The following is a 139111-nucleotide window of genomic DNA, read 5'->3' as shown; positions in this document are numbered from 1 at the left end:
AAGGATCATGCTGGCTCAGAACCAGCTCCAAGGGGACTCAGAACTCTAATGGGGCCAGATCGAACCTGGGGCCTGGGGTTGATCTGGGACCCAGACTCAGACATTGGTAACCTAACCAGGCAGATCCAGGACTACATCTGAGCCTGTTGCAGACCTGGGCCTGGAGGCCCAATCCACCTCTGTCTCGGAAGTAGTCGGGAATTGCCCAGGACCCTGAAGGGGCCATGATGGTAACAGATCTGGAACCTCAGCCTGGTCAGGCGCAGGCCCTCCCAGTCCCCCAGAAAAAGGGGAGCCCACTGTCCTGGGCCTGCAGGATTTGGGTTCTGCCTACTAGCTGCACTGACGCTGCCCCTTTCTCCCTGCCCAACCTCCCCTCACCTCAGCTCCGGACATCCGGGACTTATTTAAACTCTGTTGCAAGTGCAATAAACCCGGCCCGGTGCCCCCACTGACCAGAGCTGGAATTTGTGTCCTACCTACTCTTTGCAAACCCATCCTGGAACCAGATGGCTTGATGCATAGGAAATGTCTGTTTTTCACAGCTTCTTTCCTTAAGGAGTCAGGAGTATGACCCCCAGGAACTATGGAACTACATTTTGGGTTCCCTTCTCTTAGGTGAAAGAAAGAGATGATGGAAGAGTTGAAAGGAGGGCTTGACTCCTGCCCATCATCCAGCCCCACCAGATTTGGTTCCCAGCACCTCCCAGAGAGAAGAAAAAGAATCCCTTCTCCTTGGGTTTAAGCATTAAGGGAAGAATGCAAAGCGGGAGGGCCAAGTTGAAGATGGGGGAAGATGGTCCAGAAGACTCACCTGGGCTTCTCTACATCAGAATAATGAAATGGCTTGAGAGAAGAAACCACAAAATGAAATCAGAAGAAAGCCAGTTAGAGTTTTGTTTTGTTTTGTTTTTATTGCTCATTGTACAGTGGTAGGTAGAGAGGGTGTTAAATAGTTTACATACGTTATTTCATTTCTCTATCATTAATCCTGTGAAGTAGGTACAGTTAACCCCATTTACACAAGGGAAAATTGAGGTCCAGAGAGGTTATATAACTCGCCCAAGGTCACCCAGTGAGTGCCAGAGCAGAGTCTAATTCAGCCTTGACTGACCGCGAAAGCCCTCATTCTTAACCAACAAGCCCTAGGGTCTTTGAAGAGAAATCGAAGTGAGGGAGCCCCTCGGGGTCCTCTGTCTTTTCAAGGCCAGTCCTAATGTGCCACAAGAGGAAGGAGAGGGGTGCTGAAATTCTAATGGATTGTTGGAGACAAAGATGGCTATGTCATGCTAGACCAGAATTCGGCCACCAGAGGGCAGCATGCCCACAGATTTATGGGAATTTGGGGCGGGGAGCGCCTGAAGTCCATCTCCTCTTTCCCCCCTCACCTGGGCTATTCTTATAAACTTAGGCTTCTGCCTAGCAATGCCTGCGTCACCTTAAACATACCTCTCCTGGGAGACCAGGGCTGCTGCACACTCACATCTGTGACTTCTCGATAATTGTACCTCAGAACTTCTTTCCAGAACCTGTAGATGAACAGGGACTGATAAGGAGGAAGAGACCTAGTTAGGCCAAGAGCCGCCCAGTGTTTCCAAGGATGGCAGCTGATGCCTAACAAGGCACCGGGAATTCTCAAGGAAGGAAATCTCATATTCCCCTGCTTGGGGGAGGGGTGGGATTGGCCTCAGCCAAACTCCAGGGGCCAGATCTGAGATTTCTTACACTACGGGCAGGAGGAAATGAGGAAGGGAAGCGAGCTGTGCGGGGTATTGGGCTGGTGTCATGGGTGTGTCTGTAGTGCCTGTACCCCTGGTTCTCAGAGTGACAAGGTCTCTCCTGAGGGTACGCAGTATAAGAGAGGAATTCCTTGGGCTCAGAAAGGCCACAGTGGCCTCTAGCACCTGCCTTCCTGCCCCTGAACGGTACTTCTCAGGCTCTGGTCTGTTTCCCCTTCCAAATCTCCCAGCCCCTCCAGAGGATGCCTGCCTCTCGTCCCGAGACTTGAGCCATCCAGAGGGACAGGAGGGTAGGGGGCTAGGAGGACTGAGCCCTCTCCTCCTCTGTTTGTGCAGAGATGGGAAGGAGGCCCGGGAAGGGAACAGAGCAGCTGGGGGTGCAGGGAGGGGGAGGGGGCTCAGGAGAGGCAGCTGGCAGGCGGGAAGCTGATCTGGGGGTCTCAAGTTTCTTGACATCAATTAGAGCAACCGGCCTGGGCTCATTAGTAGCCCGGGGTGCAGGACTCATCAATAATGAATTCACCCCGCACAACTGCCCCCCCTCCGCCCTGCCTGCAAGGTCACCCCGCCCTCCAGCCAGCTGCCTCACCTTGGTAGGTTAAGCAACCCCTCTTCTGAGACCTCCCTAATTCAGAGTCCTTGGGGGCAGTGCGGGAGGATTGACAAAGCGGAGGGCCAGGGGGTCTCTATCACCAATCAGCCACACCTACTGTTGACTCTTGTTTGTTCTGGGTCCACCAAGGAGGGGAAGAAATAGGAAGAGGCAAGAAAGTCCGGGTGGGGGGCAGTGCAGGACGTAGGTTGGATAACAGGGCCTGGGGAGAAGCAGGCTTTGTGATGGCTGAACAACGTGGTGGCAGGTTGGAGCTGGAGTAAAAGGACCTCCTCTGATTGGCTGGGAGACCCTACATTCTCCTCCAAGGCCAGATTTGGACAGCAAAGCCACAGTCCCCTGAGATCGCTGGGCCTCTGGATCAGAACAAGACCAAGGCATTGGAACCCCCAACATTGTCTGGCCCTTGAGCTGGAACATCTTTTCTTCAAAGCATATCAGTGGGGTAAAGGCAAGCGACTGCTGAAGTCCAGAATCAGGAACTTGAACTTCTGGTACCTTAATCAGCCATCTAGTCCCACTTCCCTGCTGAACCCGGGAATGCCAGTCCCCAATCTCCCTTCCCCTCCTTGACTGTTCGAGACTCCGGTCCTGCCACCCTTCCACCAACCTTTTCCTACCTGCCTCCACCCTCCGTAAATCCCAAGCGTTCTAGTTCCCAGTCACACCTCCTCTCCCTGTGGCTGGGCCTGGCCTGAAGCTGGCTGCATGGCATTCTGGGAAGTCCTCCTGCCGCCTTCCCTCCTGGGGCAGGTAGAGACAGGTCCAGGCTGTAGCAGCGGCATCTTCCCCAGACGCCCAGACACTTCACAGACTTCCAGACTCCAGCCTCGTGCTGGGGTCCCAGTTGCTTACCTCTAATCAAGTCACCCTGTTAGTCCCTAAAATACATCTAATGTCCTGCACGGCCCCCCGACATTCTCCCCAGCCCATACATTCTTTTTTTTTTTTTTAAGATTTTATTTTTATTTATTTATTTGACAGAGATAGCGACAGCCAGCGAGAGAGGGAACACAAGCAGGGAGAGTGGGAGAGGAAGAAGCAGGCTCACAGCGGAGGAGCCTGATGTGGGGCTCGATCCCATAACGCCGGGATCAGGCCCTGAGCCGAAGGCAGACGCTTAACCGCTGTGCCACCCAGGTGCCCCCCAGCCCATACATTCTGTCCTGTTCTCCATCCTCCCCTCCACCTCACCAACACCCCAACTAGTCCTCTTCAATCCAAGCTCACCTTAATGGGGAAGGCCCTGGGTTTGGGCCCTGATGCCTGATGGATGCTCCTATCCCCACCCCAATTCAGGTCATCTGTACAGGGTTGAGCCTCAGTTCTAGATTTTGAATCATCTTCTGGTTGCCCTAAAGATCACAGTTGCAAGCTTCTTTTTCCACTTCTTTGAGTCCATTGATTGCAATCTCCTCACTCAGACCTTCCCTAAGGACCTAGGCATTTGAACCCTAGCCAGAGATCAACCTGATCCACTGTCAGCCCATTTCACCTCTGAAACCCAGCCCCCAAATATCCTGCTCCAAAGTCAGAGAGACAAACGACCTTAACATTCTCTGCACTCCTCCACACCTACCCTGCCCAGCCTATTTCTGAAGAGGACCCAGGTGTCCCACCCAACCCAGGCCCCATCCCTCCCCAGAGTATTTAGGCATCCCTCGCCCCATATCAGCTCATGACCAGACTTCCTGTCCTCAGACTCAGCCCTTCCCGGGAATCCAGGCATCTCAGTTCCCAGCTTCTTCTTCCATCACCTCACACCGCCTTGTAGATGTCGTGTTCCCCCAGCCCTGGCTGCAGTGACACCGTAAATCCAGGAGACCCGGGGCAGCAAGTGGGAGAGAAAGCGGGAGGGGCAAGGAGCCGCCAAGACGCCCCCTCATGGAGCCCAGGGTGCCCGGGTTCCCCCTCCTCCCGTCTTCACCTGCTGCGGGCTCCGCCCCCGCTCCGCCTGGGCCGGCCTCTGCTCCTCCCCCGACTCCTCCCCCCGTACCCCCAGCCCGGCCAGAACGGCCCCCGGGACAGAGCGACGCGGAACCCCGGGCGCCTGGGTCCCCAGCATGATCCTCGGTGAGTGGGCTCTGCGGCTCTGGGCTCCGGGCTCCTGGGTCCCTCTCAGTAGGCCACCCCCCGTCTCCCGGCACCGCGGTGACTGCGGCCGCCCGTCAGCAACCGGTTCCCCCTCCCCCTTCATCTGGCTCCACATCTGGGGGTCCCCTCTTCCCCTTTTCCCCAAGCTGCCGCTTCTCGGGGTAATTTAGGGAGTGCTGAAGGGGAAAGCAGAGCCGGCGAGACCCCCGCCCCATAATGAGGACATTGCGTATTCATGAGGCTCATGAATATTATATGACGGTCTACGAGAGCCTGGGGGAGAGGGCTGGTGTTGGCCTGACGGAGTTGAGGGAAAGGTTCTGACCCGTCCCCCCACACGCACGCCCTCCCCCACCCTTAGCTCAGACACTCCGACATCCTTCTGGGCCCAGGATAAGAGGGAAAGGAGGAAGTGGGGGGCGGGCGGGGAAAAGATGGTGGGTGTAGCTTCGAGGTGTGTGTGGTGGGAGGTGGGAACCTGAGGGCCAGAGATAAGGGGGCTGGGGAGAAGCAGGGGTGGGAAACTGTCCATCCCAGGCCCCTGCGGCTCCGATCCTGCCTCCGCAGCCATCCTGCCCCAACACGCCGGGACCTGCCCCGCTCTCTCCTTGCTCTGGCTGCCTGGGCCCTTCCTTCCCGGCTTCCTTCTTCTTCCTTCTTCCCCCACCCCCACCCCTGCCTTGGGCCGGGGGCACCAGGAGACAAGGGGCAATGGAGAGAGTAGGGATGGGGGAGGGGAGCCCCCGCGGGGCTCTGACAACCCTCCAGCCACAGCCACCCCATCCCCATGACCTACATCGGAAGGGAGCCCCGGGGTGGGGGAGGTGAGGGACTAGCTGTGCGCCGGGACTCCTCCTCAGCTCCAGGGGCTCCAGGCCCCTGCCTCCACAATAGTCTCAGCCCTGCTATGTCCTCTGACCTCTGACCTCTGACCTCTGACCTCTGCCCTGGTTAGGCCGGTTCCTGGGCCCTGTTTATGGTGGGAGAGCCCCCACCTACCCACACCAGGCCCACACACTCCCTGCCTTCCACTGGGGACACCTGGTTCCATGCTGGCGCCCCAGGGCTTGCCTGGCTCCTGCCTCAGCCCTCTGCTGGGTCCCTCTGCTGTTTGCCTCCTTGGCTCTTTAGCTTCCCTTCCTTCTTTGACCCCTGTTGACTTCCCACCAGTGATCTTTCCCCCCTTCCGCCCTCCTTCGTCCATCTTTCTCTCCCCACCCTGTTATCTCTTCCCTCTCTCACCATGTTACGCGCTCCATCATACCTATTCGATGAATGAGGGAACGGAGGCTTGAATGACTGGTTGCCTGCCTCCTTCCTGCAAGTATCTCCAGCAAAGAGACTCCTCACCCAACTCTGAAGACTGTCCCCACCCTAAAGTGACCCTCACCGACACATCTTGGACTCAGGCCCCCAGAGCACGGGCTCCACATTCCTCCAGCCTGTGCAATCCCTGCATGTGGGCTCCACCCTGGGCACGGGCCCCAGAGGCAGCGTCCTGTTTATCCAGAACAGGCCAGTGTGAGCAGCACTTTCCGTGGTCAGTAGGCTCAAAAGACGACCTCAGGGACCTGCTCAAACCTGACCAAGACTCCACCACAGGAAAAATGCCTGGGTCCACCAACTGGACCCCCACCACATCTCCTAGGGGACCCTGTAGTTAACTCCCTCCTTGTGCCCGCCAACAGAGGGGCGGGAAGCCTGCCAGCCAGGGCTCAGGCCACACCCCAGGGCCCATAGTAAGGTTTTCTGTTCCAAATGCTGAGGTCTACTGAGTCCATGAGCTTGGTTGCCCTGACCAGCAGGTGGGGCCCCCGCCTACCTGCTCAAGATCTAGACTGCGGGCCTAGGTTTAAGCAGATGGTGGTTCTGGGCTCAATTCCCTGTTTCAGGCCTTTCTTACTGTCCTCTCCAACTAGCCCCTTGGGGGGAGGGGGCATTGAAAGAGGCCCTTTCCTGTCAGATTGGGAAGATTTCCCAGGGATCTTCTCTCTCTTCCCTTCCTGGCCACCTCCTCCCTTTAGCCTGCCCCACCTACATCCACCCTAGGGTTATTAAGGATGATGTTTTAAGTAGTTGTTCATAATCATCCCCTTGTTGCTTTCATCTTTGACTTCAAAGCTTTTCCAGCCCTCAGCATGCCTCCTGTCCGGATGGGGGAAGTTGAGGCAGAAGGGAACATATACATGGGATTTTGTCAAGAAGTCAAGATGCAGGGGTTCGAGGCTCTCCCCTCAAACCCCAATTTTAGGCATTGCTGGGGAGGGAGAAGAGGCCCAAAGGCCTGAAGAGAAAGTTGGATTAGAGATGAGAACCCAGTCCAGACCCCAATCCGGTTCCTTCCTTGGCCCCAGAGTTTAATTCCCATCTTAACCCAAGTAGTATTAGGGCCCTAATACTACTTGCAACCCTAATCCCAAAACCTCTCTCTCATCTCACTCTCATCCTGGCGCAACCTTCAAGGCCAACACTAACTCACGGCCCTACCCTAACACCTTTCCTGACTCTTGCTCCTACCAGACATGACCACTCCCTGAGCCAGCTCAGGGCAGACACTCCCATTCTTCACCACAAGGGCTTGAGGCACCAGGCCTGACCTAAGACAGCCAAGGGGCTCGCACTCTGACCTGGCCAAAATTTCTGGGGAAGGGAGGAAGGAAAAGACCAGAAGTCAGTGGGATGGAAGGAGTTAGATGTGGCTTGGTTGTGGCTCGGTGCTGGAGAGGAAACCTGAGCAGGATCAAAGTGCCTGGGGCTAGGTAGCACATAGAAAGGGACAGGTGGACATCCATCCAAGGGTCTGAGAGTTCATCCCCTCTAAAGTGCATTGGGAAGTGTCTCTAATAGAGCATTTGGCAATCCTGCACGAGCTGGGTGGGGCGCTATCTGTTGGAGGTAATTACTCTAATGAGCTTCCCTCTGGAGCGGCCTGCCCCAGCCAGGCCCCAGCTCCTCCCTGCCCTGCCCGACTTGTGTGCCATGCATGCACACACTCCAGTGCGCTCTCCTACCCCCTCCAAACCTGCCCGCAGCCCTCACCTAGCCAGATGTCAGAAGCCCTGGATTTCCCACCTCATTTCCTGCTTCCCCAGCCCTCACTATGTTCCTGCCCTTCCCCACCCCCACACCCCATCCCAAGTCTACCCACAAAAGCGTAGCTCTTGAAAGCCCTGTCACTGGAGCCAGACAGACAGGTTCAAGTCCCTCACTAGCTGTGTGACCTTGGTCAAGTAACTCCCTTCTCAGAGCTGATTGTCATCATCGATTAGATAAGGACTCATTTATTTAGCAAACATTGAGCTCCCTTTGTAGCATGCCAGCAATTTCCACGGACTCGTTCAATCCTCTCAACAACTCCTGGAGGCAGTACTGTTGTTCTCTTTTGCCAAATGAGCTAGTCACCCAGCTCCTGAGGAGTGGAGCCCTCCTCCTCAGGGAGATCGTGGATGTCCAGTGCCTGGCATAGAGTAAGCCCTCAAAAAGTGGCAACTATTATTATTCTCAGAGAAGGGGAGAGGGGACTGAGGCTTGGGCCACCTGAAACGAGAGCCCTGCTTGTGCCCACTCTGCTCATGAGCTGTCATTAGCCCCTCTGCCCATCTCATAGCACAGTAGACCCCCAAATCGGGAAGAAGCCAGATGGATCTCTAGTTGCCCACCTTGCTTCCTCGCCTCACTCCAGCCTCATTTCAGCCATGCTCCCACTTCCCTCCCCTTCCTCCTTCCCTACAGGGCTCCTGTCAGTGGAAAAGATGAGTTGCTGGCCATAGGGAACTGAATCGCTACTGTTTGTTTTCCTCTAACCCCAGGAAGTGCAGGGACCTTGCTCTCCCCTTCCTCTCCTTGAACAAGATGGAAGCCTGTGCTTGGATCTCCATGCCTTCCAAGTGAGACTAGAGTCCTTCCGGGGTTATTAGCTGCGAAAGAATTTGCTACAGAGTGCGACAGATCTTGATTTAAATTCCAGCCCTGATACTTACAGGCTATGTAACGTCAGCCAAGGTTTTTAAGCTCTCTGAGCCTCAGTTTCCTCATATGTGAAATGGGGAAAATAGTATCAGCTACCTCCACAGAATCATAGCTGCCTCAGAGATTAAATGTGGTAATACTCAGAACTCATTGCCTGGCACACAGTGGCTCTACACTACATTTTTTTTCTATTGCCTTTTCCAGAACTCATCTCTGTGTTGAGATGGGTGTGTGAGTGGTGGGGGCTTCGGAGAGTCTAGACTTGGGGAAAGGGTCAATTTGCTGAGCTGCTCTGGGGCAGGGCAAGTGCCAGCCCCAAACCAGCTGGTAGGGGTGGGTGCTGGGTGCCTGGGACTCTGGGAGCGCTCAGGTTTCTCTCACCATTCCTGATGCTGCCCGGGGCTCGTTAAGGCTGCCCTGGTCTGGTGTGCCAGGCTGGGGCGGGGGGAGCGGTGCACGCAGAGGGGAGAAGCCCTGAGAGGACAGACGAAGGCGAGGTGGTCAAACTGCCCCTCAGACTGTCTGTCCCTCTCTTCTCTCTCCCTTACTTGCTCTTTCTGCTCTCTTTCAGTCTTTCTACCCTGGTCTCTAGCTCTGTGTCCAGCTTTTCAGCAGAGTCTCTCTTTCTCTCTCTCATTTCATTCTCTTCCATCTCTCGGTTGTTCACTATCTCTTTCTCTCTCAGTATCTATGTCTTTTTTCTCAATCACTTACTCCTGCTTCTGTCATTCTTTCCCATTCTCTCTCATTGGCTTTTGTCTGTCTGTCTGTCTCTCCTCTCCCCCATCCCATCCCAACTCTGAGGTGGCAGAGGAGGGAATGCACACAGGGTTTACAGACCCCCAACTGCCCAAGGGCCAAAGCCAAGCATCCTGCCCTTTCCTTCAGCCCTTAGCCATCTAAAGCCCAAGCTCCCAGCAGCCTTGACCTCGGGTACCGTGGCCACCCACCCTGGCAGAAGAGACAGACCCCTCCAGACCTTTCTGGACCAGCTCCCTGCCCCCAGCTGTGCCTGAGCCCTCCCCACCCCCTCCCTCTCGCCTCTGATTCCCTAATCCCTGCTCCCCCGCCCTCCCCTCTGCCCCACTTTTCCAGGACTCTGATTGGCTGATTCTACTGACTGGACTGGGGGGGAGGGGGCTGGCAAGGGAGGGGGCAGGGGGCAGAACCAAGGGAAGGGGACGCTGTCAGGCCCAGGCCCCTGGGGGGCCAGGGCCAGGCCACTGCCTGGGGGCAGCAGGCACCAGAAACTGAAGGTATGCAAAGGGGCAGACTCTATGGAGGGAGCAGGAAAGGATCCCGGGGTACCCTCTGCCCCAGTAAGGTCAAGGGAGGACGGGGCCAAGCTTGCAGCCTCCTAGCTTTGCCTCTGTTCCTGGGAACCCCTGTTGTTGGCAGGGGCTTGCTAGAGCAGTGAAGGGCAGCCAGAACTCCCTGACTGGTGGACAGCTAGGTCGCAGAAGGGAGTTGAGCTAGCAGAAGCCCAGACGGGTCCTGAGGGCCTTTGGCCCACCCCTTTGGAGCCTGGCAAGGTTCCTCCTATAGCTCTGGGGGGAGGAGAAAAAGGTCTCAGGGGTGGGTGGGTAGTGGAGTGGCTAGCCTGGACTTTCATTTCCCCTTGGGGTCAGACCCAGGCATTCCCCTCCCAGAGGCCAGGGTGGCGGTTCCTCCTGCAGGGCTGGAGCTGAGCACTCCCAGTGAGACAAAGGGGCATGGGGGAAGACAGGAAGGTTGGGGAAAGGGGCTCTGAGAACGAGCCCAGGCGGTCTGCCTCCCAGAGCAAATGCTACTCACCTATTACCTACCCCCAGAGATGTTGACAATTAACTAGGAATTATGGCTGGGACAAATCACAGCTCTTTCGGCAGCCTGACTCAGTAGCCCTCCTCCAAACCTAGGCCTCAATATTCCCCTCTGGGGAGTGGGATGAATCACCCACCTGACTCTGTTCTCCCTGGGGTGAGACCTAGCCTTTGGGATTCCTTGGGGGAAAACAAAACCAGAAGAAGGGAGTGGTCAGAGCCATGGGGCTTCCGAGTCCTGCTGATCCAGCAGAGAAGGTCTGTGCTCTTCCTGGGTCTGTAAAAATGCCTGAAGGTCTTGTGGGAGGGAGGCTGGAGAAGGGGGAAGTGAAAACCACCCAGAAGGGAAGGACTGGTCTGCACCCTCCCCTGGGCCCACAGGGCACTGTGCTCCATTGCTCCGGAGACAGCAAGCAGGGGAAGTGTGTGTGCACCACGGGGGTCACACTTCTGAGTGTGGGGGCCCCAGCTGGGGGGAGTGGGACTGACAGGTTTGGGTGGGGCTCCCAAGCTTCAATCTTCCTGCCCCACGTAATGTTTTCTCTGCCCTTCAGGCAGCCTGAGCCGGGCAGGGCCCCTCCCTCTGCTTCGGCAGCCCCCCATCATGCAGCCCCCACTGGACCTCAAGCAGATCCTGCCCTTCCCCCTGGAACCGGCCCCCACCCTGGGCCTCTTCAGCAACTACAACACTGTGAGTAGCAGCCTGCCTGCCTGCCCTACCCTCCTGAGACCCTGGCTCCTTCTTTCCCTCCAACGCACCCCTGCCCTCTTCTCCTCTGTTTCTAATTACTTACCTCTTCCGAGAACCCCATCTCCCTGACTTCTAGTCGGTTACAAGCATTGTTGGCTATTTGGTATTAACAACAATAACAAGAGCTAATATTTGCTGAGGTCTCACTATGAGCCAGCCCTGTGCTACGTGTTTTATATGAATCCTCTCATTGAGCCCACCATCTAGAGAAGAAATGAGACCTAGAGTGGTGATTGCGACTACAGGGACTTGGGAAGGGGACAGGTGCTGAATCCAGAAGGAGGGAATAAGCAGGGCCACAAGCCTGCCTGTTTGTAAATTCTAGCTCTCTGGAACCACATCTGGGTGGGTAGGGTCAATGGGGTAGGGCTTAGGGGGCTAGCAAAGTTGTCTAAATTTAATACAGTATGAAATAGGGAGCCATTATCCATTCCTGAGCAGGAAAGTGACTGGGTAAGAGCAGTGTTTGAGGAAGGTGGGTGGGACAGCTGGATGAAAGGGAGCAGAGGCTAGAAGAGGCTCTCCCACCAAGGCAGGCCTGCAGGGAAACCTGGAAGTCCAAACTGGGCCAGCGGCAGGGACAGTGTGAGTATATAGGAAGGAGGAGGGGCAAGGTGTTTCCAAGGAAATATTCCTAGGCCATGGTGACCAACTGGTATTTGGGGGTGGGGGAGAAGAGAGAGGATGAGTAAAGGCTGACTCCAGGATTCAAACCTCTGTGACTGGAGGAAGTCACCTTAACAGGGGCAGGGGTTTGGAGGAGGAAGCTGGTCTAGGGTGAGGCTACTGAGCTCACGTTAGGACATGGTGAGTTGGTATAGGAGTGGGACACTGAGCCAGAGATGTCCAGCACACAGTTGGAATTTGGGTCCTGGAGAGTGGGCTCGAGCTAAAGGTTCGGGGGAAGTCAGCTTTATTCAGCTGACCCACCATCAAACCATACTCAGCTACAAACACGGACTGAGTATCCAATACACACCGGGCGCTGCGGTAGGTGTTTCGGAACCTGATCTCACTTCATCTTCACCACACCCCAACAAAGCGGACTTTCCCATACAGCAAGGCAGAAACTGAAGCTCAGATGGGTTTAGTGATTGACCTCAGTTGACACAGTATGTGCCGAAGGTATGATCCAACCCTACAGGGAAGCTGTTGTTTTATCCCTGTCGTACAGATGAGAAAACTGAGCACTGACTAGAAGCAGGGCACTGTTCTAGATACAGTGGAGACACAAGGGCAAACATGATAAGGCCCAATCTTGAAAGACCTTTTATATTCAGGGGAGAAACATCGACATCTGGGCAGCAATCTATCACACAAAACAGAGCAAGAGTTATAAATATTGTGACAAAGACACTGACAATGGTTCAAGTGAACAACAACAAAAAAACGTTTTGAGCACCTACTGTGTGCCGGGCACTGTAGCAAGTGTGAGGGGTACAGGACTCAGTCTGTGCCCATGGGGAGCTCATGCTTAGTAGGAAAGATAACAAGTTAACAGCTACCCTGTAGTGTGAAAAGAGCTGTGTCAGAGGCTTTAGCTTGTATGGGAGCCCAAGCGAGTGGCAAGAAAGACTTGCTGAATGAGGTGGTGCCTAAGGGACCAACCAGAGCTGAAAAGGAGAAAGAGAACAGAGGAAAAAGGGATTGAACCTAGAGGTGACATATGATTTGGGCTTTGAAGAATTATTAGCAGGATTTTAAAAGGGACCTTAGAGAACATTCCAGGCTGAAGCAAATAGCATGAACAAAGGCTAGAAAAGAGCACTTGAGGAAGTGCAGTTGATTCAGTTTGACTAGCGCAGAAGGGGCTGCTTTCCCCCATCTACACACCCCATTTACATTTACCTTCGGGTCTCGCATCGTTTTCCCCATTTTATAGATGAGGAAACACAGACCTAGAGAAGTTAAATGACTTGCCCAAGGTCACAAAGCTGGTCAATTCAGATGGATAGTTCAGGCTTTCTGACTCCCACAGTGTCCATGGCTCCACTGCCTCTAGTAGGGACCAGCTATTTACAGCCAGGAGCACTGACAAGCTCGGCGAGTGCAGCGGAGCGCGGAGCAGCACCAACTTTGGCATCTGACTGGCAGGGTTTGAATTGACATTCCAGATGTACTGGCTGTGTGACCTTAGACAAATTGCTTCACTACTCTGAACCTGAATTTTACCAGCTGTAAAACAAGATAGTAATAGTACCAACACACGAGGCTTTTGTGAGAATTGTATTGTGTAATCATGATGCCTAGCACAAAGTGTTCAGTGTAAGCTGCTATGATTAGTATGTTATTGCTATTATTTGACTTAAGAGAGGATCAGAGAGAGAAAGGTAGTATGGCCAAGGCCTCAGCCTTTTGGAATAAGCAGAATTAGGCAGCGGGAACAGGAGGCGGCTCCAGCAAAGGAAATGGAGGAGCCACTGGAGGGGGTGGGGATGCAACCTGGTTCCTGTAGAGTTCGAGAAGCCAAGGGAGAGAGTGTGGCGGGCTGCATCAATAGTGTCAAATTCTGCAGGGGAATGAGGACTGCAGAAAAGCTGCAGACGGGCCTTTGGCAGTACTGTGCAGCAGTTAAGTACACGGCTTTGGAGTCAGGCTGCCCAGGTTTAAATTCAAATCCCAGTTCAGCCACTTACTAGCTTATGACCTTGGGCAAATTATTTAACCTCTCTAAACCTCAGTTCCCTCATCTATAAAATGAAGATAATAATAGTACTTATTTTGAATAGTGGTTGTGAAGATTAAATTAGATATTCCATGCAAAGAGCTCAGTACAGAGGCTGGCACATTCCAAGGACTCAATCAACATTAGTAGGTGGTGGTGGTGGTGGTGGTGGTTTTATTATTCATCGCAGAGTCTCCCCCTCCCTGGACTAAGACCTCCAGATCTCTCTCCTCCTGGGGCAGCTCCTACCTCTTAAACCCCTTTGCCACATTATGCTTTCCTCTGCCTTTGGACGTCCTTCATTGTCTCCCAAAGAAAACCTCTCTCTACATCCAGTCCCCTGCTTCACTCATCTCCCTGTCCTAGGTGGGATGGGAGAGGATGAGATCCAGAGATGGGAGTGTGGGAAACCTAAGGCCTGTCCAGAGAGGATAAGGAGGTGTCTGGGGAAGGGGGCTGCTAGGCCCTCCTGCTCCTCAGCCCCCAGTGCTGCCCCTACTCGACCGCCAGAGGGCAGCAAGTGCACGAAACATCAGCTTTTTGGGAACCTGGTTGTCCAGCAGGTGGCGGGCGAGGGGAGGAGGTGGGAAGGGGTTTGGGACGATGTCCCCAATCTGAAGTCGCTTCTGCTCTGGGCGTCCCCCCAGCTCCACCATTCAGAGGAGTCGCTGAGAGAGCAGTGCCTGACACCTAGGTACCTGGGCTCCATTTCCCCTCCCTAGTAGGGGAAGTGACATGTAAAAAGGGCAAAAGGGTCGTGTGCAGAGGGAACAGAAGGGTCGTCTGGGAACCTGGAGGAGAGGTTGTCAGCAAGGGAGCGAGGGCCAGGGCGGAAGGGATGGAAGAAACGTCCGAGCTAGAGAAACAGAATCGTCCATAGGATTGGTGGGGACACTGGACCCAGTAAGGGTCCTCAGTGCAGGAAGGCGAGGTCAGCTGGTCAATACCGGGTCGCCGGGCCCCTCGCCAGGACAAGGTCCACTCTGGAACGAGTATCTGGATACGGACACCCCCTCCTCTCCTCTTTTCACCCTAGCCCCCCCCGTCATCCCTCTCAGGCGCCCTAGCCCCGCCCCCGTCCGCGGCCCGCCCCCGGCCCCGCCTCCGGGGCGGGCTCAGGTCCCGGCCGGCACCGCCTCCCCTTCTCGGGCTGGCCCGGCCGCACAGCCCCGAGCCACCCGGGCAACGAGAGCCGCGTCCCCGGCCTGCCCGGCCCGGCCAGGCTCGGGTGCCCCGCCCGGGTCCGCCACCCCGGGCCATGGAGTCGCGGCCCCCGGGGTCCCGCAGGGTAAGCCACCCGGCCCCTCCTCTCTCCCTGGCTCCTGCCGCTGCCGCAGCGCCCCCCCACCCCATCCCCGCCCGCCCCTGGCGGGCGGGCTACCTCTCCTTTCGCTTGGTCCTCGGGTTATCTGGCCCATCCCCCATAACTGGCGCGGTCCCAACCAATCTCTGGATCCCAGCTGGCAACCCCAGACTACTGCCACCATACTGGATACCCCCACCTCTGCTTCTCAGATCCTTGGAGTCCCCCAGATATTCAGACTTCCATCAGGTCTTATATGTACCCTCAAATTACCACGCCGCTTAGATCCCTCTTATCCCATCCTGGCATCTCTCCCCTTCCCAGCATCCCTCCCCCACCAGCTTCCACCTGCTCTTTAGACACCCCCTAGCTCGCTGTCTTTCCTATTTCAATTCTTCCTGTCCCTCAGGTCTTCCCATCCCTGAGATTCCACCCTCCTTCCCTTTTCACCTTTACTGGGGGGGGGGGGTGGAGGATGGGGAAGTGGGGTGGTCAAACAAGGGGCAGTTTCCATCAGATAAAGGGCAATGGAAGGAAATATAATCATGCCCCCCCCCTTTGTGTTCCTGATCTGGTTTCCTCCCTTCCCTCCCCCTTGCCCTTCCTGATTCATTTTGCCCCAGCTTCAGGGAGCGATTCCCCTTCATGTCTGCTGTTGGAGGGCAGGTAGGAGAGGAATGTTTTGTGGACCTTTCCAGGCAGTGTCTAGGCCAAAATCCCAGGAAAGGGGCTCTGGAGTGGAATGGGCTGTGGGAGATGTTGGCCTCCTCCCCTCCCGAGAGAGCCCTCATCTAGGTCACCAGGGCCTCTTGACCTTGGCCTGGAGCGGCATTTCAGTGGCTCACATTCCACCTGCGCAGGGATTGGGCCCAGGAGCCCTCACCTTCAGCCTGGTGTCTCCTCAGTTCCTGGAGGAGAGGGTGGGAAGGACCCACGCCCCGGGTTGGTGCCCTCTTGCCCATCCACCCCCACCCCTAGTTGGTATTTATGGACTTAAAGTGAGAGAGGGGTGTGTGGAAGAGAAAAGGCTCTCATCCTGGGGGAGGGACCTAAGTGGGGCAGGGACCATTCTCCCCGGGTGGACGTTGGGATGGTCAGCCCACAGGTCGTCCTCAGGGCACTCTGCGGAGCAGGCTGGGGCAGAGACAGAACTGGGGCCTCTGCTGTCCCCTCTCCATCCCACTTCTCTCTCCCTACTGCTGTCATCGACTTAGGTTTCCTGGCCCAGATTGGGTTTCTGTTTAGGCTGAATTCCATTCCCCACCCAGCATGTGAGGAAGCCCAGGGGTTGAGGAGAACACTGGGGCAGGGGGCGGGGGGTGTCTCTGGATAGGGAGGACTGACGCCTGGAGACTGGGAGCTGAGAGCAGTCGTCTGTCTCTCTGATTAAAGCCTGTCTCCAACTTGGTCTGTCTTTCTTTCTGCCAAACACATCATACGTTCACACAGATAAACACACAGCTGAAGATTACACAACCTGACCATTCATGGCGTCGGCCAAGCCCCCGACACAGAACTGTTGGTACAGAAGTGATGTACACACAGCACAGGACACTCCTTCACACCCCACCCATGCACAGACTGATCACAGCCTGCCTAGACACACAGGCACACCCATTCTTCCCTCGTTTGGCTTTTCTTTGAATAGGACCTGGGTTTCCAGGAGGTGAAAAGTGAGCTACTGAAAGGGGCTGCTTCCCGCCAAGGGCAGACCAAGTGATGGGACACTTGTCAGTCAGATCAGTCATCTGAACTTGGTCATGGCTCCTGCCTCTACTACTACCAAATGAGGCAGCCCATTTCACAGGGATCTAAAGCCCCCTTCCTGACATTACCCCCAACCAGCCGGTGAGACTACTGGGGAGAGCCAGGATGTGTGGACTTCCCCGATTCCAACCACCTTCTTCCCCCTGCTTCATGTTCTTGTCTCTCACCGGTGTCTTACTGGGAACCACGAAGACCTGGGCGCAGGGAAGGGTCTCAGCTGAGGAACTAAGGAACCCCAAGGCCCAGCAACTATTTTGCACTCGATCTTTCCACCTAGAAGACAAGGCTTCAACTCTAATTTGGTTCCATCCTTATGAGAGGTCCCAGCCATCACTCAATTCTCCTCAGCTTCGGCTCCGTTCCAGTCTCGCCTCTCCCTGGCTGCCTAGGGGCCAGAAGGGAGGAGGACTGTGCAGGGAGGCAGTTTTCATGCCTCTAGGCCCCTGGCTTCATCCCCTGATAGCTGAAGGCCTCAGAGAGAAACTCCCATCCTCTCCCCTCCTCATGTGAACTCTTGGCAGGAGACTGCAAAGACATCTGCTGACCCAGGGTGGGGGCAGAGACTGTTCCTAATCACGCCCAGCCCCACAGCCCTGCCCCAGAGAAAGAGCTCAGAAGATCTCTCGGCTTCCTCAGGACAGCCCAGCTTCTTAGTTTCCCCCCACTAATTCAGCCTTATGTGCTACAGCCATATACTCTCTCCTGAGTTCTTTTACTCCCTTTAGATCTGCTGCCTTAAAGAGGTCTAGGGAGTGTGTTAGGGCAACTCGGGGCCCGATGGGAAGCTGGGAATGTCTGTCTCCTGGGACCAGAAGCTTAGCTTGGTAGACATCTTGTCCCAGAGTGGGGCCAAAAGAGTTCAAAGGCCTCAGCTGAAGGACCTAGGATCTGGGGTGCTTTGGGACTTCCCATCAGTGGACTTCTGGCGGATTGGCCTAGCTGTAGGTCAAAAAGAGAGTTGGATCATCATGGTGTGATGAACTGAGACAGCAGTCCACGTTTAAGTACCAGCTCTGCTATTAACTCATCGTGTGACCTTGGGCAAACCACTTCTACTTTCTGTCAGATGGGAGCAGGGGGCCAGTTGATCCCTCAGGTCCCTTCCAGCGCTGTGAAGATTCAGCTGGGAGGGAATCAGGGGACTGAGGCTCAGAGCCCTCAGGCAAACTGAGGGATAGAGAGGAGGTTCTGGGGATTTTGGTTCAACCCAGCTGCTACCAATGTGGGGGATGATGGACATGAGCTTGTGCTGGGGTTCCTGGCTCACCCCAGCCTGCCTCCACAGATGGACCCTGTGCAGAAGGCTGTACTGTCCCACACTTTTGGGGGACCCTTGCTCAAGACCAAGCGGCCCATCATTTCCTGTAATGTCTGTCAGATCCGCTTCAATTCTCAGGTAAGAAGCCTAACTGCTGGGGGGGGTGGGGCAGCGATAGCCAGGGGATCTCGAGGGCGGGTGGAGGCTGGGAGCCCTGGTGGGGGGCAAAGATAAAGGGGATATCAGGGGAAGAGCAGAGAATGGGGATACTGCAGGAGGGGCAGGGGCGGATGGAAGGCACTTGAGAGGGACAAGAGCTGGCTGTATATTTCAACATGAAGTAGGCCAGTCCTCTGCGGTTGACTTCTCCCTTCCTTGGTGACTGATGCCTCCCTGGTTCGGAACTTCTTAGAACACAAGTAGCCATCGTGTCTGGGTGGGAGAGGGGCCTCTGGCCCACTAGTCCTTGGGCACTGGGCTGAGTTAGGTCATTAACTCCCCTGCAGAGCCCGTGCCCTCCATGGCCTCTGCTAAACTCCTCCCCTGGCCCAGCCACCTCACTCTAACCTCCTGGCTTTCTCCTGTCTCTGCCCTTTCCAATGGGGGACTTTCCCCTGGAGAGAAGGCCACCCAAAACGCAGAACCTAGGTGTCAGGCCTCCCAGCTGTCCTCCCTCTGAGGCTCCCCTGGGACCTCTGTGTGGGTCTAGAGGGGACTCTGTGGGGTGCAAGTTCTGAGAGCCTTGGGGAAAAACAGCAGAGCCTCATTCTGCTGAGTAGGGGGAAATAAAGCATGTTCTGTTTCTCTACCCAGTCCACACACACACACACACACACACACACACACACACATACCGTGATGCCAGGCTCCACACTCCACTGCCCCACCCCTGGGCTGTCAGTCTTCTTTTCCTGCCCATCCACACTTTTTATTTCTACTCTATCCCTGTCTGGGTGACCTTGTGGCTCCAGGATTGTATGTTCTTAGCAGGAGGTGCACATGGGAGTGGGGGTCGAGCCAGGACCAACCCTGCTTTAGGTCTTTCCTTTACCTTAATCCCAGGCATCCCCTCCCCCAACCCTGGCTCCACTCACTGGTGGAAGGTAGAGGACTAGAGGGGCAGGGGGCCAATAGTAGGCAGCCCTCCCCTCTTTTGCCCTCTCCTTCCCTCCCCCACCTCCCCCAAGTGGCTCTGTTTTGACAGCTGTCTCTGCTGCTGTCTCTATCTCCAGAGCTGGGCTTGGGGCCAGGGTCCTCCAGGGTGTCCACAGAGGCTTCAGGAAAAATGAGAACTGGGGGGGGGGGGTAGTCAGGATAGAGCCCAGACCTCAGGGCTCTTTGGGACTCCCAGCCTGAGTGTAGGAGCAGTGAAGGCTCGATCCCAGGGCCAGGAGACATAGGCAAAGAAGGCCAGGGGGCCAAGAGATTGCTGGCTGGCTGGCTAGATTGCTGGGACCCTCCCATTTAGGATTCTATGATAGGTTGGGGTAACCGTCCCTCACCCAGGTGAGAAGCCCGAGTCAGCAGCCAGGCCCTGGGTGTGGTGGTAGGGTGGAGCCTGGGCTGGGTGACGATCCGGGTTCCCATCTACTCTCAAGCTTGAGAAGCTAGTCTGAACCCCAGGAATAATCAGCACTCCTTGGCATGGGGCTTTACATCTCCCTGGTACAGTAAGAGACGCGCTACAGCCTGCTGAGACCACCCCAGGACCTGAAGGGGCTCAGCGGGGAGAATGGTCAGATGAAAGGTGATCTCAGATTCCATTTTCTTCCTTCATCCCTAAAGAGCCAGGCTGAGGCACACTACAAGGGTAATCGCCATGCCCGAAGAGTCAAAGGCATTGAGGCTGCCAAGACCCGAGGCCGGGAGCCTGGCGTCCGGGAACCTGGAGACCCAGCTCCCCCGGGCAGCACCCCCCAAAACGGGGATGGCGTAGCCCCCCGTCCAGGTGTGTCTGAATCCCCCCCCACATTGTTCAACTGATCTTGTCTCCTCTGTTCTTTCCTCACTTCCTAGAATTCTCCTCTCCTTTCCTCTCCCTTCCTCAGCCCCTACCCCACCATGACCCAAGGTGAGTCCTGGAGCCAAGCACAGTGATACAAAATTTCCATCCTGTCACCCCCACTCCCGCCCCAGCTCCTCTCGACAGAGTCCCACTGTCTGTCCTCCCCACCGCCCAGTGACTCAGAGAGGGGCTAGGGTGAGGCCACCTGGCAAACTTCCTCAAGAAAAAAGGAACCATCAAATCCAGGGAGAGGCTCCTTCATCTTGGGGAGAGGGGCAGGGAGGGAATCAGGACACCTCAGGGCCTGCCCTCTGGGGTTCCCCTTGGGGAGGACTGAGAGCTCAGGAAACTCAAGCAACTCCCTGGATGATCTTGGTTGATCTTTTCACCTCACTGGGCCAGAGTTTTCTTTCCTGGGAGTGAGACTTTAAGATGTTTGAGGTCTTTTCCAGGTTTACAAAAAACAACTGAGATTCTTTCTCCCTCATGGCTTGTGGCCATCTTCAGTCATAGTCCCAGCCAAGAAATTGGTAGGAAGGAATATCAAGACAGGAAGATATGAGCCACCCCCACCCTGGGATTACCACATCAGATATCAGTCATGACCAACTCCAGAGAGACTGAATATCCCCATCTCCTCTTATCCTTGCCTGTCCTTTCTGCCCCACCCTAAGTAGAATGAGAACCAGGCATCTGCAACACCAGCTTTGCAACCAGGACCCCACTCTCAACACACGCACACGCACATCCCACAGGGAAGCACAGACAGGGCGGGCAGGTGAGCTGAGTTCTAATTCTGCTCTGGCTGCTTCTTACCTGATCATTGTTTTTAAACTTGGCAGCATCTCTGTAAAATGGGGTGATGATGATAGCGGTAGTGGTAGCTAACATGTCTTCAATATCACTGTTCTAGGTGCTTTACGTATATTACCTCATTTAGTTAGTCCCGCTGGTATATCTCTAAGGAGATCATGATACCTGCCCTACTTTTGTAAACCGTGAAGCCCTGTCCAGATTGAGATGTGGCTGTGCTATCTGGATTGAAACGGAGGTAATGGATGACAGAAATGAGCACGAGAAGTAAAGAGAAAGATCACAGGACGGGCAAGCAACTGCATACGTGCAGGGGTCAGAAGGTCCTTTCCCACCAGTGCCCCGCCCCCACCGCCAGCCTCCCCACGACTGGGAAACTGGATCGGCCGCTGGAGCAAGAATGGGAGTGCTAGAGTTTCCCCTGTACAGAGGCCAGAACCCAGCGCTGAGGGCTGGGGCCTGTGCATCTTTAATCAAGCCATGAATTATAGAGCAGCCTACATCCCTGTTCCCTCTCCGGTTCTGCTGTTTCTGTTTCCCTTTTGCCGTGTCTGTAACTGTTTCTCCCCGACCTCTCCTCATGCTGCCTCTGCCCCTTCCTAGAGCTCTTGGCATGCCTCCTTGAGGACTGGGCAGGACTCTGGGAAGGGGCTGGCCAGGCAGGAAGCCCAGACTGGCTGGTAGGCCATTGAGGGGTGAATCCTTGTTCCATGCCTCTCCCTATCGCTAGGCTGGGTGCCAGCTTCACCCTGAAGAGGAAGCCATTGGGGCTGGACCCCTCAACCTTTCCCAGCCTCTGGAGAATGAGCCAGGCATTGGAGCCTCACACCCAGCCTGTAGCGGCTAGACCACATCTGGCTCTGGCCCAGGGCATGACAGCATGCATGTTGTCACAGGGTGGGGACTCCTGGGCCCTTGCCCTCCAGGAAATGGGGGTGGGTTTCCTCCACATAAAGAATCTTCTCCAAAAACCATCTGGGGTGACCCCTATGTTTCTCCCCTAACAACAGTTTCCATGGAGAATGGACTGGGTCCAGCTCCAGGATCCCCAGAGAAACAGCCTGGCTCCCCATCCCCTCCCAGCATTCCGGAGACTGGTCAGGGTACAACCAAGGGTGAAGGGGGGACTCCAGCCCCAGCTTCCCTGCCTGGGGGCAGCAAGGAAGAGGAGGAAAAGGCCAAGCGGCTGCTCTACTGTGCTCTGTGCAAGGTGGCAGTGAACTCCCTGTCCCAGCTTGAGGCTCATAACAAAGGTATGGACTCTCCTACCCCCACCCCTACTCCCCTGTCCTCAGCCCACTTCTGCTCCCTACCACCGAATTCCCCTGGTTTCCAACATCCTGAACCCTCCAAGACTTATCAGCCTATCTCCCTCCTAAATCATGTCCCCCCTTCCTTAGCCACTTTCTTCCTCAGTTCTCCCTCTACCTAACTTCTTTACCTGTGACTCTCCCCTGACCCACTTTGTGTCTGGGGGCATCCCAAGGGGCTTGGAAAAACCCCACACTTGATGCTCCCCCACCATATTTTAATTGGGAATGTATTTGTCACCTAGTAGGCCTGGAAAATTTTTCCTCCACCCCTTACCTTCCGCCCTCTGTGGGCTCCAGGTACTAAGCACAAGACAATTCTGGAGGCCCGAAGTGGGCTGGGCCCCATCAAAGCTTACCCTCGTCTGGGGCCCCCCACTCCTGGGGAACCAGAGGCCCCTGCCCAGGACCGAACCTTCCACTGTGAGATCTGCAATGTCAAGGTCAACTCGGAGGTCCAACTGAAACAGGTGGGTCCAAGGCCTTTCCCAGGAACTCTAGGAAGCTCTACTCACTAAGTGGGGAGGAGAGCAGCGAGCTGGGGTGAGGGCGCTTCTTTCAGGGTCTGTCCTTAGTGCCATAGAAAGGGCGGAGTCAGCTGTTTGGGGTGTGCCTACCGGCTTGTCGGTTGCTCCTTTCCCGGTGGCTCACAACCCACTATCCACTCGCCCTCACAGCACATTTCCAGCCGGCGGCACCGAGACGGCGTGGCCGGGAAGCCCAACCCGCTACTGAGCCGTCACAAGAAGCCTAGGGGCGCCGGGGAGCTGGCGGTGAGGCCTGGGCGCTGGAGAATTCGGCCACGGGGGGACCGGAACTGGGGGGGGGGGGAGCGAGCGGGCCCGGGGAGAGGTGGGGTTTTCGGGCCTCAGAATGACTTCTCTCTTTCCCCGCCCCTCTCCCCCCTGCAGGGCACGCTGACTTTCTCCAAGGAGCTGCCCAAGTCCCTGGCCGGTGGCCTGCTCCCCAGCCCCCTGGCGGTGGCTGCGGTGATGGCAGCGGCAGCAGGCTCCCCGCTGTCCCTGCGTCCGGCCCCAGCTGCACCTCTTCTCCAGGGACCGCCCATCACCCACCCCTTGCTCCACCCGGCCCCCGGGCCCATCCGAACTGCGCACGGACCCATCCTTTTCTCCCCCTACTGACCTGAACCCCAAACCCCCTCCCATTCAACCCCCCCACCTCCAGCCGGGACCCAGGCCTCCAGGCTCCAAGCCTGCCCCTACTCCCGGCACTCCCTGAATGATCTCTCTCCTTCCCCCCCACCCCGAGGTACGGGGTTCCAGGAAAGGGGAGGGGTAGCGGGGGAGGGGGGCTTCAGAAGGGGGGGAACACCCCAGATCTCAGGGAACCCCGCCCCCTGCCCTTCCCTCTCCCCTAGAAAAGGGGGGGCCGTCTCACCCCCGAGCCCCCTTGGAGACACCCCCCCTCCCAAAAGCCATGTCCATTCAGCCCTTCCCCCCCAAACCTAGCACAAAACGGGGTTCACAAGCCATGGTCGGAGTCCGGGGGGCAGAAATGGATTTTCTTGGCAATAAGCGGACTCTGGGACTCCGGCCCCCTGCCCCCAAACTGAAGCGCTTCCGTGAACACCCCCGTCCTCCGCAGGGGGAGGGGAGCAGGCGGGATCCTGGGTCCCTCAAAAGCACTTTGGTTTTACCGCCTGCAACCTCACTGTGCCCGCCCCGCACCATGCCCCAGCCCCAGGTCTAGCTGGGCCCATCTTAGGGGGCAGCACTTGGGGGCATCTCTGGCACTTGGGTGGGACCAAGTAGATGCCCCTACAGACCCTTCCCTCACCTTCTTCCTCCCCAGTCTGGATTCCATTCTTTTCACCAGCACCCATCGCCCAAGGGGTACCGAGGGGGGCAAGGGGTGTCCAGTCCAAGCCCACCCCCGCCTCGCCTTCCGCAAAACTGTGAGCAAAAAGCAATAGAAGCCTCGCCCCCGCCCCTCCCCTTTCCGCAGGATTCGCTGAGTCTGTAGCCTCCCCCGTCCCAGCTCCTAGACCTCATGGCTGTCCCTCCCACCAAACACCTCCACTGCACAATTCGGGCGGGGGCGTGACCTCCCTCCCCTCTCTGTGGTTTCCGTATCGTCAGCCCTTACAGCAGCCGACCGGGAGGGGGACGGGCCCCCACTGGCCTTCCCGTCCCCATCAACTCTTTATGCTTGACGATGTAGCAACCCCGGCCCCCCACCCACGTCTTCCCTTTTCCCTCTCCCCGACAATAAAGTCTGGATTCGTTGCCCTCCGTCCCCCAGACTCAGACTCTCAATCTTGGCCCCCTGATATGGGAGCTATTCCAATGCGAGATGGATCTGTATGGTGAGGGGGGCCGGCACACGGGAAAGGGGGCCAGGAGGAGGGAGCGGAAAGACGGCAGTGGGAGAAGGCAAGATCCGAGGCTTGTGGAGAGCGAGCAGAGGCTCCCAATCCCACTGCCGCCCAACCCAAAGGTAAACTTGTCCCTAGGGAATCATTTCGAGTCCAGGTCTAGGATTGCAGCCGCGGCTGCTGAGGATTCTCCACAACTCCACCAGGCGGCGCCAACGACATGGAAAAGGAGTCCCCCTAAGCTAAGACTGGTGGTGTGTCTCGCGATTCTGGGAAACAGGTCTAGATCCAGGCTCAAACAAAGGAAAGAATCCAGGCTTTTGTGCCTCACTCTGGTGGGGAATCCACGCCAGCAACACGCAACGAATGGAAAGAAGTCGGGGCAGGGACTAGGAATCTGAACTCTAGGCACTGCTGGCCTCATGTAAACAATGACCTTGACTTAGTCCTTCCCCTCTCTGGACCTCAGTTTCCCCATATGCAAAATGAGCAGATTTGGCTCTCTTAAAACTTCATTGAGACTTCATGTTCCACGACTAAAGAACTGGGACTGTGCCATTTACAGATATGCAGATATACTGGAATACCTTCTCTCCTGGTCCCCTAAATGGTCTGTGGGACAGCAAAGCACACTCTGTTCAGCTGCCTCCCACGTGATGTGGGGGAAGGGGCTCCTCATTATCTCCAGAATTCAGTTCAACCACACACTCCCAAGAGCAGTATTGACTGTGACCCCTCCCCTCTAGCCCTGCTGGGTGGCAAGAAAGCCAAACAAAAAAGGCCAGACCAGAACCAAGCATCTCCCCAAGGGTCCCCCTGAATTGCATCCCCTTTGCTCACTTCCCCCTCTCCACCCACTTCCCAGTTTTTCAGAGGAAAGGGGGAGGGAAGGTGAGATGATGATTGTCAAAGAGGAAGGAGAGGGAAATAGGGGCCTCCTGGGTTTGTCAATTATGAAGTTGGGGGTAGGACTTCACTGTGGGCTTAGAAATGGAACCCAAGGGGCGCCTGGGTGGCGCAGCAGTTAAGCATCTGCCTTCGGCTCAGGGCTTGATCCCGGCGTTTCGGGATCGAGCCCCACATCGGGCTCCTCCGCTGGGAGCCTGCTTCTTCCTCTCCCACTCCCCCTGCTTGTGTTCCCTCTCTTGCTGGCTGTCTCTCTCTGTCTAATAAATAAATAAATCTAAAAAAAAAAAAAAAGAAAGAAAGAAAGAAAGAAAGAAAGAAAGAAAGAAAGAAAGAAAGAAAGAAAGAAAGAAAGAAAGAAATGGAACCCAGCAAGGAGTTTAGGAGTAGTTGGATTTTTGTTTTTTGTTTTTTCAGATCCAGCTAAAAAAAAAAAAATGCAAAGACGAGATCCAGAATTCTGGGGGGCAAGAGTGGCCCTCTAGGAGAGAGGGTGGTGAAAAGCAGGGGCTGGGTCACATGTGGGGATAGAGACAGCACCTAGAAGAAACTGGAGTGAGAGGGGCTGGGATACATACCTCCAACCTGGTTTAAAAATGAATTCATCATTTACCCCGTTCCCCTAAGCCTGCTGCTCTGACCATTCCCCATCCTACTGACGCAGAACACGACCATCCACCGGGAAAACTGGGAGTCATCCAGTCTTCCCTCTTCCTAACCCTTCATCCAACGCAGCACTAGATAAATCCTATCTGACCTCTTAATGACCCATGCATCCTGATCGTTACTCTCTACTCCCACAACCACTGCCCTAACCAGGACTGGCTACGTAGGCTGTGGGACCAGTGCAAATGAAAAAGCAGGGCCACTTATTCAAAATGGATCTTAGGACTGTGTGGAGTGTTAAACCAACCCCAGCCCCATGTAAGTGCAGGGCCCTGTGTGATTACACATAGCGCACCAAGCCAGTCCTGGCCCCAGCTCAGGCCCTGCCTCACTCTTGTCTGAACTGGTGCCTCTTTACTGGTCTCTCTCACTTCTTCTATTTTTTTTTTAAGATTGTATTTATTTGTCAGAGAGAGACAGAGAGAGCACAAGCAGGGGGAGCGGCAGGCAGAGCAAGAAGCAGGCTCCCCGATGCGGAGCTGACACCAGGTCCCTGGGATCATCATGACCGGCGAAGGCAGACGCTTGACCGACTGAGCCACCCGGGTGTTCCCGGTCTCTCAGTTCTGGCCTGCACACTTCCACTCCTTATTCACAGCTACTTGAGTGTAAATCTTCCCATGGCCTTCAGGATAAAACCCCAGCTCCTTAGCATGATGCACAAGGACTTCCTTGATCACTGCCCTGCTCACTTCTCCAGGATCTTCTCTGTTGCTCCCTACCTCCCAGTCTTTGCTCACCTCTACCTAAACCTCTGTGACTCTATGCATCCTGTTCCCTTTGCCGAGAATGTCCTTCTTCTTACCTCCTCCCAAAAAAACTCCTGTTCATCACTCAAAGCCCAGCTCAGATATTTTTCTGTGAACCCTTTCCTGCCCTCTTCCTTAGCAGTTTCACTCCTTTTCTCTAAGCCCCTGATATGCTGTAGAGTAAGGGTCAACAAACTTTTTCTTAAATGGCCAGATGGTAACTATTTTAGGTTGTGTCAGCCAAGAGACAAAACTGAGGGAGGGTACTATGTAGGTACTTATATAACCATTTTAAAATGGAAAAAAACCTTCTTGGCTCATGGCCCATACGAAAACAGATGGGCGGGGGAGGGGGGCGCCTGGCTGGCTCAGTTGGTAGAGCATGCAACTCTTGATCTCAGGGGTCCTTAGCTGAAGCCCCATGTTGGGCATAGAGGTTACTTTAAAAAACAAAACAAAACAAAACTGATGGCGACCCCAGATTTGGTGCATAAACCGAAGTTTGCTGACCCCTACTTTAGAGAATCAATTAAACATTTATATATTTACAAATCTATGTCCCCTGCTAGACTATGTGCAAGCCCATGTGTCATACCTTCTTTATCCCCAGTGTCTAGCTTGGAGTCCAGTGCATAGTAGGCACTCAACGTGTGTTAGCTGAGTGAACAGATGAATGAATGAATGAATGAATGAATGAATGAATGAATGAATGAATGAATGGTTCAACAGTGGCCTGTGCCCCTGTGTGGAGTGAAGCCAGAATCCTGGATGCTTCTTTTCCCACCTTTCTTCATCTGGCTCCTTTTATCAGATGTGCTAGGGTATCACATGAGACCCCCCCCACCCCGATTTGAACCATCTCTGAGTCCCAGAGAGAAGAAAGGCCGTGCTCCCTCCTGACAAACTCAAGGCTTCTAGGATGTCCAGAGCTGCTCCGGAAACTTGGTTTTCTCCTTGGCCCCTAGAGAAGTGGCCCAGATATTCTGATGGTCTGTCTCCATGTCTGGACAATTCTTGGCAATGAACTTATAGGTGTCCTGCTATGCAAAGAGGGGAAGGAAACAGAGCTTGGGTCTTTAGGAAGGAGTGAAACAGCTTTGGTGTAAGTAGCAGGGGATTTTCAACAGAGAGGCCCAAATTGCACTACCCAAAGCAAGGGGAGGTAAGGGAGGAAGTGGCTGAGGTTGGGTAACTGGGGAATTTCTTATTCATTCAGTCTAGTATAAGACCATGTCTTGAAGCCTGACTGTCCACCAGAAAAGAATGCTCTTTGAGTGAGCTAGACTTCTCTCCACTGGAGTGAGAATTGAAGGCTGGGAGACTCAGGTGAGTACTTTTTGTAGTGGGTAGACTTTTACTTTTGTAGTGGGTGATAAAAATAGAAAAAACAAAACAACCTGAGGCCTGTGTGTGTAGCAGACAAAGGCAGGGGAGACTACAGTAGCACCCTGAATAGAGAGAGGGGACTCCTGGGTGTCTTAGGGGAAAGGGAAAAGATTAGAAAGTCAGAGGGTGTTAGGGTTACTGAGAATATCTGGATGGATATTGAAGAGGCCTGGAGTTTGGAGTGGACAGACACTGAGAGATATTTAGATAAGGATTTAGGGGAATTAGATAGAATCTTTGAGAGTGGGAAAGGACTAAGAGAGCCCAAGGAGAGGGTTGAGAATCTCAGGAAGGGTAGAGGATGCGGAGGCCTGGCAATGGCTCGGGAGGCTGGTGAGCTTCCAAAACAGTTCAGGTGTCCAGGGGCCCAGAGCTGTTCAGGAGATCTAAGTCCAAGGTGAGGTTCTGACTCCTTCTTCCCCTTATTCCTTCCACCTCTTTAGCCTCCATCATGCAGAACACCAGTGCCACGTTCTCCTGCTACCATTCGTCTGTACTGGGCTATCGTTATATTGCAGTTAGCTGGGGGGTAGTGGTAGCTGTGACAGGCACCGTGGGCAATGTGCTCACCTTGCTGGCCTTGGCCGTCCAGCCCAAGCTCCGTACCCACTTCAACCTGCTCATCGCCAACCTCTCGGTGGCCGATCTCCTGTACTGCACCTTTCTTCAGCCCTTCTCTGTGGACACCTACCTCCACCTGCAGTGGCGCACTGGCGCCACCTTCTGCAAGGTCTTTGGGTTCCTCCTCTTTGCATCCAATGCTGTCTCCATCCTCACCCTCTGCCTTATTGCCCTGGCACGCTACCTCCTTATTGCCCACCCTATGCTCTTTCCCCAAGTTTTCAGTGCCAAGGGGATACTGCTGGCACTGGTGGGCACCTGGGTGGTGGGTATGGCCAGCTTTGCCCCTCTTTGGCCTACGTATACCTTGGTGCCTGTAGTCTGCACCTGCAGTTTTAAACGCAGCAAAGAACAGACCTACGCCCCCATCCTCATGGGCATCTACTTTGTGCTGGGGCTCAGCAGCGTTGGCATCTTCTATTGCCTCATCTACCACCAAGTGAAGCGAGCAGCACAGGCGCTGGATCAGTACAAGCAGCCAAGTGTCCACTCCAACCACATGGCTGGGACAGAGGCTATACCGGGTCGTTTCCAGGAGCTGGACAGCAGGCTGGCATCAGAAAGGCCCAGTGAGGGGATTTCATCAGAGCCAGTCAGTTCTGTCACCACCCAGACCATGGAATGGGACTCATCAGAAGTGGGGAACCAGCACAGCAGGGAGGTAGCTAAGCAGATGGCAGAGAAAAGCCATCCAGAAGCACCAGCCAAGACCAGGCCAACTAAAAGAGCCCAGAGAACTCCGGACTCTCCATCCGAGTTTGGGAAGGTAACTCGGATGTGTTTTGCTGTGTTCCTCTGCTTCGCTCTGAGCTACATCCCCTTCTTGCTGCTCAACATCCTGGACGTCAAAGCCCAGGCTCCTCGGGTTGTCCACATGCTCGCTGCCAATCTCACCTGGCTCAATAGTTGCATCAACCCCGTGCTCTATGCAGCCATGAACCGCCAGTTCCGCCAAGCCTATGGCTCCCTCCTAAAACGAGGGTCCCAGTGTTTCCGTAGGCTCCATCAGAACTGTGTCCCCAGTCAGCAGAATCCAAGACTGACTCCTCCAGAACTAAAGTGACCAGCTGGTAGGGAGTAGACGAAAGTAAGACCTGTGGGCATTTTCACAGACAACTTTCCCCCCACCCCCAAACCAGGCTTCTCCATCCCTTGATCAATGCTTCAGCTCTAGGCTGCGCAAGGTGCATTATTATTAATAAATGAATTCTATCCTTTTAATGCTCAGGTGTGGTCTTTGGGGAATAAGAGGCCAGGACTGGTTGCAGCTGGAAACTAATAGCTGAGAGTTTGGGGGGGACCTAGGTCCAGCAGAGTTAGGAAACAGTAGGCCTAGGACAGAGACTTCAACTGAAGGGTTTCCAGGTATAAAACATGAGCTGGTTTAAGAGGATCCACCTGTCTTTTTGTTTAACTTCCCAGAAATGGCCCCTAACCCTAACTACTGCTGCCAAGATTGCCCCCCTCCGTCCCCACAAAAGGGTTTATTCAGCTCAGAAAACTTTTGTAATCCAGCTTCGACAGCCGCTCCAGTGAGTCCAGCCCCCTGGCCCTTGCCCTATCCAAAGACAATGGTCATGGAAGAGGACTCTTTGCTCTGTGGAAATGAACTGAGCTAAGCTGAAGCAATGGCAGACAGGGAGGGGTCCCAGCTACCCCAGCAGTCACACTGGTCAGAGCTAAATCAGCTGAAGTCCTGGCCCCTCACTTTCCCCAGACTTTCTCTTGTCATCCTGAGTTACGAGAGCAGAGCAGAGACTCTAGTTAAGAGACTTCAGGGGTCCAGCTGAGGGGAGACCCCATTCCCTTCCTCTAGCATGGCCAATATCCTGTCGTCCCAGCCATGCACATGTGTGAACTTAAAGAAAGTACCTGTGGCCACCAGGTGACGCTGGTTCTCTGTGTTTCCTTTTTGGTGTCCCTGTTGAGGACAAGAAGGTTATCAGAGGGACTGGGAGCCCACAGACCACCTCCCACCCAGCCAGCAACGGTGATGACCCAGAGATCTGCATCTCTCTCTTTTCCCCAAAGCTTAGGGGGAAAAGTAACAAATTAGACGTTTCTTATTCATGAGATATTTATTGTCTGTTTAGCTGGGGTTAGGGGGAACAGGGTGGGCACTGTTCAGGCACTGGAATGTGAGGCTCATGTTGACAGTAATGCTGCTCTGGCCACCTGCTGTCCCCTCCCTGCTCCTGAGCCCATGGTTTGAGGGAAACAAAGTGAAGCCCAGAGAGATTCAGACAAGGACAGAAAAAAGCAGAGGCAGGGTAGACAGATCAATGTCCTCACATTCAATACATTTCCAAGTCCCAGGAATCCTGTGTCCTAATCCAGAACATGTATTTCTGAGAGTTCTTCCACAAAAATCGCAGCAGCCTAAACTGAGTCAAGCTCAGACTACTGAGGCAGGGGTCCAGACAGGTGGGGTGAACAGCAAGACCAATAAAGAACATTAGCCAGAGAGCGTAGAGACAGGGTTCCAGTCAAGGAATAATTAGCTCTGTGAATTTGAGCAGGATCCTGGACCATGGGGGCCACAGGTTTTATCATGTGTACCAAGTTCAGAGTGGGGTGCAATCTTACCATGTGCCCAGTGCTGTCCTAAACCCTGTAAATATATTATTTCATGTAATTGTTACAAAATTTACCATGAAGTATTTATTATAATCTCATTCTTACAAATGAAAAAAATTGAAGCACAAAGAGGTTAAGCAATTTATCCAAAGTGGAAGAACTAATACGTGGTATGACCATGATTTAAGGGCAGAGTCACACTTCAGCCCACATGTCTAACCACTACAGGACAACTTCCTTTCTAAACCTAGAATCAAGTTAACAGATAATTCCTAAAGGTCCTTCCTGCTCAGCCTTCTTAGATTCTGAAAGTTGACAATTCCCTGAGGGGCTGTAAAAGGGTTCACTTTTCATATTCCTTGAAGGCAATTCAAAAGTTTTGGCACGTAGAAAGGAGCAGCAATAGAGATTGAAGTTAGACCTAAGGAGGGACTTCCCGAGTAGTGGTCTCCGGAAAAAAACGACTCACGGGACACAGGAGGAAACCCTGGAGTCTGAGACCAGAGAGGCCAGATCTTAGCAAGAAAACACCCCCTTCCCTTTCACCCTCCACGGCCCACGCACGCACAGCCGCCTCTAATTTCGATAAAAACCTAGGAAAAAGAGGCGGAAGAAAAGCCAGGTTCTCTCTCCGGCTTTCTCTCGCTTGTGGGTGTGCATGGCGCGTCTGTGTCCACGCACGAGGTCCCTCGCGGTGCGGCGCTCACGCGTGTCTCGGGGGAGCGTCTGTATTTGGGGGCCCTCGTGAGTGTGAGTCAGTGTCTCTCTTTGTCTCTTTATCTCTGTCAGTCTCCCGCGCGAGCCCGAGCGCTATCGCTGACTTTCTGACGCTATCTCTCACAGCTTCTCTTTGTCTCTCTCCATCTGTCCGTCTCTCCCGTAGGCTGCCTTCATCTCTCGTACCTCTGTTACCGTCTTTTTTCTCCTAAACTCCTCTTTCCCTCCTCCCCCCACCCCACCTCCCCTCCCCGCTCTCCCCGAGCCCCCTCCCCAGTCCCCCGCCCCCCGCCCCGGCCGTTCTCGCTCGCTCGCACGCTCTCTCTCTTTCGCTGTCTCTCACAGGCAGATTTATGGTCAGCCCAGGGCTTCTCATTGGCCAAACGCTGACAGGACTTGATTTAACGCCTCCTCTCATTGGCTGAGCTTGACAGGCCGATTTACGAGTCACTCTACCATTGGCCAAACAGCCTTGGCGCTGATTTATGGCTCAGTGGCGGCGGGGAAGGGGGGGCGCCGCTGGGGAGTGAAGATGCCCCTCCCCTCGCCACCGCTTCCTTCTCCCTCTCCCCTGCTTTCTCCTCTTTCTCTCCCTCCCCTCAAGGAACCGCACTCACTGTACCTGTTTCTCAAGCCCCCTCCTCCCTTCTTTTTCATCCCTCGGGAGGAGAATTGGGGTGGGGAGGGGCGGGGGATCCGAAACAGAGGATGGGAGCTGGCGGGGTAAACATGGGCGGGGGAGATCTGAGGGGTAGGAGTGGGGTGACAGTAGAGTAGGGAGAGAAGATTGAAGAGGGAGAGAGAATGAAGGGGAAACGGGATCAAAGGGGTGACGGGAAAAAACGAAGGCTGGGGCGAAAGGGGAGACTGAGGGACGGGAAGAAGGGGATCTGAGAAGAAAGGAGAGACCGAAAAGACAGGGCGCATTTGAAGGGGCAAATGGGCTGAAGCGGGGGAGATCCGGGAACTGGGAGACTTCTTTTCAAACCTCACTATCCAGACTGCATAAGAGACTGAAATTTCCCTTCAGACAATGGCTCTGAAGAGGAAGAGGCTTAGAGGAGCGAAGGCGCAATAGAGGTGAGAGAGGGGCAAGGAAGGAGAACTGGAAAGAAAGGACGAAGAAAAGGGGAAGAAGGATGGAGAACTACTGAAGAAGACAGAACTAAGGTTGGGGTGGGGGCGTGTAGTGAGAAAAGACGAATCCCCAGAGGAACTGCTGAGAGAAATAACGCCTACTCCTCCTCTCTAAGAAGACCCACGGGCGCCTGCATGGGGGCAAGTCCGCGCCTCCCCCCTGCGTGTTCTACTTCAAGGCTGCGGCGGGCTCCCCTCTCCCTACACCTCACTCCTCCCCCTTGCCCACCTCCCCAGTTAAATTTATGAGTTCAGGGCTGGCCTTCAGGAATTAGGAATATTTATGCTTCTTTGAGAGTGAGGTTTGGAAGGTGATAAATAAGGGGCCATGGTTGGGGGGTGCAGCTGGGGGCTCCTATTTTTAGCGTGGCCAGTTTCCCAAGGCCCCCACCCACCAGTTCCCTCTCATCCTCAGCCAGAGAAGGGAGCGCTGAGGGAGGTGGGGAATGGGTTTCAGATATCAGGAAGGGGGTTTGACTACCCTGGAGAGCCCCTCAGAGGACTGCAGATCTTTGCAGCAGAAAGGATTGAAGGCAGATGGGGGAGGAACTTTCCAAGTATCCTGGCATTCTTATAGCCCCTGGAGTGCAGTTACAGCATTTCTGCAGAAGATGGAGAGAAATGGGGAGAAGCCAGTTTCCCCTCTGCCCCCCTAAGTTCAGTTGCTGAGAAATAGGGGCGAGAAGCCAGGAAATTCAGAGGCAGGTTTCTCTGGCTGGCATGTCACCTCCCTCATTGGGAGAGGAAGATTTGAAATCCCCCACCCCCCCACAGACCTTGGGTCCCTGGGAAAGGAGGCTAGGAATGTGGGGCTCAGGGCATCTCCAAGGAGTCTCAGCCCCCAACCTGTCCACCCCCACTGCTGGCTGAGAATTAAAAACAGCCAGTAGTTCTTGATACTCCCTGCCCTGGGCCTCCAGGAAATGAGGGAGAGGATCTGTCCTGTGATCCACATGCCTTCTGCAGCCCTCAGCTCCCAGAACCATGTGTTTGTGACCCCCGCCCCAGTCAGAGGACTGGCTCTGGGCTTAGGTAGGTAGTGAACAAAGGTAGGGGTCAGTGGGATGGCGGGGGTGGGGTGTCTAAAGAGAACAGAGAGAGCTGGAGAAGAGCTGCCCCCTCCCCCACACACTGTGCCCTCCATTCACTATGGCTTTAGCAAGGATAGCCATAGTGGATGAATGCAAGCACACACACCAGACTCTGCTGCCTGGAGTGCAAGAAGGGAGGGAGAGAAGGGTCTAGACTGGCCCTTTAAGAGCCACTTAGGGTCAGAAAGCCTGGGCTTTCAGAGGGGAAGGAGCTGATGTCAGAAGACGGATGGGCAGCAAGATGGGGATTGATGCTAATGGGGGAGTTAAAGCTAAGTACCCAGACACTCAGAGGGCAGAACTGCAGATCTGTCTTCCTTATACTCACCCCCCCACACACACCAAACCAAGGCTGTAAATCTGCCTTCTCAATTGGGGGAAGGGGGAGCGAGGAAAAACGAGATGCTCTTTTCCCTTTTCCTGTTTTTTCCTTAACCTGTGCCATCCTCCACCCCAATTCCTTTGTCCTCTTCCAATCCATGACCCCTTTCCCCTAAAATTTCCAATTTTTGACTTTCCATCAGGAATTGAGGTAGTAATTTCAGCTTGTAGAAGGAAACCACAAGAAGGACTCCTTCACCAAATACTGGATGGGAATGGGTTGGTGGGATTGTGGTGAGAAGCCAGTAGGCTGGAAGCTCCCTATTGCCTCAGTTTCTCTTCCTTCCACCTTCCACCTCTTTTCACTTGGAGGTAACTCTAGCAGCCTTCTCCCAGGACAGTAAAGTAAAGGCAGGAAGTAGGATGTTGGGCGCCAGGAGCTGGAATGAGTGTGAGAGGTTCAGAGTTGGGTTTGTGGAGCCCTCTGACACACTGAGATGCTAGAGGGGCTAGTGGGCCTCCAAGGGCAGCTAGGGAAGCTGCAGGAGCTGTCCACAGAAAGATATATGGTTTGGTTTCTCGGAAACTCCTGGATCATACTGTTCCCTCTCCTTGACCAAATACCCTGCCTGCTGAGTAGAGACAATTTCGGGCCAATAGTCTATTTATTGTAACGGCAGCGTCCAGCTGCTCCTCATACCTCTTAGGAGGCAGTTGGGGATCTCAGGGACGAAGGCCTTCTCACAAGGGTTGGAGTTAATAACCCTTGGGGAGTTCCATGACTTTCTTTACTTTCAAGTAAGTCTTTCAGACCCATAATGACATTTCTCTCTCTCTACTGGCAGTCAGGGCCTATTCTGGAGAAGTCCTTCTATGTTAGAGGAAGTCCCTTTCTAGCTCATCTGTTGCAGGGCTAAACCTGAACTCCTTTCTAGTCCTGGAAACAACTGCTGCCTGATTGCTCTCTGGTTTCCAAATCCTCCACAGTATCCATAAGAGAAAGACCCTCTCTTCCCTCTTCCCAGGTTTTACTTCAGAGGCCTAAGATCACCTTGAGGCCATACTCTCTCTGTTTCCTAAGTCTTCAGGGACTAGGGAGAGAGCAAGGTTGGAGTGAGAAAAGTTGGATGTTGTGAGCCACAGCCATTGGAACCCAGGCTTCCAGCCTCCCAGCATCTGGCCAAGCACTCCCTCCCATCTCAGGGAGGTCAGCCATTGCCCTCAGCCCTGGTCTCTGGCTGCTTCTCTGTCCTGATGATAAATCCTGTCTTTGTCTCCCCCTCCAACCCAGGGCCCCAGGCGGCTGGGGGTCAGCGGCTGGGGGAGGGGTCAGCATGGAGGGTGGAGAGGGGAGAGACACAAGGAAAGTGGGAGGAGAAGATGGACAGGAGCAGCTGGTGAGCAGGCACTGGGGGTGGGCAGCGAGGGGATGGGGCCTCCTGATTCTACAGATCCTGACTGCACATTCCAGCAAGCCAGCATTCTGAGTAAGCAAGCCAGGATTCTTACGATGTGGAAGCACCTTGGGAATGACCCCTGGGAAATCAGCAATACTGAGAGATGGGGGTTGGTGTGGGGTGCCTCGGGAAGGAAGCTGCTGAAAGAAATGGGTGAATGAGAATATTGTGAGAATCAGACTTACCCCCACCAGCCCCCTACACATATGTGCTGTGCACGCACACACTCAGACAGACACACATGCATGTACACATCCAAGATTTATGGCCCGTCAGTATGAGGGAGCCCAGGAGAGCCAGCCTGCCCCTGGGCTGGCCCCTCCCCAGCTGCCTTCTCTTGCTGTGACTTTACCATCTCCATCTCTCCATTCTTTCCTGTTCCCAGGCTTGCTGCTCTCTACTTGTGTCAGTTTCTCTTACTCTCCCAGTTCGTTATGCTGGCTTTCTGCTGTCAGCCTCTGCCTCTTTGTCTCTCAGTCACTTTTTCTCTCTCACTGGGCTTCTCTATCTTACTCCCCCCCCCCCATTTCCTTGGACTCTCCATCTGTCCTGCCTCTGCTGTTCTTCAGCCCAACAATTCCTTGGTACCTCAACTGCCACCCCAGAGCCTCAGAGTAATGGGAAGGAAAAAAGAGGCTCTGCATGAGGCCCTGCTTTGGTGGGAGGTCTGGGACCATATTGTGTTATGATATGGGATGGGAAGGGGGGACAGGGAAGCCATATGACCAGGGAGAAAAGATGGAATGATGGAAAAGAGAAAAGACACAGAAGAGCAAACACTACGGAGAGGAGGGTAAGAACTAAAGGTTCCCTTTAAGTGTATTTTGGGTCAGTCTGAATGGGAGGAGCTGAGGGGCATCTACTGAGTCATAGTGAGACACAGATCCAGCAACAGGATATGGAGACCCAGCCAGAGAAACAAAGATGTGATGTCCACCAGGCAGCCACAGTTCTGGGCTCTCTCGCCTACCTAAGGTCTCACAGACCTCTTTCTCTTCTGCAGTCTTGGAGCGCTGGTTCCCTCCCCACTCACCTCCTCCTCCCTTAACACCTCCCTTCACCACCAGCCCAAATGACATCAGCTCTGGCTGCCACTGTCCTCAGCCCTGCTGATGTACTCTCCCATGGGTGAAAGAGAGGCCAATCACCTCTGCCCCACCCATTCATTCTCCAGCCAAGGAGCTGGGGCTTATACATGCCAGCACCATAGGGTGGAGTAGGAGGGGGCTGTACCAGGAAGCCATCTGCAGGACACGGTAGAAAAAAAGGGGGGGGCCTGGGTACCAGGGGGAGGGAGACGAGATGGGGGGGCACTTGAGGAAGAGGGGCTGCAGCACTAAATCACCCAGTGGGGGGACTCTTTCTGCCTGAGCTCAGTGGGGTGGGTAAAGGATAGACATTTGGGGAGGGGGAAAGAAGAATGGCGAATCGCCACATCTGGCAGGCAGGTGTCTGGCACTGTTCAGGCTGCAGTCACTTTCCCAGCCAAAGGGGAGGAAGGGGGAGAGGGGAGGAGGGGCTTCCCAGGGTCCCCTGGGGAAGAGGGAAAAGCTTACGAACAGAGACCCAGAGGCCCAGAATCAGACGGAGACCAGTGGAGGGAAATAATCAGACCCTGCTCCCCAGTCTCTGCTTTAGTCAGTGCTGGAGAAGGGTTTGCTCACAGTCCTGAAAGAAAATTGCTGGCCAAAGACTGGATAGGCCAGGGCACCAGAGTTCCGTTCTTCGCGGGAAACGAGAAGGCAGGAAAAGTTCAAACCAGGCCAGGCTGGGGAAACAAGCTCAGAGAATTTCAAGTTTGAGAACTGGTTAGAGCTCCATTTTCCACACTGTCACTGATCAGCAAAGCACCCCCCCCCCTCACATTCACATGCCCTCCCCAACCAGGGTCAATGCTGGGTGGTCAGTAGACAGTAAGCCTGGAGACTGCTTCTTTCCCCTCTCAGACAGGCAAAAACAAAGATACCTAGCCCTCACCCGACCCCTGTAGCCCAACTTTCAGTGGACTACAAGGGTGATAACCCAAGCATTTTCTTTTTTTTCTACCTGCTGAGGGGGGTTCCCGGGCAGAGGGGCCCCACAGCTGCTGAGCTTAATTGCCAGGTTCTCATACAGCAGGCAACGCTGGACAACTCGGTCTCACGTCTTGGTGCTGGACAGGCTCTTCCCACTCCCATTACCTTCCTTCCCTCATCCTTTCCTGAGGTGCTAATGTGGTCTCTCCTGCTTACTCCTGGAATTGCAGGCCCATCTTATGAGCTGTAGAGGTGACTGAGAAGGAGACCCTTCAAAACTGCAGTGCAGAGGAGGGCTCCCCACACTCCCCCCCTCCTTAAAATCCTGCAGAGGAAGGGGGAAAGAAAACCAAAGCATTCTCCTGTCGCCGCGGCAACCATGAAACCCCCAGCTAAATCCATCTTGTGAGCTCACCGCCCCATTAAGATGCAGGGCCAGGCTCTGCGCCAGCCCAGCCACATTCATTTGTGCGAATAAAGGTGGAGGAGGGGGAGGGGAGCAGGCTCTGGAGGGACGGGGAAATGGCGAGAAGAGGTTATTTACACCACCGTCCTGACCTTCTGGAGCAGCGCTGGCTCCGATAAATAACCCGCTCAGCGCCATTTCAGAGCAGGAGTGGGAGGTGCAGGAAGGGAGCAGGGGCTGAGGAGAGCCCCCACGCAGGTGCGCGTCTCCGGGTTACTAATGGCTGAGGCGGGAGCAGGCAGCTGGCTTTGGGGGTGGTGGGGGGAGCAGTCAGTTCCCTGGGACTCCCACTGAGAAAATACCACCCCCACCCCACCCCTGGCGCCAATTTCCAGGCGAAGGGACGGAGAGATGCCAAGGAGGCAAACAGCCCCGTAAATTAGGGATGGGGGGTGGAATGCTGGGGAGTCTCTGAGGTAGGAGGGAAGAAATATTATAAGATGGGGAGTGATGGGGGGGCACTGGAGGAATAGAAGCAGCTGCCAAAAAGAGAGGAAGAGGAACAGAAACATCACACAAAGGCAGTTTGGAAAAAGAAATGTGTTTTATTCCTCTTTGCACAAAGCAGTATCTCCTGACTCCATACATCTCTGACACAAAAATGCCCCCTCAAATATGCCCAGGTATTCGCCCCACTTCAGTCTTGGAGAACTGGCAGTTAGTGGGTGGGACAGAAGGCTTAAGTCTCAGGAAGGTTTTTTAGACATTTTTGTGGGAAGTTTTGGGTCAAGGGGAATGATTAGACCCAAGAGCGGGTGTTCCAACCTCAATCTTCCTGGGGAAATCCGAATCCCGAAGGTTTTCTGAAGAAAGGCACCTCTCCCAGCGACCTAGGGAGGGAAAGAGCCCAGACCTACTGCCTGGATGTAAGGCTGAGGCAGAGGGAAGACAGGGCTGAGCGGCAGAGACTGCAGACCCAAGGCAGAGGAGTGAGATGCATGTGGGGGAGCAAAGGGGACAGAGCCCAGAGGCCCAAGTCATAAATCCCACCCCTCCCCAGTTCTGAGCAAAAACTCTTCTTCCCAAGACTAAAATGGAGTTTTAGTTCAGGGACTGGCTTTGCTCTGGGGCACAGCAAGGACAAGCCAGGCAAAGATCCCACGGGTAGGGAAGGTGGAGAGTCAAGGTAGTGGACCAGGAGACGGACACCCCTACAGTGAACACTTACAAAGCACAGCGGTTTTGAAGCTATAAGCCAGGATCAGGGGAAAGAATGCAGCTGTGACTGAAATACAGAATTTTATAAGCCCTATCCAATAAAATTTAAATCCCTGCTTCTTCCACTCTGTCCCCTGCCCATTAGCTGTTCCCAATCTTTTTTCCAAGGCTAGAGGACAGGGCAGTAAGAAGGGATGGGAGGAAATGCTGAGGCCAGTAAGTGGGGCTGTGGCTGAGACTGGATATGCCACCCCCACTCACCCTATAGAAAAGAATTCTCTCTCTCTCTCTCCCCTCAATAACATATGGGCTGTTGGGATGAAGGCCCAGTAATGGCAAAGGCAGGAAAACACTCAGCACATTCTTTCTCCTGCTTTGATCTCAAGTGTAACTGCAGCAAAGGGCACAAAAGTTGAGAAGAAAATATGGGGGCTAGGAGAGCATGAGAGCATAATCCGGTGTAAAAAGGAAGAGGGTGCTTCCCCTACCCTGCCTTTAGAATCTGCTGGGAGTTTTACTCCCAGACCACAAAAAAAGTGAGAAAGAATAGGAAGCATACATGGAGGTTTGGGGGAGCAATCACAGACAGAATGGAGATTTAAGGATCCCTTGTGATCCCCGAGATGACCCTGAGAGCATCAGTTGGGGGACTGGATGAGAAGTCACAGCAGACGTGTGGATTTTTTGAGGGGGTGAGGAGCCTGGAACAGTGAGGTCTTCACCGAAGGAGTGACCACTTGATCTGTTCTTTGGCTGACTGCAGCACCTGCAGGGACAAGGGCAGCAGTTGAGGGGCCGGATGGGGGCAGGGCAAGGATAGAGACTGGGGCTCTCCTTCCCTCACTTGCCTTCCCTGTCCTTAGAAGAATGGCAAATACAAAATCCCCAAGGGTGGAGGGATGGGAAGAAGCTCTCTAAGGCCCTAGAGGACTGTCAGTTTGGGAAATTCCAAAAAAATTCAAATCCACTGGGGGGATGAAGAGAGAAGAGGTATACCTGGGAGGAAAGAAAAAAACTGGGGGTTACTGGACATATGTTAGAAAGGAGGGGTTACCACATCCAGATGGACTTCTTGGTGAGAATTCCAAGTAGATAGAAAACAGAATCCCTCCCTTGCCTCCCACATTAGGTAGACAATCTATCCGCAAAGTAGCAGGATGGATCTGCAAAACCTGCTTATTCTAGAATATGCATTTCCAGCTTAGCCCTCATTTGAATAATAAGAGGAGAGAGAGAGAGAGAGAGTGTGTGTGTGTGTGTGTGTATGCGTGTGTGTGCACACACACAGACCATCTGCTTAAGGCAAGCCTCTGCTGGGGAATAAATCACTGAATGAGGAATCAGGCAGGGAGGGTTTGAAGGGTAGAGAGCAAGGCTGACAGCCACTGCTCACAGGAATGTGGGACAGGAGTTGGGTGGGTAGGGAGTGTTTGGCTGTATGAGTCCCCAGTTCTCTGGAATAAGAGGGAGCCAAGAAACATGTGCCTTCAGTCTCTAGACTCATTCAAACTTGGGCTGGGGTGGAATGCTGTTCTAGCCTCTTTAGTGGCCCAGTCCATCTGGAGAGGAAGAAAAGAGAAAGTCATACCTGAGACACGGTCTGCTCCGTAAGGGGGACATCTTCGCCCTATGACACAGACAGAGAAACATTTAACATGGGAGAAAGCTGGAGCAAGACCTCACTGAAGTTAGTAGTGGAGAAGGAAAAGGTGGTCTGGTCCTTTAAACTGAAGCAAAAGGCAGATGCCTGGCTTCTCAGTCCCTTCTAGGTAGTACAGCCACAGTTTTCTTGGCCAGAGGGACTGTAAGCAGAAAAGGGTGATTTCATCCATCCTCGGTTTTAAGGCAGGAGGACTTCTTAAAAGATTTATTCCATTCCAAGTAATCAGCAGGTTATCTGATCCTCAACTTGGGGGTGGGGGACCTGATTCCCTAGTCAGAGAAGACCTTCCCTGAATATCAATATCACTAGGGAAAGGATGAGGGGGAGCCAGGGGTAATTTAATGGATCCCGCAAGGCCTGATGGGTAACGACAGCATGTTAATTTGAAGAAATAAACTGCTGCAACAGCAGCCTGAGAAGGGGAAGGCGGGAGTGGGTGGAGGGGGGACCCTCTCTCTTGCCACATAGAGACATATGTTAGAGGAGAAGATTAAACTATGCAAATGGAGCCCATGGCAGTTAAGGGAGAAGATTTCCCATTACCCGACACTGTCAGCCTTCACTCTGTGGAGGTCAGAGCTGGGACATTCTATGAATGGGGAGATTTGCTTTGCTCAAACATCTAGGCACCCCACCACTTGCTGGTGGGCTCTCTCTATACCCACCATGATCTCCCTAGCAGACTTGGAGGCTTCTACGGTTAACTCAGAGGCCCCTTTCTGATATTACTACCACCAAAAGAGGACTGAGGTTCTGGCAAATAAATGCTTCCTGACAGAGAGGTGCTGTCCTCAGACTTTAAGACAAGGAAGCCACTCTCCTGACTCACCTGATTGGGATCCATCCCCAAAGGAAGTATAAGTCAACCTCAAGTTCCTTTATAGTTTCAGAACCATTACTATTGAAGTTTCTTCTATTCATCTTTGATTCAATTAAGTATGTATTAAATGTTCCCTCTGTGCAAAGACTATATGGGATGCTAGGTACCAGGGAAGGGGCAAAAATATGCTCCTTCTGCTTCCCCTCTTTGAGACAATGAGAATTTGAAAGGAAAGGGGAAGGCTGTATGTATTCTATAATCCCTGACCTTTAGATGCATTAACAGGTCAGGCCCTGGAGGGTGAGTAGATGGGGGATGTAGGGGAGCACACTCCTGCTTACCCTTAATGCCACCCGGTGTACCACTTGCTGGGGATCACTCTCTAGGATCACCCTAAGAAGACAAAGAAGAAACCATCATTCGCTCTGTCCTGAAAGACAAACTCATTCATTGTGGGGATACTCTGGTCACTCAGGCCACTCGCCTAGGATAGAGGCAATTACACCACCCCCTCACCCCAAATCCAAGGAGGTCCAGGCAGATCAGAAAACTCACCCTCCGTCTACGATTTCATCCACAGCCAAGAAGAGTCCCTCCATGTTCTCCAGGAGAGCTCGCTTTTCTACATTTTTCCTGAGTCCCCAAAAGAAGAGAAAAAAACCAGTCTGTGCATAAAAGGAATCCTAGGACATTGCCTGAGCTGGGGACTCAAAACTGTACCAATTCTCTCCACCAACCACACAGACTAAAAGGTAAATAAGAACTTTTGGCTTATCCACTCTAAACCTCTTCTTACTCTTAGTTGCTAAGTAAGGATCAGGAATGTCAGGAAAGAGATTCAAAAACTACAGGCAATGTCTGACTATTCAAGAGTTGATTATCCAGAGCTAGTTTCTCCCCACCTACTGTGAACGCTGCTAGCGACCCTGCTCATGAACACTGACACCGGTGGGCGGGAAAGGGAATAAGCAGCTAAACTCAACCTGGAGGGGCAGGAGGTGGAGAGGAGTTGAGTGCAAACTCTATTTGCACTTAAGCTCTGACAAACCTTCGAGGCCTCTCTCCGCTCCCCCCTCCTCCCCCTCCCTCCCCAGCTCTTCACAGGCCTTGAAAAGAAGCCCAGCTAGGGGCTGGGAACGGTCAGGCCCTCATCCACCAGCCTTAGATCCGGTGGTTGTGCCTGTGGCCAGTCACATCCGTCAGTTTGACTCTTTCACTAGATCACCGAAATGAAGTCTACGCATTCACCTGGCTAAGAAATAAATCATCCCCTTCCTGAGGAAATCTGAGCCATTCGCCCTGCTGATTTTGTGGGGCTGAGAGCGCCTGCTGTTCTGCTCCGGATGGCGGATGGCTGTCTGTACTGGGTTCACTTGGGAGCTGCTGGGGGAATGAAGTTCAGACTCCTGGATGTTTTCAGGAAAAGTATCTTATATCTCTTCTGTTGCCCATCTATGTGGGAACAGAGGGCTGCTGGGGAGGTGGAAAGGGAGGAGAGGGTAAATGGCGTATTCTTCCTGTTCTAAAGAAGGGAAAATCTAAGGGCTAAAGTTGAAAACTGGGAGTGTTACCTCCATTCCCAAGGTACTTATGTTACATCTGGGACATTTCCCTATGCTTGCCTTTCCCCTACCTTCTAATGAAGTCTACGAAAGCACCTTAATGGTGCTCAGAACTCTGACAGAGCCACTGGGTAATAAGAGAGTAGAGAGACATTGCTCCCTCCCAGTCCCCTTTCTTAGGAGAATTATCCCACAGGAGGGACATACTTTCCATCCAGTCCTCCTCATCAATGTGAATCACTCTGAAATAATTAGCCTAACTTCTCAAGGTAAATCAATTCCCTGGAGCCTCTGCTAATTCCCCCACAAACCCCTGGGCCTGATGAATAGTGACTTTCTCTCCCAAACAGATGTCAAGAATGGCCTGCTCACCTCAGCATCTGGCTCAATGAGTCAAAGAGGCAATTCAGAACAGCCATGAGCATCAGCTGTTGGGAGACAGAAGAAGCAGAAGGATAAGGTTCAAGACCCTGAAAACTGCTACCTGAACAACAAACCCGCTAATTCATTAAGCATCAAAAGACACAGGCTTTCACAAAGGACCAAAAGCCTAAGGTGGAAGTAAGAGCAAAACAGGAAGAGGACCTGTGGTTTCTCACAGAAATAAATTCTGCTACACAATCTCACAATTTGAGGCCTCTTTGACCCGACTGTTCAAATTTTCCCATCACAATCCTCTACATATCTTTGCCAACTGTATATGTGTTACCTGATATCTTAGGTAAAGAAATCATTAACCAAACAATAGCTAAGGTCAGAGGGTTAGTGGAAAGAGCATGGCCTTTGGCGTCAGATAGATTTGGGCTAAATCCCAGCTGAGCCATTTCTAGATGTGTGACCCTGGAAAAGTTATTAGGTTGAACCATATGAAACTGCCACATCTATAGTTCAACAGTGCATATGCAAGTAATTTCATATCTTTCCTCATGGTTTGGTTTCCTCATCTATAAAATAAAGGCACTAATGCCCACAACTCACAGAAGTGCTGTAAGATTTAGATAACAATGTACCTTACAAAGCACTTAAGGTAGTAAGAGTTTCGGAAGAATTGATTCTCTCAAACTTTTACTTTTGTTTCAAATTATATGGGGGCTTATTTTTACTTATCTACTCTCCTAGACGTTGCTACCTGAGGTAAGTAGCTTTTCCTGGGCATAGGAAGCAGGTTAGGACTACACCCACAGTCTTCTCAAGTTGATCCATTCAGAATGTATGGCTTCAACATGACCCCAAATGTTGGCTAACTGACCCAAACTCAGTCAAGTGTGGACCCTTCATAGCAGAAGCAAGCATCCCCCCAACCTTGACCAAACCTCAGAAATCCATCTTTAAGGGATGCCTGGGCGGCTCAGTCAGTTAAGTGTTTGACTCTCAATTTTGGCTCAGGTCATGATTTCAGGGTTGTCAGATCAAGCCCTGTGTCAGGCTCCACACTCAGCACAGGGTCTACTGGAGATTCTCTCTCCCTCTGCCCCTATCCACCCCCTGCTACCACCCCCCCGGCTTGTGCATGTGCGCGCATACTCTCTTTCTCAATAAAATCTTAAAAAAAAAAAAAAAAAAGGAATACATCTTTAAAAACTCTATACAGGGAAGGCCACTGATATATGTTAGTATGTATTAAAATATATGTGGTGTCTCCTACACGGAGATAAAAGAGCAAGAGCAACTGGGGGGGGGGGGCACCTGGCTGGCTCAGTCAGAGGACCATGCAACTCTTGATCTCGGGGTTGTGAATTCGAGCCCCACGTTGGGTGTAGAGATCACTTAAATAAATAAAACTTTAAAAAATCAAAAAGAAAAAGAGCAATTAGGGAAAACTTCCACTCTAGGTTGATTTGTTTACTAGGCCATGTTTGTGAGGTCAGCAGGGATCTCTGACAACTTCATTAGCCCAGTCAGGAGCCAGAGGGACGGGGCACTCATAGGGTCCAGAACCAGTAACTGTGTCTTGCCCATGGTTTAGGAAGTGGGATCAGAGAGAGCAAAAAAGGGTGGAATTCTCACCTCATTTTCATAGGAGCTGCCAATCACATAGAAATAGAGATCGATACTGCTTTTGTATACCACTGTCAGGCCTTCCAAGAGGGCAATTTCACCTGGGGGGAGGGGAAGGTGGAAACAGTGGGTGGCCCGGGATAAGAAAGTAGGATAGAAGGAGTTACTACGAACTCCTGGCATCCAGCTGTTCAGGCTAAAGTAAGGTAGGTCATAATAACCCCCAAAGATCAAAGTTGACCTGCTTTTTCTTTCCGGGTGGTAGCAGAAGAAGGGAAGTACACTTGGGGAAATCAAAATGTATCTTCTCCTCTAAGCACCTCCCCACCAACTACCCTTATTTCCCTCCTCGCATATGAGACAGGGTACTAGTCGATCCTTCGGAGGTGAAAATGCAGAGCGGTCACCTTTACAGACTGCCATTCACCTGCCCTAATGGATGCGGTACAATAAGCAGAGCTGCAGTTAAATTTGTCAAGTGAGGCTCATAAATCCAGGGACTAGACAGGTAGCTAACAGCCAACCTGCCAGCACGGTATTCCCGCGTGAGGTACACTCACCTCCCCACTACATTCTGAAGAGTTTATTATATGAGGGGAGGAGGAAAAAAGAAAAAAAGGAGGCAGTCATTTTATCCTTTCTCTGCAGTCCTGCTGCCACCCGCTGCCCACCATGGTTCCCCCAACACAGGGAGCAGTGAAAGGAAAATGACCTACTGTCAGTCCGATGGGTCTTGTTGAAAATGTTCTTCTCAAAGGCCTTTTGCTCCTTGACGCTGGGGTAGGTGTCGTCATAGTACTGGTCAGAAAGAAAGGAGATGGGTTGAGTCATTAGAGCTGGGAGCCCAGAATGATTAGTGTCTGTGTTTTGCCCTGGATCTTGGATTTCTCTCCTTCAAGGCATGGGGTGAGGGAAAAATACTGACATGAAGAAGGAAGAACTATGGAGGCAGGGAATGGTCAGTGAGTAAGCAAATACAAAAAAAAAAAAAAAAATCCTTTTAAAGACCCTGCTGTAAGCATGCCCACCTCACATTTCTAAGACTGTAGGGGCAGAGGCCTACATGCCCTATGATGAAGCTGTGCCCCTGTCTGCATTCTAGGACAGCAATCTCGAGACTACTCTCACCGAGTGCTCCCTAGGAGCTACCCCATGTCAGGGAGCAGTGCTAGGGAACATAAAAAGCACTAGAAGCACAGAACACTTCTTTCAGACCCTCACTCACAGTATGAAGCTGAGGAATGGGGAGAGGCTGCATAAACCCCCTCTAAAGAAAGGCAAACCCTACCCAATCTCTCTCATACCTCAGCTCTCTTTTCTGCAAACTGCAAGAAGCAGGAGACAATCTAGCACATTGCTAAGCCCACTCCCAAGCTCTTCCTGGCACGGGGTGGAGATACAGGCTGCTAAATCGCTCTGCTCTTTAGGGGCTAATCCGTCGCAGTCAGCTGAAGACCTATGACAGGTCTGGCATTTAGTAACTGGATAACTGTTTCAAAAGGTGTCCTGCATAGTTACATCCAATTACAGGGAGGAACAGCTGGTGAATTCTAAACTAATCTCTACCTGCTGATTGATTTATGCTGTGCTCGCCCGGAGTTAATACACCAGGGACAGAAAAAATTTCCACAGGAGGGGGAGAATATGGAGAGAAGAGGGGTGTCCTTTCTCCTCTCTTTCTAGATCCAAAGTTTGAAACATCACACGGGGGATGTCAGGAGGTACAAGCTTGGTGGTGACTGCAGACCTAGGGCTGGAATCCTGGAAATGCAGAATTCCCTGGAAAAACCCAGGCAGGGTGACAAGGCAGAAGGAAAAGGGACAGGAGTGATGGGCACGGGTAGCCTGCTTCTCACACCCAGGCACTGTATTGTTCGGGAACCAAGGTTCCCAAGCTTTTCCCTGCTCTGATGCTGACAATAAAGGAGGTCGAAATCTGTGGGAGGCAAGTATGGAAGCAGGGCAACTAAGATACCGAAGCAGTTTGGGTTTTATCTGGAGTTGGCACAGGAAAATGGAAGAATTCTCAAAATTATAGTATCAAGGAATATGAGACAATAGGGGCAGTCCCAAGATCCAAATTTCAGATAAGTCTTTGTCTTGCTCCTAAATGAATTTCAAAGGGAATCTCACCTTGGCAAAAAGTCGATCTCCATCATTGTCCAGAATCAGGATGGCTTTGACAGTATACAGGGAGGGTTCCTGAAGAGATATGAACATACTCAGTCCTGAAGGCTCCTGCCACCACTGGCAAACTAGACACCTTCCCCTAGTCCCACTGGGCCTGCAAGGGGATACAGAGGTGCCTCTGTATGTCCCCCAGCCCAACCTGGTTAGATTTAGGTAATTCCCACTGAGAATGATCAAGTGGTGAATGAACTGAATTGAGGGAGGGGGCATTTCAACAAAGGACTCCAAAGCAGCATCAGAGAAACAGTTTCTCTGAGCCAGACTTACAGAGGATTTAATCAAGGTAGGTCATGCTGCTATTTCCAAATATTATGCTACAGTTATTTTCCAAATTACTCTCCTTCCCTGGTCTCCCATGCACAGGTAGGTATCAAAAGTGACCAGATTAATTAATAGGCACTGCACAAGGCTATCTGAAAATAGGGTTGAATGCCCTAGTGTACTTGGAAGTTTCTGCAGTCCCAATGCAGTAGCAATGCAGAGGCATAAAGCAGGCCTTCCCTAAACCACCCACACACACTGAGCAGAGGGAAATGAGCACGCATGCGTGTGCACACACTTATGCTCACAGACACACCAGTTCTGAATGCAGCCCAGTGAGACATCCATCTTCCAAGACTTCCCCTGCGCTCCCAATTCTACTATACCCCCAACCACTACCACTTAACTTCCCAAGACATAAACCAATCTGAATTTTGGGGGAATTAAGAAGTAGTAAAGAAGAGGATCTAAGAAGCCTGGAGCCTAGATATAATGAGCAGAAGGGGAGTGTTCTTTTACTACCCAAAATCAAATTTTGAGGATAATGGCTCTCATAAAGGAACCAAAGCCTCAGTCTTAATGGTTACACTCAAACAACTGCAAAACGTATCACTCTACAAAAGCTCCTCTACTCCCGCAACTTCTAGGGAACCAGCTAATCAGGAGACGAAGAGGAAGGAAAGGGAGGCAGTGTTATGTGTATGGAAGGTGTCTGCAGGCCCACATTCCTTGAATTTCTTTTCTTTTTTTAAGTAGGCTCCATGCCCAATGTACTCACAACCCCAAGATCAAGAGTCGCATGTTCTACCAACTGAGCAAGCTGGTGCCCCTCACATTCCTTGAATTTCTAATCAGCATTACTTACCATTGATATCCCTCCCCTGTGCTATGAGAAAGGGCTGTTGCTTTGCTGCCTCCCTTTCCTGGCCTTACTTAGGAAACCCGCAGTCCTCACAGGGGCTAAATATAATCTCCAAGCGTGTGTTTAGTAAAGACCCAAGAGTGAGGATGAAAGAATTATTGCCAAGGATCCAGAAACTGCAACCTCTACAAAGGTAAACTGTCCCATGAGGCTCCAGGAGGCTTATGGTTCCGTGCAAAGAACCAACCCTACGCCTCAGGGAGTTAAGAATGAGAGTACAGGGAACCCAGTCTTCTGACAACAGGGTGATGAAGAATGTAAGCTTTCCCCACTTGAATTCTTGAGAACAGCAATTTTTGTGTTTTGTTCACTGATTTATTCCAAGTGTCCTGAACAATGTGTGACACACACTAAACTCTCAGTATTTGAATAGATTATGAGAATTAATGAAGTTTGAGAATAAAGTAAAATTTCTTGAACCAGTAAGCATCTAGGGGACCCTCTAATAATTAGACTTCCAAATATAGGCAGATGTTCTGGTGTGGCCATTTTGGGTGATATTACTACCAACTTATCTCTCCTCTGATAAACACTTCTTAGAGATGCCCGCCCCATACACATTACTCCCTGGAGTAAATACTCTGTCTCAAACTAAAGAACTCTGTGTCTAGTGGAAGGAAGTCCCCTAGAATATCATCTAAAAGGTCACAAAGAGAAGGTTTCCTAACTCCTATACCACACAGAAAGATCTTCCCATAAAGCAGACTCAATTCTATAGCACCTGGATCCTCGATTCACCAAAAGGGAGACACCAATGGGAATGAGTTTCCTTAATAGAGGAAAAGAAGCCCACAGGGAAGGAAATTTAGAAGACATAATTTTTTCTACAACCTTTTCCCTGGAAATCTTTGGCTCTGTTCTTCTCTCCACATTCACAGGAATCTTGGAGAGCTTCCTAATGGTTTAAACTGGGCATTGGTCTGGCAATAGGTAACTGGTTCTTGCAGCCACAGAGCCTGGCATCCTTAGAAAGAATAAGATGGATCCCAAAGAAAAGAAAAACCGGCCAACTAGGAGAGAAACAATGCCCTTTGTGGCCAACAAGGAATGAGTGCCTAAAACTGCTGGCAAAGAAAGAAACAGATCCCTGGGTTCCGCTCCTAGCTTTTCTCACTGGCTTCCTAGGAGATGTTATCAAGGAAACCCCCAAAATAGTAAGTGGACCTTACTGGAAAGGATAAAAGACAGGCAAAGGAAGGCAGGGAGAAGACCAGATCTGACTTACTACAGCTCTGAAAGAGGTAAGAAGGCACTAGAGAAAAGGCTGGTCATTTCAAACTTCCAAAGGGATAACCATACTAAATAAAGCCAAGAATTTAGGCGTGAGTCTAAATTCTGTTTTAATTCTCCACTCTGCTACAGCTGGAGCCAGCAGCTTCTCCTTTACTTCTCCTGCCACCTCCTGACTACAGACGGTTCCACTTCATCCGGGGCCTTTACCCCTCAGGAGTGGGGAGGCCAAGAGTTCCTCTCATACCATAAAACCAGCCAGTTTAAAGGCCCCAGAAGCCATTACTGATAATGTAATTTCATCTTAAGTTTTTGCAAAGGGCAAGTTTATAAATAACTCCCAGCTATTGAGAAATGAGCCTCCTGGACAATGGACTAGGCTTGACCTTGTAAGACATTAAATGCTGATTACTGAAAAAGACCCTACAAGCTTAGGGCCATGTTCAAAGGATTTAAAAGGTCTATTCTTGCCCCCCACTCCCGAATGTGTAGCTGCTAGAAAGCTTTCGAGACAAAGTTCTGTGATGCACTGACTTTCAGAGAGCCACAGCCTGAGTGTATAACAGAACTTCACCTCAAATGCTAATAGTGCCTGGAAATGATATGTAGGCAGACTGGTTTGTGGGAGTTTGGGTATCAGACAGATTTTCTTGCATATTTTTATTATCAAGAAAACTAGACTGGGCTCCTCAGGAGAGCTGAAACAACACCGAACAAGCAACTAGCCTGCTGCAAAGAAGTCTTTGATCTCAATCAGAGAGCTTTCTGAAGCCTGGTGAAAAACATCATCTCCCAGTACCCCCGCCCCCAGCACAGAGGGGACTAGAGGAGGAAGTCATTCCTAGTGCTGCCCCCTGTGGGCCTTCGAATGACCTGCAGCACTTCCTCACGATTATAGTCAGCAAAAATAACTAAAAAGGCAGCTCTGGATAAAAGCTATTTTTGTGTCTTGTAAGTCAAAGTAGGGGAGATGGGCTCTGAAAAAGCACTGAATGAAGTCAGTTCACAATGTATACAGTAAGAGGGAACTCTGGGATAAGATCATGGAATGCCACCAGAAGAGGACTGGGTGTGGGGGGGTTAAGTCTTTGCAGCAGGCAGACAGGATATTTGAGGGCTAAGACTGGTTACTTTATTTAATTCACGGGGGAAAGGGGACACGACCAAGAAGCCTTTATGGAGTTAGAGGATGTTAGCCACAGAGCTGAAAGGGCACAAGTAAGAATCCGGTTGAGATTCCTAGAAAGTTCTTCATTTTCCACTTATAAAGAAATCTTTATGGCCATGCCAAAAGTAGTACCCTGGCTTGGCAACAGGTTCTGAACAACAAGAAACAAGATGCTCTTCCCTCAACCCTATTTATAAAGTAAAACCAAAACACTATAAACTAGAAGGAAAAATTCCTAGATACCACTCCCAGCTCCACTTGGCTAAGCAGGTATTTTGCTCCCTGATTCTGTGCCAACTTTTTTTTTTTAAGATTTTATTTATTTATTTGACAGAGAGAGAGACAGCCAGCGAAAGAGGGAACACAAGCAGGAGGAGTGGGAGAGGAGGAAGCAGGCTCCCAGTGGAGCAGGGAGCCCGATGTGGGGCTCGATCCCAGAATCCTGGGATCACCCCTGAGCCGAAGGCAGACGCTTAATGACCGAGCCACCCAAGGGCCCCTCTGTGCCAACTTCTTCAAAATGAAAAGCTCCTCTGGGGTTGAGGGTTCCAATTTGCCAGCCACAAGCCTAGGGACTTCAAACGAAAAGAATTAACTCAAGGATTTGACAAGGAAGCATAGTTTTTATACACTACCCAAGGGTTTGCTTAGATTCAAGCACAAGTCAGGAAAGACGAGGAGCCACAGGTACCACGGAACATAACCCAGATGCCATGAGACCAAATACTGGCTATAAAGAGGAAACTGCACACAAATCTTAGGAAGGAAGAAAGTGATGTCAGGAAGAGACCTAGGAAGAATCTTCCTATCTGACACAGATACAAAATGTGAAAGCACAGTCACTACTAAGAACTCATAGGCTACAGGAGAAAATGTTTCTAAACTCCTAAAATCCTTTATTATAATCTGGATCAGCCATTAATTCAAGTTCTACCTTTCTGTGGGACTCTGCTTCTTCATCAGAGAAATGAGAGGCCTGATCCAGATCAGTTAAAGTTATTAATACCTTAAGTTACAGAAGACCTCTTTGGTAAGCTGATGAAATCTATGGACCCCGTTCCCAGAAAAAACATACATTCACAAATTTATGATTTCAAGGAGCTCAGTTAGAATTAAATATGATACTGGGAGGATAATAAGATGGTGTGGAGAGAGGAGGAAAAAAAGGGGAAATGAGTGATACTTTTGTAAATAACCCCCTCTCCTCTGCCTGGCACCAAATAATGATTTCAATAAATACGTGTGTGTGGCCTTCATAAATTAATGAATATGATTGAGAAAACTAACGCAGCCAGCAGGGCGAGCAAAGGTCAGCACCTTTCAATGACTAAATCTGGTGGCTGTGAGACAGGAAGGACAAAGGTAACCAAGACCACACTCTTCAGGAATGCAAAATCTCAGGTCCTCTCTTAATATTCAGAAAGCCTGGTGCCTGGCTGGCTCAGACGGTTGAGCACACAACTCTTGGTTCCAGGGTTGTGAGTTTGAGCCCCACACTGGGCCCAGAACTTTTTTTTTTTTTTTTTTTCAGAAAGTCTATCTGTAGAATTTTTCCCCAGGGGCCACATAGTCAATTCTCCAACTATTAGGAAAGTGAAAGAACTACAGAAATGCAGGATAAACCAAGCAGCACTGGAAAGAGAGAGGAGTTGAACAAGCAGAAATCAGAGTACTCCACACCCAAGGCCTGAGAGCAACATTAGAACTTCCTGCCTTCCCAGTTCGGTAATCCAAGAGCTCTCATTTAAACACCAGTCAGTAAGGGGAAATATCAAATGGAACTAGATCTATTTCTGCCAAGTCCTTGGTTATGATGTTTCATGCTATCCGAACCCACCCCCCGCTGCCCCATAGTCTAAGAGAATGAGTTGACAGCCTCTGTGTTCATCTTTCAGTCTACCAAGCCAAAATTTAAAATCACATCCCGAGGAGTACCTGCTATCCTCTGCTCCAGTCTGTGTCCCTCTAACAGGTCCACAAATAATAGAAAAGGAGTTAAGAAAATCAGTAGAGCTATCCAAACCTGTGACTGTAGGTGGGGATATCTGCCTTGACAGTGTGAAAACTAAACAGCCAGATAGGGAGACACACACTTCACCTGCAGCCTGAGACTTAGGTGACACAGGAAAGACTTCTGAAGAGATGGACGTGGTCAAACACCAAAAGCTAGGAAATCTAAAGATAAGAGAACTCCTCTAATTGTCCTATCTGAGAGAAAGGCAAGACAGAATGAGAGGGCCTTTGCCAGTACCAGCATCTTATATCGTGCACGGACTGAATCTCCCAGTTCATTTTCGTCAGCTGCTTGAGGGCACTCTGCCCTGTCTTTCTAATTACTCTACTATAAGTGGATAGGTAGGCAATGATTCTTTACTCCTGTTCAATCCTTTATTTGCTTCTCGAGTTTCCCTTTCCTTTCCATAACTAGTTGTCTTGTCAATATCCTAACTCTAATCAAGTCGTGTCAATGGAGTAAAAAACAGTAGCAAATATCTAGATGAAAAAGACCCTAAATCTGCCACTAGGGTCCCTCAAATATCTGGATAATTGCATTCATCCTCTGCCTCACAGGGAAGACCTGGCTTCTCAAAGATCTGGCTTTCTTCGCATGGAGACCCCCTCCTCCTCTTTTGACCATGTGACAGCTCCCCTAGACCTCTGATATAATTTATACCTTGCCAGGGACCAACTCTTTCCCACCACTGTGAAGGAGAGGGAAAAAAAATATATAAATACGTCGGAAATCTATAACGAGGTCTTCTTGGAGGGCAAGACATGGAGAGAGTTAGAAGCAGCGTCAATTGCTCTTTGGGGGTTTTAGTTCAAGCCGAGGTCTGCTTCCAGCAATCAACCATTAAAACAAGCCCGCCAGAGTAACAGCACAGTTTATTCTGATCATTTAATTTGAAGTGTCAATAAATTAAACTTCAATCAATTAAACTAGGTGTGCAATAACCCAGATGGACACCCCGACACCAACATAATCACAATAAAAATTTTTATGGCTGCCAGGGACCTCACCGGGGGCAGTGCTGGCACTGCTCGCGCCCTAGCTGAGAAATATATCTCCACAGTGCAGGAACGAGGAGATTGCTTCTCCTAACTAAATGGAGGGGCCAGGCACCAGCAAGGACGCAGCTGGGAGAGGGGCACAAGGGACTGCCAGGAACGAGATGGGAGTGCTTTGGGGGCTTAATGTAATTGATACCTTTGCCCAGAGCAGGGGGAGGGGGCATTTAGGCCAAGTACCTCTACTGTTAGTGCCAAAGGAATTTAACAAAAGCCCCATTAAGATGATTCAGGAAGCGAAGGCCACAGAGCAATATCAACCTTTAAGTCATTGATGTATTCTGCATAGTTTCATAAATACGCATACTCTTGTGCACTCTGGATGCCCTGATTTTTGAATGAGGCTTAGAATTTGGGATTTAAACGTTTACTAAGGGGAGAGAAAGGATAGAATTAAGTCTACTCGGAAAAACAATGGAAAAACACAGTTAATCTAGAGAGGATTAGGAAAAATGAAACCTATGAGGAAAGATTTAAGGATCTAGACTGCTAAAGTAATTCAGCTTTCAGAAAAAAAGGTAAAGGGGGAAAGGAGGAAGGGGAGATACGTCATTATCTTTAAGATTTCATTGGTTATTAACGGAGAATGGTGACCTGCAGAGATCCCTCTCCATTCACAGCTAAGAAAGGGAGAGCCCGGCAGAAAACAGCAGGAGAGAGGAAGCTGAGTCCAAAGATGCACGCTGGGAGCACTATAAAGCACGGGGAAGGGAAAGTGATGAAAGGGTCTCTTTCCTTAGAGACTACAAGAGGACCTGAGAAAGATTAGACAAATCTGCTCAAAACCTAGAGCCAGGGGCGCCTGGGTGGCACAGTGGTTGAGCGTCTGCCTTCGGCTCAGGGCGTGATCCCGGCGTTATGGGATCGAGCCCCAAGTCAGGCTCCTCTGCTGGGAGGCTGCTTCTTCCTCTCCCACTCCCCCGGCTTGTGTTCCCTCTCTCGCTGGCTGTCTCTATCTCTGTCAAATAAATAAATAAAATCTTAAAAAAAAAAAAAAAAAAAAACCTAGAGCCAGATTACTTACTTCAAGAAAGAAATGTGACCCACTGTAAAGTACCTAAATGAAGGGAAACTACTGGTATTTAGAAATTCCCATAATCAGATCAAACTTCGGCAGATGTTTCTTCTTGACCCCCTCTAGATTACCCTTCCCTTCTTCTCAATAACCTATGGCTGTGTGCCTTGTAGAGGTGAGGATAGAAGAATACACTTTGATCAGATTTCTTCAGAGGTCCAGCCAAACCAGGAAACAGAAACGTGAAAGGAGGAATCCGACAAGAACTTTAGAAGCTGTCTGCCCTCTTTAAGGAGTGGTCCGTTCAATATTATCACGGTACAGTAAACTCTAGTTCAGTAGAGAGCTAAGGTAAGATCCAGGAATTCCTCATACTTTTCACAACGAAGACGGCAATTTAAGTAATCAGATGCCGCTGAGTAAACAGAGGAGGGGATAAGGTGAAAAAGGACCAATGCAGGAAGGTGATTCTGAATCTGATGGGGCTAAATTTCATGGGCCAGTTTGTGAGGGTAGAGAGAAATAAAAATTTAGGAAGTATCACCTGATTCTCAACTAGGGTTCCTCATCTGAAGCACTGAATACTGAAAACTATTTAAATGACTGTTGTTGTTTTTTTTTTAGTTTCTCCCAAGGATGGTACAAACTAGTACCATTGTGGATACAGAGAAGTTGATTCATTATATTAATGAATGCCTTAGGGTTTAATTCTCTCCTAGAACTTTGGTTGAGAAAAGACTGGAATGATGAGAAAGATATACAAATTCTTATTTGGGGGCCCAAAATATAATGAAATTGTAAAGAGCCCCCCTCAAAAAAAAATGCTGGAAAGAGCTGACACAGAGGAAGGAAAATACTAGTTTAATATCATAAGAACTCTGGAGACCAGCACACGTATTGATACCTGTTAGTACTTTGTCCCCAACAAAAGCTTTATATAACTGACGTTTAAAATTCCGCATACTGAAGAGGTAGAAAGTCCATGATGAGAAAACCTACAGTAACATAAGACTTAGTCTGGGAGGATGAGGAATCAAAATTTAACCCTCATTTGACATGTGCTTCCTTGAGCAATCCCTTTTTCCTGTAATTTGGTTTCCCCTAACCCCATTACATAGATTTCTCATGACAAAGAATCAGTATGGTTTTAAAAGCGAAGTTCAGGGGTACCTGACCAGTTTTGCAGGAATCTGTGAAAGTGGCATCTTAGGTACAGATCAAAATGGATATAAGGAAGAAGCAGATTGAAACAGACTTCACTGAGGAAGCAGAGACTAAAAAACGAGAGACTTTCATATATACCTCCTTCAACTCACCACTACACACAGATCCCTTACTAAGAGGGCTCCCCAAGTATCATGTCCCTCAGTCCTACACCTCTAAGCAGGCTCCCTTGTAAACAGATGTAGACAGCATTGTAAAAGCTCCTAAAAACTTCCAAAGAAACCAACTCCCTGGAATTTATCCTAGTCTGTTAACTGGTTAAGAATATTGGCTAACTGCCTGGTACAGAAAACATCTTATTAAAAACTACTCAGGGGTTGGGACACCTGGGTGGTTCAGTCAGTTAAGCATCTACCTTCAGCTCAGGTCACGATCCTGCTTCTCCCTCTACCTGCCACTCCCCCTGCTTGTACTTTCTCTCTCTCTGACAAAACAAAACAAAACAAAACAAAACAAAACAAAACAAAACAAAGAAACTACTCAGGGGGTGCCTGGCTGGCTCACTTGGTGGAGCCTGCGACTCTTGATCTCTGAGTCACAAGTCTGAGCCCCACACTAGGTGTAGAGATTACTTTAAAAAAATTAAAAATTAAAAAAATAAAAAACCCTCAGATTTTAAGCTTGCTGCCTAGACTTGCCCAATCCATACGATCAGAAGGAATTATCCCTATCTTTACCATTTTGTAAGAAAAGAAATCAAACCTGTTATTCTCTTTTACCTGATAAAAATCTGGATGTTCACATATATTAGAGCTGAAGGAAAAGATACAAGAAAATGTCTTTGGAAAGATCATGGAATTCAACTCAATCAAGGAAGGAGGCTGGGAGCTAAATTCCTATACACACATGCGCAGTAACATCCCAAATTGCACAACAGAGCACTTGAGAGAGAAATCCTCTAGTCCAGTCCTAAAGAAGGGGTAATAAGTATTTTATTTGTTTTAACAAGCAAAAGGGATAATATGGGCAAGGAATCTAAAACACTCCCTTCGCCACCAAAATTCTCATAAAACCAGAGGGAGACTTAGCATCCCAGATCCTGCACTAAGAATTCCTAAAGTCTTAGTAGGGAGAAAAAAAGAACAGAACAAGGAGTCTGGAAAAAATATTTTATAATCCATGCTAACTCTATCAGGTATTCCAGAACTTTGATGGAATACATTCACCATGACAAACCTACATAATGGGGATTAACATGAGACCGAAGTAAAAGGAAAACCATTTTTGGAAGAAATGTAACGTTATTATCAAAAGACAGTCAAGCTGTGACAGCCATGAGGAGAACCCGGTGATGACAAACACCTGCAGTCTAGTCTTACAATTTGGGGCTAGTTTGAAGGTTCGGAGAAAGTCAAACCAGGCTATCATCCATAACGCTCAGAATGAGGGGGAACCTCAAGGACCCCAATCCAGTACGCTTATGAGCCTACGCATCCTAAGGACTCCATGTGCTCGCTTCAACTTTCCACGGATTCTGCCCTCTCCCCGGAAGAGCTTCCTACTCTAAACCGAGGCGTTAGCTCCTACAGTTCCTATACTAGGCCACACACTTATTTCAGGGACTGGCAGAAGCTTCGGTCCCCGAGGATTACCCGGAATTCCCCTTTCTACCCCCTCCCAGTCAGGTTGAACCCCAACTCCCGGCCCCTCTGGACACCACAGCATCTCCGCTGCCCCTCCGGCTCCTACCAAAATCAGCGCCTCCATCTTGCCCCGCAGCTGGTGCCGACGTGGAGCCGCAAAAGCAACACCGCCGCTGATTGGTCCCGCGTTCTCATTAGACCCCGCCCAAGAGGAGGATTATTGGACTATATCGTACCAGCTATTGCTCTATTGGCCAATCAGTGTACTAACTTGCTTAGAGGAAGCAAGGGGTCCAGCCAGAAAGCGCGGGCATTTGATTGTCAGTTTAAACACTCAATAAAAAGCCAAACCCTCACAGTTGACTGGGGCGGGAGAGTCAGTGGGGCGGGGTTGTTTCCATGGGGAACAGAGGAAGCGATTATTAATTTTCAATTGGCAGAGAGGAGAACACGTGATATCGTCGGTCCGCTTTAGCAACTTTAATCCGCACTCCCTTTAGGGGGCGCTGTGTCTCCTTAGCCCTCAACACTGGCAGCTCTTGACGGAATCCTACCCTAATCCTCATTCCAAGAGCCCCCCTTAGGCCCTGGGTATCCAAGGTTGCTTTATCAAACATTGCTAGCCCTTTCCTCCGACTCGCTGAGATCCCTTCAGTATCCTCACAAAGTCTGCACAACCATCGAATAAAGCCAAGAGATGCCTAGCGTATTAACTAGATAAAACAAGCCTGCCAGGTGTTAATTGCTACAGTAACAATCTCCCCAAGATGGAGTCCCAGGCTTTGCTGGGCACAGGGAAGGACAAGAAGCCAGAGAATTTCTAAAGCAGATTTTCTTTGACCAGGCATGAAACGGGACGTTAGAGCTTTGGAGACTAGATAGGAGAGAGTAGGAGGGACAAAGGGGTAGAGGGTCCAGGATAAGGAAGGGCATAGGGAACAGGGTCTGCGGTTTTCCAGTAGGGACAAGCTGTTGCAAAACGAGAAAAGAGAAGTTTACAGAATTCAGGGATTTCACAATATGGAAGGTTTTTGATGAAGTTTAGCTTTCCCCTACCCCTAGGTTCGTTGGTCCCGACTCCTCCTAGGTCAAGGACACCTATTGCCTTATATTATCTCTAAAGAGTGGGTTTTTTGGGTTTGTTTTTTGTTTTTTTCCCATTTCTGACAATTGCGTCTTCAGGAGCTCTCCAAGAAGAGCATCCAAACCTACCCAGGAGTTTTTCTAATAATTTAGGAGTAGAGCCAGAGGGCCTAAGAGAAAAGTCTAGAACAATACAAAACTAGAGGTAATATATGGTATGAAGGAGGGTAATTGTTTTTCTGATAAAGTCCCCGGTGACAAGCCTCGTATCTGGAGCAAGTAAGGGCTTAGCCTTTATCTGTTCTGAATGGGGAGTTATTCAAACATTTAGCATTGTGCCTGGCATCACAAAGTTGTCCTTGGCTTGGCACCTTAATGATAAAACTAACATTTAATGACCATCTACTATGTGCCAGGCACATGCTAAATCTTTGAATAGATTATTTAACATTTTTATGTATTTATTTTTTAAATACTAAAAAAGTTAGCCGTTTGTTATAATTTATTTTATTTAACGATCTAGGAAGTTCACAGTCATCAGCAGTTCCAGTGCAATTTCAGGTGCAGTTGGGAATTCAGGAATGTCTCTGTGGAGCTGTTAGTGTAGTGAACATTGTAAGTAAAATACATGCATACTTTTGATAGCACATATGAACAGATGTCTCTCAAATTGACTTCATTTGTTTCCTTTCGTCTTTCCTTCTTTCCTTCCTTCCTTCCTTCCTTCCTTCCTTCCTTCCTTCCTTCCTTCCTTCCTTCCTTTCTTAAGAGGCTCTAGGCCCAGAGTGGAGCCCAATGCAGGGCTTGAATTCACGACCCTGAGATCAAGAGCTGAGCTGAAATCAAGAGTCAGAGGCTTAACGGACTGAACCAGCCAGGTACCCCTCAAAAGTTTTGTTCTCTGCAAACCAACCGGGGCCACTCAACATGGCTATTATTGTCCTGATGTTAGTGCGTGTTCCCTTTATACAATAAATTCATGACCATCAAAAGGTATCCGTTTGATATACATGGCATCAGGGCCTTCACAGCCCCTGATAGGTTTTCTCTTCTCCACCCATTATGTTCTTATTAAATCCTACTTTGCTTCCACGGGAATTTTAGTAGTTTCTCGCCAACCCTGCAGCCACCATGCTGGGTCCCCACGCACCGCCACAGCCCCTACTCCAGGGCCACCCCCTCTCCCCCAGCTGCCTGCCACCCCAAGGCCCATTATTTAATATTTTTAGAAAATCTGTATGAAGTAGATGGTTATTGCTCCCATTTCATGGATGAGGAAAGTAGAGCTCAGAGAAACTAAATGATTTACTTAAAGCCATAAAATGATTAATTGGCAGCCATACATTCAAGCATAGGAGGTCTGGTTCTAAACCATGTTCTTTTTTTTTTTTTTTAAAGATTTTTTATTTATCTATTCGACAGAGATAGAGACAGCCAGCGAGAGAGGGAACACAAGCAGGGGGAGTGGGAGAGGAAGAAGCAGGCTCCCAGCGGAGGAGCCTGATGTGGGGCTCGATCCCAGAACGCCGGGATCACGCCCTGAGCCGAAGGCAGACGCTTAACGACTGAGCCACCCAGGCACCCCTCTAAACCATGTTCTTACCCACAATCCACTCTTCTAACTTGTGGTACAGCCTCTTGTGTATCCAGTCCTACCTGAAGTACCGTACTCCAGCGCCAGATGTGCTATAAGGACCATGAGGAGGAAAAATGTGTAAGGGGGGGGGGGTCCTCTTCCTTTGATAGAGTAAGTGACAAATTTTAGCAATCAGACATTGTTCCAAAAGATGGCTCGTTCTTAGCTCTCCAGCCTATTAGGTGACTGTGCTGTAGGGAGAAGACAACTGGCTTGATGGAGACGTTAATTCTTGTTGTGACTTGGACTTAATAAGCAGGAGCCTTCTGGAGCATCTGGCTGGTTCAGTCATAGAACCTGAGGCTCTTGAGCTCGGGGTTGTGAGTTTGAGCCCCATGTTTGGGATAAAGATTACTTAAAAATTAAAAAACAAAACAAAACCCAGACTAGAGCTATCTAGAGTTAAAGTTTTATCTTCCATATCTCCTTCACTTGGAAAACCTTTAAGAATCAATCAAATGGGGGCACCTAGGTGGTTCAGTCAGTTGAGGGTCTGACTCTTGATTTCGGCTCAGGTTATGATCTCAGAGTCCTGAGATTGAGCCCTGCTTGGGGTTCCTCGCTTAGCGGGGAGTCTGCCTGAGATTCCTTTTTTTTTTTAAGAGCTAGGACTTTTTTCAGTGTTTCCATATTTTCCAGGTGTTCTAAAATGTGTGAGTGCTATTTAGAAGGAGAAAAATAAGCTATTTTTTAAAGGACAAAATCAACTTCTTCCCATGAAGCCTTCTCTGATGTCCCCAGGTAGAGCTGAACGCTTCCCCTTTGTTGCCATCGTTGACTCTACTTATAGCCGTGTTGTAACACATAGATCTCACGCACTCGACTTGCCGTCTATGTCCCTTTCATTTATTTCCTCAGGCCCTCTCCCTCAAATGGTAACATTCAAACAGTGTTTACTGAGTGCAATGAACATTTGTGAAAATGTAAGATACAAAGAGGAATGAACAGCGTCAAAGGGAAGTTGAGGATTAAAAGACTAATAAGGAGCACAGATATTAAAAGGGAGTGATCCTTCAGGATTGGGGCAGGGGGTCGTCAAGGTCTGGGAGAAGAGGAGGTGTTGAGTTAGGCCTTACTTCAGCCATATGTTGCTGAAATGCCAGGTAGAGTTCAGAGTTTGGTATGAATAAAGGTATGGAGGTTGGGATGTGTAAGAAAGCTTATCTTTCCTTTTCTTTTTTTTTTACTTTTTAATTGTAAAATAGTGTAACATATTTTAATTTATTTTACATATAACACACATCTTACCATTTCAACCATTTTTAGGTGTACAGTCTGTGACATTAAGTACATTCACGCTGTTGTGCAACTATCACCACTATCCATCTCCAGAACTTTTTCATCATCCAAAACTGAAACTCTGTACCCATTAAGCTAAATAACTTCGCATTCTCCCCTCCTGGCCCCCTGGCAGGCTTTAGTAACCACTATTCTACTTTCTGTCTGTATGAATCTGACTATTCCAGTACCTTCTATAAGTAAATCATATAATACTTGTCCTTTTGTATCTGGCTTATTTCGCTCAGAATAATGTCTTCACCGTTGTATAAGAAATGTTCGAGGGATTGACTTGATGGCACAGAGGATTCAAATAAAGAAATAAAGAAGAAGATGAAGATAAAACTGGAAAAGTACCTTATGGCCGATTGGGAAATGCCTTGAATGCAAACCAAGGTGGCTTCTGTAGTGGGACCAGATGATCGTGGGTGTTGGAACTGTTACAGTCTCTTGGAAAGTATTATGACAATATCGTATAAAATTAAACGTAAGTACAACCTCACCTAGAGAAATAAAAACATAACCCAGTATATAATGATAATATAAGAACGCTTATCATAACATTGTTTACAATGACAAAAAATGATATTGTGTATAAATAAGGAAATAGTTGAATAAATTATTGTACATCCAGACTGTGGAATAATATGTAACTAATGGAAAAATATGTTCTAGCTGTATGCATTAACCTGGAGAAGTAGTAAGTGGCTTGTTAAGTGAAAAATGTTGCAGGGGCGCCTGGGTGGCTCAGTCAGTTTAACGTCTGCCTTCAGCTCAGGTCATGATCCTGGGATCCTGGGATCCAGCCCCACATTGGCCTCCCAACTCAGCAGGGACCCTGTTTCTCCCTCTCGTTTGCCTTTCACTCCCCCTGCTTGTGCTCATGTGTGCTCTCTCTCTGTCAAATAAATAAATAAAATCTTTAAAAGAGAGAGAGAGAGAGAGAGAAATGTAAGTTGCAGAGGAATTTATGAGGTATGATTGCATATTTATTTATTTAAGAGGGAGAGGGGGGTGTGGGGTAGAGGGAGAGGGAGAGAGAGAGAATCCCAAGCAGGCTCCACACACAGCACGGAGCCAGACTTGGGGTTCGATCTCATAACCCTGAGATCATGACCTGAGCCAAAATAAAGAGTTGGGCGCTTAACCAGCTGAGCCACCCAGGCGCCCCTGCAATTTTTAAAATTTAAAACAATATAAGACTCTAATCATGAATAACTATATTTGTAAATGTTTCTATTCTGTTCTATTCTATTTTATTCTATTCATCCAAGAAATATTTATTGAATTCCAGCTGTGGGCCAGCCACTCACTCTAAGCACTGGGTATATAACAGTGAACAAAACAGACAAGTATCCCTACCCTCATGGAGCTTGCATTCTAGTTGGGGAGCCGGAGCAGACAATAACTGAAGAAACAAGTAAATTGTATAGGCGTTTAGGTGGTGGTAAGTGTTAGGGAGAAAATTAAAACTGAAGAGGAGGCTAGGGGGCAATTCTGGTATGTTGCACAATTTGGAGTGGTACCATTCACCTTGGGGAAAAGTGAGGGACAGGGTGGAAATTCAGTAGGGTGATCAAGGAAGACCTTACAAAGAAGGGGATATTTGATAAAAGATCTGAAAGGAGTAAGGGAATGAATGATGTGGATATACGGGACAAGAGCATTCTAAGCAAAGGGAACCTAGAGGAGGGGACGCCTGGCTGGCTCGGTTGTAGAGCGCGTGATTCTTGATCTTGGAGTTGTGAGTTTGAGCCCCATGTTGGGTGTAGAGATTACTTAAAAATAAAATCTTTAGAAAAGAAAGAGAGCACATAGGGGGAAATGTGGAAGAAAAGTATTAATATATGTTACCCTAGGGGGACCTGGCTGGCTTAGTCAGGAGAGAATGTGACCTGATCTCAGGGTCATGAGTTCGAGCCCCATCTTGGGTGCAGAGATTACATACACAGATAAATAAATAAAGGCGTATTTAAAAAGAAAAAAGCTAAATATACATATATGTTACCCTAGAGGGCAAGATGGAAAGAGTGGATTAATTAAATAGTTTTCTTTTATATATGTCGGTATTATTTGACTTTGTTACAACAAGCATGTGTTTATAATTAAAAACTAACAAATAAATAAGAGAATATCAAAATGGAGATAAAGTTGTAAGGATTAAATGAGATAATAAACATGTACATAAACTGTTAAATGCTCTACCATTGTTATCATTACCTTATAAATAGTTGGAACCCATTGAACACTTCTGAGCAGAGGCATGAGATTATGGAAGAAATTTTTTTTTTTTGGAAACAATTTTTTAAATCTTTTTTTTTGAAGATTTTATATATTTATTTGTCAGAGAGAGAGAGAGAGAGCATAAGCAGGGGGAGCAGCAGGCAGAGGAAGAAGCAGGCTCACTGCTAAGCAAGGAGCCCGATGCAGGACTCGATCCCAGAACCCTGGGATCCTGACCCGAGCTGAAGGCAGATGCTTAACAAACTGAGCCACCCAGGTGACCCTGGAAGCAATTTTTTTAACTGGAGGAAAATCATATAACAAAAAATTAGTAGGGGCGCCTGGGTGGCACAGCGGTTAAGCGTCTGCCTTCGGCTCAGGGCATGATCCTGGCGTTGTGGGATCGAGCCCCACATCAGGCTCTTCCGCTATGAGCCTGCTTCTTCCTCTCCCACTCCCCCTGCTTGTGTTCCCTCTCTCACTGGCTGTCTCTATCTCTGTCGAATAAATAAATAAAATCTTTAAAAAAAAAAATTAGTGATTTTATTTTTTAAAAAGATTTTATTTATTTATTTGAGAGAGAGAGAGAGAGTGCATGACCAGAGGGAGAGGCAGAGGGAGAGGGAGAAACAGACTCCCCGCTGAGCAGGGAGCCCAGTGCAGTATTCGATCCCAGGACTCGATCCCAGGACTCCGAGATCATGACCTGAGCTGAAGGCAGACGCTTAACCAATTGAGCCGCTCAGGCACCCCCCAAAATTTAGCCATTTTAAAGCATACAATTCAGTGGTATTAAGTGCATTCACAACCTTGTGCAACCACTACCTCTATCTAGGTTCAAAACATTTTCATTAACCCCCCCCCAAAAAATACTGACACCCATAAAGCAGTCGCTCCCAATTTTCCCCTCCCTCTGGCCCCTGGCAACCACCAACTTGCTTTCTATGTCTATGGATATTTCAGATAAATGGAATCATACCATATGTGACCGTCTGTATCTGGTTTCTTTCACTTAGCACAACGTTTTCAAGACGCATACATTTCTCAGCAAGTATCAGTATTTCATTTCTTTTCATGGCCATGTAACGCTCCATTGTTTAATGTACCCTGTTTTGTTTATCCATTCAGTGGATGGACATTTGGGTTGTTTCCACCTTCTGGCTATTGTAATAGAATAGTAGTGCTATGCACATTCACGTTACAAACATTTGAGTACCTGTTTTCAGTTCTTTTGCTTAAATGCCTAGGAGTGGAATTGGTAAGTTATATGTTAATTCTATGTGTGACTTCTTGAGGGACCACCAAGCTATTATCCACAGCAGCTGTACCATTATACTGTTCAGGGTAGGAGGGCTCTAATTTCTCCACGTTATAACTAACATTTGTTGTTTTCCTGTCTTTTTTTTTAATGACCATCCTGGTTGATGTGAAGTGGTGTTTCACTATGGGTTTGATTTGCGTTTTCTTAATGACTAATGATCTGAGCATCTTTTTATGTACTCATTGGACATTTGTAAATCTTGTTTGGAGAAATGTCTATTCAAGTCATTTACCTATTTTTTTTTAATTGGGTTGTTTGTCTTTTTGTTGTTGAGCTCTAAGAGTTCCTTATATACTCTGGATACTAGACTATTATCAGACATATGAATTGCAAGTATTTTCTCCTATTTTGTAGGTTGTATAAGAGAAATTTTAAGACAACTAATTTGACAACTGTGTGTGTAGGAAGGACTCCAGGAGTGATGACGTGCAGAAAGACCAACTGGGAAGCCATTCCAGTTCTTCAGGTTGCAGTGAGCACAGAATAGTAGCAATGGGAAGACACCCCCCAGAAGACTGTGTACCACAAGTGAAATTAGGAACAGTCAAAGTGCAATGGATGAGATTAGCCATCTGTAGAAGGAGCAAATGACCTGGTGTAGTTTCAGGAAAGCATAATTCTATCAATATATCTAAAGCTCTAGCAGCCTAATCACTTAAAGTAGAATGGCTGGAGCCCTAACACAATCAAACTCTAACCTAATCAATTCTAATAAAATGGCTGAAGTGAACATAAACAGAATCAATTATATTAACTTGGCTGGAGCTGAGACCCAATCAATTGAATTGTACCTTGTCTTCACAAAGGGGGAAATAATCTGCATAGAACTCCCCCTTCCCCAACCAAAAAAAAAGTGAATCTTTCCCCAGTGACATTTAGGGAAGAAGATTCCCTGTTTGGCCTGCACGAGTATCTTATATATTTATAAAGAAGATGGATATAGTTCTATTAGTCATTGAAAGCATCCAACTAATTCGCTTGTTCACTAAGCAGCCTTCTAATTATAATATTTGACTTCCCAAATTGTCAAGTATTTTGACTGGTCAATAGGATTGTCGAGGCCACTGTAAGTTACATGTGGAACATTAAATAAACCATATGGCTTCTACTTCATGCTCTCTTGAGCTTTGTCAGCATAAATAAGTTCTCGTAGGACGAATTAATTGAACAAAACCAACCTCTGAGCATTCAAGCTGAGGCTCAGATCCTCTTAAAGAAGAAAACCCAACAACGTTTCTATCTCTTGTCACTTTAACATCAACCCAGGCTTGGAAGGAGCCTTATTTCATGTACTCAGAGAGGTAGTGAGAAGAGTTTTTGTTGTTTTGGTTTTCCGTTTTAGAGTGGAACGTGGACTTCGGAAGTGCTTAGGTCGTCTAGGGCTGCACATAGTCCACCTAGATTAGGTGCTAAAAGCTCCAGCTCCCAGCCCAGAGCTTACTCTGCGCCTTGCTAAAGCACTCATTGATTGTTTCTACAGAACGGGAAAACAGCACAAACGGGGAATGACAGAGGAGTGTCAGCAGCCACAGCTGATGACTTGGAGATATGGGCACGTCCCCTCCACAAGATGACTAGTAAGGACACCGAGATTCTTGGGTGCTCAGTAGGGGTACTTTCTGACAGTGAAACAGGTCTTGGGGAGACAAGAGAAGAAGGTAGAATCTTTCTGACCTAACAGTAGTGTGGCTTTGTCTCTGAAGTGTAGGCAGTGTCTCCGGGACATATGACTGTGATGACACTCAAGACCACAAAGAGGAAGCTTCCGGGGTTATAGAGCTGCTGCTTTCATGCAAGAGAGTGGGTGGGAATTCCGCCTGGATGGACTCTTCGACTGCCACCTTGCAATTCAGCCCTACCTCTGAATTATTTTATTACTCTTCCTTAGGACTGGAACAACATAGTCAGTTGTACAGAGAGCAGCCTTGCTGTTTGTGGTTCAGGGCTGAACGTTAGCTATGCACTCAGAGGAATCTAATTTTCTCATCTTTTCGCAGAGCTGCAAGGGGATGGCCTTAGTAACAGGGATACTTCTCTCATCTTAATAAGGTAGAAGGCCAAGCATGTGGAAATACACACAAGTAAGATGGTGGATTTGGTATTGAAAAAATAAGACAATCTATCTAACTGCATCTATTTTATCAATGAAATGTGAGGTAAGGTCATCTGCTGAGAGAGAAGTGGAGGGGGTGTTGGAGATTTTAGAAGAGAGAAGGTGTGAAACAATTATTGAGCACAGTAGAAATGAGAATTTACCAGGGAAATGTAGTATTAGGCAATGTTGAGTTTTGGGGTCATAAATTTAAAGTGATCCTAGTCAGCAAGAATATGGCATTTCCTCTATCAATATTTACCTGCCCAGGTATAGCTGTGGAGAAGCTAAATTGTTGGATTTAACCAGAATTGATTTTTAAAAAATTTCCTTAAGTAATCTCTACACCCAACATGGGGTTTGAACTAACAACCCCAAGATCAAGAGTCACTTTCTCTACAGACTGAGCCAGCCAGGCACCCTAGAATTGATTTCTCCCCCCACCCCGGGAAATTTCAGTGGAGGGGGAAGGGGTCAAGGAAGTTAACAGTGTCTGCAGGTTTATAGTTCTGGATATGAAGGGGAGTGGATGGGTTGTTTAAAGAATAAAATAAAGGGGCACCTGGGTGGTTCAGGCAGTTAAGCGTCTGCCTTCTGCTCAGGTCATGATCCCATCGAGCCCCGCATCAGGCTCCCTGCTCTGCGGAAAGCCTGCTTCTCCCTCTCCCTCTGCTGCTCCCCCTGCTTGCGCTCTCTCGCGCTCTCTCTCTGTCAAATAAATAAATAAAATATTTTTTAAAAAAGTAAAATAAAAAGGTAGTATAAATGGTTTAGAAAACCTTAAGGGAAAAGAGATAATTGGGTGGGAGGCGAGGTGTTAGGGTGTGAGAAGAAAAGGCAGGAAATGGTGAACAGAAGTTAAGGTACTTGGACATTTCAGAGGATTTTATTTGGACTAAATTGTTCCCACTTTTCTTTTCTTTTCCAACCGTTGCTCTTCCTTATTTCTTCTTTCCACCACTCCTCCCACCAGAGAGTAAGAAACAATTAAGTCTGCTTTTCATTTCTTGTCTGGGTAACTGAGCTGCTGGCTCTCCACCAATCCTCACTATGGATCTCTGTCTCTTTTTCTGTCTCTCTCTCATTATGTAGAAGGAAAGCTGATGGTTGGGGAAAGATGGGGTCAGGAGCTCTACACCTTCCTCCTTGTGGGTGTCTCATTCTCTGCCGAGTGATCTCTTTGGGGAAAATATGGCCTCAGTAGCAGCAAGCAGGTTAAAAGCACGGTTTCAGCTGCAACCAGAGAGAATACGGACAAGAATTGCCGACAGGCGAAGTGTGAGGCCCTCGTGTAGAGACGGGCTTTTTGGAAGAAGCTTTAAACACGAGACTTCGGGAAGGGGCCCAGAGGCACTTGGAAAATTAGACAACCTTTATCCGGTGTCTCCATATATAGAAGTGAGCCCTTGTCAGTTTTGGCCAAGATGGTCAGTCCTAGAGACTGGAAGAACTTCAGTAAAGCCCTATTAAGGTTTCCCAGGGTAGGTCATCCCAACTTGCCCCAGGGTACTTGGAGAGAAGGGTCTATCTGAGAACTTTGATAGGCAACTAGACTCCAGGCAGGGAGTGGGCCCTGAGACTCCTCACTAAGACCTACTCTGCCGTCCCAGGAAACTTCAGGAAACTTCCTCTCCACCCAAACCTCTTTTTATAACAGTGGGGATCCCATACACTATAACTGGTCAAATCTTATAGGATTCGCGCCCCCCCCCCCAACTGGGCATTTACATATATTGTTTCTTTTGCTCAGAATGTTGTCTCCCATTTTTCTCCTAGGAAATTCAGATTTTTCCATTTTTCAAGACTAGTTGAAAGGTTACCTCCTCTCTGAAGCCTGAGACCGTTCCTTCTTTTTGTTTGTTCCCCCCAAAACTAATTTTTTAAAATTTTTTTTTTATTTTTAAAGATTTTTTGAAAAATTTATTTACCTGTCAGAGAGGGAGAGAGAGAGAGAGAGAGAGAGCACAAGCAGGGGGAGCAGCAGGCAGAGAGAGCAGCAGGCAAAGGGAAAAGCAAGCTCCCCGCTCAGGAAGGAGCCTGAGGTGGGACTCAATCCCAGGACCCTGGGATCATGACCTGAGCTGAAGGCAGATGCTTAACTGACTGAGCCACCCAGGTGTCCCCAGAGCCACCCAGGCGCTCCCCCCAAAAAACTAATTTATCTATTCTCACATCACTGGCCATATCCATTTATCTGTTTATACATGTGTCTGCACCATTAGACTGTGAGTGCTCAAAGGCAAAAGATCACAACTTAGTTATCTCGGTATCCTCCAAATTTAGCAATTTGGCAAACACTCTATCAATATTTGTTGATTGAGTGACAGTATTTATACTCAGAACTAGACACCTTAAGGTATATATAAAAAAGACAAAACATAAAATGCAATCCTTCTCAATAAGTTTATCTATTAGTTAACAACAATTTAATGCAATAATTTAATATATTTAATAATAATATTAGATGTGCCACATATGTATCATTTAATAGTGCTTACTATATCCCAGGCACTGAATCACTGAATTAAACACACATACCTGGTTTTTAACTCATTTACTTCTCACAATAACATGTAAGTATTGTTATTATCCCACAGATTACTGAGTGGGTAAAATTAGGCTTGGAGAGATTAAAGAATTTGCTTGAGATCTCAAAGTGATTGTCAGAGCACAGGCATTTCCAACTCCAAAGTTCAGGCTCTTAAAACATTTTTTTAAGATTTTATTTTTTTTTAAGTTTTTATTTATTTATTTACATAATCTCTACACCCAACATGGGGCTTGAACTCACAAGCCGGAGATCAAGAGTCTCGTGCTCTTCCAACTGAGCCAGGCAGGCACCCCCCAAATTTATGCTCTTAGCTTTTGTGCTATAGGGCCTGAGTCAAATTTTGTACATCACTATTACAAGGCAATATAATAAAACACAAAATCATGTGGCTTGATTTGCAAATAAAACATTTAAATCGGTTTATGAATTATTTGGTACATGTAAAGAACCGACACTCATGGACTTTCTGCCTAAGCACTGTACATACATCGTCTCATCTGATCCCTCACAATCACCTGTGTCAGGAGCTCTATTCTCCCCATTTAGGAGAAATTGAGGCTTGAGGAGGTTAAATAATTTGCCTAAATACACAGTGCTGTGTTGAGCTGACACTCAAACCCACATCTCTCCATACTGCCTCAGGCTGGTAGAAAGGGCCAAGCAGAGCATTCTGGTGGAGGGGAGTGGCTTGAGCAAAGATAGAAGGCTGGAATGAGCAGGATGGCTTTGAGAGGGAGTAAATAGGGGGCACCTGGGTGGCTCAGTTGGTTAAGCGTCTGCTTTCGGTTCAGTCAGGTCATGATCTCAGACCAGCTCATGATCTCAGGGTCTTGGGATCGAGTCCCGAATTGGGCTCCCTGCTCAGCGTGGAATCTGCTTCTCCTTCTCCCACTCCGCCTGCTTGTGCTTTCTCTATCTCTGTCAAATAAATAAAGTCTTAAAAAAAAAAAAAAGGAGTAAATAGTCAGGCATCTGGCTGGCTCAGCTGGTGGAGTCTGTGGCTCTTGGTCTTGGGGTAGTGAGTTCCAGCCCCACGCTGAGCACAGAGCTTACTTAACTCAAAAAAAAAAAAAAAAAAAAAATTAAAGGAACGCCTGGGTGGCTCAGTAGGTTAAGCATCTGCCTTCAGCTCAGGTCGTGATCCCAGGGCCCTGCGATCAAGTCCCGGTTTGGGCTCCTTGCTCAGCGTGGAGCCTGCTTCTCCCTCTGTCTGCCGCTCCCCCTGCTTGGGCTCTCTCTCACTGTCTCTCTGAAAAATAAGTAAATAAAATATTTTTAAGAACATTAAAAAAATAGGGGCTCGTGGGTGGCTCAGTTGTTAAGCATCTGCCTTCCGCTCAGGGCATGATCCCGGGGTCCTGGGATCGAGCCCCACATCAGGCTCCTCCGCTATGAGCCTGCTTCTTCCTCTCCCACTCCCCCTGCTTGTGTTCCCTCTCTCGCTGGCTGTCTTTCTCTCTGTCAAATAAATAAATAAAATCTTAAAAAAAAAAAAAAAGAACATTAAAAAAATAGTCAGGCATCAAGTCTCATCCTCTGAGGAGCAGAGGGTGGGGCTTCCTAGGCAGCTCCACCCCTGCAAAGGATTGCAACATGGGGAGTTGGGGGTAGGGGTTTGGGGTTCCTGGAAGGTGACTGAAGCCCATAAGGCTGGCCCTGTGCCCATTGTGTGGCTAAAACCGGCCCCGCCCAACAGTGCTGGTGGGAGAGCCAAGGCCTGAGGGCTAGTTCCTGGAAGTCTGGCTGCCACCCGCCCTCACAAGCTGCTGCGTCCGAGGCCTGAATCTCTCCCAGAGTCAGGCTGCCCACTGGCTGGCTGCAGTTCTGTTCCGAGTGTCTCTCCCACAGGAGTGTGGCCTCTAGATAGGCTGGTCTTTTTCCTCAAGCCCCTGAGACGCTCTGGCCTCCAGGCTTTCTTCCATCTCCTAATAATAACAGACTCACTTTCCTATTGATTTCTTTTCATCTTCTCAACACCACTAAATAGGTATTATCATCATCATCAACTCCATTTTTCAGGTGAGAAGAGAAAGCTCAGAAAGTTCGGGCAACCCAAGCCCATGTAGGCAGGAAATGCTGAGACTCAAGCCCAGGTTGAAGATATTTTGTCCTCCCTTATTCTGCTATATACACCATGCCCACGTCTCTTTTGAGATTTAGAATGAAGCCTCACGGGTTATTTCTTCTGGGCTACTCTGGACTCATCTATCAGCCTTCATCCACTTGGGTTCAGGGCTAGGCTCTGCTAGCAGGGCATAACTCTTACATGTCAGAATCTGGGAACTTCAGTCTTACCCAAGTCCCTGGACCCATAAGCCCCAAGCTTTTTTGGTCTGAGAGTGGGGTCAGTCCCCCCTCAATCCCTGAGTCAATCCTCTAAGAATTCTTATCACTGGAAAGCAACCTCCTCAAACACTTTTTAAGAAAAATCTTATCCTTCCTTAGCCAAACTAGAACGAAAAACCCCAGTGGATGGCTTAGGAGATCTGGCTCCAATACCTGGGCCTCCATTTACTTTAGTAAGAGGGGCCTCAACTATTCCCAGGTCCCAGACCCCCTCCACTACCTCCCCCAGCCATCCGGGGTAACCGCCAGGCTCTGGTGCCTAGGATAACGCCCAGCCCTCCCCTTGCCTCCTGTGGCTGCCTCCCCTTTCCGTCTGTTGAGAGAGGAAGCCAGGGGGTGACGGGTGCAACCCTGCAGGGCACTGATAAAGGGCTAGGCCTGCCCCCGCCCCCTGGGGCCACTGCGGTCAGACCAGCAGGCAAGCAAGCAAGGCAGCCATCTCCCTCTGGGACCCATGGCCCTCCCCTGGTTCCACCTCTCCCCACCCCGCCCTGCTCGGGAAGCTGGTTGCATAACCCAGTGGGGTGTTTGGCAACATTGCTTGTGGCTTGACCTAATGCTGGTGGTGGTGTGCACATGCACTTGGGGGGGGGGACGGACTGATCAGGGGTGACAAAGTCAGCCTTTTGGGGATAGGTGAGCAGCATGGATGGAGAATGGTGTAACAGTAAAGATACGTTGCCATGCTTTTCTCCATATTCTATCTGCTACCTTTGCTGAAGTGGGAGAATCTTGGGATGGGAAAATGTTAGGTATCCTGCCTTGCCAAGCCACAGGCACTGTCCAACCCATCCGGGCTCCTAATCCCCCGCTAATCATAAAACAGACAAAGGAGACTGAAGAGAAAAGGTTGTTGCCTCTGGACATCAGGAATCTGAGAGGAAGAGGCTGAAGGAACCATTCCCACCCCTGAGGGCTGTCAAGGGGGTTCTGGGGGTAGGACACAGTGTGGGAATGTCAGTCATGGCCTCTTCCTACAGGAGGAGGGCAGGAGAGAGGTGGGAAAGACACTTCTGCCTGGCCAAGTTGCCTCAGTGAAGGCTGTCTGTTCACTTAGTTCACCCTACGTGATCATGTCTGTCCCCCAGAAGTATGCAGGAAACTGCCTCAGACACTTCTATGAATGCCTGTTGCTTACAAGATGAAATACAACCTCCCTAGCTTGACTTTCAAGACACTTTACAATCTAGCCCCTAACTTCCCAGGCTTATCTTCTACTACTTCCTACCCCCACACCCCACCCTAGTAGACCCAAAGTACTACCCTATGTTTTATGCCTCTGTGCCTTCATACCTTTGCTTGGAATACCCTTCTCCCTCTCTCTGCTGGGTGAACCCCTAGTCGTTCTCCACAACCCAGCTCAATTGTCACCTCCTCTTTGAAGCCTTTCCTGAATTTCATCAAGCAGAAATTCAATTCCATAGCACTTTATATAGACCGTTATTAGTGTAATTCCCCAACTACTCTGGGAGTGAGGATGCAGACTATGTCTTATTCATCTTTGTGTTCCTGGAGTATAAAACACAGTGGACACTCAATAAGTATTCGTTGATGGATTAATGAATGATGAGGTTTGTGTTATCCACAGCTGTATCTGCAATGCCACAGCAGTGTCCTGAGCTGGTAGTTTTCATTCAGTAAATGTTTGTTCACTAGCTGTAACCTGATATCATTATTTAATCAGCCACAAGTGTGACTATCACCGCCCCTCATCCCCTCTGAGGCGCCCAAATAAGTATGCCACTGAGAGAGTTATATCTGAATGCCCAGATGCCAGGTATGTGACCCAGATTCATGCCCAGACCATCAAAAGATTCTGGACCCACAAGTAACATGCCGTGAAGGCATGGGTTCCCTCCTGTCCTACATAGATCATGCATACAGAATCACGATCTCCTGGGACAGAGCTGGAATCCAAAGCATTTAACCATGGCTTTGGTGTGGGGGTTGATCAATGCCCCCCCCCCCATACACACAAGCTGCAAGGAAGCCGTATCAAACTGCCTCTTGAGTTGCTCGGTTGTGTTGCTGGTTGTGGAAGGTCCCAAGGGAGAACTGGGGTGCTGATATAGGGGTGTCAGGGTGGGGAATGCTTGAAGGAAGACTCCCAGCAGCTATTCTTTATCAACTGGCACAGAACATGTTCCATATCTTAACAGTGAACATGATCCTATCAGAGAATGTGGGCTGGGTGCCAGCTCTGCCTCGGGGTGACATCCATCTGCCTCCCTGTCTTTAATTGTTTCCAATAGAAGTTGAGCTATTATAAGAAAAAAAAAATAGAGGAAAAGTCTAAGCTGCAGCTGTAAGGACTGAAGCTAGACATGAGAAGGACTTTCCTTACAGCTGAGAGTCAGTACAAGGAAGCTAGGAGGAGCGGGGCGGCTGGGGGGCGCAGTCATTAAGCGTCTGCCTTCGGCTCAGGGTGTGATCCCGGCGTTATGGGATCGAGCCCCACATCAGGCTCCTCCGCTATGAGCCTGCTTCTTCCTCTCCCACTCCCCCTGCTTGTGTTCCCTCTCTCGCTGGCTGTCTCTATCTCTGTCAAATAAACAAATAAAATCTTAAAAAAAAAAAAAAAAAGGAAGCTAGGAGGAAGCAAGACTCCTCTAGTCCCTGGGGAGAGGTCTGTTGGGCCTGGGTCTTGGGTTGTGTGTTGGAGACCAAAGGATGATGGAGTGACTTCTGGGGGTACTTACTGGCCTGAGAAAGAGCTGCCGTGGGTGCTGGGGGATGGACCTGATATTCTACCCACATGAGCTGGCCTGTCCAGAGTATGTGGCTGCCATGTGTTCGGGGTGCCCTGCCTGGAAGAAAGGAGGACAAAGGGCACCCAGGGCCCCCTTTAAGAGAGGTGAATAATGTCCCCGCTGGGCGCCCCTGTGCACACCTAACTCCCCTCACACACTGACAGCAAACCTGGCCAAGAAAGAGGCCTTTGTCCTAGGACATCTGAGGCTGCTGGGGGAGGGGAGAAGGCTACAGGTGAAAGGACCCATCAAAGCAGCAATTGCCCCTCCTCCCCAAAACATTTCTCCTACCTCTCTCCCAGAACCCAGGCTTTCCTTAAATAAAAGCAATGCCCTAAATGCCCACCTGACTAAACAATTGGGACACTAGATATTTGGTCCTTTTCTTCAGCTACCATCCACCTTGCTATGACTCAGTTTCCCTGTCGCTAAGAGAGTCAAGGGGGCAGAAGGAAGGAGGTTAGACCTGTATAAAGTTTAGAGGTCACCTTGGAGTGGGCCACCAGGTTGGAATTCATATGAATAGGAGAAACGCAGGCCTGGCCGGACTCCTGGGCTTAAAAGGAGGGCTGGGAGGCGCTGGAAGCCATGTGTGCCCCCGCTGGCCGGGAGCAAGGTGGGGGCGGGGTGTGGGCAGAAACCACACCGGGCTCAAGTTTCCTCTCTTGGCCAGAAGGGGCAGGAGGAGAGGAGGGCCACGGGGAAAGGGGAGGGTTGGAGGAAGGACGGAGAACTCAGGCCGAGGTCTTCTGAGAGGAGGCTGGTGCGCCCCCCGGCGCTCCCTGTGCTCCGGCGAGCCACCACATTCAGCGCCAGTAATGGCCCGGGGGCGGGGCGCAGCCCTCCCCCGTCTTCAGAGGTAGCAGGGATCCTCACCCAGGAGGTGTCAGCGCAGGCCCAGCCTCCCCAGAGACAGCACCGGGAGCCACATCTCTCTCCTCGCCCAGCTCGGACCCCGCCACAGGTGCCTGAGGGGCGGGGTGGGAGGGCGATTCCAGTGGGATCCAGGCGCCAAGCTGGGAGGTGGAGCGGGCAGAGGGAGAAAATCACCACGTTTCTGCACGTCCCCGGGGGATCTCCGGCCTCCCCAGGCTGCCTGGTTTAGGGATTTGACATCTCGGGGAGTTCATCTGGGAGAAGACCTAGATGGCTTCTTGAGCACTCTGAGATTCTTGGGGTGAGACGCTGTAGATGGGGACCAGACAGTGGTCCTCTGAGGCATCTTTGAAGGGCCGGGGGTGACCCTGAGTAACCCTTCAGCAGGGGGCTTCCCCAGGGGGGAGCCAATAGATTCTTAGGTGTATGGTACCACCCTTTCCCCTACTCCATTCCATCATGCTGCCCTGTCTGGCCAGCTGGAAAGATTTGGGGGAAGGTGAGGAATTGGAGACCCTGGATGCCTGGATGGGTGAGAAGCATGGCAGAAGGATGGGGTGGTGGGCGTGGGGCTGTTGAGGTCTTGCCTCCTTTGCCCCTTCTCTTCTCCAGGCCTGGGTGGTTGAGCTCAGCTAGAACTGGCAGGGAGAGGGAAGGCATCCTACTCCAGGGCAGTTCCTTTGGACTGGAAATCTTAGCATATTGGGAAGTAGGAGGCTGGGTAGCAGAGGAAGAGAAGGGTGCTAACAGATCTGCTGGGGCTGGAATTCTCTAGTCATTGGCCCCCAAATGACTGGCGTTTCATTTCTAGGGACCAAACGAGGATAATAGAAACTTATTCCTTTCTCCCTTGTTCCCATACACCTGTTTGAGTAATGTATGCCCTCAGGGGACTAAATCTCACTCTGATCCACTCTCTCTCTCTTCCCCTTTCCTCCGTTCTGTTTCTCTATTTCACTTCTATGTGTCTCTCCCTCTTTTAGGATTGTTCCTAATATTTCTAAATAGCTTGCTCACCTGCCACTCCACACCCCAGGTTTCACTGATCCCTCCCCACCCTTCCACTGCTTCTCTTGACCCCTGGAGAGGTGGAGTGGCCTAATACACCTCAGAACAGGATCCCAGAGGCAAGCACCCTCTCTTTCTCCCCGTCAAGACATCCCTCCACAAATGGTCCTCATCTTGAATCCTTAAATATAAAGCTCTATATCATTCTGTGAGTACTCAGAGACTGTGGTAAGAGCTTTCTGGGTAGGACCATCAGGATCAGAGGAAGGAGGAAGGATAATAGTCCCCGGAGATGGCTCCAGTCCTACCTGACACATGTTGGTAGGGAGGAAGATGGCTGTGTGACCTCAAAGTGCAGGTTAAAATGGAATGTGGGAACTGTCTATTGTAAAGCAAAAGGGACACAGGGAGGCCCACTCTACTTTCCCAGGATTTGTTGTTTCTGCATCCTCTGTGATGTTCTGTTTGAGCCAATTCTGACTACACCCTCCTCCCTGCTCTGTACCACTAGCGGTCAGCCCCAGGACCCCGGGCCCATCCTTAGAAAGGTAGGCTCCTAAGACCCAGAGGGACCTATGCCTGGTGTGGAGACCACGAATAACCACTGAGTGTCTAGGGAAAAACACACCACTCCCCTTTGGCCCGAGGCAAACTTGCCACAGCACCAGAGAGGTGGTTGGAGCTGATCCGGAGATTCTCATCCACTCTCTGTTGTCAGACCTCCCGCCTCTTGCAGGGACCCTTTGGATTCTCATTTCCCTGTCACAAAGGTGCACGAGAAGGGGCTGACATCTAGTCTCAGAGACCAGGGCAGCCTAGAACCCAGCCTTGCCTGGCTCTGAAGCTAGGAGAAGTCTGGACATCATTTGCCAGCTCTTTTCTGGCTTTGTGTTCTTTCCTGTAAATACATATGGTTGGGCTAGTTTAGCATTTTTCAAGGCGGCATGGGCCTCTGGCATCAGAAACACTAGGGCGCTTATTAAAATGCTGCTTGCGGGTACCTGCACCTATGAGTTCGACTCAGTAGGGCTGGGCCGGCTCACAGGAGCCTGTGATTTTACGGGTCAAACAGTGGATGCGGTGCCCAGTCAGGCTTGTGACTGCCTGAGCTTGATGCCGTGCACTGCGTCTTGCAGCAGGGAGCTTCTCTGGTCCTGTCTCCGTTTAATGGAGGAGACTGAATGGGGAAGTCACGCATTTGGAAGGCTGGAGAACCTGGTCTCCTGCCTCCTAGGGCGGGATCTTTATACTGCACCTGAGAGTCAGATCCAGGAAGATACAAGGAGGGACGAAGTTTGGGGGGGGGGTGCAGTGCAGTGTGAGGGACTATGAGGCAAGAGTCATTGTCCCTGCCCCCTAAACCCCTTCTCCATTCACTTTGCCTTTGGGCAATTTCCTCCAGAACCTGGGTGGGGGAGGGTGGGGTTCCGGTGTTGAAATGGCATCCTGGACAGACATAAACACCCCACCCACTTTGCCCACTGGCCAAGCGCCTGTGCCCACACCAGCTCCCAGCTCTGGGGATGGCAATGTAACAAAGGGGCGGGGGCAAGGGCTAGGGGAGATCCTCCTTCAAAAGAATAATTTGCAGTTCTTACTAATTTGGGGTAAGTCAAAGAGTGGATTCATATTAGTTAGTTATGATAGGCCATCCTTGTGGTGATCTAATGTCATGCAAGTTGAGGTCATCCAGCCCTATCCTCTGTCCTTTTATAAGTTTCTCCCACCCCCAGCCTGCTTGCCTTTACTGACATGGCAGGGGTGGGGTGCCATGTCTGGCCCTAAGATATTGGGAGGCCCCTGTGAAATCTACTTGGCGTTTCTTGTCAAAGGCTGGGAGAACAGGTGCAGGGAGGTGGGTGTCAGGGAATAGGGAGGCAGGATGAGGAGAGGGGCAGATGGAGAGGAGAAGATGAAGGCAGGGGTGAGGGTTTGCTGAGAACGGTAAGCTGCCCAAGCAGAAAGGGACCTCTGAGTTCCACTTATCCAACTCCCTGGTTTTTATAAATGAGGAAACAGAAGCTCAGAGCAGTGCGAAGGCTTGCCCAACCTCACTCTGCTGCTTTGTGGCTGACTGGCAGCTAGAACCCAGATCAAAAAAGGTGGGGGGGTGCTGAAGGGGACCGTGTTTTTAAGTCTCTAAAGAGATATTCCCCCAGAAGAAGAGAAAAGAGACAGATACCACAGAAAGAATTGACTGAGCCAAACCACCAGTAGAGGCTTAGAGCGCGGAGACGCAGGAGTGGGATGGGAAGGTGTCTGCGAGGCCGGTACAGGCTAGCAGAGTCAGCCAGTATAGACCTGCCCCTGCTCTTTATCAGATTGGGTCTAACTTTCTGAATGGACCTTATAGAATCTTTGTGCAAATCAATCTCAAACGAGTGCTTGTAAAACATCCGCACGGTTCTTGACAGTGCTTAATAAGTCTTTGCTACGATTGTTATATTACCTTAGGAAGCCTGGCAGCCTGGCTGTGTGGGGTGGGGTATGGCCGAGATGACCCTGCAGGGACATAGGACAGAGGTCCAGTGTCTCCAGAGACCATTCCTCCTCTGCTGCCTCCAGCTGATAAACCTCTTATCAGACCCAAGCAGGGGAGCCCAGAGTCAGGATAGGAGTAGAAGGCAGGGCTGCTATCAGCCACCAGGCCTGGGCCGTATCTCAGAGAAGGGGAGGGGCTGTGTGCTTGGCTCTTCCCACAACATGCTCCTTGGGGATCCCCAAGCACCCATTCTCATCTTGGGAAGATGAGACAGAGGAGGAAAACTGAGGACAGAAGAGGAAAGCAGGAGTGATCCCTGATGTCCCAGAAAATGGGGAACCGCCCCCCCAGAAGATGTTACTTCTGTCCTGGCCAGTGATACAGTTTTGGGGAGTAAGAAGAAGGGGAAAGGGAAGGCATCTTGTCTGAAAAAGAAGGTAAAGACATACTGTGCTCCCAAAGGGCCTGCCTACAGCCATAGCAGGTGAGGAGGAGGTCACGCCGTGGAGCAAGTCTTTGTAGCTTAAGGGGTTGGTTGATGAGGACGACGTAACTGGGGGGTGAGGCATCTCCTTCTCTCAGGTGAGGCTGCAGGGAGCTCTCCATGGAGGCAGGACAAAGTGGCTGGCCCCTAGCAGGAGAGACCTTAACCTGTAGCTCCTTTTTCTTTCTTTCTTTCCTTCTTTCTTCCTTCCTTCCTTCCTTCCTTCCTTCCTTCCTTCCTTCCTTCCTTCCTTCCTTCCTTCCTTTTTCTTTTTCTTTCTTTCTTTCTTTCTTTCTTTCTTTCTTTCTTTCTTTCTCTCTTTCTCTCTTTCTCTCTTTCGTTCTTTCTTTCCCTTTCTTTCTTAAACCTGTTTCTCCTTTGACACAGGTTGCTGGGGCCTTTTGGGCTTTGGGGACCCTGGACCAGGCCCTGGCCCAGTAGGATGCCCCCGTGTCCTCCCCAGCAGAGCAGGAACAGGGTGACACAGTTACCCACTCCAGAGCTGGGCGAGATGGAGCTGACTTGGCAAGAGATCATGTCCATCACTGAGCTGCAGGTGAGCAGGGTTGGGGGAACATGGGGGAGGAAAAAACAGAAAAGCAGGGAGTATGGCTGGGACGGAGGCAGGGGGCTGGAGCAAGCAGGGAATGTTCCAGGCACTGGAAAAGGAAAGACTGGAGTAGGAGGGAGAGCTGGATGGAAGACCAGAATATTAAGGGGAAAAGGGTGTGGAAGAGCTGGGGCGGGGGGGGGGGGGGGGAAGGAGTGGTAGGGAAGAAAGGATCTGATTGGGGGTGTAAGCTCTCTTGGCAGCCACTCTGCTCACATCTCTCTAACCCACCTCCTGCCCCGCCTTCCTTTTCTCACTTTCTTCCCTTCTGAATTCCCTCTCCTCCAGTCGTGCCCATCTTCTTCCCTTGTTTCCTCCCCCTGCCTTCAGATGCCGGGCCCCTTTCCCTCAGGTAGCAGAGCAGTAGTTCAGGGGCCTAGAGAAGGGGGGGGGGGTCAGACTATGACAGGGTCCTTGCCTCCTGTTAGTTGGACAAAGGGGTGTCTGTTGGCCTAACAATGATGCCTTTGTCCCCATCTGGGCTGGAGCACGGTGGCTCCTCCATGTGGGTTGGGGGCCCTGTTTCCAGCATGTTCTCTCTCTCTCTCCTCCTCTCTGCACCTGGGAAGGGACAGAGGGACTGAAGAGGAGAGGGTAGAGCGTGTGCTGGCTCCCCAAGATGCCTCAGCCCCCAAACCTGGCTCTGTGCCCCCCTTCTCTCCCTTGCCACAATGCCTGGGCCCTCAGGATCTGCCCTAAGCCCGCCTCCTGCTCAGCAGCTCCCTCTGCTGGGCTCCCAGGGCATGGCCAGGATCTGAACTTGACCTTTTGACCCTAGATAACCACAGCAGGAAAGGGTTGGGGGGGGGGTCATCATAGATAACGAGTTCTTGTCTTCCTGAAGGAAATACAGGAAGACGTGCCATTTCAACGCAGTAAGAACTTCCCCTGAAGAGGAAGAGATTCCATATTGTTGCATTGTTAGATGTAGTCCTTTCCGAAGTCTGACTTCAGTGACTTCCATTCCTGTTTAAACTGGTTTCTGCTTGAAAGAGCTGCACTGCAACCTTAGAAGAAGCTTGGAATGATTTTTAGCATTTTCCTGTTCCCCTGTTATCTCACTGTGTCTTTCAGAAGGACCCAGCTTGGTCCTGAGAGAGAGCTGGTTTCTCTTCCTCAGCCTGTCTCCAAAACCTCTTTTGTGTCTTTTCTTACAGGGCCTAAATGCTCCGAGTGAGCCATCCTTTGAGCCCCCAGCCCCAGCCCCCTACCCTGCGCCCCCGCCGCCCCCAACTTACTGCCCTTGCTCAATCCACCCAGATGGTGGCTTCCCCCTTCCTCCACCACCTTATGAGCTCCCAGCACCCACATCTCATGTCCCAGACCCTTCATACTCCTATGGCAACATGGCCATTCCAGTCTCCAAGCCACTGACCCTCTCGGGCCTGCTCAGTGAGCCCCTCCCAGATCCCTTGGCTCTCCTGGACATTGGGCTGCCAGCGGGGCCCCCCAAGCCCCAAGAAGACCCAGAATCCGACTCAGGATTATCCCTCAACTATAGTGACGCTGAATCTCTTGAGCTGGAGGGGACAGAGGCTGGTCGGCGGCGCAGCGAGTATGTAGAGATGTATCCAGTGGAGTACCCCTACTCACTTATGCCCAACTCCTTGGCCCACCCCAGCTATGCCTTGCCACCTGCGGAGACCCCCTTAGCCTTAGAACCCTCCTCTGGCCCTGTGCGGGCCAAGTCCACTACACGGGGGGAGGCGGGGAGTCGGGATGAGCGTCGGGCCCTGGCCATGAAGATTCCCTTCCCAACGGACAAGATTGTCAACTTGCCGGTAGATGACTTTAATGAGCTGTTGGCGCGGTACCCACTGACGGAGAGCCAGCTGGCGTTAGTCCGGGACATCCGACGGCGGGGCAAGAACAAGGTGGCCGCCCAGAACTGTCGCAAGAGAAAGTTGGAGACCATTGTGCAGTTGGAGCGGGAACTGGAGCGGCTGGGCAGCGAGCGGGAACGGCTTCTCCGGGCCAGAGGGGAGGCCGACCGGACCCTGGAGGTCATGCGCCAACAGCTGACGGAGCTGTACTGTGACATTTTCCAGCACCTGCGGGATGAAGCAGGCAACAGCTACTCCCCTGAAGAGTATGCTCTGCAGCAGGCTGCTGACGGGGCCATCTTCCTGGTGCCCCGGGGAGCCAAGATGGAGGCCACAGGCTAAGCTGGCCCAGAGGGGTGGCACTGGTGATGGAGATCTCCTTTATTCCCTTCTGATAAAGGTATTCCCCAGAAGGAGCTGGGTTCTCTAGACGGGAAGAGGACGATGGGAAGTCTGGCATTGGGCTGGTCCACGGTGTATTCAGTAGGGCTTGCCTTGAGACGCGTGTGCGAGGGGAGGGTTGGGATCTCTCTTCCGTGATTCAGCTTCCTACATCTCCAGCCTCCACCTCTTGTTTGAACTTTGGTATATAAAGCGATCTACACAAACGGCCTTCCACGGTGTCTTCCTTCTCAAGAGAGGGCGATGGAGCTGAGTACTCAGAGTTCAGCGCCTGTTCGTGGTGGCGAGGGAGTCCTGCCAAGTTCATTGCTTTCCCCGACAAGCTCTGTATGAGAGAGGTACGCAAGAAATTGGGCTTAAGCAGTGTGAGGTACCACCTTCGTCTCCTTTTTCAGAGCCAGAGGTCATGGATGATCTGAGGAATCCCACCCTCCCTGGGGGCCTACTGTTTATAGAGCGGGGATTGCCGCCAACGCTGGCTGTACCCTCTGTGCAAGGTCCCAGAGGTTCAGACCTCTCCTTTCTCAATCTTTGGAGCACAGAAAGGTCTAGAATGCCCACAGGCCTTTTTTCTTTTCTCTGCCTCCTGCCTACCTCTCTAGGATTTCCTCATCCTGATGTGCCAGAGCTCTCTCAGAGACCGAGATGCTCTTGATTGGAATGAAAGAATTTGATTGGACACCATAGTTTCAAGGGAGTTCATACCCAAGTTTGGGCAAAACCTGCTCCCCGGTGGAGTAGGTTATGCCTTTTGGTGAACTTTTCTGTTTCCACGGTTGTGTGAGACACACTATCCAATCCCCGTTTTGGGGCCTCCCTTTTCTAGATCCTCAAAGATCTAGGGTCTCTTATTTTTTTCTTGAAGCAGAATGCGATTAAGTTCTAGAATCCTTTATCATATCAAAGTTCAATCAAACTTCTCTGACACTACACCTTCATCTCCCTGGATGGAGTTGGGTGGTTCCTGATCTTTCCAGTCACTGAATTACACGAATTACCTCTTTGGGGTATTTTACTTCTATTCAACTTTACTAGCTGCATGGAAATAAGGAAAACTTATTTCCACTTTGGAGTTCTGATAGACACTCAGTTGTGAGACATGAAGAGCAGACAATGATCAATGGATGTGTCGAATCTTTATGCTTACAGATTCTCAGAAACGTGGTCTCTAAGCTAGGTTAGGGAATGAAAGCAATTTAAAGCTTCTGATTCCTAATAGATCTGGAAACAGTTCGTCAACTTTCTCAAAACTGAAAATACAGGATCAAGTTGTAAAGGGAGTGCCTGGGATTAGCCGTTCAGAAAGTATTATTAGTTCACTTGAGGGACATCAGGCAGTGAAGGTTTTTTTTTCACTTCTAAGTAAGCTCCCAGAAGTGGTAATTCAGAGGCAAATTTAGACCTTCATTTATCCAACACTTACTGAGCACTTAGGTTCTAGTACCGTTCTAGGCCCTGGAAATAAAAATGGGGAGAAATGCCCCGCCCCCACTAAAGATATATTGTAGCGGGTAACCTAACTTGGTACATAGCTAACTAAAGCAAAAGGTGGATAGCTTTGGAATGTGACCTGGGTTCTGGTTCCAGAGGTTGCAAAAACTTGAAACAGGTCATCACCTGAACATTTTGAACTTACTAGCAACCTTGTGTTTGTAGAGCATGTAGCAAAGTACACAGAATGTGACAGCAGAACCTCATTTCCTTCAATAGGAATGTTTTGCACACTTGGTGGCCCTAGTTGACCTGTCCTTCTAAACTATGACTGGGAGAGAAACCTGTTCTGGTAACTTGAAACCAAAAGTTAGATTCTTAAATCAGAACTGTTAACAACGAAGACTGCCTATACATTTACACCTCTCTACTCTTTTACTAGGTTGAACATTGAGTTCTTGAAGATGGGAAAGTTCAAGCATTGCTAAGGGGTTAAATTATTGGTCCCAAATTTTTGGGTTACTTTCAAAAAATTTGAAGATCTTCCCCTCCATTTTCATCTTAACCTGGTTCCAGATTTTTTGGAAGCTGGAGATAGCTGGCCAATAAATACTTGAGGAGCAATTGTAAACAGCTTAATTCTGCGTGGGCCAAGATTTACTCCTGCAGCAAGTGACAGTTTGATTTCACTAAACCATGATGCTAGGATAAACTTTTATATATTAATATATGATATTAGAACCACTTTATTTCTTAGCTTGGGGAGGGGTGGGAGAACCATTCCCAACCACATAATTGTTCCTCCCTAATCTCAATTTCAATTTGTGATTTTAAGATGTTTACGTTGTCCCACCTTTCTTAACATACCTAATGTAAAGCCTTACTTGTTCCTTTAGAAGGATCCAAGGAAGCATGAGTAAAGAATGAAAGGGAAAGACTTTCAACTCTGCTAAATTCTGATTTACTGTATCATGAAGGGGAAAGAAAAAAAACAAAACAGAACCAAGTTAAAATAGCATTTTATTAAAAAAAAGTCCATTCATAGAACTGAATGATTAATTCAAGCTGCAGAGCAGCTAACAACTGCATGGCAGTGAAATGAGGTGCAGTGGCTCAGATAAAGGTTGTCCTCATTAAGGATGTTGCTGCAAGAAAGAAAGAAAAAAGTTACAGTGTTTACATAACCACTTGAAAGATTCTAAATTACACTCATTCTGTTTACTGGGAACCCAGTTGCTTCAGACATTCTGCTGGCTAGGACAGACTAGGAGATCTCATTTTTTTTGCTTCCCAGGCACAGCTTGTCATTCTCTACTTTGGCAATACCAAGCACTCTTGCTGATCATTAAGTTCATAAAAAGCTTACCTTTTAGCCATAAATTTGGACAGATGAGTTTCTGATTTTTTTGTGTTTTTTTTTGTTTGTTTTTTTTTGTTTGTTTTTTTAAAGAGAGTTGATTAGCCTGGAGTAGCAGACTCCTCCCTAGAAAAGTAAACAACCTTTAGAACTAGCTTTTCTGAGACCAAGTCCCAGCTCAGGGTAAATCCCCCACCCCCCAAAATTAATGGTCCACCCTCCCTCCCACCATGTTTTGGGGAAGATTCTAATGCATTACTTTGAGCCATTGTTTTAAAGAAATGGTTTAAAGGAAGGTTGGAAATAATCAAAATTAAAGGGCAAAAATATATTGTCACAGTGGAATTAGTGTTCACTTCCTTCATTTGGGAGCCAAGTTTAGGGTGTCAATTTAAAGCAATTGATCTCCAGAAAAATCAAGTTCAGCTTAACTGGACTAATTTTGGCTCAATATATTAAGGAAAATGTAACAGAAAACTGGAATTTAGGTAACACTATACGGATGTAAGTAAAATCTGTTCTTACCTACCAGCATAGCAATAAAACCTTTCCTCCTGGTTCTGACTGCTAGTCCTAAGAGTCAGGTGTGCCTTACTCTTGTCTGCCTCCTTTCTTGCGATGGTCACTGAAAACTTCACTTCCTCCTAGCTTTCATGGAGCGTGCCGTGGCCTGCCCCTGGCTTATCTGTACTCCACATACCACAAGTGTCTACTCTCAGCTGTAGAGTCTGAGCTCGGAGCCATTCGCGCTATACTTGCTAGCAGTTCCTAGTAGCTGAACATCTCTCCTGGATCTTTAAAGGCATTGTCACGAATCCTGAGGTATCTGCAAACTCCCTCAATAGTTAAGGTTTCACCTGCCATTGCAAACTCAGCCAATATCAAACTCACGGAACTATCACCCATGCTTTCCCACCCACCTCCCCATCCACTCCCCACCCACCCTCCTCCCCAAACTTCCAAGTAACACACCCACGGGATGGAATACACAGTCCTAGTGATAGAACAATTCTCTATGCTACCAGGTACAATGGCACTGAAATTGAGGGTACCAAAGGGAGGGCTCAAAAGAACCTATGTAACAAATAACAATGATTGGATATTAAGTAACTGTAAAAAGCTTTAGAAATCATTTTCTATACAATTAACATTTTAGGATGGTTGTGTGATATACCATATTTAAAGGAAAACTGCAGTTAACATGAATACAATAAGGTTCCTCACCATCTCCGTAATTTTAATGTCCAAACAGATTCAATAGTATGGTTAATCTATAAACCTCTATTAGGGACCCACCCACCAGGACAAAGTAAAACTGCTGTTTTCCTTTAATGTAAGCCTGTTTTTGTATTAAAAATAAGATATTCTTACTGGTGCTGGTCAGTTTAAAAAGGTCTCCCAAACACTTCTAATCTGTGGACTTATGGGGTGGCATTAGCCAGCAGCTGGTCTCTATTCTCTGGCAGAGTTTTGAACTTGAATCGTGATAGAAGCATTCAACATTATGAGGGGTAAGTGGGTAGGGAAGTCCAAAGCTCTGCCAGTCCCAAATCCATACAGTTGTCATTCCATTCAAGAGAATATTAAATCGTTTATTGATTACACATGATAATGGATGATACACAAGCTTTAATCCCATCTATAATTTTATCTGATACCATAATTCAATTTAGATATATTGCATAGGATGTGCCAACAATCATATTAATAACCAAATAAACTCCAGGACTTTGCTTGGGTGACCCTTTTAATGGTGAACTCCAAGGTCACAACACATTAACTGTCAGTTCAACTACACCAAGGTTTGTGGAGACAATGGTTTCTGTGCCCAAGCAGGTTGCAAATAAATTTCGAATGGAACCTGGCATCACCCTGAAGGAATTCTAACTTCACACTGTTGGGGTAGTATACCAAGATGGCTTCAGAGTAGACTAACTTTACACAGCACATTTAAAAAAAGACACATTTATTCAGCGTCATGATCAGACTATTACATTTAGCAATCAACAGCATGGGTGCAAAAAAAAAATCTACATTAAAACCCTTTGTTGGAATGCTTTACACTTTCCACAGAACAGAAACTAAAATAACCTGTTATACAATTAGTCACAAATACAGTCCTCGAGTTTTTTGCCCATACACATGAGTATTGTCTAAAACATGTCTTCTTTGTAGCAGCTAGGCCCTGCCACCACTGTGCTTGGCTGAGTTCACAAATCTGTTGTAACCTGTAGCTTCCCTGTCACTTCTCTGGCTCTCCTCTCCTGCTAAGCTTTGTTTCCTGTTGAACAATATGGAATAAAGTTGTTAATCTAAACATATTAAGACTCAAGGCTACAATCCAACAGCAAGTTTTGTTTCCCACAAATTTTGCTGATCTAAATATTAACTTAATATCCAAAATTTTACTGCAATTATAATGTTAACTATGTTGCACTGCTCAGCTACATTAGGGTTACTGGGTTTATTATCATTTACAAAAATTAACTTAAAACATAAAAAGGTGTTTACTTACCTGGCAGTAATTAAAACCTTCTGCCACTGCCGTAGCTACTGCTGCTGCTAGAACCACCATAGCCACCTAAGAACAGAATTTGTCCCTTTTAAACTTTGGAAGTTCCAATAACAGTTTTTAAGTTGGGGGCAATAAAAGTTCAGATTTTTAAGCGTTTGATCTCACATGACTTTCCCCATTTGATTGCAAATTACCTCCCATTTAAATTTCCTAAAAGCTTTAAATTGTCAGCATTTCACTGTCTATACAAACATTACCTAAAAATTAACACATTTCTTATTGGAACTAGCTATAGATACCCAGCACTCCAACAGTGCATATATACAATACCTTGGTTTCGTGGTTTGGCAAAGTATTGGCCGCCACCACCATAGGGGCCAGAGCTTCTGCCTCCAAAATTTCCTCCTTTCATGGGTCCAAAATTTGAGGATTGATTGTTGTAATTGCCAAAATCATTATAGCTTCCGCCACCTCCAAAGTTGCTTCCTAGGAATGGAAAGAGGGCCTTTATCTGTTACTTGAAAATGGAGATGGTAGTTGAGTTCTATTTAGTGCTCAAAGCAAAAGAAACCAAAAACCAAACAAAAAACTGCACGGTTTGCCTTCCTCCCACACACTGGTGGCTCCAAAGTTTGATTATCTCATCCTTTTCTGGGCAAGGCACTCAGTTGAATAATCCAGTACTTTAAAAGATTTACCCAACTCACCATGGCATTACAGCATATTGTCTAGCCTTGAAAGCCTCTACCCAACCAGGGCACTGCAAAAATATGCTGGATGTATCAACTAAGTGCCTAAGATCCCAAAGGAGTTAAGATACTAAATCCCGCTGGAAGCTAATCTAATTCTGATTAAAGACACCACTATCCACTTATCCATCTACCTTATTTGGGAGTGAGGCGGCCCCAGCTTAAAGCCAGGAGGAGGTAGCATTAGCAAGCCCATTAAAAAAGAATCCCATGCACTGTACCACATAATGCTTTTAAGAGCATCAAATCCCCTTACGGGCATAAACTCTAAAGGGCTAGTCTAGCTGTTGCACCAAGTACTTGGATCACTGGATACCTACCACTACCACCGCCATAGCCGCCTCCGCCTCCTCCGTTGTTATAGCTGTCATAGCTGCCACTCCCGCCATAGCCACTGCCCTGGTTTCCATAACCCTGTCCACCACTTCCATAGCCTCTGCTTCCTCCAGAGTAACCAGGGCCGCCTCCTCCATAACCACCTACAAGAATACAATTCTTCTCAATAAGACAAAAGTATTCAACAATCAAAACCTGTGCAAGTGTAATGCCTAAAGCCTGCTCACAGCATGCTGTTATCAGAGCTGATCTTGTCATGCACTAGTTTACTCTACTAACCTAGTCTAAAGACTGCAAAAAGAAACTTCACCTATGCACTCCTTAAAATAAACTTACCATCATTACCAAATCCGTTATAGCCATCCCCACTGCCACCATATCCACCACCACCACGACTGCCGCCAAAGCCACCTGGAAGAGAGTAGAACTTTAAACCACTTTTTGAAGTATATAGATTATACACAATTTACACCCTTCTAAATCTAAATTTTACGGAACAATTCCTGCATTACAAAAATTATTTTTTCACTCAAGATTTAACCTTTTGGTTAGTGAGAAGCCAGAACTACATTTGGAAAAATTTAACTTTGGAAATGTTGGCCAATTGCTGCATCTACCACGAGCTGCCAAGAGGGCAAGTCACCCGGGGATAATCAAACCATAACCTTACTATTAATTCTTAGTGGTAAACTATAACCACACATACCTCGCCCACTGAAGTTCCCTCCGCGACCGAAATTGTCATTCCCACCAAAACCACCTCCACGACCACCACCGAAGTTTCCAGAACCACTTCGACCTTAAAGGTAAGTTTTAAACGTTAAATCACACAGATTGGAATTACTTAGTTATCTGTAAGGATTAATCAAATAAACCCACCTCTTTGGCTGGATGAAGCACTAGCCATCTCTTGCTTAGATAGGGCTTTCCTTACTTCACAGTTGTGGCCATTCACAGTATGGTATTTTTGAACTAAAAAATTAATAAGAGAACACGACATCAGGGTTTAGAATATAACACGGACTTCAGAAACCTTAGCAAAGTGCATGCCCGATACTTACTGACAATCTTGTCTACAGAGTCGTGGTCATCAAATGTTACAAAAGCAAAACCTCTCTTTTTGCCACTGCCTCGGTCAGTCATGATCTCAATCACTTCAATTTTCCCATACTGTTCGAAATAATCTCTTAGATGGTGTTCTTCAGTGTCTTCTTTAATGCCACCAACAAAAATCTTTTTCACAGTTAAATGGGCACCAGGTCTTTGAGAATCCTAATATGAAAAAGCCCAATTAAGTTACTTACATCAGCAAAAGTATCCCTAATGAAGATCACTAAAATGTGTTAAGACCCCCAAATGGGAAGTCCACTTAGTAGCACACTTCTAAATCAGCAGAAGGAGGAAAAAAATATCACTCACTTCTCTTGAGACAGCCCTCTTTGGTTCCACAACTCTTCCATCCACCTTGTGTGGCCTTGCATTCATGGCTGCATCCACCTCCTCCACAGTGGCGTACGTGACAAACCCAAAGCCTCTGGAGCGCTTGGTGTTTGGATCTCTCATTACCTGAAATGTTAACTCATTTAATACAGAGGGAAACCCCAGAACCTCTTGACATTTCCTCCCCGAGTAGGGTAATAAAAGTCTTTCTTCGCATCACCCTTTACACAAAGCCCTCCAGTTTCCCACTACCGATCTAACGTAAAAACTAGGAGTTTCTAATCAGGAAAAGCCACACCTTTCCCTGCCAAATTATTTTGAACTATAATCCTGTTAACAATCTCTCTAAACACAGTAATTACAGCAAAACAATCCAAGTAAATGGACTACTTCTACTGGCCTTTTGTCTCTTCCCAGTCTTACCACACAGTCCGTAAGGGTTCCCCATTGCTCAAAATGGCTCCTCAGACTCTCATCGGTTGTTTCAAAGCTCAAACCTCCGATGAAGAGCTTCCGCAGCTGTTCAGGCTCTTTGGGAGACTAGGAGCAGGGGAAAAAACTCGTTACGTGGGGGCTATAGTGTCAAACACCTTTCAGTGAGGAAAAGCAAAACTAGACAGCAATATTACATAGCCCTTATTGTTCTTTTGGGTCACAGCGAGCCACGTGCTTCTCCTCGGTAGGGAGACGGTACGTTGGGGGCTGGGAAGCCACGAGCGCATGCGTCCCTCCTCTCTTTCCGACGCACGCGCAACAAAAGGACTGGGCTGGAAGGATACATAACCCGCAAAGAACTACAGCTGTTCTTTAAGAAACTCACCCCCTGATACAAGATAAAACAAAATCAATCGAATGTGCCTAAGTATTTTGGCAGGAGGGGCAAACCGGCGTGCTAACCAAGTGTTGCAGGACGGCGGCCTCATGGCGACGACGAGGACAAAATGGCGACCTGAACTTTGGGAGGGGTAGGCCCTGGCAGCAGCCGAAGAACTGCCGAATAAGCCGGCGCAAGCAACCAAACAGGCCGCATCCTACGGAACTCAGGAAGGAGCGAGGAAGAAAATTAGATTGGAGACAGCGAGTTACTCACCTCTGACTTAGACATGACGGCGGTGGGAGGGGAGACTTTAACGATGCTTACTCGGCGGCGTCCACGGGCAGAAAGGAGTAATCTAACGAACGTATCTGCCAGCCTACCTTCGGCCTCGCTTTTTTATCCCGCCTCCTCGCTTTAGGCATTGGTAGACTCCGCCCCTGAGTATCTCTGATTGGATATTTGCAATAGCTTCCCCCTGCTATTGGTCTGTAGTCCCGCATTGCTGTATAACGTCATCCGTTTGGGCGTTCTACGTAGTCTCCTCCCCTTAGGGGCCATTGGTTACCAAGTAATATTACCCTTAACTGGTGTGATTGGCTCGTCAACCAATCATTCATATTCGAATGTACCTAAAGTATTTAAATCAATTTTTAATCCTTCATGCCCCGAAATAACGTTCAACTCACTTGGCAAAGCAAGGTTAATACTATGTATTAGGAAAGAAGTTATCAGGTGACTTTTTTTTTTTTTTTTGCAACGACCGCCTGCTGGGCGCATGTGTAGTAAAATGGCGAGTTTACGCAGGCGCATTAAGAAGTTCCGCTTGGCGCTTGAAGCACGTGAAATGGCGGGCGGGAGACGGCGGCGAATCTACAGCGCCTGCGTAGTGGCGGGAGTTGTGCCCCGTTTTGCGCAGGCGTAATGGGCGGAGAAAGGGTCCAGTCCCAGGATTGGTCGCGCAGGCGCAGGGAAGGATCCGTTTTGGCGGGCGGTTGGCGTTGCGCAGAAGGCGGCAGCGGTGGTGTCTTGTGGTCCGGCCTCACCGCAGAGGAACAGGGAAGACATTAGCGTGAGTGATCGGTCTCGGTTCCGGGTAAGTGGCAGACAGTCTTGCCTACCCATACGAGGTCTTGAACTGACTCCAGTTGGGCCCGTTATTGTGTAATGAATGGACCGCGGGGTGGGGGCTCGTGAAGGGGGAGCGGTGGGTTCAGCCAACCAATGGAAGAACAGGGGCGGGATGTTTTATTCCTGTAAGTTCTGTGGAGCTTTGCAACCGGAGGGTTTGACTGGCTTGTGTATGGGCCAATTGAGTCTGCCTTTAGCTGCCGACTGATCGGTCCTTGGGCCATCGGAATGCGGGAGGCGGGTTTTCCGCGCCTGAGCAGCGTCTTCCTGAGCCAATGAGCACGGAGCGCGCGGTAGGTTGGGCTCCTCCAAGAGGCAGCGGGTTGACTCCAATGGGGAATGCCGGAGTCGGCGGTAAATGGATGGACCAAATTTGGAGCCAGTAAGCGGATAGCCTACGGAAAGCCCTCGGGCAGGTCGTCCAATCAGCGGTCCAGAAGAGGAAGGTCTTAGATTTAGGGTTGTGAAGAAGAGGATTCAATACCTGTGTTGGCGCGGCGGGCACGTATTTTATCCACAATGACTTCTCTAATGAAGCCTTTAGGCCTCCATCCCACATACCTTTCTGGTAGGGAAACTATAAGTTTGCTCCTGTATTGCTTCGAATTTGTCACCCCCCCTCCCCCGCATCGTTACTTCTCACCACTCAACCCTTTTTAGGTTTTGAAGGGAGCAGGGCAGGTCTTCGGGAACTCACTTCGTTAGGACGACTGACTTGCAATGTTAGAACCAGAAGAATAAATCTCTACCTTCGTGGAAAGGCGCCCGAGAAAAATCTACATCATGATGCACGTTTCTACGGACAAATGGATATTTGTAAAACGATAGAGAAAGTTTTGGAAGGCTACATACTGAAGTGCCTTATCTCTAGGGACAAATTGAGATCTAGGCAGGTTGGATCTCTAATGTTTAAGTCTCTTCAGGGATTATAATTTGTGATTAAAGATGAAAAAGTCAGTTTTTGTGTTTCCAGTCATAATCACTTGCTTCTCACCTCCTGTTTTTTATCCTTACACCTCGAGAAAGTGCCGTTTTTTCCTTAAGAACTAAGGTGATCTTCAGGATAAAAACACAAATTTTAAAAAGATAACTTTTTTTGCGTGTACTTAGTATCTGCCAGGGATACATCGTGCTAAGGACTTTACAAGCATTATCCATGTCTCAGTGCTTTTATCTTAGTCTCTTCTTTGAGGAACTTTCCCCCATTTATGTCTTTCTTTACACCATTAAAGGGTTTCTAAGCCCTCTCTCTTTCTGCTCTTCCTCTGAGGATGTCTGAATTTTGTTAAGTTGCTTAACAAGGGTGATATTTAGGGTGTTAAGGACAGGAGGAGTGAGACATCACCTGGATTATTCCATTGCTTTGATTGTATTTCCTTCAAAGTGTTTATTTCACAGGTATTGTAATCACCTGTTGGTAACATCCATTCAGCTGATTTGAAGATATTTTGTAAAAATAAAGAAATTTTCATTACATAGTGGCCATATCAGAATCTAAATTGCTCTCTTGTTCACTGACTTAAGGTTAATAGAAAATTGTTTAAATACTGTAATAAGTTCAACTACATATGAAGTACACTTCTGATTAGAGACCTTTGCGACGTTGTACAAAAGAAAGTTAATTTTAGTTGCCCTTATAATGAACAGAGGAGAGATTTCTTTGTCCTCTGACAGTTGTTAAGAGGACAAATTTGTTTCATATCTCGTTATAAACTTTCTAGGTATGCTAATAATGCAGCTGTTTCTGCTGAGTTTCTAAGAACTAAAGGGATCTAGATTAAGGTTATCTGCCCCTAATTTATTTAGGTTCAAAAGGAATACAATCTTGATCTACAGGGTTTCTTGCAGCACTATTGACATTTTGAGCTAGTAAATGCATCTCACCTTCTCCCTCACCCCCATTTGTGACTATCAAAATGTCTCCACACATTGCCAGATGTCCTGGGGGTGTCAGTGGTAGTGGTGCAAAATCTTCCTTAGTTGAAAACTGTTGATTTAGGGGCGTCTGGCTGGCTTGGTCGGAGGAGCATGTGACTCTTGATCTCAGAGTGGTGACTTCAAGCCCCACGTTGGATGTAGAGATGGCTAAAAAAATAAACAAACTTAAAAAAAAAAAAAAACCATTGATTTATAGTAACAGATGCTGGGGGTGCCTGGCTGGCTCAGTGGAGGAGCATGCATGCGACCCTATCTTGGGGTCATAGGTTTGAGCCCCACATTGAGTGTAGAGATTACTTAAATAAACTTATAAGAATAAACAAGTAACATGAAAGATGCTGGAGTTGATTATCTTGTCAAAATCTTTTATTTTAATAATTGGAAATCAGAGGGAGAAATGGGTGAAGTGTTTAGGAAGTGGCCTTTGTAAATGGATCACTAAATCTTAACAGTTATCTTTTCATATGTAGAGAGATCATCATTCCATTGGATAAAAGGAGAATTTCATTAAGTTTTTACCATTTCTTGCACTCTAAACACAATTGATTGCATCCCGTATTTGTTTGGGTGCCTAAAATAATGGCAAATATGTTTTGGACAAAGATGGACTTTGCGTTAGATGCTTATTAGATTTTCACCTGCTTTAAGCCTCTTTCCTTTACTGGGATTCTTTTGGATCAGTGTATCTCAAACTTGATCTTGACCGTTACTAAGAAATACATTTACACTGACCCTGTACACATATCGAAATAAGCGTCATTATATAAATATATGTGCAAAGCACTCTGGTACTTTCTCATCTACAGTACACTTTCATTTTCTTAAAAATGCAGGTCAGTTTTTGCTGGTTTCGTGGCTGTGTATAGACCCACAGATTGGGGGGAAAACTGATCTGAAGAATAGGTGCATCACATCGTCTTAGAGTACTCTGAATGGATTCCACCCATCTATAGCCCCAGCTGCTTGGATTTATAAGCAAATAACCATGACCCCTTATTTGATGATTTTAATTTGAAAAATTTCAGGATTTGAACATAGTTTACTTGGTTTACTGTGGTGTGCAAGTACACACTGCTTTTTTGTGAATTCTCTTACAATGTTGGAGTTAATAGGTCTGATGAACATTTCTCTCCAGTAAGGAAATTTTAGAGGGTAATTTTTCATTGATACTCTAAGACTATCACATTGAAAACCTTTTTTTTTTTTTTCGTTAAGATTTATTTTATTTATCTGAGAGAGAGAGAGGGAGTGTGTGCATGCTTGTGTGCAAGAGCCAGGGACTGGTGGGGGCGGGGAGAGGGAGAGAATCCTCAAGCAGATTCCCCTTGGAGCCAGATGTGAGGCTCAATCCCAGGACCCTGAGATCATGACCTGAGCTGAAATCAAGAGTTGGATTCTCAACTGACTGATCTACCCAGGTACCCCCACACTGAAAATCTTAGGTTTAGACTTATTTTTTGCCTTTGGAGAACCTGGTTTGGTTGTTCATTTGTACTGGTCTGTTAACAAGGTAAGATGTTTAGCCTGTGTTACAAAATTAAATTTCAAGTACTTGTGCTTACAACTTAAGGATATACTGTTGTTGCCAAGCCTAAAAGGATAGTGTTCGCTAAGAGGGAACATAACACATGTTCACTGGTCTGTCTGAAAACCAATAAGTAGAAAGCTATATGGATAGTATGTGAGCAGGATAATGGTTGGGGCAAAAAAGAAAAAAAAGCATTACTCTGCGGTGGCTGGATTTTTATATGTCTAGGAAAGTTTTGGTATTTTTCAGAGCCCTTGTTAGTAGGTCTAGAAAAGAGGTATCCAGGTTACAGAGGTTTCTGAGGAAGATTAGTAAGTTTTATTTAGGTATTTTATTTAACCACATAGCATGATTTGTATATTTTATTGGAATAGCACATTTAACAATCCTTGATAAAGCATTTCTTTCCTTTTCTTGTTCTTTTGTTTGGTCTGTTTTTATTTCCATTTACCTTACGTGAAATTGGGCTTAAAGCTGTGTGCTGTGGATATTGATTTTAAAAGTAGTAAATTACAATGCGAGATATCACTTGTAACTGACTCAGCCTGGCTGCTATTTACACATTGTTATTCATGAACTTGAACTCTGGGCAATTTTCTTTTTTCCCTGACGTAAACTTTGATTTTCCTTTCCTCCTTATAGAGGATGCCTTTTAGCTGATCATTGTACTAATGGGAAAGAGTCCAGGTCATCCTGAGAAGAGTTGGCTTGTGCAGAGTCCAAGATTCAGCTTTCTGTAATCTACTCGAAGCCACATATTCATTTCTGATGACAACTTTACACTTGTGTTGGCAGAACACCCACAGTGACAACTGGTGCCTATGTTTAGTCTGTCCAGGAGCTCTACCAGCTAACATGTTTGGGGAAAAACCTACACTGTTCTTGTTAGCAGCTATGTAAATATTAGACCTTGCTGAGTTTGTCTTCCTGGATCTGCCAGTATTTTGGAGGGTAAATTATATTCTCTGTTTGCCTCAATTTACCCTTTGAAATGAGGGATTTAAAGGTTTTAGGCATTCTTTGGATTACTTGAAGTTCAATTCTTTTTGGATCAGTAATTGGTTTTATATATATCCAGTTTATGATTTTTAAAATTTTATTTCCCCTGTGTATTAGTCTCCTGTGACTGCTGGCACAAATTACCACAGAATCAGTGGCTTCAAACAGCAGGAATTTATTCTTACAGTTCTGGAGGCCAGCTACAATCAAAGTGTTGAGCCCCCTCTGGAGGCCCTAGAGTAGAGTCCCTTCCTTGCCCCTTCCAGCTTCTGGTGGCTGTCAGCCTCATCTCTCCCTGCTCTCTCTTCACATTGTCTTCTCTGTGTCTCTGTCTCAGAACTGCCTGTCATAAGGATAGATGTGATTGCATTTAAAAGCCAACCAGATACTCCAAAGTAAATTTTTCCTTTCACATCTTTTGCCACATAAAGTAACGTCAAAATATAAAGTAATGGTCATAAATTCAAGGGATTAGGACTTGGTAATCTTTGAGGGGGGCCTTCACTCAAACCAGTACACCCTAGTTCTCTAACCCTGATCCAAATAAATATTACGTAATTCGAAAAAAATTACGGGGCACCTGGCTGGCTCAGTTGGTTAGGTGGCCGACTTTTGGTTTTGGCTCAGGTCATGATCTCGGGTTGTGAGATTAGGCCCTGAGTGGGGCTCTGCATTCAGGGCGGAGTCTGTTTCAGCTTCTCTCCCTCTAGCTCACGTCTGTCTGCGCACGCGTGCACACACACACTCTCTCAAATAAATAAAATCTTTTTTTAAAAAAGGAAGAAGTTATTTAATTAAATAATTTATCTTTTTGGTTTCAAGAAAAATTTATTTTTAAAGATTTTATTTCATTTATTTGACAGAGAGCACGTGCACAAGCAGGGGGTAGTAGCAGAGGGAGAGGGAGAAGCAGGCTCCCCACGGAGCAGGGAGCTGGATGCCGGGCTTAATCCCAGGACTCCCGGATCATGCCCTGAGCCGAAGGCAGACAGTTAACCGACTGAGCCACCCAGGTGCCCCCCCAAAAATTCATTTATTTATTTTTGAGGGAGGGGAGGGGCAGAGAGAGAGGGAGAGAGAATCTTAAGCAGGTTCCACACCCATTGTGGAGCCTGACACTGGGGTCTATCTCACTATCCTGAAGTCATGACCTCAGCTGAAATCAAGTGTTGGATGCTTAACCAACTGAGCCACCCAGGTGACCCAAGAAAAAGTTATTTTAAAAATGAGAGGCAAATGGGAAAAAAAGCTCAGGAAACCTAGATTCTCTTCCCACTTCTGTCATTAACTACTGATATAACCTTGGGCGAGCCATTTGCCCTCTTTGGTCCCTAGTTTCTTCATCTTACATGGAAAAAATTGGATAGGTGATTGCTGCTAGCCTTCTAGACCAAAGACTTTCATGAAAGAACTCCTGAATTGTCTTGGAGTTTATTTTTTTGAAGTCTGTGATATTAAATGTGAGCGAAGAACTCATTCTAATATTTTGAGCCAGTGGAGGCCTTTGGAGGCCTTTGCCTAGGATTCGAAGGATAGATGACTGACTTGTCAAATCCTTGGGGTATTAAGACAGGATAACAAATTTGTTAATTGTTGTGGTTTTCTAAAAAAAAAAAAGGTGTAATCGACAGGTTGGGCCATTTTGCACTCTCATCCTAATGAGGCTATGGACTGTGTAGTCTGGATTTCCTTTCCAGTAAGAGTAGTTTGTCAAAATTAAACACTGACAGATTTTTCTACCTGAAATTAGATTGTGGAGCTAGTTTTAAAATTTCTCACAAGCAGTCTTACTCTTCAGACTTAACTGAATGCTGGTTCCATCATACTTCATTGCTAGAAATGACACTAGAAAACATAGGATTGAGTTGGTGTTGTTGAAAGGACTATTCAAAGGTCAAATTTTTAGTACACTCTCATTATTTATTTCTTACGTGGAGAGGAGGAGGAACCAAACTGAATTCAAGTATTTCTCTGATTATAATCTCCATTTCTTAGAATAAAACAAGTTCATATCTGAGTCAGCAGGCATAATTATGTCGGAATAAAATGCACTGCTAAAAAGGTCAACCAACAGGCTGGGAAATCTATCTTAAGTTTGGTTTCTGAGGCAGATTCTTGAACTCCATGTACCTTCTTTCTCATCCCTAAATCAGTAAGACTCACTTACCTCACAGGGAGTTGTGGAGGGTAATATACTGCTAATTTGTTCAGTATTTCACAACAATAAATTACATCTAAGGATCTGATAAAACATCGGCAAACCCCATTTATATGAGTAGTTGGAGACAAGCATAGATATAACTTAGAGATAGTTCAGAAAATTTATTAAAGTTATTTTAACTTTCTCTATCATCAGACATCTTACCTTCTGTTTGCTGTATACTTTGCAAAGAGTTTGTTCTTTTTCCATAACAGACATGAGGTAGGTAGGGCAGATAGCTAACACCAGATTAGATGACAAAGGGATCAATTCATCAAGAAGACACAAGAACCCTAAATTTTACACAACTGATAATAAAACTTCAAAATACATGAAAGGAAAAACAATGAAACTGAAATATATACATCTATAATTATATAAATACGCTTCTAAGTAACCCATGGATCAAAGACATCACAAAATTAGAAAATATTTTGAACTGAATAAAAACGATAATATGACCTTAAAATTTGTGGGATGTAACGAAGACAGTGCTTAAAGGAATTTTATAGTATTAAATGCTTCAATTAAAAAAGCAGAAAGGCCTAGAGTCAGTGACCTACATTTCTATCTTAAGAACCTAGGAAAAGAAGAGCAAGTTAAATTCAAATTAAGCAGAAGAAAGAAAATGCTAAAGATAAAAGCAGAAGGTAGTTGGTGAAGTATAAAACAAAAACAGTAGAGAAAATCGATGAAAGAAAAAGTTGATTTTTGAAAAGATCAGTAAGATTAATAAACCAAGCACGTCTGATGGCGGAGGGCAGGGAGAGACACAAATGACTAATATCAGGAGTAAGAGAAGGGATATCACTACCGATCCTAGAGACACTGAAAAGGTAGTAAGGGAATATTAAGAACAACTCTGCCAGTACATTCAACGTCTTAGATGAGTTGAATCATCTCTTGAAAGACAAACTGCCAAAGTTCACTTCAGAAGAAATACAGAATCTCACTAGCTCCATTTTTATTAAAGAAATGAAATTTGTAGTTGAAAATGTTCCCCCAATGAGAACTCCAGGCCTGAATGGCTTTACTGTTAAGTTTCACCAGACCTTTTTTTTTTCCCCTTACCAGTCCTTTAAGGAAGAGATAATACCAATTCTACAAACTCTTCCAGAAAATAGGTGAGGAAGGAACAATTACCAAAGCATTCATTATTTTTAACATCGTCTATTATCAGGCAAACTTCTATTTCCTTTGTGCGTGTGTGTGTGTGTGCGCGCGTGTGTGTGTATACATACGTATGTGTGTGTGTGTTTGGGGTTTTTTTTAGATTTTTTTTTTTTTCTAGAGAGTGAGCATGTGGGGGGGGGGCGGCGCAGAGGGGGAGGGAGAGAAAGAATCTCAAGCAGACTCCTTTCTGAGTGTGGAGCCTGATGTGGGCTCTGTCCCTTGACCCTGAGATTATACCCTGAGCCAAAGTCAAGAGTCGGACACTCAACCGACTGAGCCACTGAGGCACCCCAAGATTTTATTCTTAAGTAATATCTACACCCAAGGTGGGGCTCAAACTCAGAACCCTGAGATCAAGAGTCACATGCTCCATCAACTGAGCTAGCCAGGCACCCCCCCATTTATATTTTTAAAAGTGTTTTCCAGTTCTTTTTCTTCCCTTCACAACAGACCTATGAGATAAGTAGGGCAAATAATACCGTTGACATTAACTGAACTGTCTAGTTTGACGTTTCAATTATCTAATTGGGAGAGGACCACATCTCCTTATTCCTAGTCCTGATTTTGCCACTGTTAACAAGCTGCCCCTTTAGTAGTTTTTTTTGTTTGTTTTGGTTTTTTTTGGTTATAGCCTGTGGGGACAGGACTACCCGGTGCTGACTTCACCAAGGAGAAACTGTTAAAATCCTTAGCCCTTAAGTTGAGGACTGGGTTAGACTCAGTGCCCATGTAATGCTTGACACTTACTAGGCCCTTAATAAATATCCCAGAACAAGGATCAGAATTGCAATATTAATCATCCCTTCGGCGTAAGATTTAAATTAGGATTGTAGTTGGAACCCAGACAAAAAGATAGAAACATCTTATTTGGTTTAAGGAACACATCAGAGCGCTCAGTGGAAGAGCTGGGTGGTCTGAGGTTGGCTATCCCTTTTAGCCGTTAATCTGGTGGTGGCCTTTCTTTGCATTTAACTATCAATATATCTGAAGTGTAAAACACACTTTTATGATATTGTGGCATAGTAACTCACACTTAAATGTCAATAGCGACACTTGCAAAGACCTACAAGGTTCAATAATTTCTGGTGTGGGTTTGTTTCTCCTGTCATCACCCATTATGTATTTTTTTACAGCTTTTAAATTGCCACAGAGAGAAATTGGTCAGGATCATAATAGATGGCCAAGGAGCTGCCAAGGATACCGTTGCATGGATGGGAAAAAGTTCAATACTGCCTTGATTTTATTTATCTAAATTGTAGGCTATGACTTCAATATAATTCATGTTGCTAATATACCAAGGTAATGGCAAAGCACAAAATTATGCCATATGTTGAAGGAATGCTCTCTTTAACTCCATGAAGTTTTACAGTCTGAGATCTTTTTCTAACTCCAATTACATAAAAGCTCCTTTTTTGTCGGAATGTATTAATCAGATATTGACTTAAATTATAATAGCATCTCAACAGTTAAATTAGAGATATTTTAGAGATTTTAGTTTATGGTTATGCTAATTAATTTTTATGTCTCTTGAATGTCTTCTCTAAACTAAGGCTATGAGGGAGCATAAATTGTCTGGCATAGCAGAGGCTTTCCCTTAAAATAGAGGGGTTGTTAGAGTAACCTGGAGGGGTCTTTGTAACCCTTAAGCTGCTGATGTCCAAAATCTGTACAAGCTGCACGATGCCGGATAAATGCTGTGTCTTAATTTTATGGCTGTTTGAAAAATATGACTGTTATTTTAGTTGGGGATAGATACTTCGTTCTCTTTTAACCCTTCCGTGTTTTGTGAACATGGTCTGCCAGAGTGGTATGTCAAAACCTAAGATTCATAGTAACTGCTCCAACATTGCTATAACCCATTTTTCTTAAGATTTATTTATGGTGAAATTGCCAGGTTCTTCATGAAAGGTGATGGGATCTACTAGTTCGTGCTTCATCTCTTTTAATTAAGAGAGGAGTGGATGTGAGAATAACACCCACCTGAGACGGCGGTGCCTTAAGAGGAGTTCAGTACATCACAAGGACAGAGTTGTTGGAAAGCACCATCTGGAAGACATTTGCCCATAGTGGTGCCAAATTCTACTTTCTCATAAATCTTGGAACAGTCAGATATCTAACCTTGCCCAGTGATGGGTTTAGGTGTGGCCTAACTAAATTTAAAGAAGGCTGACAGTTGAGAGAAGAAATTCAGTAGATTTTAATAAAGGAAACAAATGCCATATAAAAGTATTTTGTGGGATTGTGATCTCATAATGAGATATCAGAAATTTGTGTGTTACTGCTAAATATGCCAGTGAACCACACTGATAACTCTAAGCAGTTCTGGGGATTGCTATAGTCCACATTCATTTATATTTTTTAGCGGTGGTCAGAGCTTGGAGGAGAGTACAGCTGAATAAAATTTATAAGGCCGCCTTTATCTCTTTATAATGCATATGTTTTAATCTAAAAGAACAAAAGGCCCTTTACTCCCTTGCTCACTGGAGCAGGAGGCTTAGATAATCGACAAACAGGATACTTTGCCCGAGAATAATTCTGTGGCTGGATGAGGCAGTGCCTTGGCCCGATTTTTAAAGAATCACAAACTGGAGTTGGCTAGCCAAACGGAGACCATTTCCTCTCTCCACACTCCTTTCTATTAATAAAGTTTGTGTTGTCTATATGTGGCTTGTTAATGATAGGGGTGTTAACGACCACAGTTAATCTTCCTCCTCAACTCTTTCCTAATCCAGTCTCTTAAATAGACATTTAAAAAGCTTTTAACTCCTCTTGAATTGGGTGCTCATGGGCTTTTGGTGGAGGTGGAGTGATAGCTATCAGCCCATTTAACAAAACCTGAGGCAGCCAGGACAGCTGTAATGTGTATCTCTGTGCTGTGTTTTTGTTAAAATGCCACATGGCTAATACTTTGGAAATCATAAATCTAGGGGAAGAAAACATCTTTATAGAGGGTATTTTAGTTTTATGCTGTATGTGTTACAAACTTAAAATCATTGGTGCTTCTAGATCCATAAAGAACAAAGAATATAGACCAGATTAAAACGGTTCTGTAAATTTGGTGTCTTTTCTTCCGTTTTATTTATTACAATAAGGCTACATAGAGGACGCTGTGCAGGCAGTGCTGCAGCTGATGATCCGGTCCTCACGTAAGCCACTAACTTTCCCAAAGCCCTTTGGGGAGAAATGGGAATTTCTCAAGCCTGGGCCAACTGAAGTCACCCATCAGCCGCGTATTTAATTAATACATGTGATATGGAGCTTTACATATGCCCTCACCCCTTTCCCCTCTTTCTGGAGGCTTTCTTTCTGAAGGGTTTTGCCTTCTTCCTGGGCTTACAGATTTTATATTGAAACTCTAAAATGGGGGTGCCCGTCTGGCTCAGTCGGTAGAGCATGTGACTCTATCTTGGGGTTGTAAGTTTGAGTACCACGTTAGGCGTAGTAGTTACTTAAATATAAAATCTTTGGGGGGGGGGAGAAAAAAGAAACTCTAAAATGAAGAGAGAGCTCACTGATTGTGTGTTTTGACATTTGGTCTGACTACCACCTCCAGATAGTTCAGTGGGTGGTTCAGTGAGGCAGTTTACCAGTTGGTTTTCATTACTTTTTTAAAAATACAAAGCAGGCTTAGAGAAAGATTTAGAATTATGTTGTATATATACTTTTGCTCGTAAGTAGTGATGAAAATAAAATGTGCTACACCAAGATCTAAGAAAAGCCACCAAGACAGCTGGCATCGCCAAGTAGTGACTGGAGGGACTAGAGCAGAGCCTGAACTGGACAAACAGATCCCAGAGACCCTATGTGGGCGATTCTGTGAATCCAGGATTGATAAATGCAAATAGCTAACCATTACCTCTGTTGTTCTGGATTGCCCCAGTTTTCTCTAATGGCTTCTCTAACTTCTGGGGATTGACAGTTTCTAACATTATTTTTTTTAAAACCCTTATAATGAGTGGGATTTTTTTGGTCCTTCTCTTTCTGCTTCACTTACTCACCTCTTCCTTTTTTTTTCCCCTGGAAGATTTATCTGTTAAAGAAGTCTCCTGTCATCGACTTGGAATGTGGGTTCTGCCTGTGCCTGACCACAAAGCTCTTTGATGTTTTTTCAAGGCTGACTTCTCACCAGATCCCTGGTTTAGGGGTTTTTTTGCCCAGCACTCAGAGGCCTGTAAGGTGAATCTGCCTTGTGTCGTTGATACGAACGGTTGTTGGGGCCTGCTCTTTTCTCATGTCCTGATGGGCAGTTAAATTGCTGGAATCTAGGGGCGCCTGGGTAGCGCAGTTGTTAAGTGTCTGCCTTCGGCTCAGGGCGTGATCCTAGCGTTCTGGAATCGAGCCCCACATCAGGCTCCTCCACTGGGAGCCTGCTTCTTCCTCTCCCACTCCCCTGCTGTGTTCCCTTTCTCGCTGGCTGACTCTCTGTCACATAAATAAATAAAATCTTTAAAAAAAAAAAATTTAAATTGCTGGAATCTAGGTGTAGTTGTTGATGCCTTTACCAGAGAGTTACTGTGTATAGTCAAGAAAGGGCTGAGAGCTGTTATGCCCGAAAGATTCTAGAAACTTGAGAAGCTGCTTACCCCTTCCTATGGAGATTTCCACAAGGATAACGTTGCGCTCAGAGGCTCATCCTCTCTTCCTTCGTCATGGTATCAGGATTCTACCTTAATCACTCCATCATCCTGCCAGCCATGTCTCATTTCTCATACTTGAACGCTCCCTCCTCTCAGGCTCAGCGTGAACCACCAGTCTTGATGCTTTATCTGGTACAGGCGCTAGCCCTTAAATTGTCCGTCTGGCTTTGTGTTTCATTTGACCCTAATACACTGGGTCGCACTGTCTAAAAGAGAATTATGTCCCCTCCGATGTCTGAGTGCATTTCTCATTTCTTACTGCTGCTCCTGAGCAGATCTGTAACTTCAAGGTTAAGATAAGACACATTCCATCAGAACTATGTCGTCATCCTTGCCAGCTTCTGATCTGTGACTGTCCAGGAGATTTACAAGACAGTTGCGTGCCATTCTTTACAGAATATTGTGGTTGGACTCTGACTCCTGGCATTAGGCCCAATTTGATTTGTCAGCTGTTACAAAACCCATTTCCCAAAGAGAAAGGGACCTTAGCTGTGCGCCCTTTAGGCAGTTCTTAAAGAGTGGGAAGGAGGAAATTGATCTGACATTATTTCCGGATGTTTTAGGGAGGGGGTAGGCACCAGAATATTTTTGTCCTTTTCCTTGTTGATTTCACCCCCCCCCCAAAGGTTTCACTAAAATACTAATATTGTTGTCATTCTTTATCTCTTCACAGAATTACTGTTAGGCTTTTCATACTGCCATTTCTGAGTTTTAAGGAGTAAGAATAAGTATTTTACCATTAAGAGAGAATGTACTTGCTTATTCTCTAAAGCTTTATTAGTGCCTAGTTAACAAAGATTCTCTTCCTTCTTTCTTGCTGTCTACTCACATTTTGAGCTGCAGGAGTTACTGCATGTGATAGGGTTTAACGGCTTAGGAATTTGGAAGGTCACATATTTCCTGCTGCTGTTGTATTTGGCCCTATATTTTTACAAAAGCTTCTCTTTGGGGGACTTACCAGCTATTTGGTCTCTATTTAAACTCACTGTTTCCCTAGGAGGTAGGCAGTGGGATTTGGCCCATTTTAGTGATTCTGGGGTTAGATCTCAAATTATTTACTCAAGATGACACATGGCAAGTTAATCACACAGTGAGAACCCTGATCTAACTCCTTTGGCATTGTTTTTATATCCCTTAAGTACAAAAGGTATTAAAAAGTTAGGGAGAGTCCAGAAAGGCACTTTTTACCCAGAGATTTTATGACAGGTCCATTCAAATTTGAGGAAATTTTCTGTAGTTAAAATTGTCTACTCTCATTCCCTACAATTTCTTCTGTTTGATAACCGAAATAATAACTATTCTCTACTTTTTCCTTGGTTGGGGGTCTTTGCTTTTGATTGTCCCTTTTTCTTACTCTCCTGTGGCAGCAACCTCTGGCTCTAAAGACCCAAATCGTAAAGCAGAGGAAGGTTTTGGAGCTCTCCAAAATGTTCTTTAGGGCCAGGAGAAAAGAAACTTTGTGGGACTGCAAGTCTCTAAGTAGCTCTTTATATCAGTCCTCCTTTTTCAGGTATTAGGGATTACTGATATATGGAGTTTTAAATTATTATATATTAATGCCTTGGGTAGGTAGTAATTACTTAAAAATTCATTTCATAACATTACAATAACACCTAATGAAAAGTGTTTGTTTTCTTTTTTTTAAGTTTTTATTTGAGAGAGCAGAGAGCACAAGTGGGGAGCAGCGGGAAGAGGGGCAGAGGGAGAGGGAGAAGCAGACTTCCCACTGAGCAGGGAGCCTGATGCGGGGCTTGATCCCAGGACACTGAGATCGTGACCTGAGCCAGAGGCAGATGCTTAACTAACTGACTGAGCCACCCAGGCACCCCGAAAAGTGGTTTTAATTCAACAATAATGGTTGTGGCTGGATGCTCTCCTCTCTCTTTTTAAAAACTACTTAAGGATTACATTTTTTTTCTACCTGTAGTTTTAGTGGGTAGGTTCTTAGGTAGTGCTTCAAGTGTGGATTCTGTTTCTGTATCTAGTAATCCCAAGACGGAAGGTTGTATAGTATCTTGAAATACTTCCCTTCCCCCCTTTCATCTTATCCCCCCATCCCCCCAAGCAATTTTAATTAACTGTTCAGTGACAGATGGTAGAAAAGGCCTTATTTCAAGTGCTTCTGGTGGGCTGGGTTAGGGGTGAGTGGTTTGTACTGATCCTGTTGCAGAGGGACCTAGCTTTTCCCCTCCCCCTTCCAGTTGAGCTATAATCCTGTTAGATGATCTTAAAATGCTATTGATTAATTCCCAGTGCTCTTAGAGGAGTAAGCACAGGTTTGGGGTTTAAAACCCAAGAACCAATTCCCTTGAGCTCTGAATGCCTTCGCTTTGAGTCCAAGGGAGTACCTTCCAACTTCTCCACCCAGTCTTCACTGAAAAGGAAAGTTAAGCCTTTTAACTTTTCCGTTTGCCTCTCCGCCCCCCCCCCCCTTAGTCTAGTACTGCTGCCAGTTGCCATGGCAACGGGCTGGGACAGCTGCGCAGTGGCTCCCAGGCAGCTGGGTGGGGGCGGGGGAGCTGCCAGCCCGCCAAGCCCCAGACCTGGGAGGGGAGGCCCCTCCTGTTAGCCCAGAGGGAAAGAAAGAACTGGGGCGATCCGGTAGGTAAAGGAGGGAACCCCCATTCATCTTCTACCTTTGGGGCTCCTCTTCTGCATGAAGGTATAAAGGGAGATTTTCCTCTTTCCTCCCTCAAACTGAAGAACACAAATGTAAATCCTTGTTTTTCCTCGTGAGGCAGGGGAGGCCATAGCCACAATGCTTAACTGCATGCATCTAACCCGGGGCTGATTTTAACCCCAGCGCTTTGACCTAAACTGCTCAGCTCCCGGAAATTCCAAGGTGAGTGGGGGTGGGGGTGGGGTACTCTCCCTGGAATATGACATTTCCTGTCTCTGGTGAGGTCTGAGGCTGTTTTTGTTTTAAATAAATAAGATTTTTTTTTTCTTGAAGCCTAGGACTCTTCTAAATTCATGGAAAAATTATTTTGAAACTCCTGTCTCCGTTCTCCCCCTCCACCCCCTCTTCCGAATAAAGTACTTTAATAAAAACTTAAGTTTTTTTTACAGATAGTAATGGGTACAGACAGTTTTTTGGGTGGGCAGATCTATTGCTAATAGGTTCTGGAGATACGTTTTCCAGCTAGATGTTCTTGGAATAATTCCTTAAATTTTGCTAACTTGAAGTAAATTGATAAATGCAACTTTTTATGCTACTTGAACACAATCCTGAGATTAGTAGTGGCCTTCCCTGTTCCTGGGAGTCATCTTCTAGCCAGGATGGAAATATTTTTAGACAGTGCTGCAAAAAATCTTTTAAGATTACAGAAAAATAAAAATGGAGTTCAGCTAAGAAAACAGTTCCTGCTACTCTATAATCCAGACTGTAGGCACCATTTAACATGGTTAAAGAAGAATTCTTAAAAATGATTATGAAAACAACAATGTGGGGATTTTAAAAACTAGATTCTGTGTTGAGTACCCCCTGGTTGTGCATATTTCTGAGCTTAACTCAGTTTCCACTTGTGTCGCCTTGCTTCAGCTTTCCTTGGGCCTATGAATGGTTCCTCTGTGTTTCGAGGCTTCGTGTTGATGTGAGTTTGGGGCCAGACTTCTTTTTCCTCCTCCTCTTCCTTTGGCCCAAAGTCAACTCCAGTTAAGAAAGGTACCTCCGTAAGGATTTGGCTTAGTTGAGCCATGAGAATTACTGAACAATCCAGTGACCATTTTTTTTTTTTTTCTGGACTAAATTTTTTTTTTTCTCCCTGCCTCTCTCCCATCCCCAAATGGAAAAGGAGGCTTAGTGTATCTGAGATGCCAGCCTTGCTTTTGTGAAGTGTAGGGACAAGCTCAATTTATTTAAAGGAAAGATACACCAAGTCACTGAAGACAGTAGTGAAAGATGCCTGACCAGGCCTTTTTGTGCTGCTAAGAGACTAGTCAAGATCCTCAGAGTAGAGGATGGTTACATTTTGGGGCTTTTCTCTTTTCATTTTTATGAAGAACCTTATTCACCATATAAGTAAGGTTTTAGTTCTGTCCCTGTTCTTTTAACTGGTAGTTTTCTGCATTTTTTGAGATCCTGGCTTGTTAACAGTTACAGAAGTACCCAGGAGTAACATACCATACTACTTGTCTTTTGGAATCTGAAACTAGAGGAGTTAGACAGTTGTGTGTATAATAATGATTTTGGTATTATGAGCTGAAGAGGAAGTTGTGTTTGGGAAAGTGGGAATTGACCATTTTTTTCTTATACTCTTAGGAACCATCTGTAGAATGATTCAAGACCCAAGAGAGGGGTACATGGCAACTTCGTGTTATACCCGCTGCATTCCATCAAGACGAGACTCCTCCTCGCGTGGGTTCTGATCATTTTGTCCTTCCTCTTTGCAGGAACCCGGTGGCCTTAGTCCTTCAGGTGGCACAGCGTGAGACATGGGAAAGAAAACCAAGCGGACAGCTGACAGTTCTTCTTCAGAGGATGAGGAGGAGTATGTCGTCGAGAAGGTGCTAGACAGGCGTGTAGTTAAGGGGCAAGTGGAATATCTCCTGAAGTGGAAAGGCTTTTCTGAGTAAGTGCCTTCTTTAGGCCATAGGACTTTACAGAGGTGGACACCTTTCCTTTCCCATGAGCCACTGCCATCTTTGTCTTTTTCTCTCCTTACCTGCACTCCTCCTGAGAGTCAGAAGACGCAGCAGTAAACTGAACAGTTTCTCCCTTGGAGCTGGTGTTCTAATGATAATGCTTTTGAGAGACAGTATAATGAATTGGTTAGGTGCATAGACGTGGAGCTTAGGCCAGATTCTTGTTCCACTGCTTATGAGCTGGGTGACCTTGGTTTAGTTCCTTAATCTTTTTCCTCTTCAGGAAAATAGGAATAGGAAATAGTACTTGTCATAGAGATGTTGGGTATATGTAGGGTCTGACAGGTAAGCTCAGTGTAAGTATAAACTGTGATTGGGGCACCTGGCTGGCCCAGTTGGTACAGCATATGACTCTTGGTCTCGGGGTTGTGAGTTCAAGCCCCATGTTGGGTGTCGAGATTACTTAAAGATAAAAAATCTTCTTTTAAAAAAAAGTATAAACTGTTACTGTTAATATTCTTTTGGACATAACTATGCTAAAATATATACATTTTTTTAGGGGCGCCTGGGTGGCACAGCGGTTAAGCGTCTGCCTTCGGCTCAGGGCGTGATCCCGGCGTTATGGGATCGAGCCCCACATCGGGCTCCTCTGCTATGAGCCTGCTTCTTCCTCTCCCACTCCCCCTGCTTGTGTTCCCTCCTCGCTGGCTGTCTCTATCTCTGTCGTATAAATAAATAAAATCTTTAAAAAAAATAAAAAAATAAAAAAAAATAAAATATATACATTTTTTAAAAGATTTTATTTATTTATTTGACAGAGAGAGACAGCCAGCGAGAGAGGGAGCACAAGCAGGGGGAGTGGGAGAGGAAGAAGCAGGCTCCCAGCGGAGGAGCCCGATGTGGGGCTCGATCCCGTAATGCCGGGATCACGCCCTGAGCCGAAGGCAGACGCTTAACTGCTGTGCCACCCAGGCGCCCCTAAAATATATACATTTAAGCAAAAGTCATCCATTCCGTAGCCCATAGCTTTCCAAAATGATCCTTGAATCTCACAAGTGACCTAGGGTGAGGGACTCCTCTTAATGAGAAACTTAAATCTGAGGCCACATTTTTTCCCTCCCAGTATTTATTTTTTTAATTTCAAGTCTGCCGCTGAGGCAAAAGAAATTGAGTGAACACTCAGATACACACGACCTAGTTTCTGCAGTTAATACTTTAATATAATCTGTGTGGCTTTTTGTTTTTGTTTTTTGAAGACCTTAAAAACCCATTTGTAAAAGTCGAGCTTTAAGAATGATCCTGAAGTATTGACTAGACTGTCTGTTAGGAAGTAACTGGCTTTAGGCGGAAGTACTAAACGTGATTCTTGTTTTTCCTTGGAATAAATAGAACTAGACACGTTGAAGCACAGAGAAGGTAGCTTGAAAGGTGAAATACGTGTAATCATTAGACATTTTGCCTCAGTGTTTGATTAATTCTCTTCTCAGGGTGCCTGATAACAAAGAATGGATTTTCCATGGATTTCCATACTGCCAATGCACTGGTAGGAACTGGTGTAGGCTTCTTGGAGTGGCTGTGGAATAGAAATACAATGCAAGGCACATGGGTAATTTTACATTTCTGGTGCCCACATTAAAGAAAAGTGCATTTTAATATTTTATCTAACACAGTATCAAAATGCTATTTCAACATTAATCAGTATAAAAATTAGATATTTTACATTATTTTTTTCATGCTAAGTCTTAAGAATCGCATGTATATTTTACATTTTATAGCACATCTCAGTTCAGACTAGTCACATTTCAAGCATTCAGTTAACCACATGTGGCTAATAGTTAGCACATTGAACATCATAGCTTTAAAGTATAGGACTTAAATGTACTAAAAGGTTCAAATTTTGACTACCTTTGGACAAAGGTCTGAATCGGGAGCCTTTGGAATGTACTTAAGGTTATTTCATTACAGAAACCAGCGTTTCTCGTTTGGACACTTTCGGCACTTCAGGTGGGACAGCGCGAGCACTGCAGGAAGCTTAGGATCTCTAGCACAGAGAGCGCTAAATGTGTGTAGCACAGCGCTCAGAATATGCCCTCCGTATTTCCGAAGAGGAAAGGTATCACCGCCTCCTTTAGAGATGAGAAATTATGAGTTTGAGAGACCTAGAAATAGGAATTAAAATAATATTGAAAGATTTTAAGGGTGTTTATTGGGCCCATTGAATCACCATTGGAAATTGTTGGTCGTTTTGAAGGTACTTGAAACTATATCTGTGTTTGAGTTACTAGTAACTTACCTAGATTAAAGAGGGAAAGAAAGTTTGAGGTAGATGAATTTAAAGCACTTGTCCTTACTTTCTCAGAAATGCCCAGGATTTCATTAAAGACTGGAACAAATTTTGCCCCGTTAGCATTGTCTGGAACTAAGTACCTATGACTTGTTAGGCAGTGGTCAGATTCTTCTACCTCATGTGTTTTCTTTCATTCTCATAACAGCCTTTAGAGGTATTTTCAGTTTACAGATGAGGAAGTTAGTGAAGCTATTTGCCGAAGATAGCATAACTGGTAAGTGCTGGCACAAGGATCTAGTATCAGATTTCTTTGGTCCTAATGCTCAGGCTCTTTTTAAATTATACCATGCTGTCTTTTGGGTGGAAATTGGTTGTTATAGAAGCAGCAATACCAATATGGTGGGAAAAGAGATAATCCCATTATAGGACTGGCTTTTCTTGCTGTCAGTAGAGATTTGCTCCTCTCCCTCCATGTCTGCTTGCTTGTGTCACAGTGTTGGCGTGCCTCTTGCTTTTGGTAACTTAATTTCTTCTGGGCTAGTAAACTATATGGTTTGTGGATTTAGGGGAAAGTTACTGTATGAGGGTTTTTTTTTTTTTTTTTTTTTGTCTTTTGCTGAAAGAAGAGCTATGAAGGAGAGGCTTTTCTAATTTTAGCTCAAATGATTTTAAAATAAATCTTGTATCATTCTCAAGCTCTTTTTGCAAAAAGTTTTAAATCTAGAGTAAATATCAGATTTTTCCATTATTCTGCTTCTTGAGTCAAGGTATTATGGCGTGTGTTAAACCACGCCCCTCTAAAGATACCTTATTTAAAAATCAAAATAAAATATTTAAAATGGATAGTACACACATTAAATATTTTTTTCCCAAGTCAATGAAAGGATTGTAGAAACTGTTTCTATGATATATTTTCAGATGTATTTTAATAAAACTAGCCCTTACTATTTAATCAAAAAAACTGCCACTGGCTAGGCATGAAGAGGATACCTGATCTGTTTTTTTCTCATGGAGGTACATTTCATGCTTTGATTCCATAAGCTTATGATATAGTTGGTAGTTTGGTTTTCCAAAACCCATGCCAGGAATAGAGAACAACTTTGTGAATAGTAACTGTTTTCCTCATGATAGGACTCCCTTGATTCAAGTTTAACTAGACTCAATTACTCAGTTTGGGTTTTTTAAATTAATATAAAAATGTATTTTGACTACGTCGTAACAGTAGACTTGAATCCACAGCATTGAATTAATGTACTCCAAATCCCACTTCTGAGTCTTCTCTTTCTTACTGTTTGCCTATATTCTGATGATTTAAGCCCTTACTATCTTTTTTCTTAATAATTACTTCCAGTCTTCCAATCATTTATTGACATTTCTTCAAAATATAAGTAACATGTTGAAGATGGTGTAAACTGGGAGTGCATGCTTTGTTACATTATTCTCTCAGGATTTGCATAGGTGATTATACATATGAAATCATATTTTATAAAGCAGAATTCATATTTTGAGTTTTAAAAAACTTTATTGTATAATTTACATACCATAAAATTCATTCATTGAAAGCGTACAGTTCAATGGATAGTAAATTCATAGAGTTGTCAACCATTACCACGCTCCAGTTTTAGAATATTTTTATAATTTCCCCAGTTTCCCTTGAGCTCATTTGTAGTTAATCCCAAACCAAGGAACCACTGTCTGCTTTTTGTCTCTAAATGTGTCTTTCCTATGTTTCATATGAGTGGACTCAGACAATATATAGTCTTTTGCATCTGGTTTCTTAGCATATTGTTCTTGAGGTTCTTTCATGTTGTGGCATGTATTAATTAGTATTGTGTTTCTTTTATTGCCGAATAGTATTCTCCTGTATAGATATACCACATTTATTCATCCATGCACAAGTTGATGGACATTTGAATTGTTTTCTGTCTTTAGCTATTAAAATGCTGCTATAAGTTATTATGTGCAAGTTTCTTTGTGGATATATTTTTTTCATTTCTCTTGGATAGATTCCTAGGATCCAAATTAGTTATCTCTTTTAAGTGTAGGGTTTTTTTCTTTTTGCCTACTTGTCTTCTTTGAAAGAAAGTGCTGGATTTTTTCCCCCTCATTCTTTTCCTTTTTTTTTTTTTTTTTTTCCATTCTTTGTGCCCAGGGAGCACAATACTTGGGAACCCGAGAAAAATTTGGATTGCCCTGAGCTAATTTCTGAGTTTATGAAAAAGTATAAGAAGATGAAGGAGGGTGAAAATAACAAACCCAGGGAGAAGTCAGAAAGTAACAAGAGGAAATCGAATTTCTCGAACAATGCTGATGATATCAAATCCAAAAAAAAGAGAGAGGTAAGCCTCTTTCCCTCTTTTTCCCCCACAAATAATTGTTTTGCCTCTTGCTGCACTCTGTTCACCCCCCAAGCGGTATTTTGGTGGTTTCGGTTCTAAGGGTGGCCTGCTAGGTAAATTGTTGAACAAAAGAGCTTCTAGGGAGTTACGTTGATTAACTACAGCGCCCCCTCCTGGCTGTGTGAGAAATGTACTGTATGTTGCACTGAATTGTATTAAAGTGGCAAAATTAAATCCCTGCAAAACAGACAGCTACTTCCGGTCTTCTCCATAAATAAGCAGCTAAGTTACTTTAGCAAGGGAGGGACTTGAACTTTTTAAGGATAGAAAAGGGCTTTAAAATGTTTACTACTTTTTTCCTTTTGTTTCAAAGATAGCACTTATTTTCAAACTTTTATATTCTCTTTTAAATTGATGTGAAATTCACATAACATACAATTAACCATTTTATTTTTTACTTTTTATTTTTTTTAAGATTTATTTATTTGAGAGAGAGTGCGTGTGTGTCGTTGGGAAGGGGCAGAGGGAGAGGGGAAAGAGTGTCACAAGCAGACTCTCCCCACACCCGGAACATGGGGCCTGACGAGGGGCTTGATCTCAAGACCCTGAGATCATGACCTGAGCGGAAACCAAGAGTTGGACGCTCAACTGAGCCACCCAGGCGCCCTACAGTGAACCATTTTATAGTGTACAGCTCAGTGGCATGTGTATTCTCTTTTGATTCTATTACTTCTGTGTGTTCCAAATAAATTAATTTTCATCTTCCTTTTGAATCTTTTTATTGTTCAGTTTGAAAAGTATGCTTATGAAGCTTCGATTTGATGTAGTTGCTTTAATTCTTCTGATCTTTAGTTCTTGAGTAGCATAAACACTGGTCTTGCCTCTCTTTTCATCTGTATCTTTTCCCTCTGTGTACATACACAGACACACACACACACACACACACACACACACACACTACCCCTCCCCCCAGCTTCTATGCCTTTCATTTATCTCAAGGTTATGAAGCCTTTCTTGTGACAGAGTTATCATACCCTTAATGTTTAATAAAATAAAAGCAAAAGTCCACTTCTGAATCTTCTAGCGTCACTGCCATAAGCTTCTCTGTTTATCTTTATTCTACTTGATATCCATCTTTCTAGAACCTTAGTTCTCAGCCCTGGCTGCACAGTAGAATCATCAGGGGTGGGGTGGGGGGCTTTAAAAAAAGACCCAGTACCCAAGATACACCCCAAGCTAGTTAAATTAAGATTTCTGAGGGTTGGACCATAGGCATCAGTATTTTAAAAGACTTACACAAGTGATAGAGAAAATGAGAGATCAGCGTTCCAAAAAGAATTGAAATACGAGTGAAAGATTGGAGGCTACAAGTGAAAGTGGACTCTAGGTTTGTGTCTACCTCCTTATTTGTTTCCCTGATTAATTTTATTTTTTACAATCTTATTTTTAAAACCACTGTATTCTGGTGAGGTGTGTATATCATTATGATATAGCGTACTGATAAGGAATTTGAGATTGCCTTCCCTTCTCTAAGGAGCTAAGACTTGGGTTCTTTCTTTTTTTTCTTTTTTATTAGTCCTTTGTATTCTGGCTTTTGTCATTTGATTCATTTTCTAACTAAGTAAAGAGACCAAAAAACAGCACAGCAGAAGACTTGTGACTAGCCATTTGTGACATACAGGGTGAATTTCCTCTACCTAAGGTTTCTGTCCTTTCCAAAAGGAGCAGTCTGGCTTAGACCTACTGGCCAACATAGAGAGTTTCGTTCCTAGGCCAGGTTCCGATGCCACTGATCTTGAAAACAACCCTCACACGTCCCTTGTAATGTTCATCTGGGGTCCCTGACAGCATTCTCAGCAGTGCTGGCAGCTGTCAGGTAGGTAGCTGGGAAGATAGGTGATTGTATGTTTTAAAGGTACAGGAGGGGATTGCGTTTCTTTCTTTAGACCACTGCAGAAGAAATTTGTTAGTCGGCATTATGCCTGATTTAAGATTACTGCCTGTGTGATGATTTTAGCATTTTCCTCGCCTCGGCTCCTTTTCAGCAGCTTGAACATTTTTCTTCCCTTCCCTCTCTATGTAGCAAACTGTTTTCAGCCACCAGCTATGATTTACGACTCCATTCATGCGCCAGCATTCCAGCTGTGAGCAGCTGTGTGCACATCTGGGAACCTCCTCCCCTTAAGCGCCCCCAAAAGAGGCTGTGTTTTTGAGTCAGTATCTCCTCTGATCCGTGCATGGAATTTCCTTCCCAGTGTGGGTTCTGGTATCTTCGGGGACCACCTGGATCCTGAATACTTTGTATCTCTCAGAAAAAAGCAGGGTGAATGTCAGATCAAAGAGATTTTATTATGAAAATCAGACATCAGAGATTTAGTTCATTTGGGCATTCTTACTAAATCTTTTTTATGTTGCCACTAGGTAAGTTTGCATTATGTTCCATAATAAGGTTTTTAAAATAACCTGGTTTGTCTAAAATGTCACCGTTTTGCTCTCACCAGTGCCATCACACCTGAATCAGACTCTGCTCCTCGTCTCAATGGCATGATTGCATTTTGACCAAGTTTGAATAATCTCCAAAAAAATTACCAGTTTGTTTTAAGTCACGGTCCAGTTCTGTTCTCTAATGCTGACAACCCATCCACATCAGGAGGGGATAGGCACAGACCAGGCCTCTTCTCCCAAGTGTGTGGGTATTGCAGTATGTGAGCTCTGAGAGAAATTTGCTGCTTTATGGTACTGCCTTGAATCATTCTTACCTCTGTTCTTTCATCAGTATAGACAACTGTGTGAAAAGAGGTATTAAAAATATTGGTCAGTGTTAAGGTAAATTAAATGTCTAAAAAAAATTAAGATTGAGAGGTGGTATATTTGAAGTTTATAAAATGAAGAAGGGTTTAGTTAGGGTAAGCATGGACTTGTTTATCATCTCAGAAGCAACAGTTTAGGGGTAGTCAATTCATAATACCTAGGAGATTAGATTAGAGGGTTAGATGAGTTCTTAGATGATGCTTCCAGAATATCTTAAGGGATCTGAAAGAGTTTTAGGGGCCACTCCTAATCCTTGAAGGAGTATTGAAAGAACAACTGCATCTTTTTACAAAAATATTTCTTGGCCTCACTGTCACTGGCTGGCCCAATATTGTATTTCTTAACTTTTAAGAATTCTTTGACTTGGTGACAAAAATGAACTTAGGTGGTGCTTTGTTGAGCTAAGAAACAGGGTTTTATTTACTCTTCTCTACGCCGTAACCTTTCTTTATCTTCTATTTATAGCAGAGCAATGATATCGCTCGGGGCTTTGAGAGAGGACTGGAACCAGAAAAGATCATTGGGGCGACAGATTCCTGTGGTGATTTAATGTTCCTAATGAAATGGTAAGAGAGATTGGGCCTCACCGTACAGTTGTGTTTCTTTGCCAGTGGCTTGAATTTGTATGGAAGATAAGGAGGGAAGATGGAGTATTCCCCAACTAAGACTTTGGATTGTCACGGATCTTTGGTTGATATCACCCGTTAGTATTAATGGAAATTATGGTTGGGAGTGGATTTAAGACATTCTCAAGCTTTGGTATTAAGTCAAATTATTTTAGCCCCAATACCTAAGGTAGCTTTGAGGTAGGAAATGTATAGACGTGACCTAACCATTTATTTACACAGTTCTGAATCATTTACCATCAGTCCATGAGCCTGTGGCCATGAGATAGGAGTTGAGTGAGGCTTTCTGCCATCACTGAGGATCAAACAACTGAATAATGTCTAAAAGAGAAAAATAATCTCAACAAAAAGCGTTAAGACTAATACTAGCCAAAGTGTAAGTTATTTCTTCCGGTGGAGGGGGTGTCGCTTAGAGGAAAGTGTAGTTACTTCCCCTCAATTTGGTTTCTTAAAGACAGGGTGATTTATGGTGTGGCCCTCACTACCTCTCTGTTTCCAAGTGTTCTGGGCTTGTGATTTAAGTTTGTCTCTAAATAGAGGCTTCATGCTGCTTTGCCACTGAGGAAGCTAATTTACCTTAAAGTTGTAGAATCAAAAGGTTTAATATTTTATCTTATCGAAATTTTGCTGGTAAATTACCCAGAAGTCTTGATTTGAAGAATCATTATACTCTGTCAGAAGTAAGGATCTGTATTGACTGCTTTTCCCACTCAGCCATATGTATTACTTATGATTTACACTCACATAGTAACTAGCTTTTTTCCCCACCACGGTCCAGATTTGAGTGTCTGCTCTGAGCTGTTTTCCCCTCCTCTCCTCACCCCTAATACTTACTTCTATGAATTAAATATCTCAGTTTTCTAGAAAAGGAGGTAGTTGTCTTCACTTACATTTCAGTGGAATTTTAATTTAAAATATTTTTTTTCTCGATTGGAATACTGGTTAAGGGACTTGCTAGATTTTTGGTTATACGTGGTAGTAGAGCCTTTGTAACTAGGATATTTGAAATTTGCAGCTAATTCCTACATTTCATTTTAGTGACTAGATTTTACATTCTCTCTTGTTCTCCCTTATATGAATACTGCTGTGTGCTGTGGGCTTAAGTTTCTCTTTTCTTATTATTGCAATCCATAGTTCTCACCAAAAGGATAATGAGTGTTTAAAAGACCACGAGATGAGGAAGGTTAAGACCCTTTCACTCAGATGATCCAGAAACTGGATTGATCATTCTGTGCATAATCAATAGAACTGAATGTAGGTTTGATTGTGTTCACTCAGTACATACAGTTTATCAAAATTATAGGAGCAAAATTTCTATAACTTCATTTTCAGCCTTTTGATTAAGGCTGCTATGTTTTCCATCTAAGTTCTAGCTGAAGACTTCTGCCTCTGTCTGATGTAGTAGTTAAATGGTACTCACTGATCATTTACTTGAACTTCTCCTTGAAAATATTGAGCTGTTAGGGTCCTTCTCACCTTGCAATCAAGATGGAGAGGAGATCCAGTTGGTTAAATCCATATAACAATATAAGCCTTGGCTTAGCTAGATTCTCTCTCACTCTCACGTCTCTCCTTCTAAGTCTCTCATCCTCTCTCTCCAGGAAAGACACAGATGAAGCAGACCTGGTTCTCGCAAAAGAAGCTAATGTAAAGTGTCCACAGATTGTGATAGCGTTTTATGAAGAGAGACTGACGTGGCACGCATACCCTGAGGATGCGGAAAACAAAGAGAAGGAAACAGCAAAGAGCTAAAGGAGGGGGTGGTCTCTGTCATTTCTCTTTGTATATAATACATTCACCTCCCTGCCTCCTCTCCCTTCTGCCCACCCCCTTCTATCCTAAACACATCCATAAAAAATGTGCTTATCACTGTGCTCCACAGGAGAAATGTTGGTATTGGTTCTCTTGTAACATAACTGATGGTCTGATTCATGATAAGTGTCTCTCTGTGAAGACCAGGCATTTACATACTGTGTGTAATTCCCACAGTTTTTTCCTTTGCCCTGATCTCTTCCTTCTGCTCCCCTGTGACCTCAAGATGAGTTTTAACTTTTTAATCACCTTAGAGTCTTGATCTTTTCGGGGTTTGTTGCTTTTTAGATTGGGGGATTTTGTTATAATGATGATGAATTTTGGTTTCTTGCTTTGGTTCTTAGAACATGTTGATGACCAGCTAGCTTTTGTTTTGAGATGTTGGGATGGAAAAGATGTTCCCATCTTTTTAAAAAGCCAATAGCAACTGCCTACCTGTTGGGGCTTTCCCAACCTCATTCAGCTGTACCCAGTAGAATGCAGGGTTCCTGGTGTGGTCTTCTGGGCCACCCTCTGTCCATCCCCACTCATCCCCCCAGAATAGCTCCATTCCTTGGAGGACTTGAAATGTTACACTCACATTTGTCAAGGCACTCTTAGCCCCAGGACTTTTGGCTTCGTTTCTTAGCAGTCCCTGATTCTGCTTCTGCAGGGTGGTGTAGTCTGTCATAAAATGACAAGATTATGAACTGTGGAGATTTTTAGCTATTCGTACATGAGGATGATGGGGTAGGATACAGTTGTCTTTATGGTCACCTATGGTATATATGTATTTTTTCCTTCCATCCCTCACATTTGGACTATAGATTTATGTAGGTGTGAGTGACTGCCTGGTGCTTGCTTGTGCCAAGGTGCTAGGCACCCTCCAGCCCTGCCAGCTTTTGTGGCCTCCCAAAGCATTCCTGGTACCAAAGAGGCTTCAGACCTGACCCTCACTTCTCAGTGGACCCAAGTTTCCCCTCCATGCCATTATATTCAGTGGGGAATTCTTGGAGGGGAGCCATTGGCCACAGTATCAATTTTAAATATTCATTGCGTTTATAGTCGTCAGTTTCCTGCTTTGTTGACTCCTGGATTTGCTACCAAGAGTCCCCAAAGTATTACTACTCTTCCCTTTTTCCACCCTCAAACTCTTCATTTTGTTTTATTTCAAAAATACGTTTCTGTGGAAGACTCTCGCCTCGGAGTGACAGGCCCTGGCATTAGCATGTTGACACAACCTTCTGTCCCTACTCAGAATATTTCCCTTTTGGCTTCCTCCTGCTTTGCCGTTATACTGAGAGATTATTACCTGATCTTGTCCTTCCATCCTTGTCCCCCCAAGAAACGCCCTACTTCTCTTTAGCCTATTTCTTTTAGTTGGAGGGGGGTGGCTAGAGAATCAAGACTAAAAGTAAGGAAATAGCAGGGTTATGAGCACCCGCGTCCCGGTCCAAAGCTGAGGAATTAATAAATGCTTGAAATAGCCTTAATTCTAGAGTTCACCAGCCATTGAGGTTGTTTTTGTTGTTGCTTTTGATTTTTAAAACACATAGCTTTCTGGCCAGGAGCAGTCAGCCATTTCTAGATTATTCAGAGTAATCAGGGGAATGGATAGATTGCTCCAGTCCACAGATGAGCTGAATAATATGCAAATCATATACCCATTCATAGCACTTGTTACCATTGCTTTCCTGCTCAGCTGCTGATTGAATTCTGTGTGCTTGTATAAATTATGTCAAAAATTATACTGCACAGTTGAGAAGACAGCTGTTGCTGCAGTGACATGACAGACTGGAACAATGAAGCTTTTGGTTTAAGTCATCCAGGAAAATCCTTCTGAATGGTAATATGATTGGGTTAGAACTCCTAACCCATACCTCAAGTGGGTAGGAGTTTTTAATCTCCATCTTTCTTTACTCTGAAAGGATTCAAGGCCTAGATCAAGTGCTAGATAATTGACAGTTGGTTAGTACTTAATCTGATGGGCATCTGAAAGAAAGAAAGGATGGTCAGGAAACAGATTTGTCATACAAGTAGCCAAGGATAAAATTAGGGTAGACAAGAATAAGACAAAAGTAGGCCAGAGCCCCTGAGGAGGTGATCTGGGCCTGTTGATTTGCAGGTGGAGAAAATGACAGCTTATCCATGGAGCCAGTGTGTGTGTCTCAGGAGCAGTGGGCATGTAAACTACAGTGCGTGTTTTCCAGACCAGAATCAATATGTGGACAAGGAACACAACAGAATTAGTTGGTGCTGAGATTGGTCCTGAGAAAGCTGGGGCACGTGTTTGCTGTGGTTATAGGTGATATTTAAGACATTCGTCAAAATCTGATTTTCTTTTAGCAAAGGAAGTACCATCTACTACTCATCAGCTCTTTAATACCTTACTCCATCTTTTCTGTTCACAGTTGATTGAATCATGGTCTTGTACTGAATGCTGCCAGAACAGTTGTTTTCTCCCTGCCTACCTGTAGCTGCTTCTGTAGGAATGCAGGGAGCCAGAGGCCAGAGAGGCCAGTTCCAACTTCACCCTCAGCAGAAAGAAAACCAGATGCCTGCCTGTGTCTCTGGCATTTGTTAGTTCTGAGCAGCTATCCTGGCCCTTGCAGAATTGCAATCTCAAATGGAAACCTGTCTTCATGGGGCTTTCTCCTCAGAAGAGTTAGTAGCCATGGGCTAAGCACTCCTAAACATCTGGGTCTCAGGTGAGCAAAGCATATTTTTCCTGTATTTACTCAGTCTTCTTTCAAAATATCTTTCTAATGCTGAATTTCTTCTAGTAATCAACATTCAAGGATCTCCCTTTCCATAGAAGCTAGCAGAGCCTTGCCCAGCAGAGTTGACCAAGGTCAGTGTAGCTGCTTTTCTGAGCCCTGCACTGGGCCAGTGCCGTCATGGTAGGATTAGCTGTTAGGAACATCAGCGCTGATGGAAGCACCCATTTTTAACCTGGAGAGAGCCATATCATTTTTCCTCCCGCAGTCCAGTTTTTGTCTGCCCAAGGGAGCATTTGAGTCTGGTGTTCCCTAATACAAATCTAGGTGGTCCTTGGCTGTCCGTCCTGCAGCCATATCCCTGTTGCTCTTTGTTGGTGATGAAAGGTTAGTCCTGTTTCCATAGCTTGGGCAGTTAGGTTATTCTTAACTCTCTTCATTCCTGTTCTGTAGCTGCCCTGCACTCCATTCTCCTTCTGTTCAGGGCAGATCCTAAGGCTTTTTGGAAGGTACTTGGGATTTTCATCTTGGGACTTTGTTGGACCCGTGTTTAGTCCAGCTCACCTGAGTTACAGCGAGGGGTCAGAGGGATCTGTCTTGTGTCTGGACTGGGGAGCAATTGTCTTTCCCTTTTGAATTTTTTGAATTTTGAATTCGAGGGCCTAAATACTGCGTTCCGATGACATGAGAACCCCAGGTAGGGTTAGATCATTAGATTTGAAATGTGGAGATTGTTTCTCACAAATGAGGTCAAAGGAAAAGCTCATTTCGCATCCATGATTCCATCCTTTTGGTTTAGGTTTTTAGATTGAAATTTGTAGTGTTGGAGGTCTGTACCTTTGTAATCAGACTGCCAAGCAAGCAAATCTGTGGCAAGGTGGAGAGAGGAATGGTTTGGATCCAGTGTATTCTAGTTTCATGCTGGCTTTATGGCTAATCATAAAAGTTATATTTTCGAAAACAGATGTTACCAGCCTTGCACCCAGTGGTACATGATACGCTCAGAATTCAGTGTCCCCACCCCCCCAGTTAATAGAGGTGGGTTTGTATTGAGCTGTCTGCAGACACTCAGAATTCGGTGTCCCCCCCCCCCCCCAGTTAATAGAGGTGGGTTTGTGTTGAGCTGTCTGCAGACGCTCAGAATTCAGTGTCGTCCCCCCCCCCCCCAGTTAATAGAGGTGGGTTTGTGTTGAGCTGTCTGCAGACGCTCAGAATTCAGTGTCCCCCCCCCCCCCCCCCCCAGTTAATAGAGGTGGGTTGTGTTGAGCTGTCTGCATCTGCCACCTTAGTGTGCGTCACCATTCATTTTATTCCACAAGCATTTCTTTGGCCTTGGGGGTACAAAGTTGAAGAATGATACAGTCCCTGACCTCAAAGAACTTTCATACTGATGTGGGATGAACTGACTGTTAATAGTTCAGTATAATAAATGCTACAAATGGGTACACATTTCTGATTTGGGGACAGTAGGAGGGTGATGGTTCATAGGGGGACAGACTGGACCTTGGATGAACTGAGCTAACTGGCCATGGATGGACTACAACAAAGGCTTGTTTTATTCCAGAAAATAAGGATAACTGAAGGTTGGTTAGCAGTGCTGTTGCTGAGAGAGAAAATGACAGGTGAGTGGGGATTGAGAACCCCTCATTTTGAGCTGTTGTGGGCTTTTTGCCAAAGTATTTGATGGTCTAGTTAATCCTTGCCTGTGGGAAGTATTACGTATGTTGCAGATACAGTTCTGTGGGTTCTGTAACATTTATTCCTCATGGACATTTTATCAGAGTTGCTCACCCTTTTTTCAGTTTCTCATCCCTTTTGGAAGAATTAACATGAGGTTGGCTTTAAGCCTGAAACAAGGACACACTTGTCAATGACAAGGGATTTGCTAAACAGAAGGCTTGGGGGCATATCTCTTAACACGTGAGCATCTACTGTGTGCAGTGTGGTTGTATTGAACACTACAGGGTGGTGGCTCCTAAGCAGACCTCTGTCGGTTACGTGAAGACCTCTCCTGGAAGTGCCTGTACCCTGGCATTTCAGATTTTACTCAAATCTAGGCAAGTCTAGAGTGAGGCCTAGCCCTGCTAAGAAACAGCCTGACTTTAAGAAGTTTCTTAGTTCTGAACTGTGTAGCCACAAGAAGATTTCTGTCTGGATCATTGAGAGTTGACTAACTTTGGAAGTCAGAATTCCCAGGAATAAAGAGTAACAGTTCTGGAAAATTAAAATGTGAAGGTTCTTTGGATAGCTTCATAAAAATAGTTCTAATTTCTTTGTGCTTTCGCTGGATTTCTTGAATTTTAAACTACCTCATCTTATCTTGTCCTTTTAGAGTCCTTCAGCTTGTCATTGCCACTCTAACATCGTGCTTGGCTTTGGTGGTTGTCTGACATGGAGTTTTTTCTACGCCTTGACAGCGAGTTCTCTTCCTCTTCATCCTGATCCTCATCTCATTATCTCATATTGTTCTTCTGTCAGAGAAGTGTGTTAAAATAGTTTAAAATCTTGGCTATGGGAAGAAAATGATCCTTCAGTGCTGTTTGTCTCTGGGATCAGTAAGAAAGAGTTAAAACCAAGTGCTGGGGGAGGGGACGGAACCTGCACTGGAGGCAGCTGAGGAGGGAAGAGCCATTAATTAAGACAATTTCAAAGTCAACTGATTGTGATCATTAATGTCACAATAGATCAAAACCTAATTATCACAGCCTAGGTAAGAGCCATCAGTATTAATCGGAAAATCTAATAGGAAACTATTATCAAGAAATTAGGCTAAATTGAATGCAATGAACTTTTTATCTTGCCATTCTGTGTGTGTGTGTGTGAGAGAGAGAGAGAGAGAGAGAGGTTCCCTGGCATTGGCAGGTGTGACCCTCACAGTTGATCTAGGTGCCAGTGGCCAGTTCATCATACTTTTTGAGGAATTCCAAACAGACTGAACCTGAACTGTCATTGTCATCTTAATATTTTTTGAACATTATCACCACCTGGACTTGTCCAGTGTGATCAGCAATCAGTGAAAGAAGGTTAATATTTAGGTCTCGGGATGGTTGGTCCTTCCTGGAATGAGAGTATCTCTGGTGGACATTATACTGTGTGTGTTGGCAAATCATTCTTTGAGCTTCTGAGGTATGTAGAGTCCTGCTGCTCTGGCTGTTGCGAGGGGGTACAGAGGAAAAGCGAGACTTCCTGCCTGGAGATTCTTCAGGGAGACCCCAGAAGATAGAGTTTAATCATGTCACAGCGCTTTTAAAGCTCAAGTCAGTGTTTTGCGGTTTCCGGTAGCTTTAGGATTTGATTCTAAGTTAGGGCTGACTGTGGATTTAGTTTTTTCCCCCCCTAGTTTTAGGATAAGAGTCATAATGATTACTACCAGGATCCAGTTGTAAGTTCGGGGGTGGGGGGTGTCTTTTTCCTTTAAGCTTGCTTTCATCCAAGAGTTATGCCCTTCTTGGGATAGTAAAGAAGATTACGAGAGTCTTACAACTAGTTCTAGAGCACACTTCGTCCCCTCTCTCTGAATGGAAAACTAGGGTCACCATTAATATCCGTAATCTCGAGAGCCATTCATGAGGATCCTGCCAACTCCTGCAGTTGGGCTGGCGCAGAAAGGTTGGAAAGATGCTGCCTTGTGGGCACTGAGGGGAGGCACAAGCGGCAGCAGGAGGGCATCGGGGGCCCATCCCACCTGCTTTAACCTGGAGAGAGTGCCGCTGAGGCCACTGCTGTTGCTGGCCTTGCGCCTCCTCCCGTGACCTTGCAGCTCAGCACTACCAGGACCACCACTGGGGACAAGGTTCTTGCTCGAATGAGGTCTTGTTCTTGGATTTTAGGATTTAGGAATAGGGGTGACTCAGTATAGAACTTTGGGAAATCAGTGTGGCTTAGTCCCTCACCTCTTACGATTAAGTATTTCTTTACAAAAGAATTCATGCCCTTAATGCTTTGAAATGTAATGTTATTTGCAAAACATCCATTGACACATGACTTTCAGAAGCAGTCTTTGTCTCCAAGGTTCCTCACGTTATGCCGGATAAATAATAGGCCCTCTGTTAATACTTGTGGGTTGGTTGAGTTCATCTAGTTTGCAGAGTGAAGTGTACCTGCTGACTTCCTTTTGCTCACACATGTACTCTAAGAAGTAAGGTGCCCTAGGGAGTGAAACAAGAATTGAGTGGATGCTGACTACGTGTGCCAACCTCCTCAACTGATTCATAATGGCTGACCTTGGGCAAGTCACTCCTTTCAATGCCTCAGTTCCCCATCTGTCAAATGGGGTTAATGATACTGACCTACCTCACAGGGGTGTTGTGAGGCATTGTAAATCAAAGTTGGTAGAATACTTCAGGGTCCTCGGTGGAGGATGCCTTGAGCCGAAGTCTAAAGTCCAGGCCTGACATAGGCTTTAGTCCTCACTGAGCTGTCCCAAGGTTGGAACTACTAGTGACCTCGGCAAGTTCTCTGCCCCCCACCCCTCATCAAAGCTGCTAGTTCAGATGTTGACAGTGTTTTTGTGAATGTTGGAGTCTTAATAGTCCAGACATAGGATGTTATGGGGGAAGGCACTTAGTATTTTCTATGTCTTGCATCCACAAAGAGAGGCTGTTTCAGACCCAAGAGCATTGGATTAGGGAACTATGAGGCAGGGATGCTACTGCTTGTTTCTCTCTGCAGGTTGAGAATTAAGGTCCCATTCCCCATGGGATTGGAACAGACTTCAGCTGTCTCAGGAGCAAAGTGAACACAGGGGGCTTAATTTATATCGTTGCTTTTATCTCGTGTCCCCCCCCCCCCCCGAACTGAGTCACTGCACCCCTTGCCTCCCCATAGGAACCAGCTGGTTCAATAAACATAACCACTTTCTCCATCCCCTACCAAAAAAGAGCCACTTTGGGAAAAATTTTTTCTAGAGATACGTTTCACACTCTTAGAGCTTCATCCAACTTAACTGTACTCATTTGTCATCTTTTTCTCTGTGTCCACAGTCTGAACCTGACTTTGACCTGTTTTCCCTCCGGTTTGGGGAAAGTTTGGACACTATTTCTATTTGCCCAGATGTGGGCTCAGCCAGCTCCTCTTCCCAACAGGGCTCTTTCTCCTTTCCCTCTCCTTGGCCCTAGACGTGTAACCCATGGAAAAGCACAAGGTCCTGGCCCCTTGCTGCCGTCACATTCCGGTTCTCCGTGCTTTGTGGACTTGCTCTGTTCCCCCAGCTCTGGCGGCACCAGGTGGTTCTGTGGAGTTCTGGAGGATGGAGAGATCACAGTCTGACCTCCTGCCAAATAGCCAGGAGTTGATTTACCCATGGCCCAGCAGCCTTGCCGCCCTTTCCCACAGGATGGGATTTGAGAGACTTGAGAGGCTGGGCTTCTTTCCACACTCTGTCCCATTCTGAGTAGCAAAACACATCTCGCTTGGTAGCCAGATTTCTAAGTGGGAAAATGGGAAATTGAATTCTCTATGGACCTTTTTGGTTTGTGGGGGAGTTTTGGTTGTGTTTCTTGGTTTTAGTTCAGCCAGACATGTCGGCTTTTCATTTTTTTATTTTTTTAGGATAAGTGATATATATATATGTTCGCCTTTTAAATGTAAATGTTTAAAAGTAGGCAATTTATGTGTTTCCACAACTGACATTGATGCAGACCTCATTCTCTCCCCCTCTTCCACCCTCCTCTTTTCCCTCTTTTCATACTCTTGTATTGGTTCTAATAAATGGTTGCTTTTCAAATACGGATCCTGAGTGGTGGTTTCAAGATCTGGGTCTGACACCCTTCCTTAATTTGGTCCCTGGAATGTCAGCCAGTAGTCACACGTGCCTTTCTGAAAGAGCAGTGAGACTTCCAGAGCAAGGGCTTTCTTCTAACAGTTGCCGGTCTCTGACTTGCCACGGGGTGGCGCAAGCCTGAGGGACTAAGAGACTGCGTATCCCGTTCCTACTCTATTCCCTTAACCAGTTCAGACTGTGCCTTCCTGGTCTCTGCACTCATCTCTGCTGCCAGTGGCTCGGAGAATAAGTATTAGCCGTCAGCAACCCAGGGGCCCCAGAAGAACCAGCCCCCGGCTATTAGAATTTGTGGAAAACCGCACTGACCATCTACATCCGGCTTGAAAATCCCGTATATGTGAGCTTGCAAATACAGCTCTTTTATCATCTTTTCTGATTGGCTTCACAATCGCCGAAGAAACTGTTTCTCAGACGACCTGTTGATTGTGGGTCAGGAGCGTGGTGTGTCCGTGTGGGGTGTGGGGGAGCAGGAATTGGAAGTTGGATTAAGAGGAAAATATGCAAATAGTTTATTAATTAATAAAAGCCTGATGCAGTTTCAAATCTGATGGACGGACACAGGCAGAAACTCTCACAGAAGAGCAGTGAGGAAGGCAGAGGGGTCCCAGAACCAAGACCACCTCCCACTGAGATAGAACGCCCCTGAAGGCTGAGCCCTTTTTCCCACATCTCTTATCTGCAGTTCTCCCCTCTTGTTTTCTTGCTGCTGAGTTACAGGGTCTCCCCAGTCTAATCTCGTAAAGTCTTATGAAGACATCTGTAGGTTGGCTGGTTTAATGGTCCATGACCCCATAAACATGGGACAGGAGAGCCATTTGGTCCACTTCAGAGCCAGCCCGTTCTGGACATTATTTATTTCCCACCTCTGAAGCCTGGGACTGCTTGCCCCCTTGCCTTCCCCTTCCTAGTTCTCTCACCCTCACGCCACTTTGTCTCTGCCTAGGGCCTGTGCAAGGCGCGGCTCTGGGGTTTTGACACCCGCACTCCCTCTCCTAAACAACTGCGTCTTGGTTTTTGTTTCCCTCCAGTCAGGGGTCCGCCTGCGTGGCACTCATTCAGATGAGCTCATCATCGCTCATAACTCTTCTCCCAGGAATGTTGCCTCTCAGTGTGCTGGACAAGTCCGGAGCCGGGCTGTTTTGCCTCCCCTTTGTCTCCACTAAAGGGCTGCAGAGCTAGTGAGATCGATGCAGTGCTGACAGCCTGGGGAAAACGGAGGACCGAGTGTGGGGGTCTGTGCTTAGATGGGTTCCGGGTGCACGTGCTCTGTTAGCGGAAGCGGCCCCCCAGGCAGTGGCCCCCCAGGCAGCCTCCACCTTTGGAAGGAAGCGGGAGCCCTGGTGTCATGGGCTGCCGCCTGTGAGTTTGTGCAGAGGGGAGCCCGTTACAGCCTGTGGCCACGCCACACTGCTCCTGCTCCGCCAGCTTGAGGGTGACCTGTGGAGTAATGTGGGAGCAAGCAGGGCAAAGGCTGGGGTCAGCTAGTATTGCGAGCATGCCACACAGGCCCTGGGGGGCTCTGTTACTCCAGCAGGGATGGGGGAGGTAAAGACCGAGAAACCTCACAAACCCTTTCACTCAAAACCCTCCTGCTTGAAGTCAGGGACGGCTGAAGGCACGTGAAGGGAAGGGTCTGGTCCTGGGCTCTGTGGCTTCTAGGCCTTTGTCTCCTCCTCCCCTGCCTCTGCTCTCCTGCTTCCCCCACCCCCTCTGCAGCTGTAACATCTTGCTTTCCAGGTGCCGGCTCCCTCCTCTCTTAGCTTCTGTCTTTATTTGTGTGTCTGTATTTTTTATGGGTTCTCCCCTTTGTCTACTATATCATGTGTGTTTTTCTCTTTCTTTGTCTTTTTTCTTCTCATTTCTGGTCTCTCCACCCCCATGTTCTCTCCACCCCCTTTAAATTTCATAAGCAGCCTCAATTTGGACATTTAATTTCAACCCCATCAAATTATTATCTTTCTTGCAACAATCTGGGACTCTTTACGAGCTCTTTCTACCCCATGCCACCGCTGGAAACAGGTGCATCTCTTTCTGTGTATAATGCGATGCTCCCTCCCAGATGGGGAGAGGCGATGCCTCATGCCTTTTCTCAGCAAAGCCTTGTGTGATCATTTGGTTATGAGCCAGGGAGAGAGGGAGAGAGGCTGAGAATTGCGCTGGCTGATAAATCTGGGGGCTGATGAAATGAAAAGGTTGGGGGTTATCATTGCACCCCTTCCTTTCTTCCCCCTTCCTGCTGCTGCTGTCTTCTGGGAAAGAAGCTGGCGGTGAGCTGAGGGACGGGGCCCCAGCTGCTGCAGGCTGCAGCGAGGAGATTCTGCTTCTGTGTCTGCAGCAAGGGTGGGGGTGGGAGCAGGTGAGATCTGCAGCGCGGGGGAGGAGGGCAGGTGTACTGAAGCCCTTGCCTGTGCTGCGTATGCACAGGGTGAACCCTACCTTCCTGCCATTTCCAACACCACGCAGCACCTCCATGCTGCCTGTTCCCCAATTCCCCTGCCCCCACTGGAACCCTCTGCTGCCTTATGTTTCAACTCCCAGAGACCTGGGCCTGACTCTGCCCCTTTGTCCTGTCATGCACCACCCCTCCTCTAGTACCTCCCTCCTCTAGTTCCTGCCTCCCCTTTTCAGTCTTATCTGCGCAAGGAGCTGGGAGGTGGGGGAGCGGGGGAAGCACCACCAGGATGCTCCCGGCAGGGGGCAAGGCTGGCCTACCTGCTCCTAGCGAGTGCTGCCAAGGATGGGGAAAATCTCTCTGGCTTTGAGACCAGAATACAAAGGGTGCTCCCTCTTTCCATCTTTTCTCTGCCCTTCCTGCCTCTTCCCTGTTCATGTCCTTTCTCAGTTCCTTTCCCCCTGTTTTTATGTCCATGTTTATAGTAATAGACAGGTAATAAGAGGGCTCACGGGAAGGAATTGAGAGGGAAAGGAAAGTACAGATTTTTTTTTCCTCCTCCCCTTTCTCCTCTTGGGGAATCGGAGCATCTCTCCACCTTCAGCCCTGCTGATTCTCTCAGCAATGATGTCTAAACAGGGATTCTTAACCATAATTTCATAACCCTCCTTGAGGTGATTGGAGTCTGAGGTGTTGCTGTTCAGCTAAACCAATTGCATCCTTATTTCTGTCTGAATTTGTTGCTCCCTTTTAGCATAGGAATAAAAACTTCCTTCTGCAGGGGGTCGGGGTGGGGGTGGAGGGGCTGTCTTGTTGCCCCATTCATCAACCTAAGGGATCATGGGGCAGGTAGAAACCATTTCCCTGCTTCCCTCCTCCACCACTAAAAGGCAGGCCCAGCTGATAGAGGGAGGTGAGGAGCAGGGGTTGGGTGTATTATCCCCACCTGGCTTTTTTCACTCAAAGCAGAGAAGAGGGTTTCCGGTTTGGATTAAGGAGCTGGGTCAGGTGTGGCTAGGGACGCCACTGCTTGGATAGAGGACGTGGAAGAGAGAGGGAAGGAGGTACAAGGTTGCCCCTGTGAGGACCTGGGAGAATGGAATGAAATGAGGAAGGATGGGAGATGAGAGGCTTGGAAAAATCAGATGCTGTGCAGGGGATGTGTGTGCGCGCGCAAGCCCCGATGCGAGGGCCGTGGCCAGACATGATGTCTTCTTCACCCGGACACAGCCGGCTGGCACGTCACTTCTGAAGAGCTCCGGGCAATGAGTCAACTTAGCGTCTACCCTCATGTGTTCTGAGTTAGAATAGTTTGCTCTGAACTGGATGAGTGCTCTGAAAATCTAAAATATATTTTTGATTACTTCAGGGGGCCCTCTGCAGCATCCTGAATGGCTTCAATTTCTGCCCTGGCATGGGGGTGGAGGGCCTGGAATCCTCATGTTCTCTTCCCTCGATCCCCAGTCCTGCTTCAGGTGGTGTCAGGGAGCTGACTGGGCGAATATGTAGGGGGAGGGGAGATTGAGGGCTGGCCAGACAGGTGTCTCCTTGGCTGCAGAGGGGATGCCCTAATGCGCATTAAAGATTCATGCACAACTGATTAGCTGTTGCTGTCACCCAAGAAGAGAGGGGGCAAACAGCCCCCTTCCTCCCAGAGAAACGGCAGGTCTGTGTGTATATGAGAATTCGGAAATAACTCTCACTATACATTCGTGCTCATATGAATCTATTAGACCGCATTGAGTCCAAGTTGAGTGTAATGGAGGGGAAGCAGTGGTCTAGGTAATTCAAGGTAGCAGAAGATCCTCAGGTCATTTAGGACTATGATCGAAAGGTGCTTTGTGGGCTTCTCCGGGCCAAGAGGAAGAGGTCATTCATAGAGGCAAACAAAAGCTGTTCTTAGCTCTGCACCAGGACAGCCATACAGATCAGAAGCAGAAAATTGCAGGCAATGTGTCTGTTCAGGTGGAAAGGCAGGGAGGCCAGAGAGGGCCTCAGGGGCAGCATGCTATTGGAAGGCCAGTGAGCATGTTGGAAGGCCAAAGGCACAAAGAATGGCAGGACGAAGTGTGGACAGAGCGGTTAGGAAGCAACAGAAGCCCACAAACGAGCTCGCTCTAGAATTCGGCAGAGCACCAGCCCAGGCACTGGGAAAAAATCGTTAGGTGAAAGTTCAAGTCGGGCTGTGTGGTACTGGGTAAATTCATTTCCCCCTCTGGGTATCAGTTTTGCGGTCAGGGGGGCGGGGGACTCACATCAAATACTGAGTAATAATTTCATTTTTCACAAAATATTTTGTCTTTTATTATAATAAAACTGATATAAGGAAAAATTAGAAAAAGTGTAATTCTATCATGTTGATACAATTAATATATATATATATATTTTAAAGATTTTATTTATTTATTCGACAGAGATAGAGACAGCCAGCGAGAGAGGGAACACAAGCAGGGGGAGTGGGAGAGGAAGAAGCAGGCTCATAGCGGAGGAGCCTGATGTGGGGCTCGATCCCATAACGCTGGGATCACGCCCTGAGCCGAAGGCAGACGCTTAACCGCTATGCCACCCAGGTGCCCCAATTAATATATTTTTATGTTTATGTGCCTGACCGGATTTTGTCCATATGAGACAAATTCTTGTTTTTATGTAGTGTGTATACCGTTTTGTATTTTTTTCACTTAACATTATAAAATAGTTCCATAGCACTATATATTCGTAACAATCACTATTTTTATTTTTTTTAAAGATTTTATTTGTTTATTTGAGAGCTAGCGTGCAAAGAGTGTGCAGGCAGGAGCAGGAGGGGAGGGGCAGACGGAAAGGAAGAAGCAGACTCTTCCCCCCCCCCCCCCCGCCCCCAGCGGGAGCCCAGGACCCTGGGATCTTGACCTGAGCCAAGCCAAGGCAGACGATTAACTGACTAAACCCCCCCAGGTGCCCCTGTAATAGTCACTGCTTAAAATGGTCATGAAGGTACCAGCTATGGATTCTAGCAGGATCCCGGGTCCGCAAGGCCCCCTCCTACCCCTCTGGCTGCTCTATCTCGGCCTTCTACCTCTGAAATGGTGGCAGTTCCGAGGTTTCCCTTCTCAGCTCGTGTTCTCGTTACACTGTTTCCTACTCCGGACATGGTCCATCCACTGTCATAATTTCAGCTACTGCTTGTGATAAGGCTCATGACCCCAGAGCTCTCTGCACACCAACTGTTTCTGTCTCACCTGTATCCACTCGCCTTCCTTTGCTTCCTCCTGAGGATCCTGCAGAGTTCTCAAAGCCAAGAGCTTTACTGATGGCGGCTCCACGTCATCCCTGCCTTCGGGAGCTCATGGTCTAAGACATAGTTACTGCTTGGGGGGTGGTCATTGCAGACTTCGTGAAGGATGAACAGTGAATAAGGATGTGAACATAATTTAAAGAATGACATATGACATCAAGGGAGACCGGACCTGCCTTGGTCATCACCAGCAGCCGTGAAACTCACCGAGAACACCAACAGTTGGCAGGACCTTCACTGCCAGACTGTCTGACCACCTCCTGGCCTCAGCGCCACAGGCCTTCCTCCTGCCCTCCTGCTTTTGGCCTGGGACTGTCCTGGTCTCAATACCCTTATCACTGAGGCTTTCCCTGCAGTGGAGTTTGCGCATTATATCCCTTGAAACACTAGAAGTCTGTTTCTGAGTTTGGGATCTCCAAAAAAGTGGCTCATACATCATTCAGGCCCTCATGGGGGAAGCGCAGAGGACAAAGTGGGGGAATTGGAGGAAGGTGATGGAGAGCTCCCTGAGGAGAGCAGGGGAAAGCATTTGAGATGGAGAAAGGATAGGATTTCTGGAGGGTAAGAAGGAAGAAACCAAGCTTGCAAGAAAGGAGAGAGGAAATGGGAGTGGAAAGGGTGGGTGCATAAGGGGAGAGGAAAAGGAAAGAGAAAGCAAAGGTAAGAAAGGTGAGCTATGGATAGGGAGTGGGGGAAAGGCACTACATGAGGGAGGGACCTTGGTTGTATCCAGGGACCTGGACACCACCACCACCAAAAAAAGGCGATGAGAGTTTTAGCAGAGACAGTTTCAGCAAGTCCTCCTGTCTGGGGGAGTGGGAGGGGAGGGCAGGGCATTCCAGTGGTGCCCAGCCTCGAGGAATGTCATAATCCCTGACACACATGCGTACCTATAGCCTCCTGTAAGCTAACGGGGTCACTGGTTGTCTCCCCCAGAAAATGCCCAGTCGAAGCTCTATAGGTGGGGGTAGGCTGGAGCCCTATATGAACTCCCTCCTTGTTGGGCACTCTGCTCTCTGCTGTGAAGCTGGGTCCAGACTACATCTCTTGGGGGGATAGAGTCAGCATTAAGAATGAAGGGTCCTGGGGGGTGCAGTTGTTAGGTGTCTGCCTTCGGCTCAGGGCGTGATCCCGGCGTTCCGGGATCGAGCCCCACATCGGGCTCCTCTGTTGGGAGCCTGCTGCTTCCTCTCCCACTCCCCCTGCCTGTGTTCCCTCTCTCGCTGGCTGTCTGTCTCTGTCAAATAAATAAAAATCTTAAAAAAAAAAAAAAAAAAAAAAAAAAGAATGAAGGGTCTTGGGGGCGGCTGAGTGGCTCAGTTGGTTAAGCATTCAACTCTTAGTTTCAGCTCAGGTCATGATCTCGGGCTTGTGGGATCGAGCCCTGCGCTGGGCTCTATGCTCAGAGTGGACTCTGCTTGTCCCTCTCCCTCTGCTCCTCCCCCTGCTCACTCTCTCTCTAAAATAAATAAATAAAATATTTTTAAAAAAGAATGAAGGGTCTTGTCATCAGAGTCAGAGGGACCAATGTTTGATAAGACAAGTGTCCAGCGAACTGGAGCTTTCCTGCACTGAATGCATTTACACTTCACGACTCAGAGTTCGGCCCTTTGGGATCTGCCCAGCTGTCAGTTGATTAATGGAAGAGCCAGGCCTGGAATCCAGGTCTGCCTTCCCCAGAATTCCCCACTGTATTCTGTTCCCAGAGGTTTTGCCTGTGCCCCTCCCCCCACGCTGGGGTACCTGCTCAAGGCAAGACTGTTGACAAGCAAGGGCAGGCTGGGCAATTAAGGGGCCTGGGAGAGCCTGCTGTAAATTGGCCAAGGGAGCACAAAGCCACAGGAAGAAGCAGGAGCACTGGGGATGGGGGGAGGGGTGGGGGAGGACACCAGGAAGTGCCAGGGAGGGGAAGGTAAGAACGGGAGGGAGCTGGGGATCAGGACTCAGTTTTCCAGAGTTTTCCAGAGATGGCCCTGTGGCTATCTGGTAGGCAGCCTGAGGTGATTTGGGGGTTTGTGCTGCCCCCTGGTAGCCATCGAGGGAAGAGCAGTAAGCCCACAAGCAGGTCTGACCACCCACCCTGTGGGATAAGTGTCTTGCTGTCCCACAGGGTCTTGCAGAATGCATACTGGTGAAATTCGAGCCCTGGAAACCCCCCCCCCGATCCTTTAGGCTTCTCGGTGATGAGGACCATTCAGTGGAGGTGCCCTTCTCCCCAGGGAAACGGGCAAGATGGGTCCTCACGTCATCTGCCTGGAATGACACGTAGTAAGCATTTCATCAACTATTTCGTTCAATCATTATGAAGTCCCTATTAAGTGGTCAATAATATTTTCATTATTCCCACTTGAGAGAGCCTCCGAGAGGGGAAGTTGCTTTTCCAAGGTCATGCAGCGCCAGAGTTTGACCCTAAATCTCTTGACTCCTGAGGCCAGTGCTCTCGCCCCGCACCAGCTCGCCACTCATCCTCCTGGTTTCTCGCCTCTCACGATCTTAGGGGTGCTTGGACCAAAAAGGAGCGGCAGTCCAGGGACACAAGGCACAGGAAACGCCGGGTGAATGGAGAGAGCTCACGGGAGCTTCATGCATGTGCGGTTTGGTGTAACCCAAGCGAGGCTGCTGTGTGCCTGGGTCTGGCTACAAAGCCGGTGACAGCGCTAAAGCCAGAAAGATGCCGGCAGAATGTGAGGGGTTTTCCTTGGCGAGAGGGAACAGTATAAGCTTTCCTCTGCAAGCCTAGGGAGCCCACAGTTTTAAGCTGTTGACCATGATTAGACCTGTTGGTTAGCAGGGGACGCCCAGAGGCAGGACTACCACCCAGGAGGCTACACACCAGTCCTGGCAGGAAAATCCGACCGGAAGCCCCTGTTCCGAGGCATCAGAGAAAGGTGAATATGTTCAGGAGACAATGACCGGGTCGAGTCCCAGGGAGACGGAGGAACTGGGCCCTGGGGGGTTTCAGGCCTGGCCTGCGGCCGCGCGAGGCACACAGATGCCCAGAAGGCGGCGCGAGCCGGGCAGGTGCGGAGGGCAGGGCTGCGGCGGCCGCGGCTCCGGGCGCCGTGAGAACCCGCCCGCACCGGGGCGTGACAGGCGCAGCGCAGGGGCGCGGAGAGAGCGCCCGCCCCGCGTGGGGCCCGCTTGCCCGGAGCCGCCCGCCACGAATTCATGGCCCAAAGCCGGATGCAGCTGTGCACAGCTGGGTATGCAAATATATGCAAATCCACACTGCCCGCGCCTAGTCGTTAGGGCTGCGCAACGTAAGCGCTCTTCTGCTTCCCAAAGGAGTTCAGACAGGGTATGGGGGGGGGGGGCATCTTCCCCGCCCAGGTCCCATCTCACGACCCTGACGGGCGCTTGTGACGAACATGGGGTCCCCTCCCCGTCCCCATGGTGACCTTGCGCACCCCCCCCACCCAGCCTAAGGTGCGGGGAGAGCGGCCCCTGGCAGCGACGACACCACCTGAGCCCCCCTGCTGCTGGGGCTTTTCCCACTGTGAACGGGAAGCAGCCACTGGGCGGGGGCTGATAATCCCGCACCCACCCCGGCCTCAGAGATGTCCCTCTCCCCACGCCAGGGGAGGGGAGGGTCGGAAAGCCTGTCTTCTTTCATCCCTTTTTGCGATCTGTCCTCCTGCTTCCCATCCGCTTCTAGAGAACTCCTTCCTGAAGTCTAACCGCGGTCACACTTGCTACTGTTTGTTTTTCTTTTCGTGATTTGGAGAGAAGACTCTATTCCCGAAATCCCAGTTGGCTTTTGAGGGTGTGGAATGGGGTAAAGAATTGCTGGGCACAGCTAGCCACCAAGCCCTTCCAGGGAACAGGTCTCTACCCCAGGCTAGACCTGGAAGGGACTGTCCTCTCTCCGCTCTAGCCCCCTTTCCTTGTTGGCTTTCCCCACGGCAGCCACAAGGGGTCTTCCTTGCGCCAAGAATGGGAAATCCTGCGCCCGGCTCGAGCGCTGGCGGGGGCGCCTGGCGCAGTGTCCTCTCTGCGGTCCCCGAGCACCAGACCCGCAGGCGTCCGACCACCCCGCCCTACCCCGGTGGCTCGATCCAATCGCGGACGACCTTCAGCTCTCTTACCCCGCGCCACGGACTGGAGATCGGCCTTCCTGGATCTCCTGCTGCTTCCTTTAAGCCAAGGGAGCGGCCAGAGGGCTGGGAGTCGAAGCGAGGAACTCAAGCCAGACACAGAGTAGGCGCTCAAGAAATGTTTTTGAGATGAACGAATGTGGCCGTGTCCTGTTTAGTAGCTGGAGGAGGGACGGCAGGACCTAGATGCGGTTGAGCCGGACCCTCACAAAACTGGAGAGCTCCGTAGAGGCGGGGCAACTCCCTACCAGGGAAACTGAGGCCATCTATGGGCCCTGGCGCATGGGACTTGGATAGCGGTACAGCTCGGGAGGTCCTGTACTGAGATGGGGAAATTGGAAGGGATGGGGCAGCCAATCAGAAACAACCTTGAATTACCTTGACAATGAAAGGCAGGAGAAAAGAACTGGATCCCTAAAAGAAGGCCTTGTCAGGATGGAGAGATGGGATGTCAGCGTGGATAAAGGACACGAGGTTTGCATTGTTTAGCTAAGGGAAGGAAAGTTAAAGCACTCACTTTCTTCCGTGAGGACAGAATTTGTTAGGTTAGCTGCACATGCAGCAGGAGGAATAGTGGTCAGACACCAAGAAGGACTTCCCAGTTGGAGTCAGACGGGGAATTGTAGTAGTGGAAGGGAATGATGACGTCATTCTCGGGTCTGGAGGCGAATTACCTGAAAACCCTGTCAGGGGTGGTGGGGACAGGAGAGAAAATACAGAAAGTTAAAGGTTAGAAGCAGGTAGCTGAAACCTAGCTAAGGCGACTTTCCTTCCCCCGTGGAGGCAGCTGTGGGGCTCTAGCGTC

General features: G+C 47.7%; 7 protein-coding genes and 1 pseudogene across 26 annotated transcripts in view; 5 read left to right on the top strand and 3 right to left on the bottom strand.

The window, feature by feature from the left end:
• Positions 1–891, top strand: part of ITGA5 (integrin subunit alpha 5) — a 21230-nt gene extending 20339 nt beyond the window's left edge. For 2 of the 3 annotated variants that reach the window (XM_087855894.1, XM_045800850.2), the window contains exon 30: positions 1–460. This exon is cut by the window's left edge and continues 641 nt beyond it. Coding sequence is in view for 1 of the 3 variants with exons in the window: in XM_087855895.1 (XP_087712021.1) it covers positions 619–660 (42 nt within the window). In the remaining 2 variants the exon portion in view is untranslated. Of the gene's footprint in view, positions 461–618 lie in introns of those variants that run through there. The other variant, XM_087855895.1, reaches the window with a different exon arrangement.
• Positions 892–4357: 3466 nt separating this feature from the next.
• ZNF385A (zinc finger protein 385A) lies at positions 4358–24345 on the top strand. 5 transcript variants are annotated; one of them, XM_045800853.2, is made up of 8 exons: positions 4358–4425; positions 10772–10908; positions 17989–18099; positions 19747–19909; positions 21790–22032; positions 22390–22559; positions 22767–22862; positions 23001–24345. In XM_045800853.2, the coding sequence occupies exons 1-8, from the start codon at positions 4416–4418 to the stop codon at positions 23229–23231; spliced, it is 1161 nt and encodes a 386-aa protein (XP_045656809.1). In that variant the 5' UTR covers positions 4358–4415; the 3' UTR covers positions 23232–24345. The 5 variants fall into 5 exon arrangements, with proteins under 5 accessions (XP_045656809.1, XP_045656810.1, XP_087712022.1 ...); XM_045800854.2 differs by lacking the exon at positions 4358–4425 and adding an exon at positions 9555–9671; XM_087855896.1 differs by lacking the exon at positions 4358–4425 and adding an exon at positions 10457–10475.
• Positions 24346–27902: 3557 nt separating this feature from the next.
• Positions 27903–32446, top strand: GPR84 (G protein-coupled receptor 84). The gene is given in 4 exon segments (XM_045800766.2): positions 27903–28071; positions 28575–29529; positions 31934–32252; positions 32255–32446. Coding segments are annotated over 3 exon segments (1458 nt in total). The 5' UTR covers positions 27903–28071; positions 28575–28582.
• Positions 32447–40339: 7893 nt separating this feature from the next.
• COPZ1 (coat protein complex I subunit zeta 1) lies at positions 40340–58632 on the bottom strand. Of its 2 annotated transcripts, none has more exons than XM_045800856.2 (9): positions 58503–58632; positions 47868–47936; positions 46451–46532; positions 45744–45835; positions 44109–44164; positions 42730–42807; positions 42516–42567; positions 41280–41318; positions 40340–40457 (listed from the first exon to the last, which is right to left on the bottom strand). In XM_045800856.2, exons 1-9 carry the CDS (start codon positions 58518–58520, stop codon positions 40410–40412), a joined length of 534 nt encoding a protein of 177 aa, XP_045656812.1. In that variant the 5' UTR covers positions 58521–58632; the 3' UTR covers positions 40340–40409. The 2 variants fall into 2 exon arrangements, with proteins under 2 accessions (XP_045656812.1, XP_087712018.1); XM_087855892.1 differs by lacking the exon at positions 40340–40457 and adding an exon at positions 40519–40687.
• A 1358-nt stretch (positions 58633–59990) lies between these two features.
• Positions 59991–60540, bottom strand: LOC123794560 (elongin-C pseudogene; annotated as a pseudogene).
• Positions 60541–76371: 15831 nt separating this feature from the next.
• Positions 76372–86291, top strand: NFE2 (nuclear factor, erythroid 2). 5 transcript variants are annotated; one of them, XR_006780224.2, is made up of 4 exons: positions 76372–76640; positions 80914–81082; positions 82294–83359; positions 85235–86291. XR_006780224.2 is itself a non-coding variant. In XM_045800864.2 (3 exons), exons 2-3 carry the CDS (start codon positions 80969–80971, stop codon positions 83299–83301), a joined length of 1122 nt encoding a protein of 373 aa, XP_045656820.1. In that variant the 5' UTR covers positions 79006–80479; positions 80914–80968; the 3' UTR covers positions 83302–83571. The 5 variants fall into 5 exon arrangements, 2 of the variants coding, with proteins under 2 accessions (XP_045656820.1, XP_045656819.1); XR_015721700.1 differs by having other exon boundaries at positions 82294–83699; XR_006780222.2 differs by lacking the exon at positions 85235–86291 and adding an exon at positions 83555–84839.
• HNRNPA1 (heterogeneous nuclear ribonucleoprotein A1) lies at positions 85796–92423 on the bottom strand. Of its 6 annotated transcripts, XR_006780221.2 has the most exons (12): positions 92280–92423; positions 91613–91729; positions 91169–91315; positions 90811–91021; positions 90629–90721; positions 90456–90548; positions 90086–90160; positions 89734–89892; positions 88995–89150; positions 88665–88730; positions 86159–86275; positions 85796–85937 (listed from the first exon to the last, which is right to left on the bottom strand). XR_006780221.2 is itself a non-coding variant. In XM_045800858.2 (11 exons), exons 1-10 carry the CDS (start codon positions 92292–92294, stop codon positions 88675–88677), a joined length of 1122 nt encoding a protein of 373 aa, XP_045656814.1. In that variant the 5' UTR covers positions 92295–92423; the 3' UTR covers positions 85796–85937; positions 88665–88674. The 6 variants fall into 6 exon arrangements, 5 of the variants coding, with proteins under 5 accessions (XP_045656814.1, XP_045656816.1, XP_087712016.1 ...); XM_045800858.2 differs by lacking the exon at positions 86159–86275; XM_087855890.1 differs by having other exon boundaries at positions 85895–86275.
• A 516-nt stretch (positions 92424–92939) lies between these two features.
• CBX5 (chromobox 5) lies at positions 92940–128489 on the top strand. 4 transcript variants are annotated; one of them, XM_045800868.2, is made up of 5 exons: positions 92940–93099; positions 110002–110180; positions 114633–114819; positions 118099–118196; positions 119858–128489. In XM_045800868.2, exons 2-5 carry the CDS (start codon positions 110044–110046, stop codon positions 120006–120008), a joined length of 573 nt encoding a protein of 190 aa, XP_045656824.1. In that variant the 5' UTR covers positions 92940–93099; positions 110002–110043; the 3' UTR covers positions 120009–128489. The 4 variants fall into 4 exon arrangements, with proteins under 4 accessions (XP_045656824.1, XP_045656821.1, XP_045656822.1 ...); XM_045800865.2 differs by having other exon boundaries at positions 118096–118196; XM_045800866.2 differs by lacking the exon at positions 92940–93099 and adding an exon at positions 108103–108210 and having other exon boundaries at positions 118096–118196.
• The last annotated feature ends 10622 nt before the right edge of the window (positions 128490–139111 follow it).

The sequence above is a fragment of the Ursus americanus genome, chromosome 25 (assembly GCF_024610735.1).
Source record: "Ursus americanus isolate L20-20 chromosome 25, mUrsAme1.1.p, whole genome shotgun sequence".
NCBI classification, from domain to species: domain Eukaryota; kingdom Metazoa; phylum Chordata; class Mammalia; order Carnivora; family Ursidae; genus Ursus; species Ursus americanus.
This window is presented reverse-complemented; position numbering and strand designations above follow the sequence as displayed.

Excerpts from the sequence above, each read along its gene's own strand:
- ZNF385A (XM_045800853.2), top strand. Across the intron at positions 10,909-17,988 it reads TCTTCAGCAACTACAACACT|ATGGACCCTGTGCAGAAGGC; the intron begins GTGAGTAGCAGC and ends CTGCCTCCACAG. Across the intron at positions 19,910-21,789 it reads TGGCGTAGCCCCCCGTCCAG|TTTCCATGGAGAATGGACTG; the intron begins GTGTGTCTGAAT and ends CCCTAACAACAG.
- COPZ1 (XM_087855892.1), bottom strand. Across the intron at positions 46,533-47,867 it reads GAGATCGACTTTTTGCCAAG|TACTATGACGACACCTACCC; the intron begins GTGAGATTCCCT and ends CTTTCTGACCAG. Across the intron at positions 40,688-41,279 it reads CGGAGCAGACCGTGTCTCAG|GTATACCTCTTCTCTCTTCA; the intron begins GTATGACTTTCT and ends CTTTCCTCCCAG.
- NFE2 (XM_045800864.2), top strand. The coding sequence starts at position 80,969 with ATGCCCCCGTGTCCTCCCCAGCAGAGCAGGAACAGGGTGACACAGTTA. Across the intron at positions 81,083-82,293 it reads TGTCCATCACTGAGCTGCAG|GGCCTAAATGCTCCGAGTGA; the intron begins GTGAGCAGGGTT and ends CTTTTCTTACAG.
- HNRNPA1 (XM_045800858.2), bottom strand. Across the intron at positions 89,151-89,733 it reads CGGCTATGGCGGTGGTAGTG|GAAGCAACTTTGGAGGTGGC; the intron begins GTAGGTATCCAG and ends TTCCATTCCTAG. Across the intron at positions 88,731-88,994 it reads TGCCAAACCACGAAACCAAG|GTGGCTATGGTGGTTCTAGC; the intron begins GTATTGTATATA and ends TTCTGTTCTTAG.
- CBX5 (XM_045800865.2), top strand. The coding sequence starts at position 110,044 with ATGGGAAAGAAAACCAAGCGGACAGCTGACAGTTCTTCTTCAGAGGAT. Across the intron at positions 110,181-114,632 it reads AAGTGGAAAGGCTTTTCTGA|GGAGCACAATACTTGGGAAC; the intron begins GTAAGTGCCTTC and ends CTTTGTGCCCAG. Across the intron at positions 118,197-119,857 it reads TTAATGTTCCTAATGAAATG|GAAAGACACAGATGAAGCAG; the intron begins GTAAGAGAGATT and ends CTCTCTCTCCAG.